Below are 111,111 nucleotides of genomic sequence, written 5' to 3'. Positions count from 1 at the left end.
AGACTGGCTGGCACCCTACCGACCAGGGTTAACCACGGGCCCAGAAGAAGGAGGGACTGGGCTATGGGAGCCCCACGAAGGAGAGTCTGATGGATGCACTGAGCCACCTAGGGGCACTGAGCAGATACAGACACAGGGCTCCACCACGTCGGCTGGGTCCCGCCGTAGGAGGACCCAGCGAAAGAAGGGCCCGGGAGGCCGGGCCAGACCAGTCCAGGCAAGGTAACCAGTTCACCCCCGGGAAGCCATTGTCTGCAATGGATCCACTGAGGGAGCCCCGGAGAGGTACGAGGGTGTGCCAACCCCCCCAACCCCCCCCCCCCCGGAGGTTCCAGGAGTAGGCGTGACAGTGACCGAGACGGTTCACTGTTTAGAGCGGGCAGTATAACGATCTCGAGAGGTGACGGGTCCCTTTTAAGAATCTCGGAGAACCTCCATGATGGACAGGTGGCGAGGACGCTGATTGAGCAGGGGGGCAAAGGCTAACAAGAGGTCTCTTCCAACCGGGTCTGAGAAGTGAGAGGGGGGCGGGCCAATATACTGTATAAGAGCCACAGGGATGATGCGATGAGGAAAAGGAGACAACAGGCGAACTGACTGTAAAATAGAGAGAAAGAGCGAGAGAACAACTCACCCCCATTAATACGGCTAGCTGCGAGACGGGCCCCAACTATCGTTGTGCGATTACCCCCCCCCCCCCCCCCCCACCCCCCCACCCCGAACCTTGCTGAAGGAAGCAAGAGGTAGAAGACGGACAACCAGTCGGAACAAGGGAGTGACACTGAGAAGGAGAAGGCAAACCAGATGGGAGTCCGAGTGACGAGCCAGAGGAGCTGCATCAGGAGAGCAATGTGTGTGTGTGTGTGTGTGTGTGTGTGTGTGTGTGTGTGTGTGTGTGTGGGTTCAATCCCTCCCCCCATTCTTCTGCCTACCCTGTGCTCTTTCTCCCCACTATCTTTATTCTAAATAAACACGGGCTGTTACCCCCGTTTTTCTACAATCACTGTATCCGTCTGATTCCATTAGCGCGATACCTGAAAACGTTACAATATTTATTTGTTTTCAGATAAAGTTACCCTCCTCTCCCACCTCTGCTTCCTTCCCTACATTCCATCTTCGTCGGAAACTATGATTTAACATTGAATATATACATGTTATTTATAAAACAAAATGACCTTATTGTGTGTCTTGTGCACGGTTCACTCCCAGCGCATGCACAAACACGGTCATGTCAAATAATGCTGAAACAGATTAAACAAAAAAACAGTAAATATGTATTTGCAACATTATATGACTGAAGTTATTGTATTTGTAATATCTTGGCAAAGATGCGGGATTGGAGGATCTTAAAAGTACAATTTGAAATTTAATGTTTTTCTTTAATCACCCATGGTGTTAAAACATGGTCCAGGAGTTGCTCTGTACAAGATTCAAATGGGGCTGAATGAAATCATTTTTCGCCTTGACCTTTTTGGAGGTGTCAATGTTTTGGATTCACAGAAATAGGCTCACTATGCAGCTTCCTATGTGCATACTGATATAATAATAATAATAATAATAATAATAATAATAATATAAGGTGTAAAATTTTGCAGCTCTTCTTTGAAATTGTAATTGCCAAAAAAATGAATTACAGAGCTGTTACTGCAAATATTTTCATGTTCCTTGAATTTGTTGTATTGTTAAATGCTTGGACCATGTAATTTGATAGGTTAAAAAAAAAAAAAAAAAGCTTCATAAGTTTATTTCAGATTGTCTAGTGCAGGGGTGCCCAATCCTGGTCCTGGAGGGCCGATGCCCTCCTGGTTTTTGTTCAAACTGTACACTAAATTGATTAATTGGACTAATTAAGCGTCTAATAAGGGCTTGATTGGTCCAATTAAGTAATTTAGGGCACAGTTGCAACAAAAGCCAGGAGGGACATCGGCCCTCCAGGACCAGGATTGGGCACCCCTGATCTAGTGTATTGTCTGATTTTATTACTTATATTTACTGAAACTCTCATCTGTTTGATTTAACACTATTTTGTATTTAGTTTTTTATTCAAATCTATACTAATATACAGTATGTTATGTGACTGGATATTTGGAATTTTTTGTTTGCATTGCATTTCTTACCTATATGAAAATAACCCTTTTTGAAAAGGAAATGTGTTGGTGTCTGATGTTTACCAATATTAAACAGTATTTTTAAAGTAAAGTTCATTTTACTAGAAATTAAAAATGGTAACATATATGATGTTATATTTGATACATGTATAAAATGAAAGGCCATCATTATCTTCAGTTGCTAACTATATATTTCCATATTAAAATATACAATGATTTTTTTTTCCCTCCAAAATACTGTACCATGGTTGAAGTGGTCCGACTAACTTAAAAAAATAATGTTAGTAGAGAACTGAATGGTAAACATGGCACTGTATGGCCAAGGTAAAATTCAATGCTGTTAGGTAATTCAGCACTGTATACAAAACCAAGCTCTTTAAAACCATATGGAGTACCACACCAGCATCTTAATCTCTTTTTTTATTGTAAGGGAAACACTTAATTGTATTAAAAAAATTAAATACAATAAGTATAGAGTAGCTAAATGTCAAGCGTTATTTAAGTGCTTAAGTGGTTTAAATAGCTTAGTTATTTAAACAAAACTGCTTTAAAGCACTGATATGAGGTCTTTGAATTGTCCTAAATTCTAGGTAGACATCCATGTCGTTTATACTTTATTTAAACAAAGGATCGGCTATGTATTTAATAGCACCCCATCAAACACAAACAAATAATAGACAGATTTGAAATTTTGTGATTTTCCAATTAAGATGATACATAAATAATTCAGTGAATAAAATATTAAGTTAATTACAAAAAAAAATCTAAATGTTAACCATGTGTTCTGCCAAGTCATCATTTTTTTCATGATATCTGTTAGTGACAGTATTACAAACATAAGTAGGTAACCACCACCCCCCTTGTTATTTATTGCATTCTGCTCTCAGCCACTCTTTGGACCCCCCTGGGCGAGGGAGGAGAGAATGGGGTGGGGGTGTTCTGTCGTCACGTGACCTACTCTCCCTCAAGTGCCTTTGTGTTGCTGCTGCTGCTGGGGTCGGCTGGAGCAGGTCTGTTTTTTTTTTTTGGTCATTCACCAGGATTTAGATAAGGAAGTAGGGAGAAATAATCTGGGGCTATTCTCCTCCCATCTGGACGAGCCTACCGGCGAAAAAGGACGAGCGAAAGTGGCATTGATGGTGTGAAATCGGAACGGCAAAAAAAAAAGTGATACGAAAAATCCTGCAGCGTGTGGAAGCTGCTGTGTGAGGGCCGGAGGTGATGATGCTGCTGCTGCCTTTTCAGGAGGAAAACTGAGTCGATATTGTTAAGGGCTGTCAGCATCACTTTTTTTTTTTTTTTTAAAGAAGACTCTAACAAGAACCTGTTAATGACTCTTTTTTTACTTGCATTGCTTCTTGCTTAGCTTCGGTACTGTTTTATTTTTCCAAGCGTGTTTTATTTGCTTCATGCAATATTACTACGTGCATTTTTTTGTAATTTAACGAAGGGACTGAGCCAGAACTGACAAGTGAGCTGTTTGGTGTTGATGCTCTCATCCTGTTTTAGCTGTCGATAGCATTGTCATCCTCACCATGGTTGTAGGCTTGCACCCTGCTAGGTTGATCGGACCTTTGCCTCTCTATTACTTTTCACTTTGTTGCCTCGTCTTAGCCAGCTCCTCATTAGCTGGGATTCGGGCATCCAATCCTCAGACCAGTGAGTGCCACAACGGGAAAGGCAAAGGTACCAACTGCTCAGGTAAGTCGCTTGTGTGTGAGTGTGTGTGTTGGTATTAAGCCTAGTATTCTTTTGCACAATTTAATGTATGTGTTTGTGAATCGGCTACACATAACTAAATCATATCACAAATGTACTGTTTGTAATACATACACGCATCCAGATTAATCATTTTCGAAATGTGTACGTTGATAACAAGGCACATCCCGACAGCTGCAGACAAAGAACATGACCTAAATGTGAGGTGAATTTAATAGGAAATAGTGTCATATATGACAAATTGAACCAGATTAATAATTAGGTTGTTAAAAAAAGATGTTTTACATTTTCCTACTTATTGAAACGACTAATGGCACGGATCTAGTGGAGCAGGTGCACTAAGAAATACCAGGAGAATTGAACCACACCCGGTCCCTCTGTCTCTAGCCTTTCCTCTAATACATTAAATCCTTTCTAATCTGACATCGATTGAGAACAGAACATTATACAGTGTGCTGGATTACAGGTACTGTAAAATGTGATACGGAACCACACCCCCCCCCAACACATACATATAGGTAGCAATCATGACAAACTATGTTTGAACACTTTGAAAAAATCTATCACAGTACATAGTTTACTGGCCAGGTATACCCAGTAATTAAATTGTTGTATTAATTTTACATTTCTCTTTTTCCAACGCAACATACTTAATTACAAATTTATAAAGGAAAACCACGTGACTCGGTACCAGTGTAGCATGCCATGGTGCATCCAGTGAGATAGTGCATCCCCATGCCAGTCATGTGATTAAATATGTCACACGCACTGAAGACTGACTGAGCAGACCAAGACCACAAAGCCGATCTTAAGACACAGAAGATCTTGTCTAGTCCTTCAAGCGACAAAGGTCAGAGTTCTGACTTTATACTCCTGAAAATGCATAATGTGATTGGCCAGCTGCAAAGCTCCTTGGAAACTGCAACCCTATACTCGACACAACCCTCAACACAACTACCAGTGTCAGTCCCGCACTGTCTGAAATAAACCTTTAAGTATCCCACTTATTTAAATGCAAAAGTCAAATGCTTCTAAATACACCAGAACGGATATTTAGGGTTTCTGGTTTTCAGGTTTTATTTTTGAGCGCTCCGCCTGCCTTTAGTGTTATAATTAGTGTAATTAAACCATCTCAGTTTCTTAATTTAATCATGTAAAAATGATAATGACAAAACAAGCTCAAATATTTTTTCTACCTATACATTCCTAAGACCACAGTGATGATCGCTTTGCCCATGACTGCATGGAGGTTATAACACTAAACTGCCTGTTTCATAAAACAAAGACATCACCCTTGCTAAACTTGTCAAGTAAAATAATTAATAATTGTGTTGATTAATTATATGTTAGCATTATAATTGCAGAGCAATTAATTGTATTCCGCCGCATTTATTCAGCATGTTATTCGGTGGAATAGAATGAAGTCTTAATGGTCTCGTCCAATAAAAATACTCAGCAAAAAACAAGGCAGGTACATTCGTCAGAAATAAAACCCCAAGGGGGCTCCCGAGTGGCGCATCCAGTAAAAGGTGCACCACGTGGAGTGCAGGATGTGCCCTATAGTCTGGACGTCGCGAGTTCGAGTCCAGGCTATTCCTTTGCTGACCGAGGACGGGAGCTTCCAGGGGGCGGCGCTCAATTGGCCGAGTGCCGCCCGGGGGGGGGGAGGGAGGGAGGGAGGGAGGGTTAAGTCGGCCAGGGTGTCCTCGGCTCACCGCGCACCAGCAACCCCTGTAGTCTGGCCGGGCACCTGTGGGCTTGCCTGTAAGCTGCCCGAGAGCTGCGTTGTCCTCCGACGCTGTAGCTCTTGGGTGGCTGCATGGTGAGTCTGCAGTGTGAAAAAAAGCGGTCGGCTGATGGCACACCCTTCGGAGGACAGCGTGTGTTCGTCTTCGCCCTCCAGAGTCAGCGCAGGGGTGGTAGCGGTGAGCTGAGCCTAAAAAATAATTGGCCATTCCAAATTGGGGAAAAAATAATAAAATATAATTGGCAAATTTATTTAAAAAAACAAAAAAAAAGAAATAAAACCCCCAAAACTCTAGATATACAGTAGTCCGTAAGGGTGGATGTGTAAAAAGTCAGATGAATGAATCCTGTTTTAAATACCATTATATACAACTGTAACAATTACTATATTCACACAATTATTGCTTTGAGATTCAGCTTTTATTAGGGAGCTCCCCTAAATCCCTTGTTTAGAAAGATACAGGGTATTAATGCTTGTGACAGTAGCCGTCTGCCTTGTGCGTGCTTGCATTCGCTGCTGAGTGACAGGCAGGAGAACGAGACAGGTTGAAGTTGATATGCCCCGCAAGCAAACAGGATTTATTTACATATCAAGACATTGAACAACTCACGTGACCCTACCAGCAATGGTAGCACACAGAGCACATACAACACAGTGTATGAAAACTTTGGTAGGAAAAAAAGTCGCTAAAATAAGCCTTGGTCGTTTCGAAGCCATTCAAACACGTTTAACTAATGGGGCTACAGTGGTTTGAACTGAGCCGTATGGTGTCGCTGTAGTCTGCAATGACAGTAAAAGATTTTGAAGAGCCCGAGCCTGTAGATATCAGAAGGACTTGGGAATTAATGTATGCACACAACGATGGATGGGTAAAAAGCAGCATAGGTTAAATGAATTTATCTCTGGAATTGCCTGACTTGAATAGCAAAACTGTTTCGTAGTGCAAATTAATATAAACTGGAAGATATGACAAGACACCTTGATGTCTCCAGTGTCATCCATGACAGCAGGTATTTTGGCAGGTGTTTTCTTTGATTTTGGTAGTGCAGTGATACGTGGTTAGCACAGGTACAGTGATTTGCCTTTGTTCCTAAGTAGTTCCCAATCGTGACGTTGTGCTTGATATTGTAACGGCTTGGAACACTGATGGATCAATCAGCATGCAGCATTCTAACAATCCGTTTTATAATTATAAGTATAGTACTATAAAGTAAAATAAACAAAAGAAAAAAACATATTGTATGTCTGCAGTATTTGATGGAGCCTACTGTAAATATTGCATGCATTTTGGTAGAAAAACACACGTTCTTTATAAATCTGGGGTTCAGCAGTTACAAAACTGAAAGAACATCAAGAAAATCAGAATTCCACAAAGCAGCAGTAATTAGTTGGCAATGACTTTGTGTCTGTGATGCAACAAACTAAAACACCTGTACATCAGAAGTTGAATTCAGCTTATAAAGAAAGAGTGGAAAAAACAGGCAGAAGCTATTTTTATATTTTAATAACCAAGCAGGGTTCTCGCCAGCACTGTTGAGCTAACGGGCTGTTACATTGCTACCTGGAAAAATGATGTTGTATTCAGGCCGTTACGCTGTGTTTTCAGTTTGCGTAACAGCCAAAAAATAATAATAATCCTGTGAAACATTGTTGATTATTCCTGTATGTGAGAAATTGGTTTGCTTAAAATACTTCAGCTCTCAATACCCTTCAGTGGGTTGGTTGTGACAGCATGTGCTTTAGTTTGGTGTGTGTAATGTATGCGACACGGAGATGAGATTGAACTTCACTGAACTTTATTAGCACATTCTCCCCTGTTGACGGATGAGACTAGATCCTGGGTGCGCCCCTGATACACAGCTCTGTAACAACCAACACCACTGCAGATCTTTATTATTATACCATAACTACGTTCCCTCTAAGACTTTCATTTAGTTAGCCACTGTGGCTAAAGTAACAACATTTTTTAGCCACACTGGAAAAACTTTAGCCACCTAACAATACTATAAATAAATTATAAACATAGTGTTTCAGCAAGGCAAAAAGATGTGTATTTTATTTGAAAACACGTAGATATTTAAATGCCAGACCCTACCATTTACAATACACATAAATATGATATTGAAATTGCACTATAACTCTGATTCCCATTTAATAAATGCCAAACTTAGTCCCACGTGAAAAAACATCATTACAGATTTCCTAAATTCTGAATAGGTTTGCAGAGATATTCATGTACTGCATAATCCTTTACATTATTTTGACTGTGACGCGGTTTTCTTTCCACTACAGAACGGTAAAGCAAAATTGTACCAGTAGACAGTGCTATTAGTGTATGTTAATATTAATGCCTCCCTGACCAACCGCAGCTCTAGTTACACAAGATTGTACTAATGTCATTAATAATATTAGTAGGATTGTACAGCCACTACTGTGTTTAAAATTTTTTTTTACTGTGTTCTTTCACCTGTGACTACCGACAGTAATATTGCACCGATTGTGACATTAAAACTCAATAAATCATACTGAGACGAATCCTTTTTTTTAAAATAATAAGTGTGTCTATTTCCAAAATATGTCAACACATTTTAAAGAGATAGCAAACAACAGGGGGGAAAAAATGTCTGAAACCACGACTGCTTCACCTCCCCGTGACCAGTTTCACGGTGGTATAGTTGTGTGTACAGGGGTGACTGGTATTCCTTGGGCTACATCTTTCGGAACATGATTCTGGTAATTGGTCTGTACAATTTGTTTTATAACATTTTTTTCCATATGGTACAACAGTGACAAATGAGTTTTCCACTTATTCTTGCATCACAGTAAAGTTTATTAGAATATTTAAAAAGTGAGGTGGTGCACTTTATTAGTATAGCTTTTTTTTTACTAATCAGTAATAGCCTATTTTATTTTAACTACAAATAATACAACTCAGAAACTGCTACTATGCAGTAGGCTATAATTGGGGGGAAAAAAAACGACAGTCGTGGATTAAAAAAAAAAAATGTTTAGAAAACCTAATGTTTATGCTATTTTTGAAAGAAGAATGAAAACAGCACTAATTATATCCACATAATCGTAGGCCATTCTTAATGTTTTGAAAGGTAAAAACAGGTTTCTCAGTTAGACAGAAACGATAACACTATGGCAAAAATCTAGTTTCCCCTCCGTGAAATGGCGTCCATGCGTTGCTAGGGAGTACGTCATCCTATGACGCAGACTGCATCTACCTACTGACAACCATAGATATAGAATATTATATATGCTGACAACTACTTCCACAAAGCGTAAGCATGTGTATGACTTGTCCTGCCTCGCCTGCAGAGGGTTGCGAGGATCTCTGTTTCTTTCGCCGCCCCCGATCCCGCCCCCTGCTCCTCCCACCACCACACTGTGAAAAATTCCTGGTGAGAACCCTGCCAAGTATTGCTTATTATAGTTGTACTCTTAGCATGTTACTTAAATGTACTAGCAAATGTGTTCCAAACTGCACTGAAAGAAACATTTCCTTAAAGTATGTTATAAGTTTGTTGATGTGAGGTCGGGTCACAGGGAACCTTTTTTGTATTTTGAAGAATTTAGTGAACCAGTCAAGCTACAAGGCTAATTGATTGATTGTGTTTGATTGTGTTTACTGTTAAATTAAACCAAAATCCTTTAACAGTAAACACAATCCTTTGATTGTGTTTACTGTTAAATTATAAACCAAAATCCTAAAAAAGTAGTTATATTCTATTTTTTTAGTGTGTGTTTTGTGCTACGGGGAGGGGGCAAGTATTTTTAAGAAGGACAAGTAGATTATTCCTCTATTGCTGTATACTCCAGTGTAAAATTAAAGGATGCTTTCGGCTCCAGGTCTTAATGATCTTTTTCACAAAATAAAACCTTCTTTTAAAGTTATAGTTTTCAAAACACCCCGATCACGCATCAAACTCTTCTTTACTTCCAGTGTCTGCATCAATCTGATATGCTGAAGTATTTTGTTTGCAGTAATAGCAAGCACGTTATACCAATATAAAATAAAACTAAACAAGTAATACTGCAAATAAACTGTGCCAAAATGAAAGTAAATACTATATATACACATTTAGATTGCCGATGGTTTGCTGCTATATCTTCCATTCTTCTCAATGCACTCAGAGGCAAGGGATGTTTGTACGGAATGCGAGTGGATAAATGCGATTGGATAAAACCTCCCTGATTGCAAAACAAACATTCCACAGTATCAACACAGCCTATGCAGCATGCATGCTGACAGACCAGGCTGAAAGAAACCCTATAGAATAGACGGCAAACCTTGACGTACAGTGTGGTACTGTAAGGGCTCTGTCTTTTGTTGTACCTGCCTATGTCCTGGAGCTGAAGTGGTTAAGAATACTGTAGGTTAGGATTAAGCAAAACCCCACAGAGGAACAGTCTGGACTTGTTTTTCAAGACAACCGTGCTGTCTATTAGCTCAGTTGTGAAAATTCAAATTTTTTGTGGTTGACTGCACATTCATCTGATTATTTCAAGCACAATAGTGATTTTGTGCTGCTTAATAACCCAGTAAAATGTGTTTGAATTATTTTATTTCTAGGCTTATCATGTGCATGGCTATTGAAGGTTATTAATATTGGATTCAAGAAGTCAATACTTTCAGTCCTTTAAAATGTCCAAAAGCTAATCATCTTACTTTGTGCCTTTACTTTTAGTTTAATATTTATTGGTCAGGCAGATCTCAAGAAAGTAATTGTCTATTAGGTAATGTTGAGCAAATATGCAATTTTGCATTCCAGGACAGGAGCCCATAATGCTTTGCTTTGTTTTGTGACTAATTAAAACTATTGCAATACAGTATCTTAAAATAAAATAAATAGCTGGCTAACTTAAATGAGATGCGTGCTTAACAGCGCTGTATTTTAAATTATAGTACAGTACCTTGCAATGGAATGAATTGGAAAACCTGCAATTTATAGCACACAATTTTGGGTAATGGGCTTTCCTTCATATTTGCAAATGCTACACCTTTATGTTGCACAACAGTGTCAGTCCCAATGGGACCGAAGAGTCTCCAGATGGTACTGTTTCCAAAGTAATCAATCAGTGGACCTTTCTGGAGCACATTTCTTTAGTGAGGAGTGGTCGTGTAACCTTCAATCAAACATGCAGGCTTGAATAAGTACTGTACCATACTGGCTACCCATGGTGGCCTTCTGTTGACAGTGTTACGGCAGGTTTGTGTCATTTGTCCAACCCCTGTATATATGAACAGGAGTACAAACTATTTTGTAACCTCATCCTTCAATTAAATAAGTTCAGTAGGGTCCCAGTTCACCAGAAAACCTGTGGTAACAGGCAGGCCAACTAAATCCCTCTTTTTACTGCTAGAACAATACTTTTCAATGGGAAACAATGGCCTTTGAATTTTAAAGCCAGCTTCCATTGAACCATGCTATTTTTGGTGTATTCCTTTAAACCTTAACTTTGTTAATATTTGTAGCTAGAACTTGTCATTATTTGTAAGCAATAAGGCACGACAGCGTGTGTGATATACTGTGATATGCTCAAATATCACACCCTGGGTATGTGGTGATATTAGATTATATCTAGGGCTTCTGTTTTTTGTTTTTTATTAATTGTATTTTCCGGTGGTCATTTTTAGCTATTTTCGAGTTTTATATAAATTGTTTTTTTTTTTCAGGGATTTCGTTTTTGATATACTGTATGAAATTTGTGTTTTTCGGTTACTTTCCAAAATGCTTCAGCGGTTTTTTTTTCTGTCAAAATATGTATAGTAGTAACTCGACAGTACTTGCACACTTAAGTTGTACCTTCTTTCCTTTGAGGTCTTCCACAACGAAATCGGCCACATTCTTCTGGGGTTTTTGTGTGTAGGCATTTTTTTACATTTCGCCACAATTTGCAATTTTGTTTTAAATCCTCCGTATCTTAACTGTAACACAGCTTTAAATCCCACGAACAAGCCTCCATTCCTGATTGTAGTTTTGTTTTAAATCTTGCAAGCGGAGTCTCCAATAGAAATGTAGGAATGTGCTGTAATTTAGTAGTTGGCGCGGGTTTAAGTATTCAGAACGAATCAATGATAGATACGAGTCAGGAAGGTGGGACATTGCCCAGCAACACTGGGAAATATAGTTATTAATATTTTTGTAGCAGGTTTTATTTTTGAATTGGTAAAGTCAATGGGAATTGATTAACCATTTCCACAGTTTTCCGATGTTTTCCGGTGTTTATTGGCTATCCACCGATTTCATTTTTTTGTATCGGAGGTGTTTTATCGGGTTTTATCAGTTAAAACCGAAAATAAGAAGCACTAATTATATCGCACACCCTGAAGTGCCTTATTGTGCTTATAAAATGGGTTAACTAACTATATTAAAAAAAAGTTATTTTTATTAAAATATCCTTCCTCCTAAAGCTGAGCTAGAAAAAAAGAAAAAAAAGCAAACAAAAATGCATTCATTAAAAAAATAAAAATAAAAATAAAAAAATGATTTATAGATGTTGAATTGACATTGCCATTGAAAGTGCAGTTTTTCTTTATTTGATTCGTTATACTACTTGTAATTCTTGGTTTGGTCATTACATTTTAAAATAAAATATTACTGCCCATTTTCATCATGACACAGCACAAATGAGTCTGCCTAATTACGCAGACCCTTTGTGGTAGAGTGACCGGGTGTCTGAGGTAGCAAGGAGACTCGGAATTTAAGAACAGCAGGTTTATTTTCATAAATCAAAAAGTAACAACTCACCAAGCCAAAATAAAAGGTTTAAACAAAAACAAGTGCAAATAAAATTAAACAGAAAATCCCTCACCCTCCGTGATAGTCTGTCACTATCACGGTGAGGTTTCAAATAAAAATACAAGAGCATTTGTGTCTCTCTGGCAGCAAAACCTCCTTGTTTCCAGCTCCCTGGTCGTCTCCCTAATGGAGCTCTGGTCTCTCCTTTTATAGGATGTGGCTGCTCTCAATTATCACCAATTATTCTGTTTGGGAGCAGCCACAGTCTCACATGTTTTTGGCAGGGACAGGAATGAACCCCATCCCTGACAACCACCACCAAAACACACAAAACACTGCACTTTATTTACAAGCAGCCACACCCTTCCTCACAAAAACTGCAACAGTAAGTCTTTTTTTAAATTGTCCTTTGTTATCCGGGGTTAAAACAGGAGATATCCATACCAGATTTGTGCTACAGCACAGTGGTGAGAAAGACATTATTTGCATGGAATACCCAGTTACTTATCAAACTGGCCAATGTTAAGAAACAATTTAAAGCAATGCTAGGCACAGCAGAAGAGATGATACCATCGTACCTGGACACATTTATGTTTAGAGAAAGGTACGACAGGAATTGTTGAGATACATTTATAAATACTCTGCATCAGACCACTCAGCTGTGCAGGGGGTGGGAACAATGACAGGCTGGCAGGCAGACCGACCAGAGGAGAAGAACGGACAGACCGGGAGCAACGGCAACAAAACACCCATTTTACCACCAAATTTTAAGTGAATCTTGTAAAAAGCTGAAAGTTTAAGTTTTTTTTTTAAACTATTTATTTTAAAAATGGGATATGGAAACGCTGTAGTTCAGGGAGAAGGAGCAGAGCGATCAGAATGGCAAGTTGTGAATTGATTTGTATACTTTGCTTTTTTTCACTACTTTAATTAATCATTGGTGTCCGATTCAGACTCATTCAATATCTCATGTACACTTCGATTTCCCAAAAAGTCAACATTTGCATGAATCTCGTCGGTTTATTACGATAAATTTCAATATGTCTACCATGGTGTATGGATGTCTACCAGTTATTTGCCCGTTTTTGACTAGAAGTGCCGACCCATGGTGATATGCTGTAATAGCAACACCCCCATGTGACCTGTTTTAACCAATTAGGATAGAGTATATAAAATATCCATTTTATAAATGTACTTATACTGACGTGTAGCTAAATACAAAATCCTTTTATTTATTTATTTTTAAAATCATTTCTAAACCTCATATTGTCAGTGGTAGATAGTGCTGAAATTCAAAAATATCACAGGTGACTTGTATGATGTGCTAGCTATCTTCAATTGATGGAGAGTCAGTACTTTTTTTTTTGTGGATGTGTGAGTAGATATAAGTTTTGGTTGTAATTCAGGAAAAAGGTAATTTCTAAATGGTTCTAAATATTTTAACATTGCCCTGAATGCCACACAACTTGTTCTATGTTATGCATTATATTGAGACTTTGCAGCTCAGGTTGAAGAGAAGGAGTATAAAACAAGAAACAGCTACTACGTGTTTCATGCTGTGTAAAGTACAGTTCTGTGCGTCTTTCGCCAAGAGGTTTAGATCATCTAATAAATAATCAGATAACATCCACAATGACTGTATTCACACAATTACTGTTTTGAGATCCAGCTTTTATCAGGGAGCTCCCTTAAATCAGTTGTTTAGAAAGATACAGGGTATTAATGCTTGTGACAGAGTAGACGTCTGCCGTGGGTATCGTGCATTTGCTGCTTAGTGACAGGCAGGAGATTGAGACGGAGGTTGAAGTTGATACGCCCCGCAGGTGAACAGGATTTTTTTACATATCCACACACTGAACAGCTCACATGACACTACCAGCAATGGTAGCGCATTGAGTACATACAACACAGTGTACAAAAACTTTGGTGGGATCTACAATCTCTGAACTGAACTAATTTTCTCTGTTCAGTAATAAACTAACGTTTAAGGTGGATATGTGACTGTAGTAGGTTTAACCCTTTGCAGTCCATTTATTAAGTGCGTGTCAGGCACATCAGGTCATCAATTTATTTTCACACGCGCAGTTAATTTTAGACGCGCTGTTTAAAAGTATGTTTTTTCCACAGTCAAACGGGTTTAAAAGGCCATGCATAACAACAAAGCACTCACTAGGCATCTCCAGCCCCGCCCCACCCTTTCGTTCGCTATCGCTTTCACATATGTAAGAAATAAATAAATAATAATAATAATAGTCGTACATACCGATCAATCATCTCCTGATCACTCGTTTTATCACCAAACTCCTCAATAATGCGATCCAAGTGATTATTTTATTACTATAACATCTCAAAAAAGCTGTGCAAATGTCCGTGTTCTCTGTGCGCTGACGCACTATCAGCCAGCTTGTTTACTTATGACCGCCCTGTTATCTGATACCAGGGCTATGTATGACTATTCATGAGATACGCCTTTTTTATTTATTTATTTTTTTTTCAACTTGTCTCGGCTCCTGTCGCTCCCAATTGGCTATTGAATGGTTTTCTCGGCTTTTTCCGGAGAAAAAACGACTAGAAACCCGTTTTTTGTGTTTCTATAATGTTGTCGGACAGGGTCCGACAATGGACCTGATAGGAATAATTGCAATGTCAGACCAGGTCCGACAATGGACCGCAAAGGGTTAATTGAAGAAGTGATAGCCAAAGCGTTAAAATCCATTTCTTACCTTAGCATTAAGAAACTGTTTTTCTTTATATCTCTACTGAAGATTTTTTTTTTTAACTTTAATTAGCAATTTGAAAAAGCCTGGTACCTTTTTAACTCTTGCAGACCCACTCTCATTGAATTATAAGAGTAAGACATTTCCACCAGACCACAGGAAGTGGTTTTGTGGTACATAAACTGTCACTTGAAACAATTCAGCACTGTGACAAGAGGACTATTTATAATGCTGCTACCAAGAGATAAGAACATTGGTTGGCTTTCACTCCTTAAATTTTTAAACAGATATATAGAATATCTCAGATCTTGTTATAATTTCACTGTTTTGGAATTTAGTTCTTATAAAAGACAATGACAGTGACTACTTTGGCACAGTGCATGCAGGTGACATGGGAGCTTCACCCTCACAGCTCTGCACTCCATTCCTGACCTGAATATCCCGTCAGGCAGAGACTGTGGTGGTCTGGGAGCATTTGTGGTGTTTATACCCATACCTCCATATAAAATACCATGAAAGTCTAGCGCAACACCTTGCTCCAGGATGTGTTTTATTATTTAAAGAAAGTGCAATATTTTTTGCTTTACTGTTTTTAGTTTTCAGCAGCCACATTGAGCAATTTATTTCAGGTCACTGGTGTAATTCCAGGTCTTGGTGTTTTATGTACAGTATGCCAGCAATCCTGACCTTTATATCTGCACTAGGGCTCCTGGTTTTCCATTCTGGTCATGGCTAATTCTGTTTTTCAAAATGACAAATTCAATTTTTTCAGTTTTTACCAATTTATTAAGAATTACAACGTAATTTGAACATAAATAACATTTTTATGTAAAAAATCTATTGAATTCATTATTTTTAAATTTAAGCCCTGAGATACTATAGTTTTCAGGAAAAATGTTTCTTAAAGCAGTCCACTAGTAACAATGTACTGTAGGTCAGTCAACAAATAAAGGTGTTTTGAAAAAAACTGCTTATTGCTGGCATTACAATATACAGACTAGTCAAACGAGGGGCATTATTACAAAAATATACAATTTTCATAAAATTACAAATTAAATACAACGTTCAGGACACTTGCCTCTCCCATTTGTAGTTTCATCTGCAACAACGCAGACTGGTTTTTGCTGTACTTGCTGTAAAACTTCTTGCATGTATTTCTCGTATACCCTGGACAGATAGAGTTGCCTTAGTTAGAGCAGGGCTCTTCAACTAGTTTTTTTAATTTGAGGGAGCCTGATTGGAAAAAAGTTAGGAGTAGGCCGGCCAGAGTATTTTATTCTGCACATTTTTAAGCAATAATAAATATTATATAACTTAATGTTCATATATTGAACAAGACTTACACATTTTACCATATGAATAGTACTTTCATAATAGAACAGTGTGAAAATTTAACAGAGTATCATTACAAACATTTAAAAATGCATGTGACATATTAATAGTATAACTTAAGAAGAGATCAACGCTTCTACTTTTGAGCTTCTAACTACTGTGCCCTCTGGATATGTATTTCCAAAAGCTCCTTGTTTGGTTTCAAAATGTCTTTTCAATTTTAATTAAAATTTATTTAAATCTTTTTAAAGGTGCCGTTGCAAAGTAGAATTCCATTCCCAAAATGCCAATTCCGTTCTCAATGCCTAATTCCGCAATTCCGTCCGTGATTCTGAGACAGTGAAAAAATTAGTAGCCCTACAATACCGAATACAACATTTTTACTATTTTATCCTACCTCCTGCAAGTTGTCTTCCTTTAAACACATGTCATATGCACTCGGGGGATTTGTGGCAAAATGCTCACATACACTACCTAGCAACAGTGGTAACCCTCCTTTCCACTGGTCTTACTCATTCACGCCCAACAATAAAGTCTATGTTCCACTCTACCTGCCTTCAATAAAGTTATAATTAGTAATGTTAAACCATGACTGTTTCTTAATTAAATTATATTATCTGACGAAGAAACAAGCTCAAATATTTTTTCTAGCTATACATTCCTTAAAAGAAGGTTGACTGTTTTACGGGTTCAAGTAAAATCGGGAAAATAGAGCCGCCTGGATGGATCCTGAGCCTACGCGTGCATCCCAGTCAAAAGGTCACTTGGTCTCCCACTCAAGATCATATGCTTCGGTTGAAGTCTAAACTAGTTCATTAGACTTGCTCTGAATGGATGTACTGTACACTACAGTGTGCAAATTAAATGCCGGAACCACCGTTGAAGTACAACACATTGCTGATCAATTCTGAATTTGTCCAGCCCTAGTGTAATTTGCTCTTGGTGTTCAAAACCGCTCTCTGGATATCTGAGGTTCACCCTGCCTGACCCATGAGGTTGGTATATTAGAGTGACTTCTACTGTTGACAATCAGGGACAGGGGTCTGTCTGGGGCTTGTTTAGTTAAAATATAGAGAAGTAGAGGAACAAAGGAAGCCAGCATCTAATTGTATCTATGTAGTAACACATGGACTCAATTGTATTTCTGTTTCAGTTTTAAATAATCACAAAATGTAATACATTTAATTCAGTTTTACCTTTTAAATTTACACTAGTACCATTCCTGGTGGGATCTGACAGCATTATGGTAAATGCTCAGTCAGTTTTCATTTTGGAAGCCATTTCTAGGCTTGTTCTAGAATTTGAATTTACTGTGCTTTGCCATGCTTTTGCTAGGTAAACTTTTATAAAAATAGTTACACAATATACAGTTTTTTTTTGTTTTTTTTTTACTGTAGGAGGAAGTAAAACAAACAGAATACCATTTTTAAAGCTAAATGAAAAGAAACCTTTATTACATGTGCTCACAATTGGTTTGAATCACAGCTTAGCTACCAGCTAGCTGTGTAACCACAGGTTAATTGTTTGATCACCTTGCATTGTAGAGCCCACATTAGGTAGAAAATAATATGGAGCCACTGCACTTTAAATGGCGTACTCTCCTGGGCTTTCAAATATACCTAGACGTCACAGACTTCACAGTGGAAATGTTTATAACAAGCGAGTGTGAAAATCAAGATGGTTCTACAATTTGCATTGAGAGTGCGGCTTTAGGAAGGGGAAGCTTTACACCGTGTAACAAATTTTTTTTTTTTTTTTTTGTTCCTGGGTAGTAAGTGTTATTTCCTAATTGCTTATGCCTCAAAAGTATAGAAAATGGCTATTATTCCCCACAAACTTTGCTTTTTCGACCAGGACAGTGATATTTTGAAATTTACCTATTTCCAATGAGAAAACCGGCGAATTTGTGTCTTTTCATTCACATAAAGTCAGAAAAAAACAACATATGAATCCAAATTAACATGTATTTATACTAAAGTAATACAAAAATGACTACAAAAGATTTAGAAGTGAGTAGTTTTTCGAGATTTACGATTATACTGTAAATCACTTTCACGAATCGGCCCCCAAATGTAGTCTCCCATCATGTTCTCGTTATACTGTCCTTGGTAGCGGCGTTCAAAGTCCAGTATATCCTGGTGGAAGCACTCGCCTTGCTCCTCCGAGTACGCTCCCATGTTCTCCTTGAATTTATCAAGATGAGCATCAAGGATATGGACTTTGAGGGACATCCTACAGCCCATTGTGCCGTAGTTCTTGACCAGAGTCTCAACCAGCTCCACATAGTTTTCGGCCTTGTGATTGCCCAGGAAGCCCCGAACCACTGCGACCAAAGCTGTTCCAAGCCGCTTTCTCCTTACTAGTGAGCTTCTTGGGGAATTCATTGCACTCCAGGATCTTCTTTATCTGTGGTCCGACGAAGACACCGGCTTTGACCTTTGCCTCAGATAGCTTAGGGAAGAAGTCTTGAAGGTACTTGAAGGCTGCCGACTCCTTATCTAAAGCTCTGACAAATTGTTTCATAAGGCCCAATTTGATGTGCAGTGGTGGCATCAGCACCTTCCGGGGGTCCCAGCCGTACTCATCATACTTCAAGGCGTCCAGCAAGGTCTTGATGCTGTTGTAATCCTCTTTGAGGTGCACCGAGTGAGCCAGGGGAAGAGACGGGTACTTGTTACCATTATGGAGCAGCACGGCTTTGAGGCTCCTGTATGAGCTGTCAATGAAGGACAGTATAACGAGAACATGATGGGAGACTACATTTGGGGGCTGATTCGTGAAAGTGATTTACAGTATAATCGTAAATCTCGAAAAACTACTCACTTCTAAATCTTTTGTAGTCATTTTTGTATTACTTTAGTATAAATACATGTTAATTTGGATTCATATGTTGTTTTTTTCTGACTTTATGTGAACGAAAAGACACAAATTCGCCGGTTTTCTCATTGGAAATAGGTAAATTTCAAAATATCACTGTCCTGGTCGAAAAAGCAAAGTTTGTGGGGAATAATAGCCATTTTCTATACTTTTGAGGCATAAGCAATTAGGAAATAACACTTACTACCCAGGAACAAAAATTGTGTTACATAGTGTTATCAGTGCTTCAAGCAGGCGGTATGGATTCTGCAGGGCTCTTATAAAGGCTCCAACACCTTTGTTAAATTCTAAAGTGGAGTAACAGTCCTAAGGCCATGACCTTTCCAGTGATAGAAGTATTGATCATTAGCTAAAAGAATATCCTTGAAAATCTGCTTAGATTTCAATGCAGAAATATCAAGTTAGTAACGAAAGGAATTGAATAAAGCATTTGAATATAGAGCTGCTGCAACCACATGCTGATATTGTAGCAGGGAGGGAGACAAAAGCTATTGTGTGGGGCCTTGACAACATAGTAGCCCCCCCCCCCCCAAAAAAAAAAAAACTGTATTCAAAGAGCAAATTACAGTATGTTTTGTTCAGATTGATAAATGAATGTTGTAAGTACTGCCAGCTTTAATATGGAAATGAATGGGCGGAACACTTAATGTGATTAGCAATTTGACTTATTTGAAAAACATATAATACTCAAGGTAAATGTTGTGCGCTTTGGACTCGCCTGACCTTGATGCTTAATACAGTACTTTGCATATCATTTTTTTCAGTTATAATGGCGCTGTGAATGGTGGCCCTCATTGTAAATGCTGTAGACATTATTTTTGTGCTAGCACAGTCCCTGTGTTGTTTTACACCCCAACCTCATTATAACGTTGCCCAAGGGAGCGGGGCATTTTGCACATAGTAATGAGGAGTATGTGATAATGAAGGCGATTTAAAGGGAATTAATGCATTTGGGAGTCAAAGTGGAACAAGCTTCAAACCAAGTGTGTGTGTGTGTGTGTGTGTGTGTGTGTGTGTGTGTGTGTGTATGTGTTTTATGTACATGCAGAATTACTTGCACAATTATTATTTATTTCTTAGCAGACGCCCTTATCCAGGGCGATAGGTTAGGTCACCAGATTTAAGTAAATGTCGATTTAATTCTGGTTTTCTACATAAATGATGACTAAGCCACTGATTTGCGATGTAGACGGTTACACACGGGTTTGTCAACTTGGTATTTCAATGGTAGACTCTAAACTGGAGCAGCAGAATTGTAAAAGTCACATCACAAGCATACGGACCTAGTTTAAATTGTGAAAGTCTGTAATATTAGAATAATAATATTTTGAATATTGTTCATACTAAAAGGTATACATTTACAGAAGGTCTATATCAATGGTATTTGTAATGGCTTACAAAATTCACTAAATCCTTGAGAAACAATGGCCCAGTCTGTGCATTATGTGTACATTTCACATTCGGGGCCTGTTTTTAAAAATCTTTTGTACACCATTTTCATTTTTGGGTCAATTTTACACCATTTTTTGGGTCATTTTACACAACTGTAATCAGTTCTTAAGTGCATCTTCCGTGTATTTTTATGAACTGCAGTGAAATACAGACCAGAGCAAAAGCGTTAAAAAAAAAAAATCATTTTTAATGATCACTGCTTGTATTCGGAAGACTTTTACATTTGTACTCCATATTAAGGTTTAATTGCTTTACCCTTGAAAACACTGTTTTTTGTCTCAATGCATATACTACAGTAAGTTATGCATGAACCCTACAGTTTCTTTGTGGACAAGTAAATGCTTCCTGTAGACGCCACCTATATTTGTTTTCAAGAAGGGTTGTTGACTGGGAAACCCACTGCAGTGTATCTACTAAGAAAGTGCATTGAAATGGTAATAACCTGTAATTATTTTGTTATGCTTATTAGAAATCTTTAGCAAATACATGCAGGAAATATTTACTTGCTGAGGGCTACTGGAAATAATGATGCTTATATTAGATTTTCCTCCTAGTTAAGCAACAGCAACTGTATAACCTCTGTTTTTACCAGGTATCCTTATTATCCCTCGCTGGAATATAGTAAAGGTGCCCCTCACTAAATGAAATCAGAATTTGTGAGTGTATGGAGGTTGTTTGTATGTCTATCCATCAGTACAACACTACATTACATAAATGAAGTGACGACCGGTTCACTTCACTCATCTGTTGAGTCAGCTGCTACAGCTGCAGCTGGAGCTGCCTGCCTTTTGTTTGAGAACTGCATCATGGGGAGTAGTGGGGGACCCATCTGCTATTGGGATACTTGTCATGGGTGAACAATCCTGTATTGGGGGGGGGGGGGGATAATTTTCAAAGTAAAAGGTAATCTGCTTTAGCACTCAGCCTTGACTCCCTTTTCAGGAAGAGCTCATAATTAAATACAAACAACTCGCACTTTAGACGAAACATACTTTTCAAGACCCAAGAGAAGAACAAAAATGGTTATGTAGAAATCAAATTCAGAACAAATGTCTGAATATCCGTGCTACATTTTGTTGTAATGACCATGTTCATGAAATCAAACATGACTTGCATACAGTGTACATTAGTATACTAAATTAAACCTTGTGAAGTAAGCTACCATGTTTTATATGTGATGTATTAACTGCACCCGAGAAAACATTAGCTAAATTATGGGTCAAGTAAAGTAATTAAGAGCTCAGTTGGAATGAAAACCAGAAGACACATGGGGTCCCCAGGACCAAGATTGGGAACCACTGTCCTAAGCCCCTTTCACACTGGCACTGCTACCCGGGTTCTGGCTACCCAGGTCACAATCTTGCGTAGTGTGAAACCACATATTTAACTTAATATAATTTGCTTAATTAGACCTTTTTTAATTGTTCTCAACTCATAAGACATTCCAGATTTCAAGTTTTAAAATTGTACAGTTTACTTAAAGCCTCCAGTGGTTTAACAGCTGAAAACAATTAAAAAGCCTAATAAAGCAAATTAGTTCATCTAAGGGTTCGGTTACCAGAAAACACTGGGGTCCCAAGGAAGCCCTGTTGTAGTGTTAAGGTCAATGTATCCCATATAAACAAACAAAAAAACCCCACACAATTACATTTTAGATCTGCAGGCATTCTATGTAAGACAGCTTCAGCTTTTGTTGTCTTTTATGTGTAACAGTGTAGTCGAAAAAACACATCCTGTAAGAACACTTGCAGAAGTCATTCATAACCTTTGAATGTGGTAGTGGCAAATAAATATCACAGAAGAGAGAAATGCAAATTGCCTTTAGAGAACCAAACTTTGCATTTGGTTTTAGAAAATAAATTGTAAAAAAACACAGCTTTGGGTCTAAGGGTCACCAGTTCAAACCAAGCTAGAAATTATACCGCCCGTGCTTTTGTACAGAGGCCAGGCATGGAGCTGAGGCTTTGTGGATGGTAAGGAGCCCACAGTATTGTTCAGTAAGTGAAGAGATTTATTTCCGCTGCTACGCGTCAGTCCTCCTTTGATATTTAATTTCCCTACCCCCATTGTGATGACAGTGCCTCTCTACTAAAAAGCTTGGTTCAGAGGAAAGCTAACCCATAATAAACACATAGCTTTACAACTAGTTTAGGTGTATGGCTTTTAATACAAAGCCATTATAAAATGCTGCCAAAAATTAAAGGCCAGCGCAATGTTTAAGAGTGGAATTAACTCATCCTCTTTAAAACTACAGGGCTTTAGGTTGCTTACACTTGAGCAAGACTATAATTTCAAGCAGCACCTGCCCTTTGACACGCCAGACAGGTTTCTTGCTATGTTTAAAGCCTGCTGAGAGAACTTTGTTCTTGTTTCAATTTCTAGCTCTGTCATTTCTTTTTCTTTTTACTTTTTTCCCCCTGCTCCTTTTGTCCATTCCCTCCTTTGTAGCCTTTCATTTCAACTGATTTCTTCCAGCAGTTGAGTTTGGAATGAAATGCAGTGCTAGAACTTCAATTGTGTTCATTCAGCCCTGGTGCCTGCTACATACATAAGAAAGTTTACAAACGAGAGGAGGCCATTCGGCCCATCTTGCTCGTTTGGTTCTTAGTAGCTTATTGATATCAGAATCTCATCAAGCAGCTTCTTGAAGGATCCTAGGGTGTAAGCTTCAACAACATTACTGGGGAGTTGGTTCCAGACCCTCAATTCTCTGTGTAAAAAAGTTCTGAATGCCCCTTTATCTAATCTCCATTTGTGACCCCTGGTCCTTGTTTCTTTTTTCAGGTCGGAAAAGTCCCCTGGGTCGACTTTGTCAATACCTTTTAGAATTCTGAATGCTTGGATCAGATCGCCGTGTAGTCTTCTTTGTTCAAGACTGAATAGATTCATTTATTTTAGCCTGTCTGCATACGACATGCCTTTTAAACCCAGGATAATTCTGGTACTCTTCTTTTCACTCTTTCTCGAGCAGCAATATCCTTTTTGTAGCGAGGTGACCAGAACTGAACACAATGTTCTAGATGAGGTCTTACTAATGCATTGTAAAGTTTTAAAATTACTTCCCTTGATTTAAATTCAACAGTTTTCACTATATATCCGAGCATTTTGTTGGACTTTTTTTTATAGCTTCCCCACATTGTCTAGATAAAGACGTTTCTGAGACAACATAAACTGGGTCTTTTTCATATATTCCTTCTTCAATTTCAGTATCTCCCATATGATATTTATAATGCACATTTTTATTGCATGCGTGCAGTACCTTACACTTTTCTCTATTAAATGTCATTTGCCATGTGTCTGCCCAGTTCTGAATGCTGTCTAGATCATTTTGAATGCTGCTGCAACAGTGTTTGCCACTCCTCCTATTTTTGTGTCGTCTGCAAATTTAACAAGTTTGCTTACTATACAGAATCTAAATCATTAATGTAGATTCGGAATAGCAGAGGACCTAATACTGATCCCTGTGGTACACCACTGGTTACCTCGCTCCATTTTGAGGTTTCTCCTCTAATCAGTACTTTCTGTTTTCTACATGTTAACCGCTCCCTAATCCATGTGCATGCATTTCCTTGAACGCCCTACTGCATTCAGTTTCATGTCATACACTTTATAATTGTCCATTGTCGATGTTGCATCCTTAAAAAAATCAAGTAGGTTAGTTAGACGCGATCTCCCTTTCCTAAAACCATGCTGACTGTCTCCCAGGATACTGTTACCATATAGGTAATTTTCCATTTTGGATCTTATTTTAGTTTCCATAAGTTTACATATAATAGAAGTCAGGCTTGTTGTTCTGTAGTTACCTGGTACGGTTTTGTCTCCCTTTTTGTGGATCGGTATTACGTTTGCAATTCTCCAGTCTGTCGGTACGACCCCTGTGTCAAGAGACTGTTGCATGATCTTGGTTAGCGGTTTGTAAATAACTTCTTTCATTTCTTTGAGTACTATTGGGAGGATCTCATCCGACCTAGGGGATTTGTTTATCATAAGAGCTCCTAGTCCCTTTAACACTTCTGCCTCTGTTATGCTGAAGTTATTTAAAACTGGATAGGAACAGGTCGACATTTGGGGCATGTTGCCCGTATCCTCCTTTTGTAAAAACTTGTGAAAAGTAATCATTTAATATGTTTGCTATTTTTTTCCCTTCGTGTCTGATTTTGCCATTTGTATCTATTAAACATTTTACCTCCTCCTTCAACGTTCTCTTGCTGTTATAATATTGGAAAAACTTTTTGCAATTGGTTTTAGCCCCCTTAGCAGTGCTCATTTCTGTCTCTCTCTTGGCCTTTCTAACTTCCTTTTTGACTTGTGTTTGCAGTTCCAAGTACCATATTCGCTCGAGTAACAGTCAACCTCATGTAAAAGTCGAGCCCCCCATTGTGAGGGCGAGATTCAGGTATCATTTTTGTTTTACATTTTTTCATTTGTTATTGAAACGGATGGTAAGTTTAGTGAAACAGAAAACAAAAATTAACTCCTGAAATCGAAACTGTTATAGTACACTTCAGGCGTTAGTTTTCTTAAATATATGTACGGTACTGTGCAAACGTTTTAGGCAGGTGTGAAAAAAATGCTGTAAAGTAAGAATGCTTTCAAAAATAGACATGTTAATAGTTTATATTTATCAATTAACAAAATGAAAATTATTACTTTTTAAATTTTAGATATTTTGAATAACGGAATAGTTTCAAGCAGTTTAACTGAAAATGAAAAAAAATGCTGTAAAATTATTAATGGAATAAAATGTTGCATACCTGTGTATCTTTCTTTGTTTATCTGTGTTGCGCATGTAGAACAAAAAAAAATTGTAAAATAAAGTATTTTAAACAGAAAAAAGGTGTTTTCCTAAAATTGTCTGAAAAAGGTGGGAACGACTTTTACGCCAGTGTGACCTATAACAAGATTTTTTTTCGGTACCCCTAAAGAAGAGACCTTGAAAGTGGAACTTAAAGAAACACGTGTCATTTACCAATCAGAGGAGTCTACAAGTATTATTATTATTATTTGTTTATTTAGCAGACGCCTTTATCCAAGGCGACTTACAGAGACTCGGGTGTGTGAACTATGCATCAGCTGCAGAGTCACTTACAATTACGTCTCACCCGAAAGATGGAGCACAAGGAGGTTAAGTGACTTGCTCAGGGTCACACAATGAGTCAGTGGCTGAAGTGGGATTTGAACCGGGGACCTTCTGGTTACAAGCCCTTTCCTTTAACCACTGGACCACACAGCCTCCTTAGACGGTACCGGTACTATATGCAAGATTTCGATGCTTTGCTCCACTTCTGATGGCAAAGTTAAATCTTAATTTACACACAACCAGCATCTTGAAGCAGAAACACACAAGTGACCAAAATGACAGACTTAATGACAGGATTTAAACACTTCTGTGCTTCTAATATTGTGCCATGGTTTAATTTTGTAATCTGGTTATTTATTTTTTACAGTTGAGAAATAAAAGTGCATTTTATGTTAGCTAAAAATATATTTGTTTATTTGTTCCTGAAAATTGTTGCTACCCCCCAAGTTCCTTGCTTCATGTAGCATTCCTATGTAGTATGTACAGAAATTTCATATTATATTGCACTGTGGGGTGGGGGGTCGTCACAGCCTGAAACACTTCCAAAGGGTGGCCCAGCAAAAAAAGTTTGAGAACCTCTAGTAAGTACGCCAAGTTTAAAAATAATAATATTTAAATAAATAAATAAAATAAACTCATTTAGTTTCAGTTTAAAATAATCTTTTATTTGCATTGTACACCAATGTGTTACCAGTAGGCTAAAGTAAAAAGAGAGAGCGCTAGGTATTCATTTGATTTTACTACTGTACTGTATAGGCCTACTGTAAAGATTTCTATTTTTACATTATGTAATGTTTAGCCTACCCAAAACACATCTGTGTTATTGCAGTGCAATGATTTACATTTAAAATGCATTGAGCACAGAAGACAGACAACAAAGTTCACAATCCAAACAGAAGGGTTTTTTTTTTGTAATCCCAGTCTGGCGACCGCAAAGAATAATCCCAGGCAATGCACTGCAATGTGAATTGCACTGTTCCAAACAAAGGGTTACAGTCCCGAAATAATAAACACAGTATAAACACACACAAAGACACACACACACGATCCAAAGTCCAAAATGAGTGCTAACGTGCAAGTGGTGAAATACAATTTATTAGTGCACAGTGGTGAAGTGTTGTCCGGGTCGGTGCTGGCCTTAAGCGACTCCTGGTACGTGTTCGCCGTCTAATAAGAACAAACAAGTACAATTAGACACGACAAAACAAACAAACACTAAACTGTTAGTATTGCATGGATTAACAGGATCTACTGTATACAGTTTTACCCAATCTTTGTTTTTATTTTTTGTGTGTGGGGGGGAGGTCAGTGTACCATAGTGATCACAGATGACACAATTGTCAATTTTCACGGACGGAATCATGGAATCAAAAGAATAACACAGAATCCAGTGCTAAACAAAAAGATAAATAATACATTCCCTTTGCACTGCACCTGAAGTTACTTCACATGCACAGTACTGTAGCTTCTAAAATGTTCAAACGACATTGTAACTTGAATACTGGGCAATCGTTTCATGTCAAATCTAAAGGATCACAGTTTGAAAAGAATCTGACAGGTCTCTCAAGTACTACAACAAACCACGATCACAACCAGTATTAAATCTTCAGATAGCATTGAAGATTATTTATTTATTATGTGAACACATAATAATATTGGATTTCAAACACAAACAAAACATGGAAAAATACAACTACAAATAGTAAAAAATAGGAGGATTAGAAAAAGAAATTAAGAGATTGAAATTACTTTTTAAAGTATTTCCACCCAATATATTGTGGTAGGCTTTTAGTATGTTGTTCTGTGGACCTCTTAGAAACACATACAAGTGAAAAAAAATGTGTTGCAATTTGTTTTGGGTTATACAACAGTTTGACTGGACTATATTATCTCAGCGGATACCCACACCGTGACAGTACCCGCTGTCACCGTAGTCTTTCATTTTCATATGGTTAATAGTCTGATATTCTGTAGAATCAGAAATAAATTTAGTATGACTGAAAATCTTATGATTTGAGTGTATTTACCGTTATTATGGATGATCTTATGACAAATAAATGCTAAGTGCTCTGTTGTTTTTAGATTCATGTGTGTAGTTGTCTGTAACACAGTCTGCTTTACTTCTTTGCCCCCCAAAAAATCTCCTTCATCTAGTCTGCCTATTCTGTCTCAAATTCTGGAACCTCGTGACAAATAGGCCTAATATCTTTTCTGGAAATTTGATGGATTGCGAGCAGAGCCAACTCTGCATTTCCCAGACATAAGTGTCTAGTATTGATGAATGGATATTTTTATGCAGGTTATTTAAGACTTTATTAGTCTGTTGTAAAAAAATGAAAACGACCTTGACCTTGTTTTCGAAGTTTCTGGCATAAATGTATTTGACTATTTTAGAAATAAAGTCCAGTGCATGGTATTGTGAAACCGCTGTTCACAATCTAAATGTATATTTTGTAAACAGCAGCTTCCCTGTTTGCTTCATTTTACCATTGTAAAAGCAGAAAAAGCCTTTCAGTATGAAAGATATAAAATGTAATATTCTTCTTTCTGAAACCATGGAGCCATATTAAACTTGCCACAAAATAATATTCGATAGATTTTCAAAGGAATAAAAAATAAATTAAGCTTGGTTGTGCGGGACTAATTGAACAAATGCACTGAATATTTCAACAGCAGTTTGAAAATAATAAAAAAAAAAAAAGCAGCTCTCTGTTGTCTGACAGGCCCCACTGTGAAGCCTTCTTCCATACTGCCTTGTTGACTCTTTATTCAGGTCAGTTGTTTGTGATTATAGCCTCTACCCAGAGTGCTATATGGAGGAACCCATTTCACTCAGTCGATGACAGTCAGTACTGTATAAGTGATCTCGAACAATACGAAAACAAACCACGTACTGGAGATTTAAACCATTGCAAACAAGTGCTCATTTTAATGTCTACTATAAGAGGTTGCTTGTTGCTTTTTAAGGCTAAAAGTGGATTTCTAAAATTATTTTTCATTAAATAAATAAATAATACCTTTTTTCTCAGTGTCTCTATTCAGTAGTTTTCCTCACATTATTCAACACTGCCAGCATTGTATACATCATAGCTGCTGTTCATCTTTACACATTTGAAATTAATGTAGACCAAAATCTCAAGCTTTTAAATATCCATAATACCATAGCTTTCTGAACAAAGCTGCATTGCCCAGAGCTTTGCAGATACATCCAGTATGTAGTGCCTGTGAAGCCTAGCAGGGGACCTATGCTCATGAGAATATGGCTGTCACAGTTGCTTAGGGGCTGATTTTCTAGGTGATAGAGATTGCAATTCCCCCCCCCCCTCCCTCCTCCCATCCTCCCATCCCTGCAGGATGAAAACCAGACCTCAGTCTCCCTCTGATAAAGTCATCAGATGATGCCATTTTGGGATATACTATTTACACATACACAGGGCCGGATTAACCCATCGCTGGGCCCTAGGCAGGCATACACTTGCGGGCCCCCTACCCCTGAGCAAACAGCCACACACACAAACACACAAACATACATATACAGAGCTTGCATAAGTATTCACCCCCCTTGGACTTTTCCACATTTTGTAGTGTTACAACCTGGAATTAAAATGGATTTAATTGGGATTTTTACCTTTTAATTTACACAACATACTTAACACTTTGAAGGTGCAAAATATTTTTTATTGTGACTCAAAAGTTAATTAAACAAAAAAAAAAAGACATTTGTTGGTTGCATAAATATTCACCCCGCTGAGTCAATACTTGGTAGAAGCACCTTTGGCAGCAATTACAGCTGTGAGTCTTTTTGGGTAAGTCTCTACCAGCTTTGCACATCTGGATCCTGCAATTTTTGCCCATTCTTCTTGGCAAAATTGCTCAAGCTCTGTCAATTTGGATGGGGACCGTTGGTGAACAGCAATTTTCAAGTCTTGCCACAGATTCTCAATCTGATTGAGGTCTGGGCTTTGACTGGGCCATTCTAAGACATTCAGGTTCTTGTTTTTAAACCACTCCAGTGTAGCTTTGGCTGTGTGTTTAGGGTCATTGTCCTGCTGGAAGATGAACCTCCGCCCCAGTCCCAGGTCTCTGGCAGACTGAAACAGTTTTTCCTATAGAATGTCCCTGTATTTGGCTCCATCCATCTTGCCCTCAGTCCTGACCAGTTTCCCAGTCCCTGCCGATGAAAAGCATCCCCATAACATGATGCTGCCACCACCATGCTTCACCGTGGGGATGGTGTTCTCAGGGTGATGAGCAGTGTTGGCTTTGCGCCACACATAGTGTTTTGCGCTAAGGCCAAAAAGTTCAATTTTGGTCTCACCAGAGAACCTTTTTCCACATGTTTGCTGTGTCTCCCACATGCCTTTTGGCAAAATCCAAACGGGATTTGATATGTTTCTTTTTTTTTCAGCAATGGCTTTCTTCGCGCCACTCTTCCATAAAGCCCAGCTTTGTGGAGCGTCCGGGTTATAGTTATCCTATGGACGGGTTTTCCCATCTTGGCTGTGGATCTCTCCAGCTCCTTCAGAGTTACCATTATTATTATTTATTTCTTAGCAGACGCCCTTATCCAGGGCGACTTACAATCGCAAGCAAATACAAATACATTCAAGTGTTACAATATAAGTCATACAATAAGAACAAGAAATACAATAATTCTCAAGTGTGACAAATCACAATTCAATAATACAGCAGATAATAGTGAAAGTTACATCAGGATATGATTAAATAGTGATAGTTACATCAGGATATGATTAAGTACAAAATACTACAGATTAAACACTTGGCAGATTACAATATTCTGAGGTACAGGATTAAATGCAGTAAAATAGGGGGCAGATAAGAGCAAAATAAAGCATATTTAAATGAAGGGTGATAGTGTCCCAGGATACAACAGAGGAGTTCTACAGGTGCTGTTTGAAGAGGTGAGTCTTAAGGAGGCGCCGGAATGTGGTCAGGGACTGGGCAGTCCTGACATCTGTAGGAAGGTCGTTCCACCAAGGTCGTACCATTGGCCTCTTGGTTGCTTCTCTGACTAATGCCCTCCTTACCTGGTCACTGAGTTTTGGTGGACGGCCTTCTCTGGGCAGAGTCGCGGTTGTGCCATATTCTTTCCATTTTTTAATAATGGATTTAACGGTGCTCCGGGGGATGTTCAAAGTTTGGGATATTTTTTCATAACCCAACCCTGATTGCTGCTTCTCCAGAACTTTATCCCATACTTGTTTTGATAGCTCCTTGGTCTTCATGATGCTGTTTGTTTAGATATGCTCTCTAACAAACTCTGGGGCCTTCCAGAAACAGGTGTATTTAATCTGAGATCATGTGACACTTTAATTGCACACAGGTGGACTCCATTCAACTAATTATGTGACTTCTGAAGGCAGTTGGTTGCACCAGAGCTTATTTAGGGGTGTCACAGCAAAGGGGGTGAATACTTATGCAATCAAGACTTTTCAGTTTTTTATTTGTAAATAATTTTGAAAAATACGTAGATTTTTTTTTCCCCACTTCGACATTATGGACTATTTTGTTTAGATCAGTGACAAAAAATCCCAATTAAATCCATTTTAATTCCAGATTGTAACATTACAAAATGTGGAAAAGTCCAAGGGGGGTGAATACTTATGCAAGGCACTGTACATACACACCTCTATATACATTATAGCCTTTATAAGTAGCCCTCCACCCTTTTTATAACAGGTATAATTCTCAGTTTGAAGTTATTATGAACAACTGAATGAATCTGACAGAAAATTAAACTGTAGGGGGTATGCTAAATACATTTCAGAATAAAACAAGAAAAAACTGAAACCTACGTTAAATCCTGTAGCACAGCTCGACAACGACTTTTCCTGATTTACTGAATAAAAAGGCAAGAATTCTGTACTCTAGATGATTCCACGCCGACACAAAGACCACTGGATGTGAATGCTTGTTATTTCTGAACAGTATTTACATGTAATAGAATGAAATTGTGTTTTAAAAGAAAAAAAAGTTGTATAAGGTTTCTTTAATCAAGGGTTTCGTGTATTGAGCAGCGCAGGAGGCTAAACGCAATGTATAGAAAAGCAGTGGTGTTAAATGTGCTATCTTATTTTGCCACAGAATTAGTTTAGTCTTCTTTATTACAATATTTGTTGCAAGCTGCAGCAGAACTGACAGTGCTTGAGAACACAACGGGATTCGGGCACAGAAATATCGCGCGTGCACATCCAGCGATGTTTTAAAAACTGCATCTGCACAAGCATAGAATAATGTGGGGATACAGAATTCTATGGGGTAATGTTACAGAAATCTGCGTAACACCTGTCAGAACAATTTGATTTTGAGATGCATGGCTCGGTTCTAATGTCAGTGAGTGAAGTTTTTCCAGTCAAATCTGTATATGAAAAAAAAAAAAAAAAAAAAAAAACTTTCACAGAAAGAGAAAGACAGATTTTATGGAGGCCCTGGAGCAAATACATTTTTAACACCATTGTTACGTAAAATGTTCTATTATATCCAGGGCTTGAACTTTTCAGTGTTTATTTTCCAAATCTTTACCTCCCTTTAAATGTTAATTAGGCTAGTTGTTGTTAAGCAGTCTCTGCATCCTAATAAAGAGAAAACTACTAATTAAAAGACTGGGTTTAAGATAATGTTTAAGACAAGTCAAGGAGATGATGGACTTGCTATCAGTGTACACTCTGTACTGGGTATTTTATGCTGAAAAGAAAATCTGTCAGGACAACTCTGTTAAACGAGTGAAGACAACAAAAGCACAACAATAAACTAGATAACTGCAAGAATGAAATGCAGTTAGGATCTGCTTGAATGTAAAGTTAAGGTAAAATATGAAGGTAAAAAACAACTGAATCAGCTCAAAATAAGCTTAAAGTCATGTGACCAAAAATAAAACCTGAAAACTTCAAGCCCGAGTTATATCACATCGTCTCTTGTCAAAGCCCCCATTCTTGGCATATCCCACTACCATTTTGACCCAAATAAATCCCAGATGTGTCCTGTAAAAACTGATATCCCAGTTGGAAATGTTGATGGGTTCTCAAGTAGTTTTTCAATCCCTAATAATCCTCATTATTGTCATAGTCTCCTCCTTTTTTTTTTTTTTTTTTTTTTTTTTTTTAATAACCAAAATGCAATTTATGGCACCAAGGGCAATGTAATACCAAATGTTTTTTATTATTTTTTTTTATTATTCAAGAACATTGATTTATACAGCAGTCCACTGTGAAGTTTTACAGTAGCTAAACATACAATGCTTTGTATTTTACAACTTTCAAATATCACAATAAAAATATTCTCACTTCCAATTAGTTTTTTTTTTCTAGTACATAGATTGGCTGTTTCTTTTTAATTGTTGTTTTTTGTGGTGAGAGCAGCATTGTACAATGGCATCATAACATGAATGTATTCTATTATATACTGTATCTACCCTCTAATCATTCAAAATGAAGAAAACTAGAAAGGAGATAGAGAAGAAAGAAAGATCAAAAAAAAGGATTAAGCGTCTGGCAAGCAAGGTCGCAAAAGCCAGGGAATCTGATTGCAATTTGGTCAGAGGGACATCTTCTGGCATGACACCGAAAAGGGCAATAAGTGGAGAGGGTCCATTTTTGTGTCAGTAATTTGAGAAAAAGATTAAAAAAACAAAAGGTCCAGAAAGGAGCCAACCTGGGACATGACCAAAACATATGAATAAGGGAGGCAGGCACGTGCTTACATCTGTCGCAGGTTGGATCCAAATCTGTGAAGATTTTAACTAATTTAGTCTTGCATAAGTGGATACGGTGTAAAATTTTAAATTGGATCAGACCAGATTATAAGCAGATAAAAAACAGCATGGTGGCATCACGCAGAAAATAGTAAGGAGCTTTGGGTCAATGCTTTGGGAACATCTTCTTTCATCCCAGTTAGAGGGTTGAATTAACTTAACTTTGCCTAATTTCCATACATCAATTAAAGTAAGCCAGCACAAACTGCAGTTCCACTCCCGGTAGATCTGGGGTGATAAGAGACAACACTATACAGACTATGTAATTGTTATTCAATGAATGGGTCGCTGTGTTTTTTATTTAGATATTATATATTCAGCAAAAAGCAATTACATTTTTATCATACAGGCAAGTTTTAAAGTGTACTACCTGTCACTTAGTCTTTATTATTAATCATAAATTGGTATAAGTATATAATTTAACTTGCTGTCACTCTGTATTCTTTTAGTAAGGTCTAGTCTTTTGTTTACATTTCGGGAGGTTTTAAAACATACTAGGGCTAGGAACAGAGATGCATCTATTTTTGCTAATTATCAATCCAATGCTTGATTACTAAAACACATGCCAGTGGCATCTCTGCCACCTGTATGTTTGGGTGATAAAAGCATAGCACAATAACAATACATCATATTCGCCTAGTCATTGATAATTTCATCATTCAGGTTAGGTTGATTTGAAATCATGTGTCCTATAAAATTGTATCAGATTGAGGTCACGTTACATTTTGATCTTTCTAAACTATTAACTAGCCATGAAAGGAGGTAACATCTGCAAATCAGACAGGATTTCTGTTCAGTTACTGAAAATGACTTAAATCCCTAATACAGTAGGTGACGCCCCATGCTGCTTAAACTGTCATAGTCTTTTGTTTCGATCTGCAGGGTTATCTGATTGATAACCAGCTATAGTATACCAACAGTAACTAACAAGAGCATATGTACAATATTTGGAATTACTAACACAATATTTGGTGTAACTAACATAGTGACAGTATCACATGTGTACTGGAGCAACTGTAATAAAATATGTGTATAGTTTTGTTAGACTATGTAACGGGTGTTCTGTTGCGGTGTGGGTATTCGGTGAGAGAGACACAGAGGGTTTGCAGTTGAAACACCACTCAAGCGTCCAGGTTTTAGGCAGGTGGCAGGTTTTAGCCCTGCCACAGACTTGAAATAACTGTTTTTTGATATTTATGTGAAAGCAATCACTGTACAGCAGTGCCTTCCAACGAAGCAACTGCCATTAACAGCATGTGTAAAAAAGAAGACAGTCTACAGTACAGGTACCCAGGAGGGTTCTGCTTGAGCTGCTCAGTTCTTGTGGAGTGTTTCTGCGCAGACTTTTAAACAAAATCAGTTATCTAATTGTAAACATCTAGTAATAATTGAAAAATAAAGGGCACATTCATTTAGACATTATACTTGCCTATACTTAACAGTTACGGATGAGAGGAAGCCATTTGGCCCAATAATGTCCATACAAGTAGCTGATTGAATGGTCCAGAAATTGTGTATTTTGATGGCAAACCCTTCTAACATAATTACAACACCTTGTATACAGTGGAGAATGTACAGCAGGACATTGGATGATGGAGCACGATTCTTATCTCCAGGCAGTGATTTAATGTGTGATTTTTCTGACCCAGTGCTGAGTTTGCTGCCTTTCTAGCCACCAGCCCTCCTCCCCTGCCCAAGATGAAATAAGAGTGATGATTGATTGCATGACCCTGGAGACATTGATCCCCATGTGTAATACATGGCTTGAAAGCCACACAAGCTTGGCTGCTTAAAATCTGAATGATCAGGCATAATTTCAGGCCATTGTCATGCTGTCACCTACTTCCTTGAAGAAAAGAACTAAAGAAGAAAGGAGGACTGTAGCTTAACATTAAGGCTTTCTAACTTGTAATTATGAATGTGTAGGTTGTCAGAATCCTTTAATTATACCTCAAAGCAGAAAATCCAGGACCCGTTTAATTTAACCCAGAATGGTGTCTTTCAAAAACAAAAATGCGTTTCCTACAAAATGAAATGCTTTTTCTAAACGACGGGTGTATGTAATGTCCTGGCCTTTGCGGTCATGTTTGTTTATCAACCATTTCTCTGAAATGTAGTCCTTTTCTCATAGTACAGGAGATGAGCTGCAGAATGAAAAGGTTATCACTCACCTTGGGGTGCCTTACTGTTTGTAAGTGCTTGAAAATCATTTAGTCTTCAAGAGCTACCTCATTCAAGAGTGTGATGACCTCCATCACCATTGAGGTCAGTTGCTTGCAGGTCATAGGATAATGACAGCTTCAGTCTACTGTATTATAATTAGGGCTTCTGTTTTTTGGTTTTAATTCATTTAATTTTAAGTTTTATGTAAATAGTTTAGTTTTTTTTTGGGGGGGGGCTTTTTATATAATGTATGAAATTATTATTTCTTACCTAGTCAGATGAACTCCACACACAGAGTGAACTCCCAGGATCCATGTTGCTTGGGTCAGGAGAAAAAAAAAAATCTGATCTCTTTCCCAGAGATCCTAGAAATAGATGACACTCCTCTATAAAGCTCCCCTTACATTTAGGGTCATTGTCCAAATTTTCTACTGCGTAGCTTGGGTATGGACTCCAGTATATTTTGCTTCACTCGCTTCATGGCTTTATTTGTTTTGCTTTTCAATCAGTATAGGCGCATATTTTTTTCTTCTCTTCTTTTTCTTCCCCACTAGCATTCACCCCTTTCCCTGTCCTGTGTTAGTGATTGGTGTCTTACTTGTTCAGACATGTCGGGCACTCTGACATTAAGCAGTACAGCTCCTTCACCTCTAGTTTCACATTCAGGCAAATGCCACGCTGCGTCATCAACTTCTACTGCTCATAAGAGATCAAGCAGTTCCAGAGAACAGTGGGTCTCCACCACGTCGCCCCCGAGGAAAAGAACCACAAAATCAGCACATTCTCGCAGCAGCAGGGAGGAGGAAACATAAAAAAAAACACTACAACTTGATACTACAACTGAGATGCACCAGACAGCTCCCAGACAGGTAATGTTACCGCCTATGAAGAAGGATCTGTTTTTTCAGTGGATGCTTGAGTTTGAGAAATCCAGGCAAACCCTACATCCTCAGTCCACAGCTCCAAGTCTAATTCCTGAGACGGCAACATTAGAAGCACACGGTACAAGCACTTTTTTTTGGCAGTGACTCAGAGCGTGGAGGGTGATGATGTCATCGACTCTGCTCCTGAAGATGACGCTTCAGTGTAGGCAGGCGGTACTGCAACCGTATATACAAATGCAGAAGCGGTCTTAAGAAGGATATCCTCTTCTCTTATTGCTAATACCTAGACTAATACTGAGGAGGATTTCCTGAGCATTTCCTGAGCATTTCCTGAGCATCATTGATGTGAAGCATAAAAAAGCCTTTGGGGGTTTTCCCCTCCATGAGGCAGTCTGGAGGCCATTGAGGCTATCTGGGAGAAACCTGCATCTACGGTCAAAGTCCTAGCTAGAGTGGACAGACTAGAGTGGACAGAGTTTACAGAGTACCAGCAATCATAAGGATTACCTGTTCAAACAACCTAAGATAGACACTATCATGTCTGTCACAAGCAGTACTCCCTCCAGAACGTCTGCACCTGACCGGGCAGACAAAAAGATTGACAACTTCATAAAGAAGTATTATTTTGCTGCCACTGCCAGCATGCATATCAACAACTATAAATACAGGCAGCTAAATACTAGCGTATACTATGGAGCCAGCTGTCTGATGCACTGCAGATCCCTACTCCAGAGAGCGTGGAGATGGCTATGCAGCTGGCAGGCGGCGGCAAAAATACAGCTAAGATACAACTACAAGCCACATGCGACATCGACACTAATGCTATAGCAGTGGCTAATGTTATTGCTGCAGAAGATGCCTGCAGATGAAATCATCCTCTTTCACTGCTGACACGGAGTCCAAGGTGCTTGAACGCCATTTTCAGAGTGAGCTATTGTTCGACACGGGTCTCAAGGATTCGCTGGCACACATGAAGGAGGCTAGACAAGCAATATGATTTTGCTCATTGCCGACTAGATGGTCAGCTTTTAGCAGACCCTATCCTAACAGACAAGCATTTTTTCGTTGCCAGCCAACTCAATCCTCGGGTGGACAGGGCCGTTTCCAACGTGACCAGGCTGCCAGGCCACAGGGCTCTTTTCGTGGCTATAGCAGAGGAAGAGGTAAACCTACTTCATCCACCTGACATTCCCCATATGTATGTCCCTCCGACCACTCACCTCTGCCTGTAGGGGAAGGATATCACATTTCTTGACAAGCTGGCAGAAAATAACACAAAATCAGTGGACCCTGGAGCTCATACAAAACGGATACAAAATACCATTCCGACACCTGCCACCACCAACAGGAAACCCACAAGGGATCTTCTTACAAGAAGAAATCGGGGCTATGCTCCTTTCCCTTGCATAGAACAAGTCCCTACATCTTCTCAAGAGCATGGCCACTGCTCCAAGTATTTATTGACTCTCAAAAAGAACGGGAAGCTCAGACCCATTTTAGACCTCAGGGGTCTAAATAAATACATTCTTACAAAGAAATTCAAGATTGTATCACTGGGCACAGGCAACAAGGCAGTTCAACCAGGGGATTGGCTGATATCCATAGACCTCAAAGATGCATATTTTCATATCCCCATTCACAAAGATTACAGGGGAGGTCAGTATCAATTCAAAGTACTCCCATTTGGAATATCCATCGCGCCCCTGGGGTGATCACCAAGGTTATGGCCGAAGTGGCTGCACACCTCAGAGGCTTATGTATCTACTTATACCTTTATATAGACGATTGGTTGATACGGACTGCATCGAGAGAGAGGGCAACAGTACACAGAAACAAAACTATTCACCTATTCCCGGAACTGGGTCTCCTAGTGAACAAAGAAAAGTCAGCTCTCATTCCAACACAATCCTTGGTTTTCCTGGGTGCACAGTTCAACACTGTCCTAGGAACAGTGTGCCTAAGTGGAGAGAATATACCTCATTCGTCATCTTGCAGGTCTTTTCATTGTAGGAGCAAGGCTATCCGTAAAATTAATACAGCAATTCCTGGGTCACATAGCAGCAGCAGTCTACCTGGTAAGAGACACAAGACTTACAAAAGTGTCTCCTTTCTTCCTGGAATATAACCCTTCCAGATTCTCATCCCATCAAGGTCTTTCTGGGAGCAGCAAGAGAAGTAAGATGGTGGATATTCTCACCTTGAGTAGTAATGGGACTGAAATGATCTCAACATTCCCCCAACGCTCCTCCTGTATACCGATGCCTCCCTTCAGAAGCACAGGTTCAAGGCAGTTGGTTACCAAAGCAAAAACAAATACACATAAACCACCTGGAACTGCTAGCTATCTTCCTGGCATTGAAACACTTCGCACCTGTCTTAATACAAAGAGAGGTATTGATTCTTACAGACAACACCACAGCAGTAAAGTACATAAATCATCAAGGGGTACAAGATCGTGGGGCTTATGTCTTCTAGCCATACAAATTTGGGACTGGTACAGAACCCCAAGACATCACCATCCAGGTGTAGTGAATTAGGTATACAATTTATTTAAATATAAATTAGTCTCTAGTCACCCATTCAGGGACGTCAAAAGAAATGAGACATACCATATTTAAGTTCAGGATCATGTAGAACTCGGATTGCCTTGACAATAATCAACATTCACACAACGTGTCAGAAATATAAAACAATATTTCATTTAAGAATAAAAAGGGTGCACAACTAATCTAATATTACAGAAAGGAACAGCGATTGGTTAGAGATATGCGTGAATAGTATACAGTTCATTGATTTCATAGTCAAACGATTACAACGGCCATAGGAGGCTGTGTGGTCCAGTGGTTAAAGAAAAGGGCTTGTAACCAGGAGGTCCCCGGTTCAAATCCCACCTCAGCCACTGACTCATTGTGTGACCCTGAGCAAGTCACTTAACCTCCTTGTGCTCCGTCTTTCGGGTGAGACGTAGTTGTAAGTGACTCTGCAGCTGATGCATAGTTCACACACCCTAGTCTCTGTAAGTCGCCTTGGATAAAGGCGTCTGCTAAATAAACAAATAATAAATAATAATAATAATAACATTATTAGCATACATGGTTTATATACTAATATTAATTATGGCTGATCACACAAAGTGTCTACTTTGCATTAGTATTTTCAATACTCATTTCTCATTGTAATCGATCATGTTTCATATCAGAATGCACGAGAATTAATTCAACTTCCCATTCAGAATGGAATCCAGCATTCCAGTACCTAATTTAGCAAATTAGTTTTACTGTGTTAATTTAGTTTAGAAGTGATCTACCAAACTAATAATATGCTGTCAACCTCAATTGATTATATATGCAAATTAACTGGGGCAACTCCTTTGAGTTGCATATTTCAACAAATAAAATAAATTTCTTACACGCTCTAAAAGAGGAAGTTATATTCTATTCCTAGGATAGTTTATCCACTAACTTGACAGCATTTGCTACAGTTAATTTCTCGAGTCATAAAATATTTGATATGTTGAATCGATTTTCAACAAAAAAGTTGATGAACACTGCAGCTTCTCTCTCTGGATCTGAAGTTCAAATGAAAGAAGATGGTACTTTGCTTAAGTGCGCATTGTATTGCGTCGTCTTGCAATACACAAGTAGTTCTTTTCAAATGGTGATCAGCTTGTTGATTTCCAACAGTGTCGCAGCATTATCTTTGACCTGGAAACAGTAGCGTTGATCAGATGTAACTCAGTTCAGAGAATGCGTTGCAATTGAAAAGTTATGTAGTTTGTTAAGTGTTCTTGTTGCAATTCTTCTGTACGGCTAGTACATGACATTAGGCCCAGCTGCTGGCTATGCTTCTGTTCGTTTCGTGCAGCGACGTGGAAACCAAGACCCGCTTTCAGATCAAGGCAGTGTTGAGCTTCCATTTCATTTCATTCCTCAGAACTACTTCTCCAGCACCACTTCCTTTGCCTGTCCCAGTCTTTTTTAATTAAGTGCTGACCCATCATGATTGGACTGTCGAATTCATGGGTGGTGTTTAACGTCACACAACGTGCCTAAACACTGGTTAGCTCTTCTCTGAGCCACTCCTTGGTCTTGCCCCCAGCACATGATTGACAGTTCACTCTAATATCCATTGTCTTGTCAAAATGTGATTGGCGGCTCTCCCCCCCTCTGCTTTCTCAAACAAGTTTAAACAGTGTATGTTACATCCAGCAATAATATGATTTGACTGTACTGTCCACTACACAGGCAACCTACTTAACAGGACTGGACACCGACCTTGCAAACCGGCTGAGCAGAGAAAGATTGCCTCACGAATGGAGAATCAAGCCAGAGATGGTGCAATGGATCTAATATTTTACCTGGATAGTCACCAAGCAGGCTCCCATCCTGCAGTTTCCAGATTCCTTAATGGTGTAAACCACTTAAGACCCCCAAGGAAACATATTTTTCAACAATGGAGTCTTAGCACTGTATTGAAAATACTTAGGGAACCACCATTTTAACCCATGGCAACGTGCACAGAAAAGTTCCTCACATGGAAAACAGCATTCTTGGTACCAGTCACATCAGCAAGAAGGGTAAGCTAGATCTACGCACTGGTCATTGATGCACCATACTTCCAGTCCTTTAGAGACAGGATTATAGACCCAGTCCTCAGTTTCTGCCTAAGGTGGCAACTCAATTTCATCTGGATCAAGTCATTGTTTTTCCAGATTTTTTCCCAAAACCACACTAATCAAGGGAAGAAGTTTGACTTCACCTGCTCGATGTAGGAAGAGCTTTAAATTTCTATATCCATAGAACTATCTGAAGAAGGCCATCAGGACAGCTATTTGTGTCGTTACATCCCTGAATCAGGGCAAACCAGTTTATAAGCAAACAATTGCTGTATGGATCACATCCTGCGTTGAATTCTTCCATAATATCAATAAGAAACCTGTTAAAACACACTCAGTGAGGGGAGTTGCTATTACTTGGGTAAAATTTAAAATCTGTCCCGATTCAGGACATCTGCAATGCAGCTACATGGTCATCATTTGACACGTTCTTAACACATTCTAATCTGGATATGTCACAATCTCAACCAACCTTGCTCACTCTGTTTTATCTGTAGTTTCTAGGTCTAACATCTAACATCCACCCTTCATCTGCTTCTTTTGGTACAATTCACTCGGTGTGTGGAGTTCATCAGACTAGGTAAGGAGACAAAGATTACCTGTAATATGGGTTATTTATAGTCAGTGAACTCCACACACATACATCCCTCCCTTCTTAACCCTTTTCCTTTTGGTTATTTTCTTGTTTTTTGAAAAATTATACTATTTCTAGGATCTCTGGGAAAGAGATCTGATTTTTTTTTTTTTATCCTGACGCAAGCAACATACAGACTTACTCGGTGTGTGGAGTTTATTGACTTTGAAGAAACCATATTACAGGTAATCTTCGTCTTTCGGTTACTTCACTGTTTGGGCGGGTTTTTCTGTCATGTATAGTAACTCGACAGTACTTGCGCACTTAAGTTGTACCTTCTATCCTGTGCTGTCTTCCACAATAAAATCTTTATGGTCATGGGCACATTCTTATGGAGTTTTTGTGTGTCTAGGCATCTAACTGTATAGCTTTAGATACCCCGAACAAGCCTTCTAATTGTAATCTAGTTTTGAATCTCGCAAGCAGAGTCTCCAATAGAAATGTAGGAATTTGCTGCCACTCAGTAGTTGGGGTTGGTTTAACCCTCTGCGGTCCTAATGTCGGACCAGGTCCGACATTACAATTTTCCCTTTCCAGTCCAATGTCGGACCCTATCCGACGACATCAAAAAGACGTAAAAAAAAGTTCTCCAGAAAAAGCAGAGAAAACCATTCAATGGCCGAGTGAGATAGGAGCCGAAGCTGAAAAAAAGGGGGCGGATCTGAGCAATACACATCGCCCCGGCACCACAGAGATAACACTGACATAAACAAACAAGATAGCTGCTTCTGCATCCAGCGCTCAAAGAATATCACAGACATTTGCAGAGCTTTTTGAGATGTTATAGTAATAAAATAATGATGTGGATCGCATTATTGAGGAGTTTGGTAATAAAACAAGTGATCAGGGGATGATTTATCAGTGTGTACGACTATGAAGAGGTATGTGAAAAATACAGCGAACAAGGGGTGGGGCGGGGCTGGAGATGCAGTACTGAGTGTCCTGTTGATAAGCTTGCCTTTTTAAACCTGTTTTACTGTGAAAAAAATACTTTTAAACAGCGCGTCTAAAATAAACTGCGTGTGTGAAAATAAAGTGCCTTTTTAAAATGATACAGGATGGAAGGAGGGACATTGCCCAACTCCACTGGGAAAGGTAGTTTGTTTTTGTTTTTTGTAGTAGTTTTTTTTTTTAATGGGAAAAGGGTTAACATGAATTGAGGAACCATTTCCGTTGTTTCACCGATTTTCATTTTTTTGTATCGGGTGTTTTATCGTTTTTTATCGGTTAAAACCAAAAATCACAAGCCCTAATTATAATTAGCCCATACTCTCTCACTCTTCTTCCATTAAACATGAAATGGCTTTAACCACCCAGCTGCTTATCCCGCGATTTCCACTTGGAGTGCAAGTGAGTCCAAATTTGTCTCTCCCTTGAGAATAGCGTGCAAATAAAAGAACACTGTATTGTAAAGTTTTATTTTTTACTGGCAGATGGCAGCAGTCCTTAAGAAATGTGCTTGACAGACCAGGTCATCTGTATATACACAGCTGAGAGTGAAAAATGGATGCCTGTGTATATACAGAGAATAAAACAAGGAGATTTCTTTATTTATTTATTTGTTGGTGTTACAGGTTGCAAGGAAGCCTTGCAGCCTTGAAGGTTTGGTACTGGTCGAAATGACCTATTTATTTATTGTATTCACAGATAATAATTCATATAACAGCGTGTGGCAGGATGTCTGTAGTGGTGACGTCAGAACCGGAAGAAGACACCAACAAACTGCTGAATAATAATTCAAATAAAAGAGTTGAACAAAACAAACGGGCACAAGGGCAAAACAAAACAGTAAACAAACACAAACAGGACGAAACGGACAAACAAGTACCGTGCTGGTTCTCCAGCACGTAGTAGCAATTGTTATTTAGTACACGCTCCTTTCTCTCTCACCCGTTCTCCAATCTCGAACACACCCAACCCCGAGTGGGTGAAAACATACTGCTTTTATGCAGTTGGACCGAGACTCGATTGCTAATCAATCATTCAATTGGAATCTCGGTACAACTGCACATGAATTAATTAAGTTCAATCCCGTGAAACACAGTATACACATTTTATCTGCATGTGAAGTGATGTGCAATCCTCGTGCCTAAATACAAATCTACATTTGAAATCACTTGGCAGCGGGAGCTCCACTTCTCCCTCGTACCCTGTAACTGGTGGCTCTCCAGGCGATGCGGAGCAACAGGCAGCCCCAGGCGATCTGAGCAACAGGCAGCCCCCCTTGGGCGATGCATGGCAGGCATCCTTGGGCGGTGCGAGGCAGGCATCCTTGGGCGGTGCGAGGCAGGCATCCTTGGGCGGTGTGAGGCAGGGCAGGAGCAGTCCTTCCCATGATGGTGGAGGTGAAACCAGCAGGTATTCACCCTCTGCTGGTGGAGATGGGAGTGGCAAGCAGTCCTCCCACGGCGGTGGAGACGGAACCAGCAGGTATTCACTCTCTGCTGGTGGAGGTGGGAGGGGCAAGCAGTCCTCCCACGGCGGCTTAGGCGGAACCAGCAGGCATTCACCCTCTGCTGGTGGAGCTGGGAGCGGCAAGCTGTTCTCCCACAGTGGTGGAGACAGAGGCAGCTCCTGCTGCTCTGCTCCTAGCGGTGGAGATGTTGGAGACAGAGGCAGCTCCTGCTGCTCTGCTCCTGGCTGTGGAGACAGAGGCAGCTCCTGCTGCTCTGCTCCTGGCGGTGGAGACAGAGGCAGCTCCCACTGTTCTGCTCCTGGCGGTGGAGACAGAGGCAGCTCCCACTGTTCTGCTCCTAGCGGTGGTGGAGACAGAGGCAGCTCCTGCTGCTCTGCTCCTAGCGGTGGAGGTGTTGGAGACAGAGACAGCTCCTGCTGCTCTGCTCCTGGCGGTGGAGACAGAGGCAGCTCCTGCTGCTCTGCTCCTGGCGGTGGAGACAGGGGCAGCTCCTGCTGCTCTGCTCCTGGTGGTAGAGGTGGCGGAGGCAGAGGCAGCTTCCGCTGCTCTGCTCCTGGCGGTGGAGGTGGCGGAGGCAGAGGCAGCTCCCGCTGCTCTGCTCCTGGCAGTGGAAGCGATGGAGGTGGCGGAGACAGGCAGCTCCTGCTGCTCTGCTCCTGGAGTCCTAGGTTCTGGACTTATGGGCTCCCCCCTTCTGGGCGCTGGATGCACGGGCTCCCCCCTTCTGGGCGCTGGATGCACGGGCTCCCCCCTTCTGGGCTGTGGACGTTCAGGCGCCTCCCACTCAGGCGTAGGACGTTCAGGCTCCTCCCACTCAGGCGTAGGACGTTTGGGCTCCTCGCGGAACTGGGAGGGGCAGATAGCCACGGTGTGGCCATACTCTCCACAGCTGGGACACAATTCCGCCGCGAGGCGCTTTGCAACTGCCTCCCAGCCATCGTCCCAGACCTTCCCTTTCCCCTCTCCCTCTGGCTCTGAATACCTCGGCGGGGCTTTTTCCTCAGGAGACGGCAGCGATGGCTCATCCCCTTTGGGCGCTGGAGATGGCAGCGGTGCTTCTCCCTTTTTCCTTGGAGATGGCTGGACCCCTGCCATGTCGCCAGCCAGGTAATTGAGCACCATGGCTGCGATGCCTGGGAGGGACACTGGGTGGTGTTGCTGTTCCCAGGTCTCCCAGCGCTCCCCATCTCGGGCCCACAGGAGGTTGATTACTGCAGGGAGGGCTTCCTCATAATCCCTCCCCGGCTCCACCAGCCAGTCCCAGACTCCCTCAGAGGAGAGTGCACTCGTCCTCTTTGGAGGATGCAGGTCCTCCCTCACCCTTGCTGGACGCTCTGGCTCCTCCTTCTCCTGCCATGGAGGGGGTTGGTCGGGTGCTATGTGCCCAACCTCGCCAATAGCGAAGCACCACTCCTCACCCTTCAAGCAGGTGAGGCAGACGGCCAGCGTGGTCGAGATGCAGTGGGACCTGCGACCGGCCCCATGCTGCTGTTGCTGTTGCTGCTGTTTCCTCCGTCCGCTTCTTCCCATCTTCTTCCTTATTTTATTTTTTTCCCCCAAAAAAACAAATTATTTTCTTTTATTTCCTTTTTTTTTTTCCTTTCCTTTTTCTTCACAAAAACAACTCTCCAGTCTGACTCCTGGAGGCGCTGTAATCCCACTTCTGGACACCAACTGTGGCAGGATGGCTACAGTGGTGACGTCAGAACCGGAAGAAGACACAAACAAACAGCAGCTGTGGGAAAAACCGAGACACGAATGTGCTCGGTTTCTTTATTAAACAGGACGAAACGGACAAACAAGTACCGTGCTGGTTCTCCAGCACGTAGTAGCAATTGTTATTTAGTACACGCTCCTTTCTCTCTCACCCGTTCTCCACTCTCGAACACACCCAACCCCGAGTGGGTGAAAACATGCTGCTTTTATGCAGTTGGGCCGAGACTCGATTGCTAATCAATCATTCAATTGGAATCTCGGTACAACTGCACATGAATTAATTAAGTGCAATCCCGTGAAACACAGTATACACATTTTATCTGCACGTGAAGTGATGTGCAATCTTCGTGCCTAAATACAAATCTACATTTGAAATCACTCGTGTTGCACAGACCCATTTATATCCCGTGTACCAATGACTATACACCAACATTTAACACACTACATGCAACATATAAACAAACAATACGCACAAGGCGGGGTCACACTGCCACACAGCGCTATACACCCGTGCCTGGAACTGGGGAAGGTACTGTATATGACATGATTGAAAATTTGGACGCAAGTTTTCTGATGTGCTTGATAAAGACGTTAGCATTGATGAGGGTTTGAAGGGCATCTGCTTTGTAAATGTCACAAAAAAATCATTTCTAAAAAGTGATATGCCTGCACAAGTATTATAATGTTATTATAATGCTAATGTTATTTATACTTATATAATGCTGACATTGGGGGAAAAAAATGTAAACAATTGTAAAGACATTGTTGTTATTTTGTTATTTAAGTTCTATTGAAATACTGTTTCTGTTTATCATAATCACAATAAAAAAGTGTGTATTTAAAGAAAATATAGCAAAAATTGTTTTGAAAAACAATTGTCCAAATTGTTTATTTGAGGGCTAAGAATTAAAAATCTGCAAAAAAAAAAAGAACATGGAAATAACATGGAAATTGCCAAAATAAACGGGCAACTAGGTGGTTAAAACATGATGTTGGTATTGATGTACGTAAGATTAAACAACCAAACGAGATTAATTCAATTAGTCAAATCAAGTAGTACAATACTGTATCTGTGGCAAGTATCTCCCTGGTCTTTAACCATGGTGAATGGATAATGATGTACATATGATTAGGGCTGTCACGTTATCACAGTTTCTGTGAAATGTACCCATTGCCGTGTAATGTGTAGTTCCCCATGATACACTAGCTATTACTGTACACCAGTCATACTCAAATGGCTGACCGCGGTCCATGTCCGGACCCAGCAAAGGGACCGATATCGAAGTCAATAAATTAATTTCAGACAGCTTTCAAACATGATCGACCGGGTGCCGTTTCCCAAGTGCAGCACAGCCTCTCTCTGTCTCTAGCAGTGGTGAAGCAACACCAGCCCAGGGCTGCGTCCTATCCAATCGCATGCATTTATTCAAATTAGCCTTGTGAAGAGAGCCGCATCTTATCCAATCGCATGAATATATGCAAATATCTTCGACAGTGAAAAACGGTGTTGGGACTGGGAGCAAGCAGCAGGCAGATACACACGGAAATACATCCATCGATAGACAGTGTGAATGTGAGGATGGCTTGTTCAAAGAAAAGAAAAGTTGATAGCGAAAATCGTATATTCAAAGACGAGTGGACAGACAAGTATGCATTCATTCTTCCTGCAACAAGTTCAAAACAAATGTGCCTGATATGCTCAGAGTCCGTAGCGCTCGTGAAAAGTGTCAATGTGAAGCGCCACTATGACACGAAACACAGTCATTTCGAGCAAACGTATCCCCAAAACACAGAACGAGAAAAATAAATCAGCTCAAAGCCCAATATGAGGTCCACCAAAGTTCTTGTCCATTCCCTGACAGCCCAAGAACGTGCAATGGAGTGCTCACTGAGAATAGCTTGGGTTTTGGGAAAATGCAAAAAGCCATTTACTGACTCAGAGATGGTTAAAGAATGCATGAGTGAAGTTGCTGAGACCTTGCTTGATGGTAAACAAAAAGATGAGAAGAAGGAAAAGATCAAACAGATCCCACTGTCAGATTCCACAGCAGTGAGAAGAACTGAAATATTAGCTGAAGATGTGATTTCACAACTTGATGAGGCCATTCAGAATGCACCATGCATTTCTTTAGCTGTGGATGAATCAACAGATACCACCGATAATGTCCAGCTTCTGGTATTTGTGAGATTTTATGACAAAACAAAGAAGGAATTCTGTGAGGACCTGTTGGGTTTAACAACTCTTGAAGCACACACGTGAGGAGAGGACATCCATGAGGCCATGAAAGGGATGCTGACAAAAAGGGGGATTGATTGGTGGTCTCCATCACCACAGATGGAGCTCCAGCCATGATAGGAAGAGGGAGGGGACTGGTTGCAAGTTTGAAAGAGGACCACCCTGACCTGACATCTTACCACTACATCATCCACCAATCTGTCCTGTGTGCCAGTCTGGGAGAAGAGTATGCTGAGGTCATGACAACAATGATGAAACTGATAAACTTTTTGAGAGCATCATCATCCCTACAGCACCGTCTACTAAGTGCCTTTCTGACAGAGGTCAATGCCAGCTATGATGACTTACTACTGCACAACAATGTGAGATGGCTCAGCAAAGGCAGGGTTTTGGAGCGCTTTTGGGCCATTTGGAAGGAGATCAAATCATTCCTATCGGAGCAAAAGAGTGAAAAGGCAACTCGGTTTACAGAGTTTTTGGAAGATGTGGAGAAAATGCAACAGCTGCATTTTTGGCAGCCATTACATCACATCTTAATGAGCTCAATGCTAAGCTGCAGGGACAGAACAACACAGTGTGTGATTTGATGACAGCAGTCCGGGCTTTCCAGAGGAAATTGGAGATTTTCAAGACTGATCTCCAGGGAGAACTTGTCCACTCCCCCAAACTTTTGGAGCAAACCCAGGGAGAGAAAGATGTTCCCCACCATGCTGATTTCATACTGAAGCTGATGGATAACTTCAAGGCTCGCTTTGATGACTTCACTCTTGGAAGACAACAGCTGCTGTTCATACAGAACCCCTTTTTGGTCACAAATGTCACAGAGTTTTCAGAGGAAGCAAAACCTTCAGATGGGTAAATGTTGCATCACTACAAATGGAACTGCAAGAAAATGTGGCTTTGAAAGAGCAGGTTGGTGATTGTGACCCTGTCACTTTCTGGGGAAAGATGGTGCCTGCAGCTGGTTTCCCTGTTCTAAACAAAATGGCACTACACATCCTGACCATGTCTGGCTCCACATACTGATGTGAGTCAGCCTTCTCCACAATGAACATTATTAAAACCAAATACCGCACCAGGCTCACCAATGAACACCTGCACCAGTGTCTTAGAATTGCACTCACACCATTTTTGCCAAAGTTCAAAGTATTGGCAGGAGAAAAAAAAAGTGTCATTTCTCTCATTAGTCATTGATGCAAGGCCCAGAGTGACTTGTGCATGCATGGAACACAGTCTGTGCACTCAGATTTTCTTCTCTATTGGACTCTCCTCCATAAAATGTGCACTTTAGTTTTTTATTATTATTATTTATTCAATTAAGAGAAATGCAAGGCTGTGGCAGTCTGGCTCGCAGTGGTGAAGTGGATGACGTCACGGACCAGGAAGTAACTGACACCAAAACAGTGGATGGGCGGGTGAAGCTGAATGCTATTGCACTCAGCGTATTTAATAACAAACAAAACAAAAGATTTAACAAAACACAAAACAAAAGGGCACGAGGGCCAAACGAATGAACAAACAAACAAGTAAGTGATGTGCTGGGTAATCCAGCACGTTTTAGCAATTGTTTTTTAAATGTTGCTTTCTCTCTCCGCTCTCCCGTACTCTCCTCTACACTCTGCTTCAAGTGCAGAGAGCTGCAGGTTTATATACTCTGGCCGAGGGATTAACTAGTAGTTAATTATCTTATTATCCCTCGGCCAGAGTCTGCACGCGTTTGGTAAGGATGCATGACTGTCAGCTAGTTAAATAATCAGTAGCTGATCAGCCATGCATCCTCACAGGGTTTTTAAATATAATAATAAAAGACGCGGCGCTTTTACCCGCGCCGCAAACAAAAATACAAATAATAATAAATAGGGGCGGGACACTCCGCCACAAAGGCCCATGTACATTGGCTCACAGTGACTTTTTTTGCATACAGATTACTATGCAACCACTTTTGTTCTTCAGCAATGTTGTCACAGTTGTGCACTTTACTATATTTTTTGTAAAAAGAGAAACCATTCATTTTTTAAATACTTTTTGTGGTACTCATTTCTTAAATTTCTTTGAAGCAGCATGACAAATAGTAATAGCCTACTTACTACTACAGTACAGCCTGTACAATGCACATTTTCACAGTCAAAATAAAGAAGTTGTTTGTAATTCATTAAAATGTATCTGATTGGTCCCATTTAATGTTTTTAATAGTAGTCTTGAAAACATTTGATATAAAACCATGTATCGCAAATCATAATATGGACCTTTCCCACTTAGGAAATTTGTGAGACTGGACCTCTCAAATTGTATTTGAATACCCCTGCTGTACACTGCATTTAGAAACCTGGCAGTGTGTTTAATTTGCTTCCAGTAAATGATTGAACACATCGCATACAGCTGTCTTCAACGAAAAAGACTGCATCGAGATTGGAAATATTTCAGATTTTGAAGTTTTTATTTTTTGTATGATAACTCACTGATGGTGAGAATAGAATGTTTTAAAAAAGTGGATTTAAAAAAAATATTGTACAATTTAGAATTTACAGTTTTTCAGGTAAGCATTTAAATATGTAGGAACATTTGTTGTATAATAGCTCTATAAAAAATGATCAATGTTGAATGTGACAATGCTAAATTTTTCTGCTTTAATAAATATTGTGTTTTATTGTGAAATTTCTTAATACGTTTAGACCATGAAATAAGCCAATTATTAGTGAAAAAAGTACAGCTCTACATATGATATATGATATTGATTGATTTGTTTTTTGAGATGGTTTTGGGGGCTGAAGATGTACAGATAATAAACAGTAGCGGTTGATGCGCTGCTTGTAATTTCCATATTGATTTAAAAATGTTTAACAGCCATTTCAGACAATACGTCTATTCAAGTTCCACTTTGAAAGAAAGACCCTGTGTGTGATTTTTTGTTATACTGTCCAGTTTGGTTTATTTCGGTGTGCATTTTAAATATAGTAGACTCTCTTTCAGCATACCGATGAAAATAAATATAATAATAATGTTTTTTGTGTGACTGACTGTAACAGGAATGGCATTGTGGCGACATCAGGCCAGATGCAGGAAGCAAAACACACAGGTAACTGCAGGGCAAAAAGACGTGGCGTGCGCCGTTTTTATTTAAATACAATAATAAAATAAAAAGTTCTAACAGAAAACACTGCTCACAGAGCAAAATAAATAATTAAGCAAAATAAATCACGAATACAATAATAACACTTAAGGTCCGGCTGGGCAGTCGCCTTCACGGTTCCTTTAAGTTTTGTTTTTCTTTCTTTTATTTTTACTCTCCTCTCTCGCTCTCATTCACTCCTCCGAACACCCACCCGGAGTTGCAGAGCTGCAGGTTTATATACAGGTGACCATCTCCCAATTAGCCACAAATTAATCACCCAATTAATTAGGGAGATGGCCACCTTCTGCACGAGGTTTTTAATGTGGATGGAGCATCCCATCCACGCTGCTAAACAAAACATATATATATATATATATACAATAAATCACAAATAAACAATAACACGCCGTCATAAATACCATAAATAAATCATAATATACAAATACAAAATAACACAGGGGCGGAGGGGGAGACCCCGTTCTAAAAAATAAATAAACAATACATTTAAACAGCAGGGCTTTGCCCTGCCCAGTTTTTAATAATGTGCAGGGCTCTCTACTGCCCTGCTACACTGACATAAAAGGGTAACCCAGGAAACAAGAAAACTGAGAGACTGGGTATTGATGGAATTAAGTCAGACTTAATCATTGCAAGTCATCATTTCTGCAGGGGTTGAGTTTGCAAAAAAACATACAAAATATCTGTTGGCAGTCAGGAGTGTTTAAGGAGTTTTTAAATTGAAAATGTAAGGGCGTGTGAGGTATGTACACAAAAAATTAGGAATGAACTACCAGCATTAGCGCAACAAAGTCCTACATGATTTCTCTGTGACGAGCACTCCTTGCAACTTTGCAATCAGTGGTCTGTACTGTACAGGGTACGGACACAAAATTAGAAACAAATGTAACCAGCAATGATCCCGTACTGAAATTTTGTACAGTTTCTTGGAAACAGTAGCACCCAGCAACCTTGGGTCAGTCATATATTGCCTCCTGTGAACAAAACTGACTTGCAACTTCTATAGCATAGAGTACAGTGTCAGCGCATGTTATTTGTGGACCCAATTTACACAAAAGTGTGATAAATTTTGTACTCTGTGTTGAAGTTACTGAGCAAAGAAGGGTATGAATAGTCTTATGAATTCTGTGGACCTGAAGTAATTTGAAAACCACTAGCTCGTAATGTTTACTAAATTACAGAGTAATCACCTGGGCCTAGAGCTGAGATGCCTCTAACTATTTTAACAGTGTGCTCTGCCAATGTAATTCACTGCTGTTTTTCAAGCCTTATTATGACTGTGCAGTGATGCGTTAAGGGGCGTCCCGGAGTGAAACTGGCAATTCTAATGAACATACAGCTACATTTTTCTGGAGCACAAGAAGCAGCTGTTCTGTATACTGGGTCTCAGCAACCCAGCTGCAACTCAAACATTTGCTGAGAGAACTTGGCTCAGATTTGATCACTTAGGCAAATATTTAATTCTGCTCAGTGAAGCCAGTTCTGCAGAATGTATGGTGGTCTCCTCCCCGGTGTGCAGGTTGTGCTTTTAGGCAGTATCGTCATTAGGAATCCAAGGTACAGTGGTACTTTTTTTTTCTGTGGGCTAGTCCTGAGCCTGAGCATTGTGAAGCCCTATTTAATTCTGTTCTGTTTTCCAGTTTTTTGGGCTTTTTTTGCTTTTTTTATATAAATGAGGAAACCACTTTATTTTATTAAATAAATGACAAACAAGCCTGAAATCCACCTGGAGTGACTGTGCGGTTTTGATTAATTGATATTAAGGCTATATCCACACTACATAACTGATTTTGAGAACATTACTCGAAAACGTTCTAATTAATTTAACTCAAAGTGCCCACACTGAAGTACTGTTTCATGTTTAGTCAGGCTTAATGTGTACAAACAGTATTAAAATAGTTTGATTATAGTTCCTAGCAGCGTAATGGACAGCAGGACTTACTACGATAGTATCTGACCATGCACTGTATTTTATGTTTAAAATAATGTGTTATGCCCTGTATTATAACGCAGCATAAGTGCAGTAATTGGGGCTGAGCCCTGTGCAGGTGTAAGACATGTGGTTGATCGGTAACCTCCCAAAGCATGATCTGTTCATTAATATATAACCCCAAAATAAAATTAAATATTGGCAAATTAAATATGATGGACCTGCTTTATTCATGATCGCCGTGTAGGGATCGTTCATAAAAAAAAAAAAAACAGTTTGGACTTTCGTCTATGACAGCTCATCAGGAGTGTGAGGAAAAAAAAGAGCAGTGTTTTAATAAGGTATAACATCCATCTAATGGTTATGTTTTGGGTCGTTTGCATGTAAACAAATGCAAACACTCTTTATAACAACAAAAAGATCTTAGGGAATTTACTGTACAGTAGTTTACCACAGTATAATTTTGTCATTAAAAAAGGGGAGGTTTTCTGTCATTTACTGTGCATGTAAATGAATGAAAACTATTTTTATAACAAAAAATTCACAGAATTTACTGCATTTTACAGTGCAGTATAATTTGTCAGAAAAAAATACGTTTTATGTCATTTACTGCAAATGTAAACAAATGCAACCAATTTTTAAATAAAACCAAGTAGGTTTCCTTAAGTATGTACCATGAACTGAAATGTGTTGATTCTAATTCAATCCGGATGGGGTTGGAGATGATGATGATGGGGATTTAATACACAGCGACATCCACACTACAAAACTTACACTTCCTAATTGTCTTGACTTTGGATGGTCTGCTGCTGCCTGTATCCCTGTAAAATGCTTATTCTTTGATTTCTTGATGTCGTAGATCATGCAGATGCCCACATTGTATTAATGTGCCAGTTTTGCTGCTTGTTCTCCCTTTCTGTTTAAAACTACAGTATTACTAAAAATGTTTGATACACTGCATCGTGAGCTTGTGAATGTAGATGGTTACAGCTAGTGAGAATACACTTGTAAATACCTTTCCAAACAACTGTCAAAACGACTTTATTGTAAAGTACTACTAAGTACTATGTATAAATGTGTTTAAACTACTCCCATGCAATTTCTCCGAATTATGTCTGAGAAAAACCTGTGTCAACCCTCCACTTCCGTCCATTGGAGCGATGAAGAGACTCGGGTGTTAATAACTATAATAAGGGAAGACAGCGTTCCCTCTAAGCTTTTTAGATACTGAGAACATGCTGTTTTGACTGAGAAAGGGTAAAGTATCAGTGACTACAGTGTAGTCTACAAATTAAGGTGTTTTGAAAAGACCTGTTTATCTTATTGCTGGCATTACAATAACAATAAAAAATATGAAATAGTCCAGCAATGTCATGTGAGAGTAATCCTATGTACATTACTCCACATTTTTAAGTTTAGCGTTTTACTGGCATTACAATAACTAGGATAAAATATGAAACACTGATTGAAAAAAAAGGTGTACTGTTAACCGACTCATTGCTCTACACAGGTTCAGTGCTGTGTATCACCTGATTGTAATTTAAATAGCGCCCCTTTTAATGTAAACACATAATTAATCCTCTCAATTATTTATTTGCTAATTCTGTGGGGAGGGAGGGTTAGGTCGGCCAGGGTGTTCTCGGCTCACTGCGCAGCAGCGACCCCTGTAGTCTGGCCGGGCGCCTGCAGGTTTGCCCGTAAGCTGCCCAGAGCTGCGTTGTCCTCCGACGCTGTAGCTCTGAGGCGGCTGCACGGTGAGTTCGCAGTGTGTAAAGAAGCGGGCGGCTGACGGCACACGCTTCGGAGGACAGCGTGTGTTCATCTTCGCCCCTCCCGAGTCAGTGCAGGGGTGGTAGCGGTGAGCTGAGCCTAAAAAATAATTGGGCATTTCAAATTGGGGAGAAAATAATAAAAACTAATTGGCAACGACTAAATAAAAAAAAAAAAAAAGAAATGGCCATGGTTTAATATTGCTAATTATAGCTTTATTAAAGGCAGGTAGCATGAAAAGAAATAAACTAAAAAAAATAATTAAAACACGCAATTAAATTTGGCTAACTTACTTTACTTCTGGAAAGACCTACCTGAGCACAGTCCAGTAGCCTACCTTAGTTTTTCAGCATAGAAGAATGCAGTGTTTTTAGCTCTCTTTTACTGAAACATTGCATTTTTTTTCTTCATTGGTGCTGTCATGTTGAGTTTCAGCAGAGACATGTGATTGAAGTCACATGATGAATAAACAACTTGCAAAAAAAATGCACATGGTATGTCTTCTTCAATTACTATATTATACACTTAAATGTGTATTTTTCGACTCAATATTTTGATTACATTTTTACCAGTTTCAAAACGCTTGAGGTGATATTTCTGAAATGGTAGTTTTTTATAAGGGAAATAAAACAAAAAACATCAAAGTATGAGTATTGTGATTTTTATTTGTTTACCGGAGTACTTCTAAATGCAAAAAGATTGTGCTTCACTGATTTAGTATTCAATTATACGACGAGTTGAAAACTGCAAAGTTCATGAGCAGCACCGAGCAGCACTGTCCATAAAGGCAGAATTGCCAGACGCCTGCTTCGCCCACCCTGTACCAGTAGATTCACTGGTGCCCGAGCGAGCTCTGCACAAATGTGACGTGCATTTTTACAGAGGGAAATCAGAGAATCAGCTACAAGACAGGCGTGAATAAACTAGTTAGTAAACTGAGTGTGAAGGTTGTTGCCAGTTATTGCGAAAAATGCGCGCATTTTAGCCTTTGAGGGAACGCTGTGGAAGAGGATATGATGAGGCAGCTTGATACAATGCACAACACGAAAATTGTTGAACCCACTCTCAAAATGTGGTGTGCAATTTTTGCAACTTACTTCGTGGGAATCAACAATACTACTCCAATATTCCAATACTTTATTTAGCAAAAGCAGTACTTCTTGCTGGCGGCTGAGGTAGCTGTTCCTCCACTTCGCTCACCATAAGCAGCCACTGATGCCTGAACACCTCCTTACGGTCCTGGCACAGCTTGTGCAGGATACAGCAGGCAGCAATAATTTGGGGAGCAAACTCATGGTTCACTTCAGTACGCTTCAGTAGTATCCGCCACCTCCCTTTCAATAGCCACTCGGATTTGGCCCAGTTTATTGTTAATAAAGATATAACCCAACCAACCCCACCACCCCCACAGATTCTGTGTGAAAAGCAGTGTGGGCGACAACACTAAAACAAAGTATTAAAAAAAGCAGGCATGGTCCATCAGCAAATCAGAGCTTTATTAAACATTTACGTACATTTAGAACAGAGCTTTCTATGTAACTTACCTAAAAAAAAGGTTTGATGAAAATAATTGGCTACAATTTTGAGAACTTTCTCAGTATGTTTTGATGGTCATCCTTTTAGAAATGAATGCTAATTATCTTCAACACAGGCTTGTGTTTCCATAGTACCTGTTTTTTACTGCTTTAAATAACAAGAAAAACATTTTGCCTTTCTATGTAATTTGCAAATGTTTCCCATAGAACTGTGGGTTCACTGTACGGTATTTAAACAGACAGCCTTTTCATGTTTCAGAAAATTACACAAAAACAGGAACAGAAGACATTTTTTCTAACACAATGTTGTTATTCTTTCTTTTACAGAATTCAGTCAAAAAGAAAGCGATTTCCGAATATGTGACGAAACATCATGTAAATTCGGGGGAGTTTGCAAAGAAGAAGGGGGAGATGTGAAGTGTGCATGCCAGTTCCAGGTATGAAGTGGGGAAGGGGTGGGGCAGCATCACACAAGTGTCAGGATGCTGCAGAAATATTGAAAGGCATAAGGCCTGCATTGCAGCATTAGGACATCAATATGCATCACCCTGTCAGTTTAAGTGTTGGTCTTTCACTCTAAGCTGTGTTCCGAGTAGACACCTTTGTGTATTGTATAGCAGTGCTTTGGAGTTTCACATTCATACTACAAAGGTTGGTCTCACCTTTTTGCAAACCTGAAAAACTCTAAACTCAGTATACTGTATTTGATATTAGGTAAGTAATTGGACATTAAATACCACATTTCAGAACAATATCTCATAATAAAAATCCAAGGCATGTTTTTATCAAAACTGGAAAAATGGTTCTTTAGCGACAGTCTAGAATAGTGGTGCAAACATTAAACTTATTATTTACAAAAACGGACAGACAGTTCAAGTCACAGCTTTACAATTAGGGCCAACATTCTCAGAAACCAAATGTCAGTACAGGAGTGTCTCTATAGTTCGAATCTTGTATTCTACATATTATCTGTTGTATTGCTTTTTCAATATTTTTTTTTTTTCTCACTGTGTATAACGTTCTTTGGGACAGAATAAGGGAAAAACAAAATGTTCTGTATTATGTGTAGTATTATTCCAGACAATGCATCCCCTTCACCTTTATCTCACATATTAGCTGAGGCTGCAGAATATATGTATTTTTTTTTATTAAGCTCTTGCTCTGGTTGTGGTTTTCCAAGCTTCACATGTCCTGTATATATTTATGGTGTGTTGTCTTGTTTTATGCCCACCGTGGGACTCCTTAAGACACCACAGTCTGACAGTGACACCTTGGGGAAAGTCTGGACCGGAGCAGCTGTGAATTAAGTGAGAACGGCTACCGCCTGTCCGTGGCAGCTCCTGGTTCAACAGAGTACACTGGATTAATTGTGACAGGACGCATTTATAGTTTCTCTATATTTCACTTTTTAAAACTTTGGAATTAATTTTAACTGCTCAGGGAATGCTTAAGCAATAGAACCCAAGGAAGAAGGCTTTACCGTCTCATGTCGTTAAATGTCCCGTTAAATGGATATGTGGGTACCAGAGTGCATTGAGCCCAAGGGCAGTGTAGCTCATGTCCAATAGGAAATAGGACGGTTCGACTAGGGCTCTTTTAATTTAGAGCAGCTGTCCAATATAATTGACTTTTGGTGAGCGTATCCTCGGCTGGTTTGAAAACAGGGTCCCAGAGGCGAGGGGAGAGGACCTTTTATTATAGGAAAAATCCAATACACAATTCACATAGCTCTGTTTTTCATTGGCTCATTAGGGCATCAGCTCAGACACTGTATTGATTTGCTAATCCACAGCTTGAGGAAGGAAAGTGTGTCTAAATTTCACTTGCCACATGGTTGGGCTTTGTTACAAAATATAGTCCATATTGGTTTACAGCATAAAGTTTTGTCAAATGCTTTAGACCAGGGGTTTTCAACCAGTGGTACGCATACCCCTAGGGGTATTTCTAAGGGTCACGGGGTACGCATGACGACTCAAAGCAAAAATAAAAATGAAAATAATGACCTTGAATTGATTTTTTGACAAAATTATATATTAACTCTAAACCACTGTGCATAAATATTTCATTTTTGTTTAGCAGCCCACAAGTTTACAGTTAGGCTATATTTTCAAATGGATCATCCACCTGTATGCATGCATGATTTCAGTTGTGCGGATGCATTTTAGCAACAGTAGCGGCTGGTTACATTGTTTTCTGTGTTTGATAGAGTACATCCAGATTATCCTGTGTCGTTTCTCGTGTCAAAAATTGATATATTTCTCACTTTCAAAAGAAAAGTGAAGGAAGAAAACACAAGAGTCTACAGAAAGTGAAAAGCATAAAAGTTTGTAAGCACAGTAACGTCTAGTTAGGATTTATACGTGTGGGCCACGAAGATAAATCCATACCCAAGTGTGTTGTTTGTTTAGAGGAGCTCTCCAGTGATTGAATGAAACCATCATCATTAAAGTAATCTAGAAACAAAGCATGTAAGGTTATTTGGAAAACCTACTGAATACTTTGAAAGACAGCTGGAAAGTTTCAAACCGCAGGAGGTTTTCACTCGTACCATGAAAGAATGCAAGAATAAAACAGGTACCACTGAACACTGTTTCAACTCGTTGTATTTTACATAAAATAGGCATTGGTATCATAAAATCTGAGCCCAGAAATGAATGATGTTTTAATCTCCGTTGTAAAAATTGTGAATTTCATTAAGGCCAGACCTCTGAACTCTGTGTAATGAAATGGTTGCAGACTATCAAGGGCTTCTTCTCCATTCTGAAGTTCGCTGGCTTTCCCGTGGTTCTGTATATGAAGAGTGTTTGACATGTGAGCAGAGGTAACTCAGTTTTTGATGGAGCAGAATTCTATTTTGCCAGATTTATTTCAGAGATCCCAAATGGAATGCAAAACTTGCATACTTAGCAGACGTATTTGATTAACTAAGTAGACTCAACACAAGCATGCAGGACCAGAGACTAGATCTCTGTGACAAAAGGGTTCATGGCAAAAGCAAAATGGTGTAATGATGTTCACCTGCCTAACTGACTTCAGTGATGGAGAATCTGAAGTGGTGGACATCTCATAATCTGCAGCCATCTCACAGAGCTTGTTTCTCAGTTCAATATGTACATCAGTGAAAAGTCTCTAAAAATTGACCAGGACTGGATCAGAGATCCATTTGCAAATGTTACCAACAAGGAAATGTTGCACAGTCTAAATGTTAATGAAGAGGACAAACTGATTGAACTGAGCAGAGTTTTTTATGTCAGAAGTATCAGAGCTGTGGATGAAACATCTCCAGTTTTTAGTTGGATATCGCAACTGAATACCCTGCTTACCAGGAAAGCAAAGTCCTGCTACCGTTTGCAACTACATATTTGCCGTGGCTGCTATTAAAACAAACCACAGAGCAAGATTAGACATGAAGGATGAGATGAGGGTTTGTCTTTCTGACATTGTACCAATGACTGATGAGCTATGCAAGATCCACCAGGCCCAAGTGTCCCATTGAAATGGTAACTTTAAATGTTAATTATTTTCTGTTTATTCAATGCAAGCTATGTACAGTATTTGTATTTATGCAGTTCAGTTTGTATTTGTAATAACTGCAATGTTTCAGGTATACCGAGTCTCTTTGGATCATTTTATGTTGGCTTTAATGGATAATTGTTAGTCATTATAGTTTTATATTGAGGTTAATGTTTTTGATGTTGGAAATGTTTTAAATGGCACAAATTATTCTGAGATGGGAAGTAAATGGTAAACATTTACAGTATTCTGGATTATTTATAATAACTTTGCCAAATAGAATACGTATCAAATATGTTTCCGAAGAGATTCCCAAATACTGTCTTTTGATTCAGTGCATCCAAAGACTTGTAATTAAAAGGGTTTTTTACTGTTTGGTATTCTGACCTAAACCAGCAGTTTGTCAGTCCCAAACTGTTATGACATAAATTATATATTAAATAAACTTTATATCAGATTATTTTGCCTTTTGTTGCAACTGTGGTACCATTCAGTAGAGCAACAATTGTAAAGGTGTACTGGAGCTGAAACCTTCGGACAGAAGGGGTACAGCTTTAAAAAAAATTTAACCCCTGCTGTAAACTTTTCATTTTGAGTTACTTGGACCTAAATGTTCTTGTCATACAAAAGCAAATCACCACTACAGCTTGATTTTGAAGAAAATGGACTGGCAAGAAACTACACAGAATAATACATGTACTGTTCCTTCCTGCAACCAAGTTATTTCTTGCTAGTTGTATTCCTTTCAGAAAGTTAATCAGCAACACTAGGTCCTAAATAGCTGGAATACAGAAAGAGCATAATGAGGTAGCGTTCTGTTTAATGCTGTTTAAGTCTTTTATTTTATGTTCTGTGTCACTCTGTATCCATGTTCATTTCCCCTTGAAATGAGCTGCAAGTCTTACAGTTCTATTTTTATATCTATAGGCGGTTTAATGTAAAGTTTCAGCATCATATGAATATTTATAACATTATCAGTATTTTCTGTTTTTTATCTTTGATATATCAGTTATGGTTAGACATTTTAAGATACAGCACTGGTCTGCCACTCACACCTCTGTAAATCTCCTTTTACCCAAACTTCTCTCTTTTCCAAACAGATGTGTGCCCCCTCAACATTTTCTACTGTACATGTTAGTCTTTGAACTACAGTAGTTTTAGGAATGTAACACATTCCCTTTTACATATTGTGACACGCTGAATGGTGTGGTGAGGTAGAAAGTGAATGTCCAGACTGAATTCTCCCAATAACAAAAAGGTTTTAATAATTAACAAACAAAAAGATCATAAAATAAATCCCCTTGGAAAAATAAATAATAATTATAATGATAATAAATAATAAACCCCAGTACCAGCGATGGTAATGGGGCAAAACTCAACTGCGTCCAGCTAAAACAAAAGTAAACAAAACACATTCCAATAACCACAGTCCTCCGTGCACGAAAATGTGCTCTTCTCTTCCAAGGTTTGTGGTGAGTGCGCTGTGCTGTGCAGTGCTGTGCAATGAGGGGCATGCTCTGGGGTATGTGCTGGCTCGCTGGCTACAGCCTCCCGTCCTCCCGCTCCTCTGTTAAAACACAAAAACAAAACACGTAATCACAGAAAACAAACATTGGCTCCGGCTGATCGCTTTTTAACTCAGCGCAAGGGGAGGTTTTGACGTAGCTGCTTCCCCTTTGTACCCAGCAAACTCCTTCCTGCAGTCAGCGCGTCGCCATGGTTTCTCCAATAGAGGGCTGCCCCGCAGCTGACCGCAATGGAATCGTCCCGAGTACTTGCAGCTACGCGTCCCTCCTAATATGGTCACCTTCCGATTTCCACCTACCACCGAGGTGGCAGATCTAGGAGGCAGCATACCTTACACAGCGCCCTTTCTAATCGGGAGGGAGATTTACAGCATCGATCCTTTCTCTCTCTATCACAATATTTATGGAGAATCTCTCCATGTTATGTACAGGTTGGATGTTGTACTCAATGTACTGTATATAGTAGCCTATATAGTATAGTATAGTATAGCATTGTGTTTTGATAGGGTAGTATAGGATAGAACAGGTGTGCAAAATACAAGGGATGTAACCCAAGATTGCTCATCAATGCACATGAAACACAGGCTCTCATGTTATAGTATCAATATTACAGTACATCACCTGTAGTCACTTCACAAGTTAATAGAGAGGGTCTTACGTGTGGATTGGACATTTTAGCACAACCCCTTATTTGAACTAAATTACATAGACCAGTGGTAGGCAACCTTGGCTATTCCACTGCAGGACTTTGTTCCAACCAGACCCTCAATTATTGAATTGACCTGCAACAGGGTTGATTAAATAATTAAGGGTCTGGTTGGAACAAAGTCCTGCAGTGGAATGGATTGGAAGAGCCAAGGTTACCTACCCCTGGCATGACTTCAGAATAACTGACTGCATTTTTGTACTGGTTTATTTTGTAATTACATCTAAATAATAAATGAATAGTCATAATTTCAAAACTATCACATTATTTTAGTATTTCTTTCTTTCAATGTTGTGCTATGCTTTATGCTTGCCTCGAACTACTGATTTCAAAAGAACCACAACTTCATAAATGTAATATTTTATAATAAAGGGAAATTATTGTTGAGATGATCTATGGTGGCTGCTGATGACATGGAATAATCACAAACACATAAGATTGTTTATTTGAAAAGAGCTCAAAGGCAGCTTTCTGTGAGCCATTGCATCCAAAAATGCAATAGCTGTGTCTCCTATGAGTCATGATTACATAACTCACCCATGATTCTAATAGCTAGGAAATCATACAGGCACAGGATTTCCTATTACTATGAAACATTACTTTAGAAGAAATATGGTTTCATAACAAAAAAAACACAACAAATAACATTGCATTCAGACAGGGTAAGACTTACTCGCCTTTAGAGAGTTGACTCGGAGGTTACACACATAAAGCAAGCTAAATGCAAATGTATGCAACATATAGTCATCATAAAGTCTTGCATCCAGACGTTCTCTTGACCTTGTGTGGATTTACAGTAGCCTAATGAAACCAAATACATGTATATAAATGACTTTCAGCTTCCGTGTACAGGCAATTAAGTGTTAAGATAAAACTACTTGCACGGTAAATAGTTGTTTTCATAAAGACCTAATTGGAAGGAGGACAGAAGAAAAAGCATGTGTGATAATACATCTGTGTGAAACATTTTCTTTCATGTTTGCAGTACATTATTATTATTATTTTTTTTTCTTAGCAGACGCCCTTATCCAGGGCGACTTACAATTGTTACAAGATATCACATTATTTTTACATACAATTACCCATTTATACAGTTGGGTTTTTACTGGAGCAATCTAGGTAAAGTACCTTGCTCAAGGGTACAGCAGCAGTGTCCTCACCGGGGATTGAACCCACAACCTCCGGTCAAGGGTCCAAAGCCCTAACCACTACTCCACACTGCTGCCCATTGATACAAGGGGCACCTGGGTATAAAGAAGAATTAGCCTGGCCTGTTAATTGGCCTTTATATGCCAGTTTGACTGTAGTTATTTTGTCCTTGATTACTATAGGGAATAATAAAACTTATAATCAAAATATTATTCAAGTCAAATATATGTTTATTTATGTATCTTAGAAAAGAAACATTTTAAATGGATGGAGTTGTATGTGCCGGGCTACAACAAGATTCAACTGAGCCAAAAACACAACACTCCTTGCAGTTTTATAATTGCCTCTTTTCTGCCTGGTAACAACCCCAAGAAGTAGAAACACTCTTTTGAATCTCTTATCAGTGAGATTCACCCATCCCTGTACTCCATGAAGATGCCCCCTTGCATTCCTGACTCAAGCACCTCACCTAGCTTCTCAGATTTGTCTGTTGTAGAAAAAAACATTCCAAAGAATAGTTCGTTCTAATATAAAAACGATACTACAGAATGTCTACATTACTGAAAGTGCTCAGATTGCTGTGCTCAGACAAGTGGTTTAAAGATTAAGCTTGGAGACAAATGTCTGCCTTATCAGTGTCTTTCAGTTCATTCAGCCTAGACCACATTCACACTTGCGATTTAAGACGGCCCAGGACCGCCTCAGGGCCTCCTTTTCTCACATCTAAATGCTCCAAAAAAAAGGCAGCCCAAGGCCAGCCTAAATTTAGGCCACTGTGCAATCCAGGACCAGGGTCGGCCTTTACATATATATGAATGTAAAGCAAGCTTAGGGCCGCCTTTTCGTATCACATGACCAATTTGGTAAGGTAAAGCGAATGGTGAATGCTCTGCTGGCCAAGACGGCAATGGATCAATATTGAATGGTAATTATTTCTACGTCTTACAACTTTAATTATAGAAATATTAAATAAAACAAAATCTAGCGGGTTAACATTCAGGTTGTTTCTTTCACAGAATATACGACCTGCAGTGTATTCATAATTAAGCTTAATTTGTCACAATTACCTTTTCTTCCTGTTATTTAGTAACTATGTGATAAATATAAAAACTGCAGGATTGTGGATCTCAAATATGATCAATAATGCAGCGACTTGGCATATTCAGCCACCGTTGTTTATTTTGCATGCAACTATATACACAGCTACAGAAGTGTGTGTGTCCTTACGTTAAAATGACGATCATTTCTTTTAGCTGCTTGCTTTTACACACACATGAAATACTGTTCTCATTCACAAATATTAAGATCGTTGATGCAGCATAACATTAAGTCATTATAATAGGGCTTGGAAAAATAACAACCTCTGATTGGTTAAACAGCATCACATGACCGTGCGTATATATAGCGTATAGCATGGCTTGCATACTAATGAGCTGCTTCACACTGAATAAATCACTACGCACCACTAAACTCTAATTTCCATGACAAACTGCCATTTTATTTGTTATTAGTAACAAAACCACAGCCAAAAATGAATGGCATTTCACCTATTTCCTTTAATATATTTGGAGATGGAACTCCAGGTAACTGGTACAACACCAACTTTCTGAGTGAAGACAGCAGTCCATCTGAAAAAAAAATAATAAAATAAGTGCACCAGCAAGAGTAGACACATAACAGTAGATGAGGAACAGCTAAATGAAATAGAAGAAAACAAAGATTGAAAACAACTATAGCATGGGCTGGTTAATGTACTTAAAGGAAAAAATATGGACATTCATTTTATGGAAATAAATCCAATAAATCCAATAAACCTACGCAAGGGTGTCCGACAGCTGACAAAAACATATTTTGCGATCCAAAAGGATGAAAACGTACTAGAATATGTGTGCCTCGCATATAACGAGTTCACAAACTCACTTCAAGATTTAGAGATCTCTAAATGAACAGGAAGTTATTTGAAGATATCTTCAAATGATTTAGAAATATCTTTAAATGAACAGTACGTTATTTAGAGATATCTGAATGATTTACAGATATCTGAAAAGTATTTAAAGATATCTAAAAACATTTACAGATATCTTCAAACGATTTAAAGATATCTAAAAATGCATTTTAGATATCTCATTTAAAGCTCCATTTAAAAATATCTGTAAATCATTTTGAGATATCTCCAAATGTATTTTAGATATCTTGAAATGATTTAGAGATATTTTAAATATTTGAAGATATATTCAAACATTTTGAGATATCTGGAAATGATTTAGAGACATCTTCAAATATTTAGAGATATCTATAAATGAATTTGAGATATCTCTAAATGATAATTTGGTTTAAAGTTTTTGAAACAAATCAATGCGAGATACAAGTAGGAAGGATGGACATTGCCCAACTGCACTGAGAAAGTCTTTTTATTTATTTTGTAGGTTATTTTATTACATTTTTTCATGGGGAAAGGGGTCAAGTCAATGTGAATTGAGTAACCATTTTCCAGTGTTTTTCCCATGTTTATTGGATATACACCGATTTCATTTTTTCATTTTTTTTTTGGTTTTATCTCTTTTTATCGGTTAAAACCGAAAATCAGATGCCCTATAAAGAATCCCAAAGCAGTGACTTCCCCTTCACTACAGCCACTTTCAACTTTTTGAGTCATTCTTTGTGGAGTTTGCTGGAGCATGTCTTTAATTAAAAACAGCCTTAAGCATTCCTGGAAGGTGTATTTTGAGCCAGAGTGAATGGCACACTGTATTTATTATCATAAAAAGCTTAAATGTATGCACATATTGAATTAGTGACCTTTTCATCTTTATCTGTAAACTGTGAACAATTTTGTCTTTTATTTCAGTGTCACAAAAACTACATTCCAGTGTGTGGATCAAATGGCGACACCTACCAAAATGAATGTTATCTTAGACAAGCATCCTGCAAACATCAGAAACATATATCAGTGTTATCAGAAGGTCCATGTTACCCTGGTAAGTATCATATTGTAGAGGCTTTTAAAGGATTTTTGTAATTCGGTTTCAGTCCTGCATGGAAATTACAGCTATGACCAGAACTGATCTATTATAACACTATTGTATATATTTTATGTAAAAACTATATCCCCTTTCACACTCTCATGATCTACCCGGGTCAGAACCTACTCAGACAGGACCTGTTGTCATGCGGGTTGGCTACGTGATTTCACACTGCTTTTGATAAAGCAGGGTTGACCAGAGTGACAGACGCAAGTAAGCAATGCGTGTATCAGTGCCCCGGAAGCAGCTTGTTACTGACGCTTCCATCCAAGCTTTTCTGGATTTGAACCGTCTGCCCAAATGTTGATTAGAGCAAATGTTTCTACATCCCTGCTGCGATCTGGCTCATGGTGTGTCTCAAGCAACAAAAATATGGCTAAACAGAATAAGCAGAAACGTTCCTTGCGGATGTGAAGCTTTCACTGCAGGAGTGCCAGTGTGAAAGGGGCTTTGATGAACCACAACATGGGAAACTAAACTTGTGAAAGTGTATTGTGGTGGTATGTCATAAAAGCAAAGCCAATGGGGGTTAAGCATAGTGACAGCGTGGTGTAGCACACAGATATATGGTAAAACCATTGTAAACTACTGTAAACCGTTGTTACAGTATACCTACAGAAGCATGTTAAATTTAGTAAGCCATAACAGGGTCACGTTGTGAACAGATGGGTGACTGTGCATTGTGAGGAGTTAGGCAAACCCTGATTGTCAGAGACAGTATGTGACGGTTCTCATAATAATAATAATAATAATAATAATAAGCCCAAGCCCCCAGATTCACTGCTCTGGAATTATTTTCTTTGTTTTAGTGGAGATCACATATCCTTTTTTTGTTTCTAAAGGAGATGTTTTTCCTAAGTCAACATACTGTAACTGAGAATTCCCTGTAGTCCCTAGGAGCTGCAGCATGTATTAGAAGACAGAAAACTGTACACTAATTAAAGAGAGTAACTATGTTTCAGGCGAAGGATAATTTCACGATTTAGCAGAGTTGGGCAATTACTCCTTGTAATTCGGTCGCTCATGGACAATTTCCCCTTCCCTCTTTTTTAATAGCATGGCTTCCCTTTAATTTAGAAGATTAGAAGCAACTCACTCTAGTGAATCAGAGATGAATGGGAAACTGCAGTTTCTTCCTAGTGTTGCTATTACCTAGCGTTACTCAGCTGTACAGTAGGGTCTAACATCCTCCCTCAAACTGGAGTGCTTGCTTTGATCGATTTAATACTACAATTACTGTACAAATGACTCCCGAATAAGGAAAACTATAGTCCAGTGTGGTTTATTTTGAAAACCTACACTCGAACGTCAGGGCAGCTAGCCAGGGAGATACATGTCATTTATTTAAAATACAGGCAGGTGGGTGTTTACCCCATCCTCACTTCAAAGCAAGATAGAGCCTATGGCCATTCATAATGAAAACTCCTTTCATAATTTAATAAAAATGCTGACTCATAGATAATTGTCGACAGCAAAATCCAAGCAATGTGTGCATTTTGTTTAACTTCAGAAATCAATGTTGAAACACTAAAAATATTTAATAATGAATGTTCTTTTGTGTTCTTTTCTATCCACAGATAATGGTTCTGGATCAGGGGAAGGAGGTATTTATTCATGTTTTTTTATAAACTGTATTTATAATGCATTCACATGGTTGTTTTTCTGCCTGATTAACAACAATTTTCCATACAGCACTGACCGAAAGTAACTCGTATATAAAAGGTGTGCAGTACTTAAAATAACAAATGGTGTAAGAAATCGATCAGTATTTGTGAGGTTGTGAAATTATGTTTAAATCGTTGTAGATTCTAGTTTGTAATAAAAACTGTCAAACAGGTACACCACTTTTGACAGATTAAGGGACTAGAGTTAGTGTCTCAGTCCTATACCCTACAAAAAATGTTCCCCACTGGGGACAGTCACACATATGTATGTCACGCTATAGAGTTTTGATAATTGTAAAGGGAATTGGGACAGTTGTGATGCCAGTTTGTAAGGAAATTCTTTAGCACAAGTAATTCAGTGTAGCATAATCTGGGGGTATATTGAGAATCCCAATTGTGAGAACGTACTGAGGACATCCTTTTATATAAGTGATTGCATATATCAAAATATATATGTGGAGCAGGGGTAGAGCTAGCTTTTCATGCCGGGGGGGGGGGGGGGGGGGGGGAGTCTTACTCTAGGGGCCCTTTGTTAATATCATATAATATAAAAACGATGGAAACTATATTTAGGAGTAACTGGACATATGACATATCCACAGTAAAAAATGGAGAAATATTTTTCTATTGTCATCTGTCCAAAAGACAAAAAGCCATATATACAGTGATATATACAGTGATATATACAGTGATATATACAGTGATATATACAGTGTGCGTGCATGCGTGAGTGTGTGTGTGTGTGTACTGATGCACAATGAAAACGCAACAGTCTGTTTGACATCAATAGCTCATTGGGCACATATATAATGTTATTTACATTTTAAATAGTGAGAAGGTTTGTTGATTGTTTGAGTAGTATTGTTCCACGGGATAACAAAATACTGAGCTCAAGTCATGTGATTTCATAACAATGCCAGGTGCTCAGTGTCTGGTATTTGAGTTGAGTTAAAATTGCCAAAATGAGTTGATTAGGAATCTGTATAAATAGCCATTCGAAAAGACATGATTTTAATTAACACAAGAACAGTGAAAGGTATGACCATGCCCTGCCTGAGTAATGAAGATCGCCTGGTTGCTATGGGCATGATTGAAGGCGGTCTGTCTGTGAGAGAAGTTGCCCAGAGAATAGCTCTGTGAGGGACAGGCCACGTCATGGAAGGCAGAGGGTCATCACACCAGCCCAGGACCGTCACATCCGACTGATCCATCTGCGGAATCGTTTTCAGACTGCAGTGGCTACAGCACGAGAAATTCCAGGATGAAACAACCCACGCATCAGCAGAATGACTGTAGCTCACCGTCTGCATGAAAATGATTTGCCATTCAGCATGAAAATGAGGCCGTTCAGGGGTAACATGTTGACAACGAGTTTTCTGTGGGCCAGAGAACATCTGAGGTGGCGTCAGAGAGAGTGGTGGAGTGTTTTATTCACCGATGAATGCCTTTTTGCCTTTGACAGACCTGACGGAAGATAATGTGTGTGGAGACGTCGTGGTGAGTGTTATGCTGACTGTTGCATTGTTCAAGCCAACTGGTGGGACAGTGGAAGTGTGATGATGTGGGGAGGAATCTCCTTTAACACAAGAACGCCTTTGGTGCAGATTGAGGACAACCTTACTGCTCAGCGATACATTGACGAAGTCCTTGAGGCAACAGTTTTTCCATTCCTGCAAGCCAATCCGGAAGTGTCAATTTTCCAGCAGGACAATGCAAGACCACACAGTGCTAGGATTACAATTGCAAGACTTCAAGAAAACAATGTCAAGGTCTTGCTATGGCCAGCTTCTTCTCCTGACCTGAGTCCAATAGAACATTTGTGGGACCAAATCGCCAGTGCCATCCACAGGAGACAACCGCGACCAGCCAACCATCACCAGCTGGCTGCAGCTGAACATCCCACAGCAGTCTATCCAGAGGCTGATCAAGTCTATGCATCAACCAGGATTGTCTTAATGCTCAGGGAGGTCATACCCGCTACTAACTTTGTAATGTTTTTATTTTGATAGTGTGTCACGTTTCATAGTGAAAACTTATCATGATTCTTTGATCTGTATTTTTGTTCACATTCAAATAATTGATTAAGTCCATTAGACCTGAGTGTTGTGTTTTTTTTGTGCATCATTGTGTGTGTGTGTGTGTGTGTGTGTGTGTGTGTCTATATATATATATATATATATATATATATATATATATATATATATATATATATATATATACACATATACATATTAGTGCTGGGACAAATATCGGAATATTCAAACAAATATTTTTGGACATATATTCGGATACAAAAATCAGATGTTCGGATTTGCTACAAATGACAAAAATACCTTGCACTTATTTACAGTCTCACCAGAATAATATGCGCTACAGTTTTCAAAAAATGGCAAATGAAAAAGAGCTCTGTGTGATATGTGAGATTAATATAGTGTGTGGTTAAGTATGTGAACTTGCCTCACGCACTGAATGCATGCCTGCCACAGGGCTCCCCTGGGTTAAACCCTGCCATGTACAGACGAGAATTGCAGTAACCAGACACCGGCCATGAATTTTGCACACATTAAAGGTTTGCTGACATAAGGGGGTTTAACCAGTGGATTGCCGTCAGGACCTTCAAGGTATTCTCTGCTGACCAGACAGTGCCAAGTAAAGCGTCAGTCAAATGACATTACGTTGCGACGACTCTACTACCCCAGTCCATTTTGTCACGGCATGCCACTGAGTTTAACAGTAGAGATTTGAGCAAAATACGGGAGAAAAACTGTCCCGGGAGAAGGGTCCAAAATACGGGAGACTCCTGGTGAATACGTGAGAGTTGGCAGGTCTGCACACCCAACTTCCTGAAAATGTTGTGTAGTGATTTTTATATAGACTGAATGTCAAGGCTCGAAGTTAGCATATATTTGGTAGCAATATTTGCTACTAGTTTATCTATGCAGTAGCATATTTCTGATACCTTACCCTGCCGTATATGACTGACCTGGAGTGAACATGTACATAATTACTGGTATTTTTTTTTTTTTTAACCCCTACATTATTAGTATCTTTCATAAAGCAGGAAACTATTTCTAACAGAGCTTCCTGATAGATGACTGTTTGTACCGCCCCATGTAGATAAGCGCGAGGCCCACAATGCAAATCGTATTGGACAGTGGAGTACAAATACCTACAGTATAGAACAAAGTGGATACAAATTAAAGGTATGAAGTTTAATTTATAGACCAAGAGTAAAATTAAATAACTGTTAAGAACATTACAATTTTATAAGATAGCAGGCAATGACCTAACAGGATATTATGTTTATTCAGTGTCTATAAAATGCTAATTTAATCTGTCATGGAGATTTTTTTGTTAATGTTAACCCTGGTTTCACCCACGCTAAAAAATGAAAACATAATAGGTAGATTAATTATTACTTTATCAGTTCTGACTACGAAAAAAAAAAAAAAACAGGAGCAAATAGCTAGCAGTTGCGGTACCATGATCCAAGTAATGTCTTCCCTGTTTTATCAGTACGAATAATAGACGAAATACTATTTTGAGGTGCATTATTTTTTCTATCTGTTTTCTTCTTGTAATAAATTATCGCTACTTTGCGTACTTCTCCAGTTTAACTAGTGAAACGTGTGCTTTAACACAAAATGTTATCTATAAACACACATGGCAAACTAATGCCACTGTTTAATAAAACAAACCCAGTTTTTTTTTTTTTTTTAACCTTTTTGGTTGATATCCCTTATTCTGTTTTATTTCTTAGTTAATTTCTTCGAAATTGTACAGCTTTTAAAAATGCAGTGAAAAGGCAGGGTGCGAGCATACATATTTCTGAACAAACCAGTTATATAACACGTTGAATGAATCTTTTAAATGTAGCGGTACCGTGGTGGAATTAGCTTTCATTTTCAAAACAGCTCGGTTGTAGTATTTATTAGGTCATACAATGCAGGATTCAACGATATTGTGTTTTTTTTTTTTTTTTTTTAAATCACTGTCTTTCGTAGGTGTTTGATTTGTTAGTTACTGAAATATCAGTCAACAACTGAAGATATAAAAGAAGAATTTCATACCACTTAATTTCGATGACCCATAACCTGGTTAACCATATTGATGGCATATCAAAATGCTTAGATGACAGATATGGTTGCATTCTTGTAGAACTTAAGGATAAAACAAAATACATTTCGACAAGGAATTGCATTAGTTCCATTACTTAGTTGAGCACAAGGTGGTTTCAATAAATACTTTCTGATTTTAAATATAGGCCTAGTATGTGATAGTGTGGGTTATTCAGTCTATTTAAAACAGTAGGTAGGTGTTTATTTATTTATTTTTTATTATTTTTATATAGCGACTTTCTGTTGCGTGGAATGTAATAATAGAGAATCCCTTCACTTTAAATTATGAGCGAATATCCTAACATGAAAATCCTGTGTTCGTCCCAGCATATATATATATATATTGAGCAAAAACATTTATACTGTATATGCTATGACAGCAGTTTTTTTTTTCCCTAGAATCTCAATAGACTCAATACTTTCATTACTAGACAAAACACCAGATCTCAACAAATAACTCCATTGTGTCTTTTGTCTTTTCTGATTTGATTTTTTTTATTATTTCAACACGTGTACTTTACTGTATAATACCAGATGCCAGAATAAATCTGCATAATGGAAATAAGACACTCATTGCACTGTAGTTTGATCCATTTCAAGTTTTATGAGCTGCAAATGCCTGCAGCTCATAAAAATGAAATTGTTCTTCAAACTTCTATGCAAGGAGAGTCTTATTTCCATCCCTGTAGCATGCATGTATTGTATTCTTAAAAACAAATTTTGTCAGTACAGTTGTCTCCAGCTAAGAGAACACCCCTCTGGAAGCAAGCAAAGTGTTCTCTAAGACAAAGTTGACCACCGAACACAATGTGCAAAGGCCAATCACAATATGAATCAATAAATACAAATGTAATGACACACATGCATCAGCATATGAAATGAACAGAATAAGTAAAAGAAAAGCAATATGCAAGTGTATGTTAATAAACTATAATAATAAACTTCCTGACAAACTAAACTAACTGATGACAAACTAAATTAACAAAGCACCCCATACATGCAGCAGCGGCTCAGACAGTATGTATGCATACGGGAGCATTATTCAAGACAAACACACATTAACACAGCACCCCTACACACATTAAAAAATGCAGCAGCAGCTCTAGATTAATTATGAATACAGAAGTAATATTAATGACAATACAGAAATTGAAGATGAAGCTCTTCAGTTAATTCCCTTTCAATTTGAAAATGACCCCCAACAGACTTATGGGATATGCCCAGATGTGTGACTACACACAGTTAGTGTAGGCACCACTACATTAGCTGCCCCTTGGTACTTGGGTGCGCCTACTACCTTAGTAACTAGTACCCTGGTGTGCATAGCGCCCTCTGTGCTCGGTACACTAGGTACACGTGGTAATTGGTGCATTCGGTAAACTCGGTGCCCGGTGCACTTGGTGCATGGTGTTTGATCGGTGCACGCAGTACTTAGTGCCTCGGTGCGCACATAGCCTGGTACCTCGGTGCACGCGGTGCTTAAGTGCTCCCGTGCCTTGCACTCCTTGCAGGCACATTGTGCGGCACCTGAGGCTTAACCCTTTGCGGTCCTATGTCGGACCTGGTCCGACATCACAATTTTCCCTTTCCGGTCCAATATCGGACCCTGTCCGACATCATCAAAAAGACGCAAAAAACAGGTCTCTAGTCGTTTTTTCTCCGGAAAAAGCCGAGAAAACCATTCAATGGCCGAGTGAGACCGATAGGAGCTTAGAGAAGCCGAAAAAAAGGGGCGTATCTCATGAATAAAATAACGACTTGGATCGCATTATTGAGGAGTTTGGTAATAAAACGAGTGATCAAGAGATAATTTATCGGTATCTACTATTATTAAGCGTTATTTGAAAAATATAGCGAACGAGGGGTGGGGCAGTGCTGGAGATGCAGTACTGAGTGTCCTGTTGATATGCAGTGCCTTTTAAACCTGTTTTACAGTGAAAAAAAATACTTTTAAACAGCGCATCTAAAATAAACTGCGTGTGTGAAAATAAATTGGACCTGACGCGCCTGAGACGCGCTGAATAAATGGACCGCTAAGGGTTAAATATCTGCCGGTACTGAAAAGTGCAGGGCGAACATGCCCCAGGAGGATGGGCACACTCTTTGGCCCTCAGGGATGAGACCTTTTGCAACATCTGCACGGCTTTTCAGCCCCGGGTGCTCCGCAATAGCGAAGGTCCGGTTAGAGAAGGCGACAGTTCTCCTAGTAGCCCAGGAGAATCTGGTTTTCGACCTTGTGCCAGCTCCTACAAGGCCAGTCCTGGGAGATCACACTTCACCTGGATCTCCTCAGTCAGGCGAAAGGCACTCTCTGGCATCTGGAAGCAGGTTCCAGTCATGGGTGTGGCCCCTGAACAGGACCGCTGGTCAGCGATAGAGCTATCTGATGCAGTCGTGGGCACATTGCAGAACGCTAGGGCAGGCTCCACTAGGTCATTATACACCTATAAGTGGAAATATTTTCAGAACTGGTGGCTGACCTATGTCATTACCGACCGTGACTGGGGGAGCCTAGGGGGTGGCGCACATTTGGCCAAGCACCACCTGGGTAGGGAGGGCTTAGGTCGGCAGGGCAATCCACGGTTCACTGCGCATTAGCGACCCCTGTGGCTGATAGGGCACCTGCGGGTCTCAGATCGCGTGTCTCAGCCTCCGTTTCCCGAGTTGCTGGGGGGGTTGCAAAAATAATAATTGGGGAGAAAACCAGGGTAAAAACCATTGGTAATGACTACATTTTAATGACTAAAGGCGTTTTTTTGGCTGTAGTTGGCTCTCGTCCTATAAAATTCACTAAAAATCAATTTTTTTACAGTAGAATCTTGGAAATGGTGTCCTTTTTTTCAGAACACTGGAGAACATTATAATGTATTTCAGAAAACATACAAACTTTTCGCTTTTTTTTTCAACACTAATTTATTTATTTATTTATTTATTTTGTTAAGTTTTTTAAAATTTTTATTATGTATTCTGCTTAGAGATACATGTATAAAAATGCATTATTCTATGATCCCAGGGGAACCTTACAATACTTCCTGTTTTGTTGAAAAATATTGATGTTTGGGCAAATTACACGACATTTTTTAACCTGAGTGATTGCAATGACATAATACACGTTTATTCTCGTATGAGCCCTTTAACCTACACTTAGCACAGTAAAATCCCAGTTGTAATCATCAATGTAGTTAAAATGTGCAAACATACAGTATACTAAGAGGTAAATTGTATTTTCAATAACCCTACTAATGTAAAAGACTGGTATTGTAGCTGCTGTTTCATAAACACATGCAAAAAACCCAAGCAGCGCAAACAAACTTTTTTTTTTTTTTTTTTACCTTGTCATAGTTGATATGTTCACCCACTATGACAAAATCCACAGACCACTTCTTAAAAATTAATTGAAAACAATACAGGTCCGTCCTCAACTTCTGTACAGTGTGCTAGTGCCACCGTTTCTTGTACAGTCCATTATGTTAAAATTCGTGTAGAAAACATTTTAAGTTTATAAGCTTGTATATGAGTTTGGATTCATGGTCATATGGATTTTTAAAATAGTTTACAATTTTAGCAAAATATGGCTTTTTTGCCAGTTCTTTTTTGTTTAAAAAAAAAACAAAAAAAACATAGTATAACGTTAGATCAATATAAATCAAGCAATCAATCAATCAATCTTTATTTTATATAGAGCCTTTCATAGTGGACCACCATCACAAAGCGCTTTACAAGATGCAGTAACATGAAGAAAATCCATAATACTTTAAATACCGAGAAATGCATAATACATGATATACAGTAAAAAAAAACAAAAAAAAAAAACATCCATAATACATTAGACAGTGGAAAGTGCTTAATATATGATAGTAGCATAATACATGAAATAGTACATTAAATACAGTTGAAAGTGCATAATACATTATAGTAGCATAATACATGAAATATTAGCAGCAACACAGCAGCTAATAGCAGAGATCAGGCTTAAAGAGCATGGAAAGCAAGACAGAACAGGTGGGTCTTGAGAGTTGAAATAAAAAGAGCGGCGGTGGGAACATCATGCACCAAAGTTGGGAGAGAGTCCATAGAGTCGGAGCCATGAAGCTAAACGAGCGTTCTCCGAGTGTGGTGCACTTTTGCTTGGGGATAACAAGCAGGCCAGTGTCGGGCAGGGACATATAGCGGGTCAGCAGGTTGAGGAGGTACTCAGGACCTGTGTGATGAAGGACATTGTAGGTGAGCAGGAGAGTTTTGAAAATAATCCTGAACTTTACAGGTAGCCAGTGCAGCTGGGCAAGACTGGGTGATGTGATCACGTTTTTTACATCTAGTAAGGATCCTGGCAGCGGCATTCTGGACTAGCTGCAGTCGGTTTATGGTGCGTGCGGGGAGACCACCATATAGAGAGTTGCAGTAGTCGAGTCGAGAGGAGACAAATGCATGACAGAGTATCTCTGCATCTGCGAGGGAAAGTTAGGTACGGACTTTGGAGATGTTTCGAAGATGGTAGAAGGAAGATTTGACCACGGAAGAGATGTGGGCATCAAAGGAGAGGTTGCGGTCAAGAAGTACACCAAGGCTTCGTACTGTGGGGGAAGGCAGCAGCAGACAGTTTCCGAGGTTCAGGGCAGCTATATTGAGATTCTTAAGTTGGGTTTTAGATCTTAAGTTGGGTACTAGAAGGAGTTCAGATTTGTTAGTGTTCAGCTGAAGATAATTGGCAGACATCCAGGTCTCGATGTCTTGAATGCAGAGAGGCTTCCAGGGTCGAGTTTTAAGTAGAGCTGGGTGTCGTCAGCATAGGAGTGAAGCATGAGGCTGTGTTGGCAGATGAGGTGACTCAAGGGAAGCATGTAGATATTGAAGAGAAGGGGCCCAAGAATAGATCCTTGGGGGACACCACAAGCAACCGGGTTTGCAACGCCACTGTGTCCAGCATAGAAAACAGAAAACAGACTGCATGCGTCCGGATAGGTAAGAGGACATCCAGAAGAGACAGGTCCCAGAGACTCCAGCATAACCTGAAATAGTTCATCACTCTGACCTATATTCACTGCATATACAGTATATCAGTATTGCACACGCAGTTAGAACATATGTTCTAACTGCGTGTGCAATACTGATATACTGTATATGCAGTATATCTCTCTCTCTCTAGTTCTTTAGACAGTCAGTCAGACAAACAAACATCCTCCATGTACTTCCAGATTAGAATACATGTGATAAAGAAGGTCCTTAAACAATTGAACAAGAGGATCTCTAGATACATGCAAAACTCTTACTGTATATGTACGTACAGAAGTACTTACTTGTACACATTTCTACCTGCCTCCACTATATCACCTATCGGGGATATGCAGCAGGGTTAGTTAATGTTACTGATTTTATATTGGACTGCAACCACAAATTATTACACCATGTTTTGCACTTAATTAATTCACATATTTATCATTGGTGTTTAGTATATTGAATGCATCAGGTTTCCATTCACAGCTCTACAATGATACTTTAATCCTGACCTGAACACCCCCTGTTATTACAGTAAGTCTTGGGCCTCTACAAGTAGAGACTGTCAGCTGTGGTTTGGTAAAATACAGTTGGAGTTAGGTCATCACAGGATGCAACATATCTACATACCAATTTATTGTATAAATAATAAGTCTACAGCATTATTATGAACCAAATATTATTTTTTTATATAATCTATAATGGAAAAAGAAAAGCAGCATTGCAGTCTAGCTGTGGAGCACCACAGTGGTTTCGCTTCAGTAACTGGGGAGAGATTGTCTCCTGCGGGGAAAGGAAATTGGAACAAGAGGTATTGAGCTGGTGCTCATCACTGACCTGGGAGCAGCCACTGACATGCTGGAGTTGGAGAATGCACAGCTGCTGAGCCCCTGCTCCCCAGCAGGTGTCCCTATTGAGCAGGGGTGATTTAGGAGTCCTGTTCTAGGGGGAGGGTTGACAACTGAGAAACACATTTTCATTAACATTAAATTAACATTATTCCAAATGATATGACAAGTGGAATCTCTCTGCCATTGCCTTTCAGTAGGACTCCAAAGCTTGTTGTTCTATGATAAACAATATGTCATTAAGAGTTCATTGAAAGCATAGTAACAGCACCATGTTGCCAAGCCAAATTGCTTATTCTCTTGGTCAGACTCAGAGTGGAAGTGGCACTTAAAAACAGGACTTTAAAACAAGGAAAGACCCAAACTCTTGTCATGTATTGTAGCTATAGGGTGCATGTAGTGTAATTGGAGACAACAGTCTTCCACAGGACAAAATCTGAGGTACAGCCAAGCAAGTGTTGAATTGCACAATGGAAACAAGCATGCATGGCATTTTCACTTTTTGTTTACAAAACAAAGTGCAGTGCTGTTTATGGAAGAGGAATGCATTCATGTAGAGGTTTTCACATATTGTACAAAAATATAGTACCCCATGTTTGACATCTCAGTCAATAGACAAACCTCTGTTGCACTTTTCTTTCCTTCTAAAGGTAACAAAGGTAAGCTGCAAAAGTGTGGGGTTATTTTTGGTAATTGTTGGCAGCTAAGAACCATAGACTGTGCAACAGGTTGGGTCTCAGCTTGAGGTGCCGGAAGTTGCCTGCAAGGCTCTTTGACTTTCATATGTCAGGATCCAGAATTAGGTCAACAGTAAAGCTTCTGTATAAAATGTTTATCAGGGCTCTACGTTTAGATTTTTAACTAATGGCCCCTTGGACCACTGAGCTTGTGTTTTTTCTGGCCCGGATCAATTTTATCTGGCCCAATATATATTTTTTAGATATTTTTTTTGTCATGATGGCTTTTATTTTCACAGTGTTTTTCTAACTGTAGGGTAACCAAAGATATCCCACGTTTCTCAAAAGAAAAAGAAAGTGGCTAAGCGAAGCCTGTTAATATACGGTGCTTCAGCCATTTAACATACACACACGTGTGTGCTTGTCAGAAAATGAAAATACTATTAAGATTTAAAATTGTATGTGTACAAATTATACTAATTTTTTCACAAGCAAACCTGTAACCGAGCTGTTACCATATGGTCACATCAACGCTAAAACTGAATTATAATAATCATAATTAGGGATAGGTCAGTGTAGTCGAATATAATAAATAAAATACATGAAAATAAAATAATAAAAAAAAAATATTTGAATAGCATATTACATATTCGAATACACACAAAAATGTGTGAACTGAAATAAAATAAATGCATATAGCAAGTGCTAAAAGAAGGAAGTCAAACTTGGGGAAACATTGAAATTAGAAAGGTAATTTAACGTTGAATGAATATAAAAGACATACTAAATGTTAAGCAGAAAAACGCAGTGACTAATAAGTAAAAGCAAGACACTTGGGAGTTGGTTATTTTTTTAACTCTGGACTGCAGTTCTCAATGTAAAACATCTACTGTTGACATTCTGTGAATGGATGGAGTAATGTCAACATTTGCACTGACCATTAAAGTACAACCAGGAATGTTCCTTATTTTGAATTACTTACAGGTTATTGAATAAACAAAGTAACTTGACTTAGATTCATCTGATGTCAGTACTTAATGGCTAGTTGTAATTGGTAGAAATGTTATGCTATTGTAATGTTGGAATGTATTTTCTGAATACAGCAAAAAAAAAAAAAAAAAAATTGGTTATTTGTGCAACATTATGCTACTGTTGCTTTAATTGGAAGAGATACTCAGTGTGACATTGCTGCTCATTGTGATCTGTATTTTAACTCGGTAAACAAAAGGAAAAACCTGTGCCGAAGGAAATAGAGTACTGAACAAAGAAATGTCGTCTTAGACATTGTTTGTACACTTTGTGAACCCGGCTAAACTTTATTGGCTTACACTGTTATGCTGTCTGCTTGTAGCACACAAACGCATTTGCCTTTTATTCTTGGGAGTGTAAGAGCAGGGACTAGTTTGGGTAATGAAATACGTGAAAATTGTGCATTCTAATAGGAAACTATTCAAAATTTCCATTCCTAATCCTAATAATAAACACTATTAAAACAATATTCATAATACAAAATAATAACTAGCCTTCTCAGTGCGTTGTCGCTTATGTAGACTTTCCCAAGTCAGAGCTAATCTTGCTTAGTGATTCCAACGAGTCCTGGAAAGATTGTGAAGTCACAGCATACAAACACCTGCTATGTTGTGAACTATTACTGTGAGACTGGATATGGTGTAAACAAAATGTTGAATTTTCAACAAATAAAGCTGCTGTTTTATCTGCAAGTGGAAACAAGGCAGAACATTACTGTTTTTTCACTGTCATAATGAAGCCAGATGAAGTCTCCACTCTAAATGTTCGTCTTCATTTTTTTCACAATTACTTTCTTTATGATTATTGATTTCAGCGCTTTCCTTTTGGCTTATTGGTTGCTTAGTTGTAGAAAACCCGATTTGTAAAGATTGTCCATGTACCGGGAGCCATTCTTACCAACACAGCATTTTGGTAAGTAGTCTCAGATTCTGACAGTACAACAAACATGGATTAGTTCAATTACGTCGTATTAGAGTGGGTGGGGGATTGGTTTGTAGTTATCGGAGGGGGGATTGGTTTGTAGTTATCGGAGGGGGGATTGGTTTGTAGTTATCGGAGGGGGCGGGGGATTGGTTTGTAGTAATCGGAGGGGGTGGGGGGATTGGTTTGTAGTTATCGGAGGGGGTGGGGGGGATTGGTTTGTAGTTATCGGAGGGGGGGATTGGTTTGTAGTTATCGGAGGGGGGATTGGTTTGTAGTTATCGGAGGGGGGATTGGTTTGTAGTTATCGGAGGGGGGGATTGGTTTGTAGTTATCGGAGGAGGGGATTGGTTTGTAGTTATCGGAGGGGGTGGGGGGATTGGTTTGTAGTTATCGGAGGGGGCGGGGGATTGGTTTGTAGTTATCGGAGGGGGTGGGGGGGATTGGTTTGTAGTTATCGGAGGAGGGGATTGGTTTGTAGTTATCGGAGGGGGTGGGGGGATTGGTTTGTAGTTATCGGAGGAGGGGGGATTGGTTTGTAGTTATCGGAGGGGGCGGGGGATTGGTTTGTAGTTATCGGAGGGGGTGGGGGATTGGTTTGTAGTTATCGGAGGGGGGGATTGGTTTGTAATTATCGGAGGGGGGGATTGGTTTGTAGTTATCGGAGGGGGGGGGGATTGGTTTGTAGTTATCGGAGGGGGGGATTGGTTTGTAGTTATCGGAGGGGGTGGGGGATTGGTTTGTAGTTATCGGAGGGGGGGGGATTGGTTTGTAGTTATCGGAGGGGGTGGGGGGGATTGGTTTGTAGTTATCGGAGGGGGGGATTGGTTTGTAGTTATCGGAGGGGGTGGGGGGATTGGTTTGTAGTTATCGGAGGGGGTGGGGGGATTGGTTTGTAGTTATCGGAGGGGGTGGGGGATTGGTTTGTAGTTATCGGAGGGGGGGGATTGGTTTGTAGTTATCGGAGGGGGTGGGGGATTGGTTTGTAGTTATCGGAGGGGGGGGATTGGTTTGTAGTTATCGGAGGGGGTGGGGGGGATTGGTTTGTAGTTATCGGAGGGGGGGATTGGTTTGTAGTTATCGGAGGGGGGGATTGGTTTGTAGTTATCGGAGGGGGCGGGGATTGGTTTGTAGTTATCGGAGGGGGTGGGGGGATTGGTTTGTAGTTATCGGAGGGGGGGATTGGTTTGTAGTTATCGGAGGGGGGGATTGGTTTGTAATTATCGGAGGGGGGGATTGGTTTGTAGTTATCGGAGGGGGCGGGGATTGGTTTGTAGTTATCGGAGGGGGTGGGGGGGATTGGTTTGTAGTTATCGGAGGGGGGATTGGTTTGTAGTTATCGGAGGGGGGGATTGGTTTGTAGTTATCGGAGGGGGTGGGGGGATTGGTTTGTAGTTATCGGAGGGGGTGGGGGGGATTGGTTTGTAATTATCGGAGGGGGGGATTGGTTTGTAGTTATCGGAGGGGGTGGGGGGATTGGTTTGTAGTTATCGGAGGGGGGATTGGTTTGTAGTTATCGGAGGGGGTGGGGGATTGGTTTGTAGTTATCGGAGGGGGGGATTGGTTTGTAGTTATCGGAGGGGGTGGGGGGGATTGGTTTGTAGTTATCGGAGGGGGGATTGGTTTGTAGTTATCGGAGGGGGCGGGGGATTGGTTTGTAGTTATCGGAGGGGGTGGGGGGGATTGGTTTGTAGTTATCGGAGGGGGTGGGGGGGATTGGTTTGTAGTTATCGGAGGGGGGGATTGGTTTGTAGTTATCGGAGGGGGTGGGGGGGATTGGTTTGTAGTTATCGGAGGGGGGATTGGTTTGTAGTTATCGGAGGGGGTGGGGGGGATTGGTTTGTAGTTATCGGAGGGGGGATTGGTTTGTAGTTATCGGAGGGGGCGGGGGATTGGTTTGTAGTTATCGGAGGGGGGGATTGGTTTGTAGTTATCGGAGGGGGTGGGGGGATTGGTTTGTAGTTATCGGAGGGGGTGGGGGGGATTGGTTTGTAGTTATCGGAGGGGGGGATTGGTTTGTAGTTATCGGAGGAGGGGATTGGTTTGTAGTTATCGGAGGAGGGGATTGGTTTGTAGTTATCGGAGGGGGCGGGGGATTGGTTTGTAGTTATCGGAGGGGGGATTGGTTTGTAGTTATCGGAGGGGGTGGGGGGGATTGGTTTGTAGTTATCGGAGGGGGGGGATTGGTTTGTAGTTATCGGAGGGGGTGGGGGGGATTGGTTTGTAGTTATCGGAGGAGGGGATTGGTTTGTAGTTATCGGAGGGGGTGGGGGGATTGGTTTGTAGTTATCGGAGGGGGTGGGGGGGATTGGTTTGTAGTTATCGGAGGGGGGGATTGGTTTGTAGTTATCGGAGGGGGTGGGGGGATTGGTTTGTAGTTATCGGAGGGGGTGGGGGGGATTGGTTTGTAGTTATCGGAGGGGGTGGGGGGATTGGTTTGTAGTTATCGGAGGGGGCGGGGGATTGGTTTGTAGTTATCGGAGGGGGGGATTGGTTTGTAGTTATCGGAGGGGGCGGGGGATTGGTTTGTAGTTATCGGAGGGGGTGGGGGGATTGGTTTGTAGTTATCGGAGGGGGGATTGGTTTGTAGTTATCGGAGGGGGGATTGGTTTGTAGTTATCGGAGGGGGCGGGGGATTGGATTGTAGTTATTGGAGGGGGTGGGGGGGATTGGTTTGTAGTTATCGGAGGAGGGGATTGGTTTGTAGTTATCGGAGGGGGTGGGGGGGATTGGTTTGTAGTTATCGGAGGGGGTGGGGGGGATTGGTTTGTAGTTATCGGAGGGGGGGATTGGTTTGTAGTTATCGGAGGGGGCGGGGATTGGTTTGTAGTTATCGGAGGGGGTGGGGGGGATTGGTTTGTAGTTATCGGAGGAGGGGATTGGTTTGTAGTTATCGGAGGGGGTGGGGGGATTGGTTTGTAGTTATCGGAGGAGGGGATTGGTTTGTAGTTATCGGAGGGGGTGGGGGGATTGGTTTGTAGTTATCGGAGGGGGTGGGGGGGATTGGTTTGTAGTTATCGGAGGGGGGGATTGGTTTGTAGTTATCGGAGGGGGGGATTGGTTTGTAGTTATCGGAGGGGGGGATTGGTTTGTAGTTATCGGAGGGGGCGGGGATTGGTTTGTAGTTATCGGAGGGGGTGGGGGGATTGGTTTGTAGTAATCGGAGGGGGTGGGGGGATTGGTTTGTAGTTATCGGAGGGGGTGGGGGATTGGTTTGTAATTATCGGAGGGGGGGGATTGGTTTGTAGTTATCGGGGGGGGGGGGGGATTGGTTTGTAGTAATCGGAGGGGGTGGGGGGATTGGTTTGTAGTTATCGGAGGGGGTGGGGGATTGGTTTGTAGTTATCGGAGGGGGGGATTGGTTTGTAGTTATCGGAGGGGGGATTGGTTTGTAGTTATCGGAGGGGGTGGGGGGGATTGGTTTGTAGTTATCGGAGGGGGTGGGGGGATTGGTTTGTAGTTATCGGAGGGGGTGGGGGGGATTGGTTTGTAGTTATCGGAGGGGGTGGGGGGATTGGTTTGTAGTTATCGGAGGGGGTGGGGGGGATTGGTTTGTAGTTATCGGAGGGGGTGGGGGGGATTGGTTTGTAGTTATCGGAGGGGGGGATTGGTTTGTAGTTATCGGAGGGGGTGGGGGGGATTGGTTTGTAGTTATCGGAGGGGGGGATTGGTTTGTAGTTATCGGAGGAGGGGATTGGTTTGTAGTTATCGGAGGGGGGGATTGGTTTGTAGTTATCGGAGGGGGGATTGGTTTGTAGTTATCGGAGGAGGGGATTGGTTTGTAGTTATCGGAGGGGGCGGGGGATTGGTTTGTAGTTATCGGAGGGGGAGGGGGGATTGGTTTGTAGTTATCGGAGGGGGGATTGGTTTGTAGTTATCGGAGGGGGGGATTGGTTTGTAGTTATCGGAGGGGGGATTGGTTTGTAGTTATCGGAGGAGGGGATTGGTTTGTAGTTATCGGAGGGGGCGGGGGATTGGTTTGTAGTTATCGGAGGGGGAGGGGGGATTGGTTTGTAGTTATCGGAGGGGGGATTGGTTTGTAGTTATCGGAGGGGGGGATTGGTTTGTAGTTATCGGAGGGGGGATTGGTTTGTAGTTATCGGAGGGGGTGGGGGGATTGGTTTGTAGTTATCGGAGGGGGTGGGGGATTGGTTTGTAGTTATCGGAGGGGGTGGGGGGGATTGGTTTGTAGTTATCGGAGGGGGGGATTGGTTTGTAGTTATCGGAGGGGGTGGGGGGATTGGTTTGTAGTTATCGGAGGGGGTGGGGGATTGGTTTGTAGTTATCGGAGGGGGGTGATTGGTTAGTAGTTATCGGAGGGGGTGGGGGGGATTGGTTTGTAGTTATCGGAGGGGGTGGGGGGGATTGGTTTGTAGTTATCGGAGGGGGGGATTGGTTTGTAGTTATCGGAGGGGGTGGGGGGATTGGTTTGTAGTTATCGGAGGGGGTGGGGGGATTGGTTTGTAGTTATCGGAGGGGGTGGGGGGGATTGGTTTGTAGTTATCGGAGGGGGTGGGGGATTGGTTTGTAGTTATCGGAGGGGGGGATTGGTTTGTAGTTATCGGAGGGGGTGGGGGGGATTGGTTTGTAGTTATCGGAGGGGGGGATTGGTTTGTAGTTATCGGAGGGGGTGGGGGGGATTGGTTTGTAGTTATCGGAGGGGGCGGGGGATTGGTTTGTAGTTATCGGAGGGGGGGGATTGGTTTGTAGTTATCGGAGGGGGGGATTGGTTTGTAGTTATCGGAGGAGGGGATTGGTTTGTAGTTATCGGAGGGGGTGGGGGGGATTGGTTTGTAGTTATCGGAGGGGGGGATTGGTTTGTAGTTATCGGAGGGGGTGGGGGGATTGGTTTGTAGTTATCGGAGGGGGGGGTTGGTTTGTAAATTAGTTTTTGCAGCTTTTTGGCACACTGGTCCATTTTCCTTGATTCATGAAACGGATGCCTGTGCACATCAACTGGGGAACTTTCTCACGGATATCAATTAGTAGGTTCAAACTGTCATACAATGAATTCCATCGAGTAGTGCATGGACTAATCAATTGACAATGGCAGATTTCCAGAATTATTTATCAAGTTTTTGGTCGACCAGATGCATTTCATTTGAACCGTGCAGGATTTTCTCTCCTTAAATCAAAATACGTATGGTGTACTGGTATACTTTTCTTTTAGCTTTTCTACTATTATCTATTTACAGTATTTATCATTTTATATTTCTACTCACCTACTTAGATGGGAATGCAATCAAATATATTATTTTAAATAAAGAACACGATTGATTTGAACTGACATTGGCCTTTGTTATTATTAGAATAAAATTAAAAGTACAAATTTGATAAAACATCTTCATTTGAAACTTTGCTTTTATTCCCTTTGGATGTTCCGTTTTAAATGTTGAACACAATTATATATACAACCTAATAATAATAATAATAATAATAATAATAATAATAATAATAATAATAATAAACTACTGTATATAAATATATATTTTTCATACCTGATGTGCTGACAAGTTAACAATTTTCTTTAGGCTGCTATACACAAGGAAGAATTTAGGGGAAACTGTTGCTTTTAATCCGATAATAGTCTACTTTTTTCAGATACAGACCATACGGGAACAGATCAAACTACAGTGCCTTTTTCATATTTTGTTGTGTCAGTGCCTCAGAGTTTCATGCATTTAAATGAGGATTTTTTCCCACTTATCTACACACGATACTCCACACTGTTAAGGGGAAAAAAGTTTTTATTGAGTCTCCACCTCCCTGGGTTAATACTTGGTGGAAGCACCTTTAGCAGCAGTTGCAGCTGTGAGTATGTTGGGATAGTTCTCTACCAACTTTGCACATCTAGCGTTGATGGAAAGCAATCTTCAAGTCATGCCACAAATTTTAGACTGGATTTAGGTCGGGGCTCTGACTGGGCCACTCAAGGACATTTACCTTTTTGTTCCTTAGCCACTCCAGTGTAGCTTTGGCTGTGTGCTTTGGGTTGTTGTGATGCTGAAAGGTGAACTTCCGTCCCAGTTTCAGCTTTCTTGCAGAGGGCAGCAGGTTTTCCCCAAGGACTTCTCTGTATTTTGCTCCATTCATTTACCCTTCTATCCTGACAAGTGCCCCAGTCCCTGCCAGTGAGAAACATCCCCATAACATGATGCTGCCACCACCATGCTTCACAGTAGGGATGGTGTTCTTTGGGTGATGCGCTTTGTTGGGTTTGCGCCAAACATAACACTTTGCATTTAGGCCAAAAAGTTCAATTTTAGTTTCGTCAGACCACAAAATTTTTTGCCACATTGCTACAGAATCTCCTGTGTTTTTTTGCATACTTCAAACGGGATTCAAGGTGGGCTTTCTTGAGTAATGGATTCCTTCTTGCCACACTACCATACGGGCCAGATTTGTGGAGTGCTTGGGATATTGTTGTCACATGCACACTTTGACCAGTCTTGGCCATAAAAGCCTGTAGCTCTTGCAAAGTTGCCATTGGCCTCTTGGTAGCCTCTCTGATCAGTCTCCTTGCTCGGTCATCCAGTTTGGAGGGACGGCCTGATCTAGGCAGGGCCTTGGTGGTGCCATACACCTTCTACTTCTTAATAATCGTCTTGACCGTGCTCCAAAGGATATTCAAGGCCTTTGATATTTTTTTTATACCCATCCTCTGATCTGTGCCTTTCAACAACTTGGTGCTCATGGTTGAGTCTTTGCTTTGAAATGCACTACCCAGCAGAGGGAACCTACAGGAACTGCTGAATTTATCCTGATATCATGTGAATCACTACAATTTAACACAGGTGGAGGCCACTTAACTTGGTGTGTGATTTTGAAGGCGATTGTTTACACCTGAGCTAATTTAGGATTGCTATTACAAGGTGGGTGGACACTTATCCAACCAAGCTATTTCAGTTTTTATTTTTAATTAATTTTCTACACATTTCTAGAATATATTTTTTTCACTTGGAAGTTGTGGGGTAGGATGTGTAGATAAATGAAAAAAAAAACTATTTTAATGCATTTTAATTCCAGGCTATAAGGCAACAAAAGGTGAACATTTTGAAAGGGGGTGTAGACTTTCTATAGGCACTGTATGTTGTGTTCTCACAGCAGAAAGGTTGTTTGCATCTGCATAGCATGGCATAGCAGCAATGTGTTTTTGAGTATTTTGAAAATACAAAATACTTCTACATTAGCATCTGCAATACAAAATTACAAAAATACAAATGTAATGAAAATATCTATTTAATTTGCATGTATTTTCAATACTGCTTATCCCTGCCTATAGAGACTATTCTGGTACACTAAAATGGTTTTGAAGAGGCATTTTTAATGGTTATGGACTTTCTAGGTGCTGGAAAATACCAAATCCTTGATTAAATAAATGATCCATCCTTGTTAAGTGTGTAAGTATGATCTCTATACAAAATGGAAAGGTTTTGGTAGACTTTTTATGATGATTTTCATTGTTATCTTTATTGTTTTACAGAGTATGAAGGATCAGGCTCAGATGTTAACAGAAAGTTCACAAAGTGCGGCACTTGCAAATATGGAGCCGAGTGTGACGAAGACTCGGAAGATGTTTGGTAATTTCATTATTTGATTTTAACTTCAGGAAAATCAAATGCTTATAATTCTTCTTGTTTTTAGCTCTGTGAGGACCTTGCTGAACCCACACAAAAGCATGAAATGGTAACATATTAAACTCCAGCTATTGCTCTTGGGTATTGTACAGTTTAGAATATCTTCGTTGGTATGGATTGGGGGTTTCTGCTAAATCCAGATAAAGCTGGAAGCTTTAAAGCTTTCACTAAATTATCCATGAAATGGAGATCTTTTTGAGGCATGCTTGAATTAGTTTTGCTCGGTTAATACTGCTTTAATGGGTTTTTACCCTCTTTTCTGTAACAGCTATACTTCTACCATTCTTCAAAGAACATTCAGTGTTTACTCTTTAAACCTCTGTAATTAAATGCAGCTTTTTTTTTTATAAAAGTCTGAAACGAATAGCAAGCGATTATGACATGAAGATTAGTTTCCTTGTTTTAGTTTTTTGTTTGTTTGTTTTTTGTGATTAGAACCTTTCCTCTCTTGCATTGCATCTGTATATATTTCTACAGTCAACATCTGAATTAAGAACTAAACATTTGTGGGTCTGCTTATTTAAGGTGTCTCTCTCATTTCCTTGTGTTAAATCAGCTTTATAAAGATATCCTGGAAATGTTATCCATATAACAAAAATTCATTATTTTTTTTCTGTTGTGCTTCAAGAGCTGAAACATAACATTCCTTTTTTCACTACTTTTGGGGAAAAATAAAGTTTCTGGACTAGCAAACAGTGTAGCTGTTGTGGTGTTTTTGGCTTGTGTGTCTGCTTTTACAACGTTGTTATATTGCTAATTAGCGATGGATGAAAAAAAAAAAACTTCTGGTACTTTTCCAGATTCCATGTAGCCTCAGATTACAACCTCACTCAAATTACTTAGTGACATTTTGCACAAAACTGCACACAAAGACATTGTGTAGTGGTCTGAAATCATACTGGACTGTCAAGGTCTGTGTTCTAATAAAGTGTAATAAAGCAAATAGGAAATCTGCTCCCATCTAACACCATGACTGTGTCTTAATTAAAAAACCTACTACCTAACAGCTACATTACATACTTCTTCCTTTACTTTTCTCTTCAAAATGATGTTTACTCGTTTTTAACAGTTAGCCTTTAATATAAAAAACCGTACTCGTACAAAGATTAAAGGTATGATAAGCATCTTTCTTTTTTCTTGGGTATAACATGCACCGTAGCACAAAAGATTTCTGGGGTTTAAAGCTTTTTTTGAAAATGTAGTTAAATACACACAGCCCAAGTCTACAGAGTAACATATACCACTTAAGTAGTAACCTGAGACATATCCTAAAAGCCACATGCTTGGTATAACTATAAGCTTATAGTAAAGAAAATCTAAAGTAATCCAAACTGTTGCGGTTTTTCTTTCTTCAATAGGTGTATATGCAACATTGACTGCAGCGGACACAATGAAAACCCAGTGTGCGCAACAGATGGAGACTCGTACAAAAACCCCTGCCTTGTCCGAGAGGCTTCCTGCTTGAAGCAGGAACAGATTGACGTGAAACATCTAGGAAAATGCCCAGGTAAATCATAATAAATGAATTCATTCATTCAAATGCTTTGATTTTTGCTTACAGAAAATAAATCAAGAGCATAGTCTTCTGGTCACACAAACTTCCTGGAGTAGAAAGATTTTTCTCCATGAAACAGTCAACTATTATAGATGAAGGACTAAGAACCAGGAGATGGGGGTTCCCATCCCAGCTCAACTCACAAGCTTACCTCAGTACCCTAAGTAATTTCATCTTTAGTACTGTATAAAAGCAGAACCCCCATCTAACTTTGTCTGTAGAAACACACATGTAAAAAAGAAAAAAAAAAAAAAACTTAGGACTTGCTGTCGCCCCAGCAACTAAGAACACCCACTTGGGCTACTTTTGCAGTTAAATGTAGATTAGGGACTGATCCAGGCTCAGTTTACAGAACATGTGCAAAACTAAAATTTCACAGTAGCAGTACAGTATATGTTCCCCAGGACAGAACATCTAATATTCTTAACTCCACAACTTTTCATTATCTAAAACACACACAAAAAATGGTACCTTCAAAAACCAAATTCCAGCTTCCTGCACAAATGTAAGGCCCTCTCGCTCCTTGTAAAGAACAGTATGTTGATGTCACTCTACTAAATTGCCAAGAGCCAGGAGACTGCTGGTATGAAAAAAACCCTGGCAGAGGCAGACAGTCACATTCTTGCCAACTTCTAACACACAGTCCACCTCTCCACAAAAGCGTATTGATTTATTTATTTTTACTCAGTGAAAAGTCTGCAAATCAGCGTATCTGCCAATAAGCCTCTTCACAAAATATTTATGGGGAAATATAACAAACATTTCCAGAGAAAAGCCTGCCATTTGTTTTTTTTGTATTTTAAAGATTTATTTTATTATTGTGTTACCCATTTTGCAATTTCATGAACAGGGTGTAAATTAGATTTCTGTTACAAAGTATTGCGAGTTATTCCAGGTTTTATTGTGAGCATCAATAAGCACAAAATACACACATTAAATTGATCCATGGTTTTTCAAATGAATCTTGGGTGGGACCAAGTACATTTAACTTTTTATTTCATGTTTCCATGGCTTTACCTAAATGTCAGCTTGTGGTAACATACCCAATGCTTTTATTATATTTTTACAATAGTGAAAAAACATTATGGAATAATATTTTGAAAGCTCAAAATAATAATATGAGTTCACTCATTGCAGCAACAGTCAAGGCCCAGGCGGGGGCAAGATCTATTGACTTTGCAGTGGTTCACTCCAGAAAAATTTCTGAAGGAGATAAGACCGAGCTGGAATCGGGAATGAACCAGCAGAACTCAGTTTAGGCCAATGAAATTTGACTGAATAAATTAAGCCTTATTGTGAAAGGATAGCGTCAGAAATTAGACTTAGAGTCTGGAAGCTGCAGTGAAAGTGGTGTTGCACACATTTATTTACAAAAGCACTGGAACAAATAAATACGGTACACTGACCAAAATAAAAGGTTCAAACAAAACACAACAGGTACCTTTAGGCTGAGCAGTGGCCTTCACTAAAGGATGTCCACCTGTCCAAAGTCTTCCCGTTCATTAGCCTTCACTGAACTCTCCTCTTCCCCCTTTTAGACCATGTGGCTGTGACTTTATAGATGATCAATTATTCAATCAAGACCCAGCTACATTCCCCTTTGTGGAAAATCCTATCTAACAGCAATCTTATCCGTTAACGACTGATCGAGTCTGAATAGAGCAGGTTACAGCTCGAGCTTCCGGTAACTGTCACCAGACTATACATGTTTTTAAGTTATGGCATCTAAAACTCGATTCAGTTGTGGCAAAGAAATGCAGGGCTCTAGATTTTACTTGGAAAGAGAACAAGGTTTTGATCGCTGGTGTGAAGGAAAATCTACAAATCATATTTGAAAAATTTTCCACAAGCGTTTATTTAGAAGCAAAAGAGAAGGCGTGGGCCGACATTGCAATGGCTGTTTGAGCTTGTGGTAATCCTCGGACAACTAAGCGGTCAAAAGGGATCCACCTGAAGCGAAACCAAAAGAAAGGGCAATGCTGAAAATGGAAAGAGGCAAAACCAGGGAAGGTCTGTCCTCAATAACTCTCCAGAACCAACTATACGAAAGGATCCTTAGAATAATTGGTTCCGTGTATACCGAAAGTACATTCGGAGAAAAAATCTACAATATAATCTAGTTAACAACAATAAATAAATACTGAAAAAATAAATTAAGCAATAGTTAGGAATGTCAACACACAAAAATATCTCACAGGCTAAAGTAAAGCTAAAAATAAATAAGAAAAGTACTGTGATGTCCGTGCCTGTGAAAGAAAGTGTGTAATATAATTTTGGACATTAAAGAGTCCAAACTTGAATTTTTGGAGTTACATTACATATATGAGCCGCTGGTTATAGTTAAATGGAGCGTCTCACTATGTAATATTATAACACGACAGAATCCAACACAGAATACTTCTTATTCCTCAGTAACTTTTCAAATACCAATTATCATAATCACAGACAGTAACTTGTGAGCACGTCTAACTCCAGCAAGTCCATGCTGTCCCATATTAACACAAGATCTAGAGGTTACACATAGCTTACTGTTAAAGATGCACATCCCAAAATATACTAATGGATCATTATGGTTCACTATAGAATATGCAGTATATAAGAAGACATCACTGCACTGAAATATTTGTGCAATACAAAACTTAAAATCTAAAGCATAACAACAATAATAAATGTGCATTATTTGGTCTTTTTTTGGTTTTTTGCATGGTTTGTTCAGATCTTGCAAACTAGCAATTTTCTTTTTCAAACCGACAGATGTGAAAGGTTCCACCAAGGCCTAAATGTTAGGAAAGAAACTTAGGAAATTACCAAGTTAGGAACGTTCTGTAATTAAATTAAGATAGGAAAATAAGTTAGGAGAGCATTTTCTGTAATATCAACTCTGAAGATAAGATAAGAATGTCACTTAGGATTTTATAATGTAACACCACTTTTTTTGGTTTAAAAAAATCAATTAGCAAGTGCTGTTTATGAAGATCACAACAAGGGGTTACAGTACCATACGATCTGTGTTTGGAATTTCAAGTCGATCAGCTGCAGGTAGGAAGTGTTCAAACAAGTTGTTAAATGCTTATAAAGATAGTCATTGCTGTGTGTGTCTGGGTGTCAAATAGGAAGGCCCTTAACTTTCAACAGTGAATAAGTACAGTAAAAAAAGACATCTCTACAGTATGGCAAAGATAACACCACTCGAAACGACTGATGACATGTATATTATATACTAAATATTTATAACAAATTCCCATTTTAATAAAAAGAAAATTCTTCAAAATGCATACAACTTTATTAATTAGTTGTCATGAAAGAGTACTGTTGTTACAGTTCTTAGTGCTGAAACATATAACAATGTAATTCTGTTTTCCTCATGCTTTAGCTCAATATATAGAACATCAGATAGAACATTACATATGCAATAAGGCCCGACAGGGTGTCCGTATACGTCGAATATACAGATCCCTGAGAAGTCTGTATATTGGACGTATACCGACACCCTGAAGGTGCATATTGCATTTATAATCCAGGTCAAATAGTGGATAAAAAAAAAAGTCATTTTTAGGGCAAAATTTTTTTTTTTTATTAAATATCCTTGCGCCAATAAAGGGACACCAAAAGTAGTCCCATTTATAAATTTGAACTACACACTAAGTTAAGCTGAGTAAATTGTAATTGATTTAATTGAAACATGCAAAAGTAAGTAAATATATAGGGTGATTAGAAAGTAAGTTTACATAGTGCGTTGATGTAGTAAACTTACTTTCTTATCAGCATGTATTTATTTTTGATGTATTGGATTTTACAATGCCATTGAAAAGATCCACCAGGAGGCGGAGTTGAGACAGTACTGAATTCTTTTTTTTTTCTGTGACTGCAAGACACTGTTGTTTCAGCAAATTATAATAATAATGACGTCTCAGATTTTAGTAATTTTTCAAGGTCTGTGTCGGAGAGGGGTGGATAATGTGCAGAAGTGTATTTTTGTGTTTTTCTGTACCATTTACAAACCGCTAAAAAGACATTATTTAAAGTGACAAAGTCGGGGTGAGTGAGTATAAAGACAGCAACAATTTTTTTGTGATATTTTTTTCTTTTTTGCTATCTTCCAGTTCATTTAATTGTTCATCCAAATCGGCATGTCTGCTTACTACTTCTGGGATTTTCTTGCTGGTAATTGGTAACTCATTTTTCTAGTTACTGTACATATGTAACTATAAACAAGATGGCTACCGATACTTTAAATTCTGTTAGGCAGCGCAGTGATTTAGAATATGTGACAAGACTCCAACTGTCCGTATCCATCCAATATACAGACAGCTGGAACCTTGCTCGACCAATCACATTGCTTGTTTCATGGTACATTGCCAGCCCTGGATTATAAACCTTTTTATATCCTGTGGAGAAAGATTATTTTTATTATTTTTCAAATATTAAACTTCATTAAGACCAACTAAGCAATCAGGCACAACATTTCTTCATCCATTGCCAATTTGCCCTCAGTGAATATATTTAAAGACTTAAAACAAATACAGAGAGCTTGTGAAGTCAGTAGACCCACTCTGCAATGCTGTTGAGTAAACACTATTCACCACAGAAAAATTAAACCTAAAGTTGTGACGGATATTTATAACTTAATGTTGATTATCTAGGGTAAATCAAGTTAATTTAAATCAAGTTAACATAGATATTGGCACCAAAATTAATTCTAGTATCTCAAAGGAAAATATTTTTAAAAGGGGTTTCATTTTTCGGTGGAAACAGCCAAATCCACTGAATTTGTCCATCTTTTAATCTGTTAAAAAATATCCTCCTATATTCTAAAGTGAACCTCCGTTATACACGCCGGTGGATCACATTTCATGCAGATTGTTCTACGGTTCTTAGGAGCTTTAAATAAATAAGTAATGAGCAAATATGATATGTTATATAAATACAATCGAAAAAAAACGAGTCAAAACGAAAATGCAAATTTTACATATTGTATTATTTTATTTTTGTATTATTCTTTTTCTTATTATTTTTGTATGTAGGCTCCACTGTTAAGAATATCTATACAATTGCAGAACAGTGCAACAGTGTAATATTAACAGATTGTTTGTTTATGTAAATGTAAATTGTCACATATATAATATACTGGGAAATGTATTGACATTTGCCAATAGAAATGTGTGTGTTCATATACAAATGATCATTGCTGTTCATTACGCTGGCAGCCAGAAGCAATATCGCTATCCACATTAACAATTACAATAAAGTTACATTATTTTGATCAAATTAAAGGGTACAAATACATCAGGAAGCAGTATTTGTCTATGTGTAAAAGATTCAGGTTGTACTGTACAATATTTAAAATTAAAAGTACAATCATAAAACAGCTGCTCCTATCAAAATGACATCTTTTTAAAGTAATGATTATTTATTTAGATGCACCAAGTACCAAAAAGTAATGTTTTACCTTATCCACTAAATAAAAATATATAAAATATGTAGACTGTGTACACATATATACATTTCACATAGACTCTGTGGGTGACAGTGCATCTGTCAGAGTCCTGCATGTGTCTGATTTTTACGACCCGCTTCCGACCCCGACCCACTACTACAGGACCCAACCCGAACCCGCAACCCGATGCAACACCGTCTTCTTACCCGCGACCTGACCTGAACCCGCAACCCACTGCAACACCGTCTTCTTACCCATGACCCAACCTGAACCCGCAACCCGATGCAACACCGTCTTCTTACCTGCGACCCAACCTGAACCCGCAACCCGATGCAACACCATCTTCTTACGCACAACCCGACCTGAACCCGCAACCCACTGCAACACCATCTTCTTACCCATGACCTGACCTGAACCCGCAACCCACTGCAACACCGTCTTCTTACCCACGACCCAACCTGAACCCGCAACCCGATGCAACACCGTCTTCTTACCTGCGACCCAACCTGAACCCGCAACCCGATGCAACACCATCTTCTTACGCACAACCCGACCTGAACCCGCAACCCGATGCAACACCGTCTTCTTACCCGCGACCTGACCTGAACCCGCAACCCACTGCAACACCGTCTTCTTACCCACGACCCAACCTGAACCCGCAACCCACTGCAACACCATCTTCTTACCCACGACCCGACCTGAACCCGCAACCCGATGCAACACCATCTTCTTACCCGCGACCCGACCTGAACCCGCAACCCGATGCAACACCACCTTCTTACCCATGACCTGACCTGAACCCGCAACCCACTGCAACACCATCTTCTTACCCACAACCCGACCTGAACCCGCAACCCACTGCAACACAATCTTTTTACCCACGACCCGACCTGAACCCGCAACCCAATGCAACACCGTCTTCTTACCTGCGACCCAACCTGAACCCGCAACCCACTGCAACACCATCTTCTTACCCACGACCCGACCTGAACCCGCAACCCGATGCAACACCGTCTTCTTACCTGCGACCCAACCTGAACCCGCAACCCGATGCAACACCGTCTTTTTACGCACAACCTGACCTGAACCCGCAACCCACTGCAACACCATCTTCTTACCCACGACCCAACCTGAACCCGCAACCCGATGCAACACCACCTTCTTACGCACAACCCGACCTGAACCCGCAACCCACTGCAACACCATCTTCTTACCCGCGACCCAACCTGAACCCGCAACCCACTGCAACACCATCTTCTTACCCACGACCCAACCTGAACCCGCAACCCACTGCAACACCACCTTCTTACTCGCAAGTGTTTGTCCTTTACCTACTGTCTGCGTCGACTGACTCTCACATTCACACACAGATATCTCTACCATTCTCCACAGATTGAGTTTATACACTAGGCTATACAGCGTGGTAGCTTTCTCTAGTGGTCTGCATATATTTTAACACTCTTAACATATTAACTATCTCTAGTTACTTTACTATAAAATACCTGTCTATTCCTTTCGTGCCACCCGTTGAAAGGGAGCTACACCTGTGCTTTTGCAGAGATGTACCAGTTTTGTGGCTGTACCAGTTTTGTGTAAAACAGGTTTTCAAGCTACAAATCCAGTCACATGTTCATTATTTTCATTTGATATGATTCCAAAAGAATTCTATTATCCACTACATGATATAAACCCTGCACTATCGTTTGTTTTACTTCGTCCACATGCATTTTAATATCACCAAGCAGGCGTGATAAAAGGATCTTGCGACGTATCAAACAAGCGGCGATACAAACCGAGAAGTCAGCTTAGTCAGCTGACTCCTCCCTAATCTCCTCCTGCTTTAGTACAGGAAATACTGGTACTTTACCTTTAATACGTTATTTGAAAAAGGGTTACAAACGAGTACGCTGAAAGGACATAAAACGTTTTTGGTAATTCTAATTGGTAAATTTTATTTATTTATTTATTTATTTATTTATTTATTATCCGAACCGCAAAAAAGTTCACATTCCGACCCGAACCTGACCAGCTTTTGTGGGTCACTCGTTTATAAAAAAAAAAAAAAAAAAATCGACACGGGTTCATGTCAGCAGCTTCCCCATGAAAATGGGGCATCCAGAATTTTGAGGGGGATATAAAGGGTTCCTGAAAAAGTTAAGGGGGCACGGTAGTTGCACCTATGATCTGAAGTGCTGTCACTCTTTTTACTGGCAGATATGCTATTGACCATTCTGAAGCACGCGGAAAGCATACTGGTGGAAGTTTAAGTTATCTACCACTTTGATATTTGGCACAGATTCTTAGATCATTATATATTCTACCAAAAAGAAAGAGTCAGAATAACTAATGAACTAACTAGCGGATAGATTTCCGGCCTTTTTTTCTGCAGCTGTAGAAAATACTTAATCGGTGGGAAAAACGAGATCAAGAAAAAACGGTTGAAATTATGGCTGTAGTACTATCCTCCAGCGGATCTCCTTTGAAAAATCCTAGTTAGATTTACTTACATCCTTATATAATCTACACAATATATTTAAACATTTTTAAATTGTAGACTTTTTTCCCACAAAGTAAAGAATCGCATAGCAGTAATTCACTGCTTAATATGGGTACCATTGTCTACACTGAGACACATTGCACCTCATGACAAATTCTTCAGTTATTTATTTTTCCTCACAGTATCATTGCAAAGTGGCCACTGGCTGTAAAATCATTTTAAAAATATACATGTTTGTACAAAAACAAACAAAAAAAAAATGATGTATTTTAAGCCACAACTGGAAAGATGTAGCCATCCACTTGGACAAAAAGAACACACTGTTCTTTACTGATTTGAAACACGATTGTGTTTCCAAGGTGTAATTCATCCCTAGAGTTTAATTATGTTTGGTTTAATTTATGTTTCTGATGTTTATTTTACTTTAGAGGTTACTTTATAAGCCCTCATTGATTATTATTATTATTATTATTATTATTATTATTATTATTATTATTATTATTATTATTATTATTATTATTTATTTCTTAGCAGACGCCCTTATCCAGGGCGACTTACAATCGTAAGCAAATACATTTCAAGTGTTACAATACAAGTAATACAATAAGAGCAGCTCTGTAGTTTTCTGTAAATGATGTCAGTACAGCAGACGCTATTTAAAGTATATATATATATATATATATATATATATATATATATATATATATATATATATATATATATATATATATATATATATAACAAGTAGCTTTCGAGTTAAGGTGAGTGAAAGCAATAAATTCAAAAACAAATGGGTTGTAGGGAGATATGCAAATAAAGCATTACAAGAGCCAATCAAATCGCGTGAAAGTTGCCTAATGGCTTCTACATTCACAGCGTTTTAAAAGTCAAAATACAGTAGCTGCACACATGTTTCGCCCTTTTTGGGGCTCATCAGTACAGCACAACTGTATTTTGACTTCAGAAAGGCTCAGGAGAGTAAGTAAAAGCAAGTAGCTTTCGAGTTAACGTGAGTGAAAGCAATAAATTAATGGGTTGTTTACTTACTCTCCTGTGTATTATATATACAGACGTGCTCAGATTTGTTGGTACCCTTACAGCTCATTGAAATAATGCTTCATCCCTCCTGAAAAGTGATGAAATTAAAAGCTATTTTATCATGTATACTTGCATGCCTTTGGTATATCATAGAATAAAGCAAAGAAGATGTGAAAAGAGATGAATTATTGCTTATTCTACAAAGATATTCTAAAATGGCCTGGACACATTTGTTGGTACCCCTTAGAAAAGATAATAAATAATTAGATTATAGTGATATTTCAAACTAATTAGTTTCTTTAATTAGTATCACACATGTCTCCAATCTTGTAATCAGTCATTCAGCCTATTTAAATGGATAAAAGTAGTCACTGTGCTGTTTGGTATCATTGTGTGCACCACACTGAACATGGACCAGAGAAAGCAAAGGAGAGAGTTGTCTGAGGAGATCAGAAAGAAAATAATAGACAAGCATGGTAAAGGTAAAGGCTTCAAGACCATCTCCAAGCAGCTTGATGTTCCTGTGACAACAGTTGCAAATATTATTAAGAAGTTTAATGTCCATGGAACTGTAGCCAACCTCCCTGGGCGCGGCCGCAAGAGGAAAATCGACCCCAGATTGAACAGAAGGATAGTGCGAATGGTAGAAAAAGAACCAAGGATAACTGCCAAAGAGATACAAGCTGAACTCCAAGGTGAAGTTACGTCAGTTTCTGATCGCACCATTCGTCGCTTTTTGAGCGAAAGTGGGCTCCATGGAAGAAGACCCAGGAGGACTCCACTTTTGAAAGAAAAACATAAAAATGCCAGACTGGAATTTGCTAAAATGCATATTGACAAGCCACAATCCTTCTGGGAGAATGTCCTTTGGTCAGATGAGTCAAAACTGGAGCTTTTTGGCAAGTCACATCAGCTCTATGTTCACAGACGAAAAAATGAAGCTTTCAAAGAAAAGAACACCATACCTACAGTGAAACATGGAGGAGGCTTGGTTATGTTTTGGGGCTGCTTTGCTGCGCCTGGCACAGGGTGCCTTGGATCTGTGCAGATCCAGTGTCAGAAAGCTCTGTCTCAGTCGCAGGTCATGGGTCCTCCAACAGGATAATGACCCAAAACACACAGCTAAAAGCACCCATGAATGGATAAGAACAAAACATTGGACTATTCTGAAATGGCCTTCTACGAGTCCTGATCTGAATCCTATCGAACATCTATAGAAAGAGCAGAAACTTGCAGTCTGGAGAAGGCACCCATCAAACCTGAGACAGCTGGAGCAGTTTGCTCAGGAAGCGTGGGCCAAACTACCTGTTAACAGGTGCAGAAGTCTCACTGAGAGCTACAGAAAACGTTTGATTGCAGTGATTGCCTCTAAAGGTTGTGCAACAAAATATTAGGTTAGCGGTCCCATCATTTTTGTCCATGTCATTTTCATTTGTTTTATTATTTACAATATTATGTTGAATAAAAAATCAAAAGCAAAGTCTGATTTCTATTAAATATGGAATAAACAATGGTGGATGCCAATTACTTTTGTCAGTTTCAAGTTATTTCAGAGAAAATTGTGGATTCTTCGTTTTTTGTGGAGGGGTACCAACAAATTTGAGCACGTCTGTATATAATGCACTTTTTTTCAACAATATTCAGAATACTATTAGCTACTGTACAAGTACTTCTTTCAAATATGGATCAAGCAATTTCAGGACAACATAAGCCTTTCACAAGGTTGCTTTCCTTTTGAATTCCTCTGTATATTGTATAAAAAGCTGCCTGAGGCGGCCTGCAAGTTTAATAGCAGAATAGCGACTCCAGACGCCCCATGTGCAGTACAGATACATTTTATTTCGGTAAGGAAAAGCTTGCAAGCCAGTAGTTAAAATAGAGGCATCCAACATTAATATCTGAGGTAAAAAAAAATGTATCCAACAAAATACCTCACATGTAATATACTGTAGATTAGTTCTGCTAATTTGTTATTTATATGCTCTATTCTAGTAAAAGAAGATAAAGTAATATCTGGGAAGAAGGAAGAAGGAATTCAGTATCGACCTGAATATAAAGGTAAGAGAATGAGTTCCAACTTCACATTTTCACTTGAGAGGGTTAAATAGTAACTGACAAAATACTTTAAAATAAAATATTACAAAACTGCAGGATGTATTTATTCATTTTTTGGTCATTGTATGATTTGAATATCATCAATACATGCCATTAGCAAGAATTTTCATTGAAATGTCAATATTTAAAAAGTTAACGGTATGGTGTTTGAATTGTCTAGTACTACGGCAGTGGCATAATTTGAACAGATAGGACGATACACAATATTATAACTGTACAGTTGAACCAACAATACTACTATTAAACAAGTAAGACAACAACAAAATTGCATTTAGGTAAGACCTTTCAAGTCAAACACCCCAACCCCCAAATCGGGGGTGGGGGGGGGGGGGGGAGCCGCTGGACACATAACACACATCTGACTAAAATCCAAAATAAATGAATTCCCTCTCTATAGTGCACATATAGTGAAGCAAAACTTTCTGTGAATTAACCATGCATAAAGCGCCATGTTATCAACGTTATATTTAAAAAGAAAAAAAAGGAAACATTCCCACTTGTATATCATTTTAATTAGCAGTTTTTAAACTATAAATAGCCTGACTAAACAGTGGTCAGTAGTTCAGTTCAAAGCGACAAACAAGCAAACCAAGTGCAAGAAGGAGAGCAGGTCGGGAGAGGGGAAGAGGGAATGGGCTTGCCCCAGGTTCATCTGCCGGAGCGGAGCTGAAGCGTCTCGTCTTCCTGAGAAAGCTGCAACAAAAAAGTTAATAGATTAGGAAAGATAACCACGTAATAAGCCTAATATTTATTTTAGTTCTAAAACAAATGCTGAATAAGATGTCTGTGTTATAAAGTGCCAGCGCAGCTTTTCTTCAGTTCAGATACTATAGCAAAAGGGAGAGACAGAAACGGAAGCTAGACTGGTAAGTTGTTTACAGTTTGAACAACACCGGTACTGTATTTACTGTAGAAATATTGCATGAATCACTAGTATAGGGAATTCGGGGACATGCTGTAGGAGCGTTATATCTGAGGCGTGTTGTAATGTGGGTAGAGAGAGAGAGAGAGAGAGAGAGAGAGAGAGAGAGAGAGAGAGAGAGAGAGAGAGAGAGAGAGAGAGAGAGAGAGAGAGAGAGAGAGAGAGAGAGAGAGAGAGAGAGAGAGAGAGAGAGAGAGAGAGAGAGAGAGAGAGAGAGAGAGAGAGAGAGAGAGAGAGAGAGAGATACAGCTCTGGAAAAAATTAAGAGACCACTGCAAAATTATCAGTTTCTCCGGTTTTACTATTAAAAGGTATGTGTTTGGGTAAAATGAACATTTTTGTTTTATTCTATAAACTACTGACAACATTTCTCCCAAATTCCAAATACAAATATTGTCATTCAGAGCATTTATTTGCAGAAAATTACAACTGGTCAAAATACAAAAAAGATGCAGTTTTGTCAGACCTCGAATAATGCAAAGAAAATAAGTTCATATTCATTTTTAAGTTCAGAAATCAATATTTGGTGGAATAACCCTGATTTTCAAGCACAGCTTTCATGCGTCTTGGCATGCTCTCCACCAGTCTTTCACATTGATGTTGGGTGACTTTATGCCACTCCTGGCGCAAAAGTTCAAGCAGCTCTGCTTTGTTTGATGGCTTGTGACCATCCATCTTCCTCTTGATCACATTCCAGAGGTTTTCAATGGGGTTCAGGTCTGGAGATTGGGCCGGCCTTGACAGGGTCTTGATCTGGTGGTCCTCCATCCATACCTTGATTGACCTGGCTGTGTGGCATGGAGCATTGTCCTGCTGGAAAAACCAATCCTCAGAGTTGGGGAACATTGTCAGAGCAGAAGGAAGCAGGTTTTCTTCCAGGACAACCTTGTACTTATATGCACCAGTCAACCATATTAAGAGCTCTGCATAACACTGACCTGTATGGGAGGGTGGCAAGAAAGAAGCCGTTACTCAAAAAGTACCACCTGAAAGCACATCTGGAGTTTGCCAGAAAGCATGAGAGTGACCCAGCTGCGATGTGGGAAAATTTTTTGTGGTCAGATGAGACCAAGATGGAGCTTTTTGGCCAAAACTCAAAGCGCTATGTGTGGCGCAAACCTAACACTGCCCATGCCTCAAGACACACCATCCCTACAGTGAAGTATGGTGGTGGCAGCATCATGCTGTGGGGATGCTTCTCATAAGCAGGGACTGGGCATCTTGTTAAAATTGAAGGAAGAATGGATGGAGCAAAACACAGGGAAATACTGCAAGAGAACCTGCTTCAGTCTGCTAAAAAACTGAAGCTTGGGAGGAAATTCACCTTTCAGCAGGACAATGATCCCAAGCACAAGGCCAAAGCAACATTGGAGTGGCTCAAGAACAAAAAGGTGAATGTCCTACAGTGGCCCAGTCAAAGTCCTGATCTCAATCCCATTGAGAATCTGTGGCACTATTTGAAAATTGTGGTCCACAAGCATCGTCCAACCAACCTGAACAACCTGGAGCAAATCTGCAAAGAAGAATGGGCCAAAATCACTCCGACACTGTGTGCAAAGCTGGTACATACTTAACCCAAAAGACTTAAAGCTGTTATTGCAGCGAAAGGTGGCTCTACCAAATATTAATGTGTGGGGGTTGAATACTTATGCAAGCAAGATATTTCAGTTTTTTATTTTTCTTAAAAATATTTCCCCAACATAAAACCAATGTTACCTTACAATAATTGATTTTGAGTTTCAGTGTTTTAAAATAAAATATCACTCAGAACGAAATTTCAATGTGCCATTTGTAATTCAGTAATATGAGAGAATTAGTCAGGGGTCTGAATACTTTTGCAAGGCACTATATATATATATATATATATATATATATATATATATATATATATATATATATATATATATATATATATAATGTATCTCAATGTGATATTTAAAAAATAGGCATATGACGGTTTGTATACAATTTAAACAAAAACAAAAAAAACATTTGTTCACATCAATAAATCCAATATTCTAACCTTGAAGGTGAAACAACTTCCATAGTAAGCACATGGCCATCATGTGTAGGCAAAATTTCTATTTTTTATAGATTGAATGCACTGTTAATAAAATACCTCATTACCTGTATTGCCAATACCATTAGCTCGGAAATAGTCTTGATAAGTACCACCCATAAAACATTAAAGCAACACCCCTGTTTTATAAATAGGTTTTTGGCATTAGGTTTACACTGTTGTAATGGAGCGTTCAGCCTATATTTATTATCTAGTTGGAAGATGTCTAAAGCAGTGGGGTTGAAGTGCTAGTTCAGCCAACATGCCAATCCACTCTTTGACCTCACTGTGATGCTGCCAGCAATGGTGTCCATTACTTACACTTCTGATGGCAGCTTCGTAAACACCTTTCTAGTTGGGTCCAATTTGGCACCCTCAGTATTCATTTCACAGAGGCAGCTACCAAAATAAAATAACTTCTATTCACTAACCTAATGGCTTGAAAAAGAATTATTTAAACATATATAAAACCTCTCAGGTATTGTGACAAAGTAATGTCACTAAATTAAACAATCACACTTTTCATGATGAAACTATATTGCCACTGTTGACTGCCGTATTCTTCTTCTCGGCCCATGTCTCTGGCACCATGTCTCACGCAGCAAAGCTGAGTATTACAGAAAGGTAAACATGTCAAACCCCCATGGGTCATTCCAGCTCAAGTGCTCCGAGGGGTTGGCAGGGTTGCTCAACCCCAAGTCGGTGATTATTTTGAGATATATTTTAAAGTAATTCTCACGTTATTTGTCTAGGTCAGTGTTTCCCAACCTGTGGTCTGTGAGTAAACTCCGAGTGGTACGCAAACACTATCATACTGAAGTATCATTCTGGGCCTGTCTTGTAATTTGCCAAAACATCAATATTTTTCAACAAAACTTTCATGAAGTATTGTAAGGTCCCTCGGGTCATAGAATAACATGTTTTTATACATGTATCTCTAAGCAGAATACATAATAATAAAAAAATACTTAATGTTTTAAAAAACTAAATATTGTGTAGAAAAAAAGGAGAAATATGGTTTCTGAAGTATTTTATAATTTTCCCCAGAGTGTTCTGAAAAAAAGGACACCAATTCCAAGATGCTACTGTAAAAAATAATTGAATTTTATAGGAAGAAAGTCAGCTACAGCCACCAAAAAAAAAACTGGGGGAGCATCCCATTAAAAAAAATGCTTGGTCCTTAAAGGGTTAACCACATTATATATCATTATAAGATATGTATGTAGTCTGCATCCCCCTTATCTGTTTTATTTTATATATTACAGCTGCCTTGATGCAATACCAAGCATCGCCTTCAAAGCCGCCATTTACCGCAACAGCTTTCTTATGTGAAATAAATAACTAAATAACTGTTAAACATTATAAAGCCACATTTGTCTTGTCAAAATTACAGAAAAATAATCTACATCTAGCATTCACGTAAATGCCCAACCTTTTCGCTCCGCATAAAAGTAGCGCACTGCATTGAACATTCCTAACTCGGTTGAAATGACTAAATTCAAACAAACAAAAAAGAGCCATTAAAACCACAGTTTTAGTACTTTTCATTTTCAATAATGTAACATATGTGCTACAGTGTTGCCAGGGATATAGGAGCATCTCTATTTCCATATTATACGTTTTTGGAGAGGTTAGCTGCATATAGTAACAGAAGTTAATGTGAAACAAAAAGATGCTATATTTGTAGCTTGACTTGTGAACTGTACCATAGTGTGATTGATCGATTTCAGCCTGTTATTATATGGGTTTATTCAGCCAGGTTTAATATCTCACAAGACTATATGCCAAAAGCAAATTCTCTTAACGATAGGAAATAATGTGTACAGTCTGTTCTTGATACCATCGTATTTATTATTATTATTATTATTATTATTATTATTATTATTATTATTATTATTATTATTATTATTTATTTCTTAGCAGACACCCTTATCCAGGGCGACTTACAATTGTTACAAGATATCACGTTATTTTTACATACAATTTACATTATTTTTTAGATATTATTTTTACATACAATTACCTATTTATACAGTTGGGTTGCTCAAGGGTACAGCAGCAGTGTCCCCCACCTGGGATTAAACCCACAACCCTCCGGTCAAGAGTCCAGAGCCCTAACCACTACTCTACACTGCTGCCCCTATTTAACCAAAATGCTATAAATCCTATCGATGGTATGTAACATCCTGTACGCTCTCCAATCATTTTATTTTTCAAATAGCTTCCCACCCATCTCGTCTTCGTATTCTGGTGTGTTTTTTATATGTACATCGAGCGAAGCTGGCGATTCAGTGAGTGCATTACGTTGCGTTAGAAATGGATAGATTCATTTTCTTCACGAGGTAACGGTTGCGGGGACTAGCACTGGAATTTGCATTTACTGGATGCGAGGATGACCCAAGCTGCAGTGCATTTTGTCAGGAGGTTTTGTCAAACAAAACTCTTAGTCCTGCAAAATTAAGATTCAATTTATCTACAAAGCATTCATAATGTGAAACAAATTACCTTTTTAAACAAAAGAAACAGGAATTGCCATCAGCAACTTTCAATGCATAAAATGACAAGATTCCTTGATAAACTGGTAACTAAGATTCAAGCCCAGGAATCTCATTAAGAGAAGTATGTTATTAAAATATTTTACTTTCTACATATACATATACATATACATATACATATACAAATTTGTTTCAAAATGCTGTTGTGAAAAAATGCGTGACAAGTTGTCCCTAGATTGAAAAAGGTCGGGAACCCACTGGTCTAGGTCATTCCATATATGGAGAAAAAATAGGACAAAGTGCATCAAAATGCAAATTATTTTATATATGTCTGACATTCTTCCCACATGAGGCCTGCCTTGCTTCCATGTTATGTTATGTGTGTGTTTTGTTTTTTTTAATTGTTCATACTTCTTGGTTTTTTATCGAAGATGCTGGTGATCAAGGAGAAGACGGCTACGGTGGATACCCTGAAGCCTGTTCAGAGAACTACATTGGTTTCTGCAAACACGGAAACTGTGAATTTAAATATGATGAGCCTTCTTGTCGGTAAGAACTTATTTGCTGTACTTTTTTATTCTAAGAATACAAATGAAAATGTCACTCTTTTATAACCCTCTTCAGATTAAAAAAAGGATAAAAGAAAAAGAAAAAAGACAGTACAAACCTCTCATTATTTCATATGCAGCAGCTCAATTAAACCATAATGGAGAATTGATATTTTTAAAAAGGTAATTTGCATTGTATTGAACTGTAATTGTTTTAGTTTTTTTTCTCTTGTTCACGGCACAATTATGTAAGCTCCATTCAAATAAGTTAATATGAGGGACCTTTTCAAAGCCAAATGGAGGTACAGAAATTGTTAAATCCTTGTCAAAAATCTTTTGTGAATAAATAATAATAAAAACAAATTAATGGGATTTTCATTTTAAAGATGATAATGTTCTAATTTCAATAAGGGGATCTTAAATCTTTCTGAAAATATTTTAGCAGGTATAATTATTTTCAGAGGCCTTGTCTTGTCTCATACTGGGGAGGGGAGGGGAGGGGAGGGGAGGGGGGGCGGGGACTTCACTTCACTCCACTTCACTTCACTTCACTTCACTTCACTTCACCAATCAGTTTATTTTACATTTCAAAACACGTCTGCCTTTCCTCAGCATTGTTTTTTTAGCTATTAGTTTTAATGCTGCAATGACAGCTTTTATATCCTTACTTGTCAAGTACTTGTATCCATGTTCCACCAGAGGTCAAGATCCGAAAATGCTCAACTTTATCACAATCTTATTTTTGACATTAGATATCCAGGTCACAGCATAAAAGAACATTATCTACAGTTCTGTCTGTTAGCAAAGAAGGAAAATTGTAGTTGCCATACATGCATACTGATCAGGGGTTCAGAAAAGATATCACACCATCCATATTAATTGAGTGGTAATCTAATGGATCGTTTTTGATAGGTGCCTGTTTACTAGTTATCTTGTGTCTGTTAAAGGTGCGATTCCGGCTACAAAGGGGCACAGTGTGATGAAACTCAAGACTTCAACATTCTCTATGTTGTTCCAAGTGGACAGAAACTCCACTATGTCCTCATTGCAGCAATTATAGGAGCAGTGCAGATAGCAATTATAGTTGCTGTTGTGATGTGCATTACAAGGTAAATATACTATATCATTACACTACTACAAAACTATCATAGATATATCAGGGAATGGGGGCTGGGTAGAGTTTGATTTATTGAACCATGTGTCATTTTAAATAAGAACTCAGCTATGTCTTTTTCTACAATAGAAAAATAGATGGATATAATACAGCGATGTGACAGGGCAGAGGCCATTAATCAATCATTAGCAAAGCAACCGCAGACTCATGATTCCCAAAAAAAGTAATTGTATCGAAATGCACCTGTGTTTAACTTGTTTCAGATAAAGCTATTTTACTGTGAGGTTTCTTTGCTTGTTATTTACTGTTTCACCAGCAATTAAATAACATATACTAAAGGAAACTTGATACACCGTTGCAATGCACTAGATAAAACTGAGACTCTAAAAATGATTCAGTTACCCAAACTCTTAATATCCACACTGTAGTTCTATAAAGTGTACAAAGACATGGACAGGAAGGGCCAAATAAAGCCATTCATTATACATGTAACAGGTTCTCTACCCCTGGGCTTAATGAATATCATAAAATGAATAAACTATTTGAGCAGTGGTACTCAGAATGATTGTATACAATATAAAAGGTGATGGTATAGTAACACAAATGTTAAGAATGTTATTATGTGAATTATACTGCATTAGACATACACTACACACCTTGCCAATTTGTTTTCCTTTTTTATTTACAGAAAATGTCCCAAAAACAACAGAGGGCGTCGGCAAAAGCAAAACCTCGGACATTTTACTGCAGACACATCTTCCAGAATGGTGTAGCACGCTGTTTTTGATACCTTTTCTTACCATGTGAAGTACTTTTTTTTTTTTTTTTTTTTTTTTTTTTTTTTTAATTCTTAAGATTGAAGATATTTATTTCAGGGGCCTTATTTTTTCTTTGTGGACATTTTCGTGTCTGCATTACGCAGTGAACAACTTTTAGCTTTTTTAACAGCTACTGACCATTTGAAAAAAGTAAACAAAAATATATCACCGCTTTTGTTTTGCATTGTTTTGAAGATGGCAGCACCGGTTTGCATACCGGGTATCGCATGGTAATGTAAAAGACTTCTGCTTCACTCCATGGAATGTGCTGTTTATTGGAAACACTCACAACTTCACCAGTGTGCAAGCGACATACAACACCTAATGCAGCTTTTAGGATTGAGGCATGAACCAGAGAGATGAAAATGTTTACAGTTTATCTTTATGATGGAAACAATAGAAAGAACACACGGTTTGATTAGTTATTTAAATTTTTTTTAAATACTTAGCTTTTTATGTTTTTTATTTCTAGACACTGCATATCGCATGACTTGTGAAACTGTGTTCTGTGGAGTAGTTGTAATTTAATGAAAATCTGTTTCAGACTGTTTTGTGACTTACACCTGAGCACTACCATCTTTTTAATTCCAACACTGTCTGTATTTGAATAGTCCTTAAGTGTAAAATTAGCAGCAATGCAGAAATATGTCTGGTAGTGCTTGTGGATGCAAGGACCACAAAAAGGATATGTAATTAAGTTCTGTGTAAACTTTGAATTCAAAATAAGTCTCCTGTAATAAAGCCTTCTTTTACCACTGTTAAACTGAAGGAGGTACCGTGTTTATTACTAAACACTTGAGGTAGGCTTTATATGTTATAACGGTATCAAGCCAAATTTTATAGTATTGATATTGGTGAAACTTGAAGATTTATTTGAGTCCAGACCTATCAATGCCTAACTTTTATTAAATACTTACCAATACTAAAGAAGATGAATTTGTCTGATTTCATCTAATTGTAGTTATTTGAAAATAATATTCTACTTGTGTAAAAAAAAAAAAAAAAAAAAACATGACTAAAAAAAAAGTGAGTAGAATGTGGTTGTTTGACATGTCATAAAATAATCTGCATGTAGGACCTTAGTCAAGCTTTTTTTTGTCCCAAACAATAAAAATGAAAAGAGCAACATGTTTTTTTTGTTTTGTTTTCTTCTATGTACCTGGTGTTTGTGTCAGTCATCTTCGAGTTCAGTATTTTCCCTCTCGTGCATTTGCACCTGCTGTAACACTGTACGGCAGGGGGTGCCAATCATGGTCCTTTAGGGTCATTCCACTTCAGGTTTTACAAACTGTAAGGTCTGCATAGAGGTTTAAGTGGTTCAATTAAACAATTTAGAACAGGCTTCGTACTCTGGCCAGTCCTACTGTAGGGCCAGTGATCTCCACCAGGCCCACCTGTGTCATCTGAAAAACAAGTGCACATTTTCAAAGCCTGACATATCTGCCATCTTGTCCATTGTGACTGAAACAAGATAATGAAGATGACAGAAATAATATCATGGATGGCATTTAAATAGCAAAAAATCTGCATATTACAGGTATTGTCAAATGACTAGATATCTAGTGTGATCCATACCATCAACTTATATTTTTTATTTTTAAAAAAATGGATTCCTTAAATCCACCTCCTGTTCTCCATCTAAGTTTTCATTAATGTTGGGGGGCTTGTATTAAACCCAGAACTTCCAAGGTTAGCCTTTTTTGCTAAATGGTCAACACTATCCGACGGTTAGGATTTTTGACAGTTTCCATAAAGTTTGTACATATATTTAAATATGTTGTTTGCCTCCTTGCACACAATATACACACACACATTTAATTATCATAAACTAAATTACTGATATTAATAAAAATGACAGTATTCACATTGTTTGTCTGAGCTGCTTTGTCTTTAGCTTTCTGTTGGCTGACTCCTCCTATATGCAATGATCAAAAACACAGCTACAGCAGAATAAACCCAATCTAAAGCTGTGGCCAAAAGTTTTGCATCACCTAGAATTTTAGGAATTAAGGCATAAATTAAAAAAAAAACAACTATATGAACATAATTGAGATATTGAGAGGAACGGTAGTTCCTCGTACAAGTTAGAAAAACTTGTTTGAAACTACCGAGTCTCTATACAGCTC

At 39.2% G+C, this 111,111-nt stretch overlaps 1 protein-coding gene across 1 annotated transcript; it reads left to right on the top strand.

Annotated features, from left to right (window-relative positions):
* The first annotated feature begins 3,007 nt into the window (after positions 1-3,007).
* tmeff1a (transmembrane protein with EGF-like and two follistatin-like domains 1a) lies at positions 3,008-110,111 on the top strand. The gene is made up of 10 exons (XM_033992260.3): positions 3,008-3,809; positions 56,909-57,018; positions 66,324-66,453; positions 68,076-68,102; positions 88,234-88,330; positions 89,746-89,894; positions 100,907-100,972; positions 106,937-107,054; positions 108,001-108,162; positions 108,856-110,111. Exons 1-10 carry the CDS (start codon positions 3,644-3,646, stop codon positions 108,938-108,940), a joined length of 1,110 nt encoding a protein of 369 aa, XP_033848151.1. The 5' UTR covers positions 3,008-3,643; the 3' UTR covers positions 108,941-110,111.
* Positions 110,112-111,111: the final 1,000 nt, after the last annotated feature.

Source organism: Acipenser ruthenus, chromosome 3 (assembly GCF_902713425.1).
Source record: "Acipenser ruthenus chromosome 3, fAciRut3.2 maternal haplotype, whole genome shotgun sequence".
NCBI lineage: Eukaryota > Metazoa > Chordata > Actinopteri > Acipenseriformes > Acipenseridae > Acipenser > Acipenser ruthenus.
This window is presented reverse-complemented; position numbering and strand designations above follow the sequence as displayed.

Bases quoted from the DNA above. Each gene is read 5' to 3' on its own strand.
- tmeff1a (XM_033992260.3), top strand. From the start codon at position 3,644: ATGGTTGTAGGCTTGCACCCTGCTAGGTTGATCGGACCTTTGCCTCTC. The intron at 88,331-89,745 runs GTAATTTCATTA...TTTCTTCAATAG, and splicing joins GAAGACTCGGAAGATGTTTG to GTGTATATGCAACATTGACT. The intron at 100,973-106,936 runs GTAAGAGAATGA...TTTTTATCGAAG, and splicing joins GTATCGACCTGAATATAAAG to ATGCTGGTGATCAAGGAGAA.